This window comes from Vicugna pacos, unplaced genomic scaffold (genome assembly GCF_048564905.1).
Source record: "Vicugna pacos unplaced genomic scaffold, VicPac4 scaffold_77, whole genome shotgun sequence".
In the NCBI taxonomy this organism is placed as follows: domain Eukaryota; kingdom Metazoa; phylum Chordata; class Mammalia; order Artiodactyla; family Camelidae; genus Vicugna; species Vicugna pacos.
This window is the reverse complement of record NW_027328758.1, coordinates 1421080-1560797: the sequence shown is the minus strand read 5'-3', so window position 1 is coordinate 1560797 and position 139718 is coordinate 1421080. Positions and strand designations below refer to the sequence as shown.

At 40.9% G+C, this 139718-nt stretch overlaps 1 long non-coding RNA gene and 2 pseudogenes across 2 annotated transcripts; 2 read left to right on the top strand and 1 right to left on the bottom strand.

The window, feature by feature from the left end:
- The first annotated feature begins 36180 nt into the window (after positions 1 to 36180).
- Positions 36181 to 37374, top strand: LOC116277895 (SH3 domain-binding protein 1 pseudogene; annotated as a pseudogene).
- A 42777-nt stretch (positions 37375 to 80151) lies between these two features.
- On the top strand, positions 80152 to 80259 carry LOC140694679 (small nucleolar RNA SNORA40; annotated as a pseudogene).
- A 19995-nt stretch (positions 80260 to 100254) lies between these two features.
- On the bottom strand, positions 100255 to 129474 carry LOC140694654 (uncharacterized). Of its 2 annotated transcripts, XR_012070237.1 has the most exons (4): positions 129294 to 129474; positions 126622 to 126736; positions 121554 to 121688; positions 100255 to 100472 (listed from the first exon to the last, which is right to left on the bottom strand). It is a non-coding gene; the product is annotated as an uncharacterized lncRNA (long non-coding RNA). The 2 variants fall into 2 exon arrangements; XR_012070238.1 differs by lacking the exons at positions 100255 to 100472; positions 121554 to 121688 and adding an exon at positions 122385 to 122547.
- Positions 129475 to 139718: the final 10244 nt, after the last annotated feature.

Here is a 139718-nt window from a genome sequence, read left to right as displayed (position 1 = left end):
TTGGAGGAAAGCCCAGACCATGAAGCTTTGGTGTGTCAGTCAGCGGCTTTTGCGATATTCAGACTAATGCCATTTATCTTTAAGGGGCCAGGAGTCGGCAGGGCCAGCCAGGAAGAAATCTGAAGGGAGGGTCGTGGCCACGTGTGTGTCTTGGGAAGATACAGAGGCTGCAGGGTCTGAGAGGGTAGACTTCTTAGAAGCTGGAGTTGGAGTGGGGAGTGGGGAATAGGGAGAAGGTAGTCACACTCACCTGTCAGAGAGGGGGGAGTACTTGGGAGTCCCCATCCTACCGGACTCGCTTTCCCATGAACAGAAGGCAATCATACAGAGTATCTGAGGTGAGAAGGGATGGGCGCTCGCAGGGGAGCCAACCTAGAGAATGGTGCTTGGAAAGTTCTGGAATAGTCTCCCTGAAAATGAGAGATAAAAACACCCAGGATCTTAAGAACATTGATAGTGACTGGGGAAGAGGCAGTTTTTCTGGCCTCCTAAGGGTAAGGCATGTATCCGGGGATACACAGAAGATACGGGCAGTCTGTTTGGGGGGCTTGACTCTTACCATGGGGAACAGTGCAAGTTTAAAGGGGGAGAAGGGCAGTGGAGGGAAACTAGCCAGGCCCCGTGTCAGGTACCAGGCTGCCGCCCTACTTGTGTGTTGCATTCACATCCATGCCTCCCAGGTGTGCGTTGGCAGCCCCGTTTTGCAGTTTGGGAAGCCTTCTCAGAGGGGTTAAGGAATTGGTCCGTTTAGTGGCTAGTAAATGCTGTAGCAGGATTCAAGCAGGGCCTTTTCATACTTCAAGGGCAAGTTTTCTCTACTAATTCCGGTACCTCCCTGTTATACCTGGAATGGTGAAGTAGGTCAGTTTTGGAGCCTTTCAGAAAAAGTGCAATTTAAGTGCCTCAGGACCGTTTCACAAAGCTCAGCATTCTTTGATGCTTCTGAAGCACCGCAGTGCTTTTTGCCCCACAGAGGTAAGGTCTTACTCCTTTGACTATGACGTGGTTGCAAATGACCTACAGGTGCAAAGCCAGACTTAGCAGCTTCTGAAGGGAAACTGTCCAGTTATCCCTTGATTGGCTTTCTTCCACAGGATGTAGCTGTGCTGCAGCGTAAGTCTGATCTTTACTTATGGAGTGAAGGTTTGTTATCCAAAGTTAGCATAAAACGGTGAGATGAAGAAAATCGACGTTGACAATTTATTTTTGGGTTTCATTAGTCAAGATATACTATCAGTTAATGGCCCATATAGCAAATGAAATTGAGTACAGGACATTGCATTTCTTCCTTTCTATTTAGTGTTCTCTTACAGCATAAGGCTGCCTGCTTTGGAACATCAGCTCCACCACCACGACACCTATCAGCGTGTTGGTGTGATTGCATTTACACAGTGCATGTAATCTGGGCTTCCTCAGCCCCAAACACTCCAGTGCAGAATCACGGGCTCTAGCCATCTCTTAGGCACGCAAATACTTCTAAAATTATATGATGCCAGAAAAGAAAGAAGAGAGAGAGAGAGATAGCCTTTATCAAATTTCCTTTCAATTCTAACTGCAAACTGTTGTTGAGCAGCTCTGGTTACATTTGGATATGAATATATACATTTCTTTGCATGTAATCTGGGCTTTGGACTAGAGCACAAAGCTCTTGCTGTCCACAAGCCACAAAAATAGCAGCCAAATTGCACACGTATGAAATAGTTTATACTTTTTTCTGAGAAAATATCCTTGAATTTGGGACTTGGGCTGTGATTTTTGCTTTTAGCTTCCCCCACCCCTCTTGTAATCTCTCACTCCTTCCCACGTGGCCCTCAAGATTTCGTAGTCTCAAAGGAGAGGGCAAACACCCTGTTGGTCACCATGTACTGCTGCTATAGATGGAGCCCAGCCAAGACCTAAAGGACATTATCAGAGAGGACTTCCTGGAGGAAATGGGCCCTATATTCAGTTTGAGGACAGAGTAAGTGTCAGCCAGGAGAAGGAGTCAAGAATGTGGCTCAGGTCACAGGTGCAGCCCGGGCAGAGGCCTGGAGGCTTTTGGTGTGGGGACCCGGGGAGAATGCCCTGTGTGGTCCAGGGTTGAGGGTGCCCCTGCTGGGGAGGACACTGGAGAGAGTCCGGGGTGGAGGGCTTTGGAAGAAGTTGGGTTTTAGTAGAACTGACACAGTAGGCAGTGAAGGGTGTCATCAGAATGTGACCCTCAGGAAAGGTATTTCTGGATTTGCTTCTGATATTCTACAGACAGAAGGGTCGGGACGGGCGAGAGCAGGTATGTCTGTCCCTTTGAGACCCACCCCGTCATTCATTTATTCATAACAAGCGCACTTCTGTGAGTCTAGGGGAGAGAGGTTGGAGCCACATTAGTAAGCAAAATGTATTTGCTTCTTGAGAGCTTAGCAGTGTCAGAAGTTGACTTAGTCTAGAATGTTCTAGGAACAGAGAAACAAATTGTGGAGTTTGGAGGAGGGAAGGCTTCCTTGGGAAACAGTCAAAATGAGCCTGGATGCAAGTGGGAATTAGGAGCAGGTCAGGGGGCCCCTGAGGTCACTGGGGACCTGGGTACTGAAGTGAGGCTGGGCGAGCAGGGTCTGTGGTGGGGCTAGAATTCCACCAGGGAGCCTCTGAAGGGTTTGAAGTGGGGTGATGTAATCAAATTTGTGATTTCTGGAGGCTGCCGTGGCTATGTGTGTGTGTGTGTGTGTTTGTGTAGTGGGGAAGAGGGGGAGGGTGCCACTAAATGGGGGGTCATTAGAAGACCATTCACACGCAGGGAGGGGGGCGTCCTGGCTACTTGGGGGTGGCAGGGGCAGTGTGGATGCCGGATTTCCTTATGGGGAGGGCTTGTTAGCGGGGCCGCCCTAGAGGCACCTTGTGGCTGGAAGAAAACTGATTGAGGCCACCAGGTGGACTATCCTCTTCTCTCCTTCCCTGCCTTGTGTGATGATCTTAGCTCAGCCAACATTTGGAGCAGAACAGCTAATTTCCAGGGTAGCCCAGGACGTTGTTGAGCTCATTCGAATGAGATCTGATAGGATTTAGGTTTGTGTTCAGATCTGGATGTTCACTTAGCTAGAAACGTCCCGTCATTGCGATTTCCATAGGGGTTTTTATTCTTGATAAAGATTGCTTTCTTGGTGGGAGGAAATTTAATAGAGCTGTTGTCTTTTTCAAAAAAATCATATCTTTTAAAAACTTTAATATTCAAAAGAATAGGAATATATAAAATTGTTAAAGTAAGTCTTTGGTGTATTTTCTTTGCTTTCTGAGCTAATGTGGAGTTAGAGCCTTTGCATTACTTAATAGCACATCCTTGTCAGTATTTAAAGAGCTGTTAGTGAGCGCCCCAGGCCCTACTTCTCAAAGAATCGTTAAAGTTTGCTCTGAAATAGCGAGGTCATAAAGGTCTTGTATGCAGAAATCAAAGAGTAGGTTTATAATACGCAGCATAGCTCCATTTATAAAATAATAATAAGTTCAAAATTAAGAAAGTGGAGGATAACTGATTTTTTTTAAAGCTGAAACATAAACTTTCTTGTGCTAATGCTGCAACTGGTAATTTTGAAAAGAAAAATCCTACTGTAATATCATCTACGTGAAATACATATATGAGTTTCACGTTTGAAATGTAACTGCGCAGTGGTTTTCGAAGTCAGGAGCATTCCAGCTCAGATACTGGCAGTGATGGTTGCTGATTTTCAATGGAAGAGCCTAAACTTGTCTTCTTACCTTTTTTTTTTTTTTGTAGTGAGAGGGTTGAGTAGTGCTTTGCCAGCATGATTTTGGGGCAATTTGAGGGCAGATGTCGTGTACCAGCAGTGAGAAAATTCTATTCATTTTATTTTCCGGACATCTCCAGGGCACATGTGGGGTTTGTGCCTGCAGGCTGGGATGCTGCAGGACTCCCTGATCCATCACCGTTATGTCTTGGATCTGCTCCGATTAGTGAATGATTTTCTGTGGCTTGGAGGTAATGTAGTCTGATGCAGATGATCAGATGTGCAGTTAAAGTGCTATTACTTGAAATAAGAGAAACCTAGAAACATGGCTCTAATACTACAGGATGAGGGAGGAGAAATGGCTGAGCTGCTTGCAGTGGGGAATATTCTCAGGTGACTCCCTCACCGCAATTCCTGCCAATATCCTCCCCAGCCCTGCACGGAATTCCTGCCGAAGTAAGCATGAACTTTGCTCAGAAACGCACTGAATTTCCTTGTGCCTCTGTTTGCTGGCTTTTTTTGAAAGCAAATCTTGCCCTTTGCTTAAATGCCATTCTTGCTAGTCACCACTTACACTCATTCTTCAGACTTCGTCCATACATAGCTGCTGAATGGATGAACAGAATATAGTATCTCCATGTAGTGGAACATTATTCAGACATAAGAGTGAATAAAAAAGAAAAAAATAAGAAGAAAATGAAAAAGGCCACCTGTTTTGGGAAGTACACCCTGACTGTTCAAACCGCCCTTTTCCCTTTGAAACCCAATCACTTATGCTCCACTCTACTCTTTTTGATAGAAATTACTATCTTCTAATAATTTTTAACGTTTTTTTAAAAAAAAAGAGAGATGCTGATACCACTTCAAAATGGACAAGCCTTGATAATAGCATGTTAAGTGAAAGGAAGCAGACACAAACGGCCACATATTGTTGATTTCAGTGATCTTAAATGCCCAGAAAAGGCACATGCAGAGGCAGAGAGCAGGTGATGGTTTCAAGGGGCTGGGTGGAGGGGGATTAGGGAGTGTCTGCTAGTGAAAGGGGGATTCTTTTGGGGTGATGAATTGTTCTGGAAATAGATGGTGGTGAGGGCTGCACAACAGTGAGTGTGCAGAAGACTGCTGATGCTGTCTCTGGGAGGGCCTGTTGTAGGGCGGCTTTATTTTGTTCTCATCCTGCAATGTGAAGGGTCATCTTTTGCTGTGGCCGTTCTATTCCTGTAAGTGGTGAGGGTGAGAGACTTTGTAGAATCATGTTTCTTTTTTCCCCCTTGCTGAGTGTAGGCAAAATGATTTAAGCCTGAAAAAGTGCTCCATCTGCAGAAATGTCTTTTACTTTTGCATGGTGTAAAAATGTTGAGAGCTTTTCATCGTTGAGGCCAGTCTGTGGGGGGAAATAGCCCGTGAAGCCTGGGTGAGACCGGGAAGAGCCTCGCTTCCCTCCCGGACGCGGGTGGGGATTTCACCCCCGTTCAGGCAGTGAAGGGCCCAGACCCGTGAGCGGAGTTGACAGCCGTGAATATTTACGTGTATCCGCTGCTTCATCTTGGATATTAATTTCAAGCTGAGTCAGTTTCTGGCGGCAGCCTCATCCTACATCAGGAATTTATAGTATCTGCTCTTTGAGGTGAAGACCTGACAGACTTGATTATTTAACAGTCTATCTTGAATTGATATCTCAGATTCCTTTGCCAAAAGCAAAACAGCAGAAATACAGACTTCCTTTAATGTCAATTTTGCCTGGAACGGGTTTAGTCTCTGTGCCTCAGTGGCCTTATCTGCGGGTGGGGAAGATGATAACAGTGCTTCCCTTAGAGGGGCTGGTGAGGGGAGAGTGAGAAGCACAAATGGAGGACTTACATGGGATGCTCATGAATGACCGAATTTAGTGCTCTCAGCCTGGTGAGGCCTCAGGGGCAGAGATGTCAGAACACAGCAGTCCTAGCCGGAACTCGATCCGTGTTGGCAGCTGTTATGATCAGTATCACCACTGTGGATTATCAGGTAGTTTTAAGACTTGGTAATATGAATTCATGAATAATGTTAGAAGACTAAACATCTCAGATCCAGTTTACATAGTTCTCAAGATTTCTTATGAGAAATGGATGGTTTCTTCCTCATCTTAAATCTGAGATGTGTCTCTAAAAAATTCTTTATTCCTCCAATTTTTTGTTTTAATTCTCCATTTTTTAAAAAACATAGTTGTTAAATGGAGTTATTGGGGACTAAACTGAGGGCCTCATTCATGCTAAGCACATACTCTCCCAAATGAGGTATAATCTCCCCCCTGATTTTTTTTTAAACTTTACTTTCTTAGTATTCAGAGGTTAGAGGCCTGTAATTCTTTTTCTGGAGACTTGTCCATGAATCTGTAAATCTATAATTAATTGACAAAACATAGTTTATTAAAAAAATCAAAAGAATATTCTGCAATCCATCCAAAAAGAAGTGCTCATTGACTTAAAATGTTTCTCCTTTAAGGTGATTTCTCCTTTTTCATCCAGCTTAATTTATTAACAGCCATCCTCATCAACATAATGACCAAACTCACTCGGAGTGGGCACCTACCTAAGGCTAAAATGCTTTCCTCATGTTTTACTTCATAGCAGATGTTTGATGGTAGGTATCAGTGTCTCCTTTTTTGCAGGTGAGGGATTGAGAGTTGGAGCAGCTTGTCCCAAATCACACGCAGCTGGCGGTGGCAAGCTCGGTGCTGGAACCCAGGATACACAGGATGCATTCTGAATTGCTCCTCTAATCAGCCTCCTGTTGAGTAGTTACCCGAACTCCTGTGACTCCATGAATGGCCGATTGTAGTGATCTCAGCCTGATGAGGCCTTCAAAGGAGACACACCATTGAGAATGCGAGACAGATTGGCATAAATTAAAATTGTACATTTTCACAAATGTTTAATTCTCAGTTAATTACTTAAAAAGTTAATTTTTTTATTTTAGTGCTGTGTAAGCACTAAAAACAGAACATTTAAAATAATTATAGTGCAAAAGAGAAGTGGGCTTTAAAACTCCAACCAGTGCTAATGATGTTACTTGTTTTTTTCTGGTGGCCCTTATTGACAGAAATACTTACAAAGACTGAATTGCTTTATGTTGCCTTAATATGGAAGAAAAGATTGTCAGTGAATATTGTAAGTAAAATCTTTACTCTTTTCTTTCCTGTTGATGAATATGTAAGTTGTTTTCATGGCTTAAGTACATTTCGTCATTTGTGAAATTTGAGTAATATCGTTTACATTGTCTGACTGTGGGAGCTAGACGCCTTGTATACAAAGAACACAAGAGGTGCTTAATAAAACTGTGCTGTCACAATGACAGATATTTTAGAAGGATCAACTCTGAATACTAAAGAGTGTCACTTATTTCTGTTGCATATTCAATATGTATATATATGATATATTTGAATATGTTTTAAACTAAACAGGATTCATTTTTTTAGTATAGTATGAAGTTTTAATGAAATCTCTATCATTCTAGTGAGACATGGACTAGTTAAATTACCTTAGTCAGATAACCTTGAAGATTATTTACACAGAATATGTATTGTTACAACTCAGAATTCATGTTGCCGTGTAATCATCCACTCAGAAATTTAAATTCGTGGGATTCTGACCAGATCTATTAAGTTTAGTAAAATCCACATTGATCATTTTCAGGGAATAAGCTTCTGTCTTTTGTGATTAAAGAAAATTTTGATTTATTTTCCTGCACTCTTAACAGGTTTAAAATATCAAAACTTTTTTAATAGAGAGAATAAATTTCATGCTGTTTTATTATGTAAATAAATGTTTTTGTATTTCAAGAAACTTGTATGATATCCTGGCTCTTTGAGAAGTATTTTGTAAGATAATTAGAGAACCTACTGTTGAAAAAATACAAACGTGACTTTTATGAATATAGGCATAGTACAGATCTGTTGATTTTTGTACAGTGCAAGACATGAGGCCTAGGAGACATTTGTTTCCGCTTGCCAGAGGACAGATCCCATGTCTCAGTTTCCCCTCCTGTAAAATGAAGTGGCTGGACTGGATTCTTTCCTCTTGTAAGATGAGTTTCCATGAGCCCATGTCTTCTGTTTATGTTCAGGAGTATTAGCAATATCAGATTAAATACTGAATACCCCTCCCTTCCCCAGAAGCAAAGTGCAGTTTGTGCTACATAAGCTTTTAGTTATCTGATTCTCGTTTCTGATCCTACAGACAATTTTTGTGTTGCATCTTTCCCGGCAACCTGGAAGGTCATTTTAGCCATAGGTGGCGCTGTTGAACCTTCTTAATTCTTAATTTTCCTGTTTGTAAAAGAAGGCTTAAACAACGTTATTTTATTTTGATTGCTTTGCTTAATGCTTCAGAATAGCACAATGTCCATTATGTCTGTCTACCTGGAAAAATTATTCTACTTATATCTTAGTTTTTTTCTGTCATATCACTGTGAACATTTCAGACTTGCTGTGCAAACAATGGCAAAATTGGACTTGTATTTCCAGTGTTAGAAACCAGTGAGCCGGGATTTTTTAAAACAGCTAGAAGCGGCCTCTGGAGCACCTTAAAGCTGAAAAGTGTACTGAGTTCCCTGAGTATTGACCCCTCGGCTGTGTGTTAATTGGTGGTAGGAGATTTGGTACATATACGAAGGTGTGTAGTTTTTTGACTTGGGTTTGCGTGCACGCGCTGCCACTGAGCCACGTGAGCCTGAGTCAGTTCGTTTTGAGTTTTTCCCTCGTCTGTGAGATGGGGACATTCGTATCTGCTTTGTAGAATTGTGAGAATAAGAAATTATGTAAAGTGTTTACCACAGTGGGTATGTCAAGAGGGCTCATAAATTTTAGTTGCTGTTTTGTGTGAAGCCATCATTTGAGTCTTTGGCAATTACTAAGAAACAGGAAAATAAGAAAAGCTGGTTTTATGATGAAAGATATTTGAGGAGGTTCCATAGTTCCTATACCCATAATTAAGCATCAGCAGAGTAAGAACTGTTACACAGTCACCCTGAACCAATGTTAAGCCACAGAATTATTTGTTACTTCATATATGTAGGGGCCTAAGGAGATCCAATACTTATACACATGTTGTCTCCAACAGCCAACTGAGAGATGACACAAAAGAGTAGACAGGCGATAAATGTCTTCTTTGTTACTGATGAAGCCACGTTCTCCATGAACTTCAGGGCTGTGGGAAAATGCGTGTCATGATACTGTGTCCCAGAATTAGAGACTCACGCTGTCCCATGTAGCTCTGGGCCACAGCGAGCCTTCCCTTGAGAGGACCTGCCCCTTCATGCACAGGGCTGTCCTGCCATGGAGCTGAGCATGCCGGATGCTTCCCAAGGTTGGCCAACACTGGAGGGAAAGGAAGGGTTACAAATCACCTGCTTGTGTCCCCGGACTCACACCTCACTCTGTTAGTGTGATGATGGCTAACTGTGGGCCTGGTGCCAGGGGTGTGAAGGGAGAAGAACTCTCCATGGCCCAGAGGAGTGGTTAGGAGGCATCCCCTCCCTCGGTTTAAACAGGTGTTGAGATGGAATAGAAGGGTTCTCCCCAAGAGTTTATAAAAGTAGAATTAAGGATTTTCTTTGGGACTTAGACTAGCCAGGAAACATATAAGATGATTAGAAGGGAGACTTGTAAATCACTTTGATATTAAGTTGACATTTGTTGAGCACCAAAAATGTGCTACATTCTTTTCTGAGGGTTTTACAGAAATGAATCCTTCAATCTTCTCAACAAGCGAGTAAGGAAGGTTTGATTGTTATCCCAGGTTTACAGTGTGGAAATTGAGGCATGGAGAGGGTAAGTAAGTTGGCCAAAATCACAGAACTAGCAAGTGGCAGAGCTGGTATTTAAACCCTGGCTGTCTGGTTTTGAGGCTCCCAGAGATGGGCTTTGGGTGTTTAGCGTTATCTGCATCCCTGAATCTCTGTACCTCTATGCATCATTTAGCCCAGAAAGGACAGGGAAAGGAGAGTTACACAGGTGCTCATAGTCGTGTCTCGGCCACTGTCCACGGAGAGTGCACCGTGATTGGCGTTAATTGTTTTCCAGGCAGTATATCTGTTCTTACAAAAGAAATTTAGTCCATTGAGTTAATCTAGAATCCCTTCCTGCTCTGTTTCTGTCCACGCTTGCCATGTGACTGCCTGCCCATAATTAGGCCTTGGAGGAGAAACTGTACTCATGGTTGAACTCTGATATTTCAGTCTGGTTCATAGTTTCACATCTTCTGTTACATTAATAAGTTAAGTTTCTTGTTTTCTTGCATCAGTGTATCATGAGTTTGGTTAATGAGAAACCAGTCCATGGGAGCCCAGTGGTGCTGACAGTATAATTTCTGAGCACGTTGTGGCACTTCTACCCGAGCAGACCTGGCTGGAGGATGTCCGCCTTCTGCACTGATTTCCCCCAACAGCAGGGTCCTCTCCCACCCCCGGATGTGAGGCTAGGAGCTCTCTGAGTTGACCAGTCAGAGACCAAGTCCACCAATCAGAAAATGATGAAATACCTGCAAGTGGGTTTAATAGAAGAAAAGGGCTTCCAGGTAGTCCGATGGGCTGTTCGAGTCCGTTTGGTGAAAAGCTGTCCACTGTCTGTGGTTGAGCTGCTTCTTTGCTGTTGAAAAGTCTGGATTAGATGAAGGGATTTTAAAAAGCAGAAAGGAGTGATTTCAGGTGGTACGTCCACACCGGTGAGAAGTGATGGATGACCGCCTGTGTGAGGCATAGACAGAATCTTACAAACTTCATAAAATAACTTTAAATGCTCTTCCATCTGAGTGCACTTCATATGGGGTCCAGTTCATCACTGGTCATGCTGAGAAGGCAAATAATTGATGATGGCAGAAAGGACACGGAGGCATCAAAAAGGTCTCAGTCATTTTCCCTTTTTAAAGGATGCGGCACAGTGTAATATATTTAAGCTGGTTTTTCACTGAACAGTTTTTAGTGTTTTCTGGGACTCCCCAGTGCCCCCAAACTTCCGTGCAGCTGGGTGTCCCCTCAGTACAGCTCTGTCAGTGCTTGCCCTGGGCTGACGTGGTGTCACAGGGAGCAGGACGGTCAGCGTCCCCGGCTCCTCCGAGCTCCGTCTCCTCATCCGCAGAGCCGGGTTCCTCATCCGTGTCTACTTAGTAGGGTTGCTGAGAATCACACGTGATGGTTATCAGGTGTGATTTGTGGTTGTCTCTGTGATTGGCATATATTCAATATTTGATAGAAACACTTTTTTTAGTATAATTGTTGCACCTAGGTTGCAGTGGGTTTTAGTCTTCATTTTTTTTATAACTTTATTCTTATTTTTAAATATACACTTATTTTTATTTATTTTTTTGGAGGTACTGGGGTCTGAAGCCAGGACATTGTGCATGCTAAGCAGGTGCTCTACAACTGAGTAATACACACCCTCCTTGTCTGCACTTGGAAATAAATATTGCAATACACAAAATAGCTCTTAAACACCATCATGGGACCTAGTCTCTGTATAGACATTTGAACACGTATGCTGTTTCAATAAGAATAAATGTCGTTGAGACATAAATTCCTGAATCTGTTACTGTGCTTAAAAACGATCATAGGTAGTGATAAACACGAATCTTTGATCCAGTATTTCTTAGAGTCTGTTTTGTCATCAAGGGAAATTACATTCTACAGAGAAGGCTAATTGGGTCTCTTTGGTATTTGGATGGTTTAGCAGATGATCAAGGCTTTCAAAAGCTGACAGTTTTGTATTTTAAACTAACTAGAAAGTTATCTTCTAGAAGTTGTATGTACTAAGCTTGTGAAGTGCCCAGTAATCCAGGGGATATTGTCTGTCTGTGTGAACGTTTTTGTGTGTGATTTCAGAAAGGTAGAAAAAAGTTCCATGTAGACTTCGGATACCTTTGTCCCCCAGTTCGAGTTGTAGGCATATATTTACACAAGTAAATTGATATTCTTTTGTCATTTGGCATGTTGGAGGGAATAAGAGGTTCTCATACTTGTTTCAGAAAGTTTGGGGAGTATGAGCTTAGAAAATTGGAAGAGAAATTCAAGGAGGCACTTCACACTTTGTGCAGGATATGAGAAACAGTAGCTTTTCTTTTTTCTTCTAAAGCAAACTGGCACTGAATTGTAACCTACTATTACTCAGAATTGCTTTTCTGATCAGATACAAGTGCCTCAGATTTTTCAAGGCAACATGAATGATGAAATGTGTTTTAGCATTTATCTTTAAAAGTAGTTTTATTTTTCAAGTAAAAGGCTATTGCCTGTTCTTTCTTCCAGCGGTAAAAGAAATTCTCATTGATCTATGTACATGATCTATGGGCTTAGTTTCTTTGGCTTTTTTTTTTTTAAGGGCTTGTTTTATTGTGGTTTCAATGAATGTTTAAAATTTCTGGATTTTGATCTTTAGAACATGCTGATATATCAGAACTTTTAAAAATCTGATTTTTCTTTGGTCCTTGTTTTTTGGGGCACCCTATTGATTTCTGTTGTCTGTTAAAGAGGGAAATTCTTCCTCTAGCCTGCAGATCATTAAGTGAATGGTTAGCAGTGTGCCTTTAATATTATTTGAATGCATTGAGCATGTTTGTCCAGTGAATTTTGAATTGACTCATTGTAATGACTTTGCTTTGATTCTGATTCTTTTGCTCCTCTGCACAAGAATTTGAATTCTCTGTTGCATTTTGTATACATGTTCTTCACGGGGGAAGAAATTTTGCATTTTTTACAGCAATGGGTTTTACTATCCCCTCTGAATGCCTTCTGTAATTGATACAGCGAAAATCTGTTATTGCAGTGCTTAATTATTTCATAAACTATTTTCTGGCATAATCAGAAACAATGACAAAGAATGATAATACAAAATACGAAAACCTTCCTTCCTTTGAAGAATAGAAATGAGGTGGTCAGGCTCACGGAAGCTTTGTGCCTGACACACTTACTCTCATGTCTTTGTGTATCATGAGTCGGAGATGGTGTTGCTTCAGGTTTATAAATTTTTTTTTAACATTTGTGTTGAATTCTTTCTCCAGGCTGATGTTTCCTACTGGGTTTGTGGAAAGAGTGGAAGGGAAACAAATGCATTGTTTTGTTTTCAGGAGGCCTGAGTTGATGAGAAAAGTGTTGAGGTTGGGCTGAGGAAAGAGTGACACTCCCTCTACTCCCGGCTGAAATTGATAAACAAAGAAATCAATTAAGTTTATCGGTATTTGACCAATAGAAGTTAGCGAGTCCAAGCTGGCTAGATATGCCCAATGGGAATTACTGAATTCACCTGCAGAATTAGGCTCTATACCAAGTAGAAACAGCTTACAGCAATCAGAAAAATCAGTAATATGATGAGATATAAAGGGATTATAATAACTTTTATTCCTGAAACTTTTCTATGGTATGTTGTGTAGAGCTAATATTAAGTTTCAAGCACCAGGAGTTAAGACTGTGGGTGGTTCTGTAGGATCGTTAATCACGGATGTGCCTAGACCCTGCTAGAGTGGCTGAAGCTGGCAGGAAAATACCGACAGCCAGGATTTGTCATCCTAGGCTGTCCTCCATAATGGTTCCATGTGGGAGCCCATGATTGGGTTAACAAATTGTAACAAACCCCAGCCGCCTGTGAACTTTAAGAAGAAAAAATATGCTTAGAAAGTGCTTTGCAAGCAAGTTCCTGTGCATACTCACTCCAGTCTCCTTGCCTTAAAAAGCAGAGACAATGCTTTGCTTGCATAGTTGAGGTTTTAGATAGCACTCGGCTGGTTGCAAAGCAAGGACCGAGACCCTCAGCTATAAACGCTGGGCTTGTGTGCTGTTAGAAATTCTATTATCCCGAAAACAAGGACCTGGCTGGTCTGGTGGTCTGCTTTGTAATTCACATATCTAAAAATGTATCTTATTTCCTTCACCCCATTACTTCCTTAAAATTAAACAAATCCTTTGTAGTCACTGTGTATTCTACAATCTCTGCCTCATCCTGTCTTTCCCGAAGTTCCTCCTTACAATCACACAACTCTTAATGACTTTTTCCTTTGATTATACACAATAAATATGGGAGCATTTGAGAGGCTTTTGGAGTTGGCTTCCTACTCCCTCTCGATTTCTTGACTTTTTCCAGAGTCTTGAATAATCATTCCGTATCGGTAAGACTTCTGCCAGCCAGAACCCACAGTTCCAGGTGAGAACGATGCAGGCTTTATCTCTCCTACCAGATGGAGAGAGAGAAGAGAAATGAGATCTGCTCCCTCGTGGTCCCTTCCTGCTCCAGGGCCACTGCAGTTCACCTGCAGCCTTCTGGCCTCTGCTCATAGGGCCTCTGTCCCAGGACTGACTGCAGCCGTTTCTTCCCTTGTCAACATTTGCTGTGCCTTTCAGAAGTTGGTCTCTTCTCTGCAATATAACCCTGGCAGATTTGATGGTGGTCAGCGTGCTGGTGGGCAGTCCTTTGGGAACTCCCAGGAGCCATGCTGATTCTCCTGAGTCTCTCAATCGGGGTTACAGAACAGTCGAGCACCATAGGAAGCCCATTCACGTGAGGTCAACAGAGCATTTCATCACTTTCATTTTATTTTTAAATTTTCAGTGGAGAAATTATTTGTAGCAAGCTGTTCCAGATTTTCGGCCCCCTACTTTCCTCACCACGATTTCCTTGTTGGCTCTGGTACTTGTTTTAAGAACCAAGTTTCTTCTCTGTTCTTTTGTAGCTGCTGGCCTTGCCCAATACTTGATCTGCATTCGAAGCAGAATGCTTCTTCGTGATGTCAAACTGATTTTCGTATTTCTGAATATTTCATGTACACTCAGCAACTGTTTCAAGTGAAATGCTCTTGTCCAATTCCAGTTAACTCACATTTGCTGAACCCCTGCTTTCATGCTGAGGACAGTTTCTTCTTCCTCAAACAAAAGTTAGCAATTTGCATTTACTATGGAAGGTACCGGCCCGAGGTGCTTTTTTTCTTAACACTTTTAATACAATTCACCCATTAAAATGTACATCGGTTTTTGCTCTAAGCCCAGAATTGTGCATTGCAGTCAGTCTTAGAACATTTTCATCCCCCAACAGGAAGCCCTGAACGCATTAGCAGTCATTCCCATCTTCCCCATCCTCCCCCAGCCCCAAGGAGCCACTCTTCTCTCTCTGTGGTTTTGCCTGTGCTGGACATTTCATGTAAACCCAGTCACTTCTTGTAAGTGGAACCGTCTATTTTGACTGATTCTTTCACACTGAGTAACATTTTCAATGTTTGTCCACGTTGTGGCCTGGGTCATTACTCTATGCTTTGCTATTGTTGAATAACATTCCACTGTATGGCTGGGCCCCACTGTTTACCCATTCATCACGTGATAGGCATTTGGGTTGTTGCTGCTTTTTGGCTGTGATGAGTAGTGTTGCCGTGAACATTCCTTTAGGAGTTTTTATGTGGACATTTGTTTTCAGTTCTCTTACGTGTGTGCCTAGACAGCAGAATTGCTGGGTCATTCAGAAACCAAATGTTCAACTCTCTGAGGACCTGCCAGGCTGTTTTCCAAAGTGGACACGCTGTGTTACGTCCTCACCAGCAAGGGCTGCGCGCTCCGCATCCTCTGTGTCCTCATTAGTGCTTGTTATTCTTTTTTTTTATTATAACCTATTGTAGTGAGTGTGAAGCGGTTTCTCCTAGTGGTTTTGACTTCATTTCCCTTACAGCTAATGATATTGAATGTCGTTTCATTGTGCTTATTGTATGTTTTCCTTGAAAAATACCTTTTCATATCCTTTATTCACCTTTCAATTGAGTTGCCTTTTTAGTGTTGAGATGAAGGAGTTTTTTTTTTTTTTTTTTTTTTTACATTTGGAGATACAAATTCCTAATCAGATAAATGATTTGAAAAAATTTTCTCCTGTGTGTTGTTTTTTCACTTTCTGGATGGTGCCCTTTGAAGCAAAGTTCTAAATTTTGATGAACTCCAATTTATCTCTGTTTTCTTTGTTCCTTGTGCTTTTGGGGTATTATTTAAAATCTGAATTATTTTACTTAAACTTGTATATCTAAAATGACTTATTTCGTAGGACCGTTCTAGAAGATGGGTGTGGTTGTTGTCCCCAGTCTATGGATAGGAGACTGAGATGCAAAAAATTTCACTGAAATATCAGTGTCACAGCTACCCAGTGCTGTGGGAGTTCAGACCCTCATATTTGTCCCCAGCATCTGTGCTCTTCACCACCATGCTCCACTTCTTCCTGGAATCGTTATTGAAAACGCCTTTCCTTTTTTGATTTCTTGTTAGATAGTTTTCTCATTGGGGACCTCATCTCCTCATTTTCCTTTCGGAAACCAGTGTAGGTTTATTTTAGGTCTCATGTAGGCAGAAGCATTGCTATCAGTTAACTTCTTTATTATTCACTCTCCAGTGATGATTGTTGCTGGTTGACCTAATCAAGTCATGCTTAAGTCTTTCCTGCTCATGACACTAAAAACAGTCATGAGTTACAGAATGCTCAAAGAAGGAAGTATTTGATTGATTTTATCTTGCTACCCAATCAAGCCAATCAAATAAAAACCCCGGTGTTGACACAGATTATAAGCCCTCCATAATAGGGTCACTGTCTTCCTTGTGTTTCATTGGTTTGTCACAGCGTCTGGATAGTGCCTTTCTATCCAGCAGTTTTGTGACGATACGGTGCTCGTGAATCATTGTAAGGACAGAATTTTGACAACAGACTGTGTTGTTCATTTCATAAGGGAATAGATAATATAGAAATACTGCTCAGATTTTTTTTTAAAATTAAGCTTGGACTTTTGAGAAGAATTCAAGGAACCATACAAAGATCTTTTTCACTAATTTTAGATCTATCTTAGACACTTTGTGGTTATATAGCAGATTAAATTATCAAGTAGATTTGACAAGAGGAGTGTAGTATTGATTATTTGTTTTAGTTGAAATATTCTAAATGGGATAAATTAATCAGTGCCCATAAATGAACAAATATGTTTGTATTTCTATGCAACATGGGAGCAGGCTTCATATGTTTCTATATAATATATATGACTATGAGTTTTAATCTGTCTGACAGTGTTTTTATAGTTTTTCAGCGATGTTGTAACTTTAGAATTCTTCTAAGAAATTCACTCCCCATAATACTGCAGTTTGTACTGTGTATCCTGTCTTTTGCATGGGATTCCACTGTCCCCTCAGTGAGGAATTTCCTCTCCTATTGAGTTAGTAGCAGAGTTAAAGGAGCTGTGGTTTCTAGGCCTTTGCTCTCCATGTGTTTGCAGTTGGCTGCCAATTAGGATTTTGCCTTTCTTGAGATTTCATTGTTCAATTAGAAGTTTTGAAAATAACTATTATGTTTCACCAGTCTCCCTAGAAGCTTAATGTGTTTGTGCTTTTCAGTTTTCAAATTATGAAAATTGTATATACACACTTGTTTTGAAGTAGTCCTTTTTCACTAGATATTTGTTTACCTCCTAATAGTTAAAATAATTTTTTCCCAATGAATAAATCGGTGTGCATGTTTTAAAATATACCTTACTTTTTATTTTTCTTATTCTAACAGGTATATTCATGGTACAGAATTTAGAAAATAAGGATAAACTCAGTAATAACTTAAAAATGGCCTCTAATCTCACCTGGAGATACAGTTGTTAGGTTTGAAATTGAGAATTACAAGTCCTCTCACATTGTTCTTCTTTTTCAAGTACGTTTTGGTTACTAAGACCCTCGAATTCCCACATGAATTGTAGCATCAGCTAGTCAGTTACTGCAGAGGAGCCCGCTGGGATTGTGATCGAGACCACGTTGAGTATACGGATCGCTCTGGGGAGCACTGCCATCCCAAGAGCACTGTCATTTGATCCAGGAATGTGTGTGGTGTGTCTGTCCAGGTATTTAAGTCTTCTTTAATTTTTTTTCAAAATTGCGTAAAGTTTACATAGTATAATTTTACTTTATTTTTTTCCTTTGTACTGAGTACAATTGTGTAAGGTACCGGGCTCAGAACTGTATTATTGCCCTGCCACTTGCTGCCACTATGGACGCTGCAGTCTTTCTTTTCCCTCTGTAAAATCTTACATAAAATAGGACGTCAGTAACTCTCTCTTGAATGAATGATTATATGATTGTTGGATGATGCTTGAAAGTCCTTGTGATAATGTCTTTTTCCCAAACTTTCCCCTCTTCTTAACTATGCCCTTTCTCTTCCTTTCCTCCAGCCTGGGTTTCAGCCTGCCTGTGGACTCTTCCTTTCACTAGTTCACGATAATGTTACATGTGGGCTGTGGAAACATTTTAGATGTCAAGAAAGAGCAAATACATTGCATGCTAGTATTTTTAGACTGTGGTATTCTTTTATCAAATGAAATTAAATGAGGTTGACCCCCTGAGCCCTCCCCTGAGCTCTTTTTGCCTTCCTACAGGTGATACTGCTCTGGTTGCTGCATGTGCCTTTCCCCAGCCTTGGTTTTGGAGTTAAGTCACCATCACTGGAGCCCTCTCTTTAAAAGATGAAGAGAACATTTGCTCCTTCTCCCTGGTTGGGGACTTGGATGAGATGAGGTAACAGATAAAGAATGGTGCCCAACCTCATTCTGACACCTGCTTTTTCCGTTTTTTCTCCAGGGGAAAAGAATACAGTTCAAAAATATAAAGACTGTGAGCTAATGAGATAGACAAAACAACTGAACATTTATTACATATCCTTTCATGCCAGAAACAAATGTATTATAAACACAAAAATGACATAAAGTACGGTAGTACTGTGGTTACAAACGTGGGTCCGAGTTCTAGTCCTGCTCTGAATTGACCAGTCCTGTGAGATGGAGAATTGGTAGGTCGGCTTAGCCTCTCCCGGACTTGTTTTCTGTCCTGCAGAGACGGGGTTCGCTAGGCGTCCCTCTCCCGTAGAGGTGCTGTGGGGTGTAAATGACGCGCATGGGCAGCCCGAGCACAGCTGCTCGTTCCTCGTAATTGCAGGGTAGCATAGATTTTGCGGTGACGGCTTTATGACCGCCCCGTGTAGACTCTCAGTGCTCCGAAGAGATGCCTTGTGGTTTGGAGATGGGATTCTCACTTCTGTATATAGCCAATGATTGTGTTATTGGGCCCTGCTGATTTGAATCTATTGTTTATAAAGTACAGGTTGTAGATATATTTTTCAACCATGCATGCTAGTTTTCTTTTATTATTTATAATTAGAATTATTTATAATTCTACCCTCTCATCTCTTGGTGTGACTTTTCATGGAATCCAGGAAACAGTCCTAAGCTACCTGTCTCTTCACACTTCTCCGTGGTGGTTTTCTTCCCTGACTAGAAGAGGGTTTTGCATAGGAAATTTTCTTTGTTCCCCTTTTCTTTCTTCTTTCTTTTCACCTTTCCATCTGTCCATTTATCTACCCACTGATTCTTCTGACTTGTTCCAAAACCCATTTCAGGCAGCTTACAAAAGAACAGATACCAAAATAAACCGGTGAGAAAATGGGGCCAAGTTCAGACAGTGAGGCTAGGAGACTACCCTGTGTGAGGGTTGCAGGCGTGAGACACACACCTCTGCCCTGTGACTTATAAGATCGACAGCAGCAGTGTGCCTCAGGCTCCCATGAGACACAGGGAAACAGGGTTTGTGGGAGATGCTCATTGGCTGTGAAATAAATAAGTGGCTGAGGAGAAGCCCAGCCTTTCCATCTACTAAGGCTTAGAAGAATATTTTGAGTGTCTTCCAAAACCAGAGTATCGCATCTTTTCTTTTGTGAGAGTTCTACGTATAGTTGGTTTCTTTCTATACCTGGAAATGTCTCCAAAACTGCTTCCCACGTGAGCCCCATGGCTCGGGAATGGGGTGGTTCTGCTCATTGACGGGTGTTGGCCAGAAGCAGAAAATGACAGCCTCCAAGGAGTCTGGGATTTGTCAGTTATGTTTTGTCAGTGCTGTAGATTTCAGAAAATGCTTTCACAGTTTCTCTCCATCTGAGGCGGCAGCGTGCTCTCTTACCAGCATCAGGAGCTCAGGGCCACGGGATGGTGGGGGCTGACTGCACTGCCGTCAAGAAAGCTAAGATAGTCACTGCAGGTGTGGTGGTTTTACATAGTGCATTTCATGTTCTTTAATGGGTTTCAACAGGTAGTTAATTAACTGAGTTAATTAACATTTGATAAATATGATGCTTTTTTGAAAAGACAGTTATAGACAGAATATAAGATGTGAACACTTTAAAAACGGTTTCATTACTGAAATTTCAGTAGGGAAGATTGTCTATCTTATTTACGCCTCTCTTTTAAAGTAACAAAGAAACAAGACAGAAAAAGCAGAGGATGATTTCTGTTCTTCCTTCGGCTTGCAGGTACCCTCACCTCTAGTGGCATCCATCCAGACACCAACACTGACACTAGCCGTGCTCAGAACTGCCTCAGCCCTGAAGACACAACTGACAAATAGAAGGGGGCCACACCCTGTTACAGCAGGTGCTCTCACTTTGTGGGTCCTTATGTAACTGCTTGGTATTATTCAGGATCGCCCGTTCTACATTGTGTGACGCTGCCGCGTTGTCTCCTAGTTATTTGTTTCGGTAATTACTCATGCATTTTTATCATTGTGTTTTACTAGACATCTGAAAATGCTTTTTTCAGATGAAAAATAATGTGTATTTAATAAAAGAGCCTGAAAAAAGGGACAAAACTGTCTATCCTGGTCCCACTCCTCAGAGATAATAATTAACAGTTTAACATCTATTTTCTGTTCTTTTCATCAATGTGTATTACCTCTGTCATAAAAACCAGCGAGCACTCTATGCCTGATTACTATGTGGAGACCTCCATTTTCCATTCGGCTTATTACACGTTTTTCTACAATATTCTATCTCCCCTGGCATGATTTTTAATGACCAGTATAGCATTCTGTCTTGTGGAGGCATCGTCCATTTTACTTCGGACTTAAATAAACTTTTAAATTCCAAGTATACTTAAATGATATACTGAAAAGAGAACTGTGGTGGTACCGAAAGGCCCCTACATCCCTTCCCCTTTTTTCCTGAGAGTAAAAACTGCTGACAATGTGCAGTATATATTTCATGACCTTTATGCATATGTCATATATATATACACATAAATACAGACACATATATGAGAAATCTATGTATATGTGTGTGTATATATAATTTATTGAAAAATAAGGCCATACTATATGTTTTCTGCAGCTCGGTTTATTCCCTCAGGTGTATATAATAGACGTCCTCCCACTCGAGACTCACCCGGTCCTTTCAGATACAGAGGGGTCTCCTGATGTGCAGGTTTGGTCTCTTGTTTAAGGACAACTTTGGTGGGAGTGTACTGTGGACAAGGCCTTGGGTCATGCCAAAACGCCGGCCCCTTAGTGCACACAGCTCACCTTCATTAACCGCATCATTGACTTGATGGTGGACACTTAAGTTTTCTCCAATTTCCACTGTCAGAAAAGATGTTTGACTGGCATCCTTCTTGTACAAACATTCCTGTGTTCTTGTATGAGTATTCGTTTAGTCAAGGATTCTCAAAATTCAGTCCCTTGATGTGACAATTACACACACCACAGGCTCCTTTCAAGTGACTCTAGAAATTCCTTTTCCTGTGGGTAATGAAAAGATGTAGAATAACTTATGTAACCAATTCTCTATCGCTGGATATGATTTCACTTCAGTTTTACTTCCCACCATTGTATACAGTGCTGTGTAAATTCTCTGATGAGTACATCTTTTTGAACTGATTTTTTTTCTAAATTAAACGATTCCTAAAAGTGGAGTTGAGTCTGTGTGTACACACGTTTTTCAGAGTTTACATATCCATTGACATGTCGTCCTCCAAAAAGATCTCTCATAAATTTTTCTCCCACAGATGAACACTTGCTAGAATATCTTTGAAAAATATTTGGCAATATGATGAGCCAAAGTGCTTTTTCATTGTTTTAGTTTGCATTTGATGACCAGTGAAGTATTGAGCATTTTCCATCCCTAATTTTCTTGGCTAGTATTATGACTTTATTATTCCTGAAGAATTCTAAAACACTTTTTTCAAGTTAAAAAAAAAACGGATAAGGGTTATCATAGGATTTTTTAGTAAGTTTTGAATTATCTTTAGGAAAATGTACATCTTTACAAAACTGCTTCCCTCCATAAAATATGTTGATGTCTCTACATTCACACCTCTTACTTTACCCCGCAGTACAGTCCTGTACTTTCTCCATGTACAACATGGGCATTGTTTTTGTGTTTATTCCAGATTATTGTTGATGTTTTTGTTAATTTTGTAAGTGAGAATTTTTTGCTATTATATTTTGTAACTGTTAAAGCTGACACCTAGGAAGGCAGATTCGGTTTGTAAATACTCACTTTGTAAGTTGTCATTTAAAATTGCAAGTATTAAGTAATTGTTACAGAATCCTTTCTATTCTGTTTTTAAAAATTTGTTTCCAAGATTCTCAAAATGGTCATAGCTAAGTAGTATAGGTGGGGAGACAGATGGAGAGAGGTAGTGTGGCTCATGTACAAACTGTGAGCAGTTTTATGGCTACCTTTATGCTGGAAAAGCCGCGGAAGTTCCCAGGTCAGACCAGGGTTGGTTTTGTATGCACTTGAAAGCCAGCTTTCCTGCCTGTATGGTGAAACCTGGTGGGCGAGGCTGGTTGATGATCAAGGTCGAATGGAGGTTATTGGCTGCAAAAAGTGCTGTGTCTGAGAACTGGAAACCATCGCCATGGGAAATTCTTGGTGCCGGGAACAATGCAGGGGAGATGGGGAGTCTGTGTGTTACGGATTTTCGAGCACTGGGAGTGGGAAGATTAGAATCTGCATTCAGATCTGAGTATGAATTTATCCTCTTTAGTTTACTGGTCCTCTGACTTTTGTCAAGTTATATACCCTCTTTCAATTCCTGTTTTCTTGTCTCTCAAAATAGGAGAATTACGGCCTGCTGCTAGAGTGTTTGATCAGGGTAAATAATTTGTGTCTATAAGATGCCACGTACAGTCACAGTCTCAGTGAGAAATGGGCTGTCGCCTCTTGTTCTGCAACTCAATACTCGACAAGAGTTGGGGGAAAGCCAGTCCCTAATATGTGTGTGATGCAAGTAGGAACAAAATTAATGTCTTGCCTTTTTCTAGCAGTATTCTTACTGCTTTGCTTCATTTACCTCTTTCCTTATTTCATTTCCCCTTTCCCCTCCTCCACCAAGAGACTGAGACTCTCAGAACACTAGATTCAAATTACTTTAAATGTTGCCTATACCCATGAAATGACAGTGACATTAAAAAAAATCTGTACACATCCCAGACTTGATTATATTTGATTTACACACACACACACACAATCAGCCTACCTCCCACTTGTAAAGGGAGAAGGACTACTTTTTCTGAGTTTTCATTCACTGAGCGTGAGGACAAAGTCTCTTACGCAGAATTTCACCAGGCTTCGTGCATGGTTCTTTTAATTGGATTTCTGCTTTGTGGCCATAGATATAGTCTCCTAATAGAAGAGAGAAAGTGGAGGCATAGAGATTCTGGTGAGATATTGGTGTCATCATATTTGAGTTGGAAAGGACTTAAGAGAGCATGGAGTCGTAACTATTTATGGGTGAGAATCCATGATACTGTAACTTGGACAAGAACCTGGGTCTTCTCCCATCTTGTCCACATGGGTGAAGAGGCAACTGGGCAGGGGATGGCAGGGATCCTTCTTGCTTGAGTTCCATGGTCTTGCTAGTTCTGATTGCTCAGCTTCCTTTAGTTTATGTCCATGAGGCCTCCCATGGGAAGGTCACTCTGTCCTGACAGAATGAGTTTCTTATCAGCAAAAAGCTCTGGACCCACTCATATCTCCCAGAGTTTTCTGCTGACCTGCTGACACTTTATATAAATGAGAACTAAGGAACTACTGAATATAAAATCCTTATTGCTATCGTTTGCCCTCGAGTTCCATAGGAATGGGGTGCTGTCTTAGGTTGTCTAAAGCTTGATCTGAACAAAGATAGGGTGATAGGCTGTGCTGCTGGACCTCCACAGTTGAAGAGTTTTCCTCCTTAATTTTTAGAATCAGGCAGATGAGTTCAAATCTTGCCTTTACCAGTTATTATCTTTGTGACGTGGGGGAGAAACTGTTCTTTTTTGTGTCCAATTTTCTTAATCTGTAAATAAGTTCAGTATGTATTTTAAGATTTCTTTTTTAGAATTGAATGAGCAAATTCCCTCATTTATACCTAAAATAGTGATCGTGTGGTTCTATGCTGGTGCTTTGTTAGTTGATTACTAAGGGACTCGGCAGTAAGAATGGGGGTGGGGGACCCCTGGATAATAGAGCTTATATTCCAGGATATGCTTTTAAAAGAATGGATGTGCAGTGGATTTTTAGTAAATAACCACTCCTTTCCTAATCTGCATTGATTGTGTATATATCTTTATACTAATATATGAACAATTTTTATTGCAGTTTAAATCTTATTAGTATTTACAATATGTAGCTATAAAAAATACGTGAAATAAAATGATTTGACTTATTTTCTTTTCAATAAGCAACAAAATAAAATAGAAAAAAAAAGGTTTGAAGGAGTAGAAATAATTTTATTTCCGTGGAATGAATTCCGTATAATAGGTTTTTTGGTCGTGTTGTTAAGCAGCATATAAAATTGATAGGTTGTGACATACTGGAAATGAGGAAACAGTGGAGACATACTACCTCCAATGCCGTCATTTTCTTACCAAGTCCAAACTCGTTCTGCTTGCTGCATGACTGGCCAATAAATCGGGAGATGAGATGTTGGAGTAAGGAATAGTGACTTTATTTGAAAAGCTGGCAGACCCAGAAGATGGCATACTGATATCCAGGAGAACTCTTCCCCAAGTCAGAATTCAGTCTCCTTTTATAGTAAAAAGTTGCATTGGTGTGGTTGGTTGTTGCAAACTTCTTGCTGTACGAATTGTTTTTCCTTGAAATCCTTTGTTCTTGCAGCTGCCCATGTGGGTCAAATCGTAGTGTCTCCTAAATCCTCCAAAAAAAACAAAGGTTAGTCTCTATTTTGCAACTTGCCCTCTATACGTAAGTTTAGAAGAGCTAACAACCTTAAAGATCAGAGTCCGGAGAATAGGCTCTCCTGTATATTTCAGGCTGAAGGCAACTTTCTTTTACAGCAGGTGCAGAGATAGCAAGTCTGAGCCTAGAAAACAGGATACAGGTTTAAAGCCAAACGAACGCATCTATCATGGAGTCAGATTTGTTCTTTTCTATTACAATTTCTTTTTCCACCTCATAAATAATTTTAGTAAGAAACATGAGCAATTTTTTTGTTTTTGCTTCTTAATAACGGATGAGTGGGCCAACTACAGTTTTGTGAGCAGGGATGCTGTGCGTGCCTTGGGGTCACAGCAAACCCTTATTGGGGGTGGTCGACCTGCTACATGCCTGAATCCCCGTGACTGTTGGTGAGAGTCCCCCTAACTAGGGGTTCTCTTCAAGAACCAGCATATGGGCATTGACCTCTGGAGACCTCTTTTTCAGCTGCAGGAAATTTTTTCAGATACTGTGATGGAAAAATCACTCCAGCTGGGGATAATCAGGGAAAAAAGGAAGAGGAAAAGGGCTTGGAGTAGAGTAGATAAGAAGGACAGAAGATCAGCGAGACTGGGGGCCTGGCAGCGGGGCCTCGGGAGACAGAGCGGCAGAGGTGTGTAGGGGCCCGGCTCCGGAACCAGCTCCTGCAAATTTCCCCGAACCCAAACCACACAGCTTTTAATTGGGCCCAAGACTCTCTCTGTCTGGATGTCACCCTGGGCAGAACCTTGAGAATCTAAAGTAAGCGGTGGGCAGCACTCACCTAGGGGGTCACTGAGGACTTTGATCAAGTCCGCAGTGCCTTTTCTAGACATGTGCCTTCACCTGTTCTTTATCTCAGGATCCGAGAAGCAGGAGCAAGGAACTCAGGGAGAGAGCCAGGAAGACATCTGACTGTGTTAAGAGACGACAGTCACAGCGACACGGGGAGTGGAGACACTTGCTGCAAAGTAAAATAACTTCATTACTATTGCATCAAAGATGCAGGTGTGAGAGAGCCTAAGCCTGTCTCAGAGTGCAGGGGACAAGAAGAAAGGAATGGTAATATTAACACTGACAATTGAAATTTTGTTAAATAGCCTGCTACTGTTACTTGTATCACTTGAATGTATGCAGGTGTATTTCAATTGGCATTTATATATTCACTCAACCCCACCAGCCCCACTTGCTCCCATCGGAGATGGGAAATCTCAAGCACAGTGCCCCTCCTGCTCGGGTGGGCCACGCTGCGGGTCCTCGCCTGGTGCCTGGCTGCTTCAGGGCACTGAGTCCCCGAGTCATGGCCTGGGAGACATGACAGGAACACCTCTGCTCTTGAATGAGGGTCTCCTTTTCCCCTGCAGTGAAAGAATGCCAGTGACTCAGTTAGAAGCATGCTTCCAAGCCGTCCTACCGTGTTATCACCATCTTGAAGCGGTGACTGAATCTTCTGAATTCCTCCAGAATGTGGTTTACAATCACTTTCGTCATCTGAGTGTGTGTCCCCTTACAAGTAGAGGAATTACTGCCTTTTCCCTGGAACATACTCACCACTAGTCCATCTGATTTTTCTGTGCTAGGCTTCAGTACGGCATGCTAAAAATTCATCAGTCAGATCTTGAAACCCCGATGAAGAGGATTATTTCTTTCATTTCTTTATATGATAGTATTTTACTTTCAAAATTCAGAGTTTTCGGTTCTTGGAGGAATTTTTTCGGGGGTTGTAGAAACAACTTTGCTCTTACCATCTTTGTGACTTGTTGCTATATGCCTGTCACCTGTCTTCTGTCACTTGTGAGACTGTTCCATTTGTGACCCTGTCCGGGTTGTTCATGTTATACAACATAAAGTCTGTAAAAGTACCGTCCCTTTTACTCGGAAGACATTCCACAAATACTCCGTTAATCTGGGCGTGGTTTTAAGAAGACAGAATCATTAGAACATGTCATTGCAGGTTGCTAGTGCAAATTCCCCAAATCAATAGTCTAGCTCAACATCTAAAATCTTTCTAATCTACCTTGGATTTGTATGGATAAGTGAAGCAGTTTGCTAAGAACTCAAGACCAGGTTTAGAACACAGCCTGGTGTAGCTCAGCAGGTCCTCCCAAGATATTGCTCTCCCAGAGGGCGGGTCCGAGGGAAGAGGGCGTGTCCTGCCCTCCCTGAGCTGACAGTTTCATAGCAAAGATCTACAGCAGGTGAAGAAATTGGAGTTTCTTCTAAGTAGAGTGAGTTTGAAAAGAGTCCAAAAAGCGCGGGAGTGACACAATCCCATTTGTCTCAAGTAGGGGAGAGCGGCTGTGGGGCCACTTGGGAGACTTGTGAGTCCAGGTGGGCAGTGTTGGTGGCTTCCACTTGAGCGGTGGGACAGTCAGTGGGTAAAAGCGAACAGATTGAAAGCATGTTTAGGTGGTAAAAAGGAAAGGATGAATGCTGTCTCTGAAGGTAGGATGGAGTAAGACCCAGGTTTCTGTGTGGATTAATGTGGTAAATGATGGTCCTGCTGTGCTCTGAGGAGGGAGAGCTGCAGAGGGAGCTCTGGGGGAAAACTGATGAGTTCAGCTGTGGGTAAAGTGAAAGGTTGTTAGATGTGTGGTCTGGGAGCTCAGGTGAGAGCCAGTAGTGAGTAGGGGGAGGGGAGAGAGAACTTCAAGTCATTTTGTCTTGTCAACATACAAATAAGTAAGAGTAATGACACACTTAACACCTCTATATTTTGGATTAAAACCCAGTAACATTTTGCTGTATTGACTGCAGATGTTCTTAATTATTTTTAATAGAAATAAAATAAATAGAAACAAAATATTGGAGTTAATGAACATCTTAGACTTGGTGTGTGTCCTTGTATTTATTTTGATACCTCATCTGTTTATAACCATAATCTACAAAAATTTAGCTTGCTTAGCATAAGAATTAAACAGAGGGAAGTGACACACACTGTTGGGGATTGAAGCTGATCTTCTTGGGCAAATTATGTAGCCTCTCTGTGCCTTAGTTGCATCTTCTGTGACTGCCCACGGGCCCCTCATCTCAGCTGATTTCCTAGACTAGATGTTGGAAGGGAGGCTGCTGAAGGGAGTAAGAAGTGGTAACTGCTAGGGATACTGAAGAGAGAGACAAAAACAGATTAAAGCCGAGATACTGAGTACAAATACCCTCAAAAAAGAAAAAATCCCGCAGTGTTTTGAGCCACTTACCGCAAGGGAAACAAAAGCACGTGGACGCAAAGCTCTTGAGCATGTGAATATTGTGGGTGGGAGGGTGTCATCAGAAAAGTGTTGAGAGAAGGACTTTTGGTTTCCCTTGAATTTTCCAGTAAGGATGGGGAGCAGAAGCGAAAACCCCCGGTTCACAGTAGAAGGTGCTCTTTTTTGCAAAACTGACCAAAGTTTGGAGACCAGTTATCATCGGTGCTGGCAAATGTATATAGGCTTCTGGATTGGGTGGGGCTCTTGCTGTGACTTCCAGGTGACCTGCTGGCTAGGGGCTGTGTGGAGGGCAGTAAGTTTGCAGTGTGGCCCGGGCGTAATCCCTGGGTCTGGGGCTGCTGGTCTGATTAGCAGACCTGGGCACCCGCAGTCCTAATGGGGCAGCTCGGAATGTGGTCTGGGACACCTGCCGTGCTGAGGGCGAGAAGAGGGCTCCCCTGAGGGAGTGTCCCTGTGGAGAGTGGAAAGGTCCTCCTGCAGGAGAGAAAGAGCCTCTGAGCAGGGGGCCGGATGCACAGGCAAGACCAGCCTGAGCACTGAGGTTTTGGGAAGCCGGAAGTCATACAGTGGCCCAAGCAGCCTTGTTCCTGCGAGACTGGAGGGAAAAGATGTTGAAAAGTCAGGCTAGGGTCAGACCCTGTGGTGGGTTATGAGTGACAGTAAAGGACTGGTCAGGCAGGCACGAGAGAACCCTGTGGGCGTCCCAGCTGGGGCATCATGCCGGAGGGAGGAGCAGAGTTATAGACTTTGCCACTTATTAGCTGTGTGACTTTGAGCAATATCACCCCACCTCTCTCTATATATATCTTCATCTGTAAAGTGACAGAGTGACAAGCTTGTGTCATCAGAAGGCTTAGTTTAGCTCTGATCCTTTTGTCCAGTCCTGTCAGTGCTTCCCTGCAAGGTTCTGCAGCGGCTGCTCATACCCTGAGATGGGAGTGCGCAGAGGGACATTGTAATTCCCGAGGGCAGGAAGGGGTTGCTTTAAAGCCAGTCATGTAACAGCCTGCAGCTGCAGACCTGCAGTCAGTTTTGTTGAAGGTCTTGGAGAGGACTTTGGAGGCCTTAGCATCGTCTTAAGACTTGTTTTCCCTTGGGGACCGGATTTGACTTTGCAGATTAATATTGAAGATTTGGGCTTCTCGCAAAGCTGTTTTCAGAGATGGGTATATACGTAACATATAGTATAAAATTAAATGCTTTTACTTAACGTGTGCGACTTTGCAGCTGTTGGGAACAGCTCTATTGGCCTGGTCTCCACGGAGGACACTAGGGGTCAGCAGAGCGTGCGGGAGGGCAGGCAGCCAGCCCTGCTGCTGTGGGGGGTTCTCCCCAGCAGGGCGCTCTGCAGAGTTGACTCTTCTCTGAGTTTGGGTGCCAAGTGAGCAGAGAGCAAATTAATGGGTTCTGGTGGGATTGTATAATGACAGGAAGAAAGAGGAAACCGTAGTTTTTCTGGACTAGAACACGCATTTGGTCCTTGATTCAGTGTATTCCATTACATAATTGGTGAGTTGTGTCTATTCTGAGAATTCATTGAAATAATCTTTCAGCCTAAAATTTAATAGTTATGTTTTATTTGTCGGGAGGGCTCTAGCCTGGATGACAGACCCTCAGATCACTCTGAGGTACTGCTCCCAAGAGGTATGGGAGGAGCTAGGATAAATAGGAGCTTTACAACAAAGACCAGGTAGTTGGAACAATAAAATATTGCTTGTTATCTAAAGAAAGCCAGATATCTCAAGTTAAAGCATTTAGTGCTTTTCTATGAAGCAAACATATGGGTCATTGAATCCATTTCTTTGGCAAGTACCTATCTATCTAGGGACAGTATCCTGCCCATCCTTATTCTGAGTCCGCTCAGAGGGCACCACTGTGAGTGGCTGAGAGGCTGGGCTGCAGGCATGTCCTCGCTGGGGATTGACACCAGCTGCTGATGACTTGGTTTCAGCATTCTTTGTTTACTGACATGGTTGCAGTATTTTCATTCACAGTTCTCCCCCTTTTTCCTAAATTCGACCAATATTTTGAGAGACATTTCATGACCAATTTTGTCCCACGGTGCAAGGATGGCTCATTCCTAGTTCAGGTGAAGAATTTTCTCAGCTGCCATTCAAGTTGTTAGGTTTTTTATCAGGCCCGGTTGATACTAAAAGTTTTCTGGATCACCTGTCTTACTAGTCTATTATGATACAGGAAATGTTTACCCTTCGTTGCTAATTCCCATACCTAGAATCACACTATTACAATTATTTTATGCAGGGTTATACATTTTATCTATTTCTTCAAGATTTTTAGCCATCATCAATTTTGTAAGCCTAGTTACACATTGGGAAATGTAACAGACAACAATTTTATAAAAAAGACAGGATATAAGTAATATAGCTAGTAACGTTAATGAAGACACGAGTAAGAATTTAATAGTCGAGAAGCTATATTTTTGGGTTAAAATTTTGCTTGTATTTCTGATTGGGTTTGAGTGATCTTATGAGAAATTTCATATTTAAGGTCAGGGTCAGAGCAGGTATTAATTGGCCAGGTGAGTTCTCTCACCTTGTAAGATCAACAGTTGCCTAAACAGAACTATAATTTCTTTTTAAATAACGTTTCTGAGGGCTATCTAGTTTGATGGTTGGAGTAAGGAAACCCACCAAGGTAACACAGAAGTACTAGACATTGGTAACTTACCATAAACTTAACAATTGGAGTAATTCATAATAAAAGGAAGAAGAAATTGTCAAAGTAATTGTTTTACAAGCTTGGGCTGGTGTCTTGGGTCAGCTGTCTACCTCAGATCTTGTCTCCTTCTCATCCTGGCCTGGTAGCTTTTTCTCCATTTGGGCATTGTTTTAAGGTGAGCAGTATTCTATAGGCCAGTTCACTGCAGGGGCTGTTTCTGATAGGAAATGAATCCGAAACTACGTTTCCTTCAGCTTTTGTGTGTATGGTCTAGTTAAGAGTACTTGATAAAAGTTCCTTCCATTCAGGTTGGACACAGTTCTTTAAGTCATGCCTGTTCCAGTATGTATAATCCCGTGGCTGCAGGTCATGGGGCATTGGAACTTTACCCAAGGATAGATTACTGAGCTTCAGAAACAAACCTACTGTATCTTTTTCATAATTCAGTAAAACTGTTCAGCAATGTGACATAACAGCAAGGAATGATTTGGGAGGTGTCTTAGCAAATATAGACCTCAATTAACAAAACTAGAATTTAATATCAACTAAAATAAAATCTTTTTTTCTCTCTAAAGTTACACTCATTTTTCTCAAATATAGCCAAATCAAGATTAATTTCTTTACAAGTTAAGTCTTATTATTTAATCATATAGGCTTTTTTAAATTGGCTGTGTTGGAAGTTTTAATACGGTGTCTCAGGGTAGAATGTTAATAAGATTTGCTAAGGCCAGGAAAGCCACGTCAAGGGCTTGTCATGGATTTCTGCCTCACAGATTTAGGTAAATTCTTTTCTCTTTAAAATCCTTAAAATTCCTTTAGATTCCTATATCTGTTAGGAGATGATCTTCCTAATTTTTGTGATAGAGCCACTGGGGACCTAACAGTTTTTAGTCTCTTGAGCGATCATATAGAGAGAAAAGATTACTCTTTCAAGTCTGCTTACATAGGTATAGTTTATCAAATTTCTGTGATTCATAATTAGCTTAAGAGGAAGAGTTTCTTTATGTCTGGGAAACAGGTTAAAAGCCAGTAGTATTTCAAACAAAATTAAAAATTATAGCCGTATTCATCAGTTTACTCAGTCCCACATAACTAATTCTTTTAATCAGAGTTTTCATTACACATTAAAAATTTCTTACCCTGTTTAGTTCAGTGCTATAGTTTGAAATTTATTAGAAATCAGTAAATCTCCTTGAAGAGCAAACATTTTCAAAATCATCAGAAGAAAACAATTTACTGTCTATATATGACAAAAGATTTAAAAGCATGGTTAAACACCGTTACACTATAATCTATAAAGAAACCTTGTCACTATACCCAGAATTATCACTGGTAACATTTCAGGTATACCAGAATTTTAGGGAGTCCATATAATTTGTACAATAACTATATTAATAATATTTTCTCATTCAATATAACCTTAGAAAGTTTATGATTCATTTGACAATACCATGTTATTTAACATGGCAAATGAAACTTACTAGTTCAAAATCTCTCCTTGGGATGTTTCAGGAGCCCTCTGTAGCATCCCAAACTTAACTGGAGATTAAAAGAACTTTAACTAGAAATTGATACTTGGGGAGCTTGTTAAAAGATTTCAGAACACTTGGTCAGATAAACATATAGATCACAGTAAAGTATTAATAATTCATTAACAAGAAAATACGTCAAAGGTAAAGGCAGAACAGATCAGCTAAGTGGTATAAGAAGTTTTACAATCTGTTACTGAAGGTGGACTAACATTTTAAGAAATTTTTTTCCTCTTAACAGAGAGAAAACCAAATCTAGTCTTGTACCAGCTTACTTTTAAAATTCATTTATGTTGCCCAATTTGATTCTAAACTTAGCCAATTCTGACCACGTACAAAACTCTTTCCTCAGGTTTCCTCTTCCACAAGCCTTCCACAGCTTTCTATACTCATATTAGTGTGTCCCTTATTTTCTCTTCCATTCAGAAGTAACCAGCTTCAGGAGAAAGTCTCTATGTTTCATTAACAAAATATAATTCCATTCTTATATCTTCCTTTACACATTTATATTGCCTTCCTTAGATACTGAGATCATTCCCTTACTAATAGAGACTATTTCAGGGTGGCACCAACCATTTATTAATATTTCTAAACACCTTAATTTCACTGTAATAGGAAGTTATAGGTTAAGTAATTCATATTTCAATCTTATTTTATCTCAAATTGGCATAGCTATTTAATAAAATCCTATCATTTAACTTAATTGAGCACAACTCTAGAAATTTAAGATACCAAACATTTACAGATTATCTTAAGCATACATTTTAAAAATCTATTTTAAAAATTTACCCATAACTCTCATCTCATTTGCATTTAATTTACTTAAAATTTTACCGCACCTCATTAGGTTGTTTTTTTTTTTTTTGACAAATCTGCAACAGATATAACAGGATCTTATTTGACTTTCATTATACCTAGGTACAATAAAGTTATTATACTTAATATTGATGACTTTAAAGATGTCTATATTAATTAGAACATACTTAAACTAAACAATATCCAATATTACCTTAATATTGAATATTTTGCAGTTCACGTGATGCTGAAAGTCAATTTGTTCAGTTTTTATTTTAAAAATAGTTAATTTTTAAGCTCTTATTTTTTACGTCAATTAAGCAGAGCTTTTTGACATTGATTTTTTTTTTTCTAGCAGTAGAAATATCTCACATCTATAATGTGTATGCAGGCTTATAAACAGACAAAGCTAGAGATCTCATAGCTTCACTTTAAAACTTACTTATAAGATAGGTAAATAATAGTTGGAGTAAGCTGAATTTGCTTGCTCAAATAACTAAGGCTTACTATTTATGAAACAGACAGTTAAGATTTCTTCACAGAGTCTGAAGGACCCGTTAGAGTTCTGAGTTCCAAAATGCCAAAAAGTTCTTGGCCCTAAGTTCTATTTCATTGAGATAATTAATTAGGCTCAGTCCTAGGTCACTGTTTGCTATATTTACATTTCTGATCGGCAAGACAAAGACACACTCTTCCAGTTCCCCAGAAAAACGCTCTGTCACACAGACCCAATTTTATGTCCTTAATTGGCATTTTTTGTCAATGAGAAGAGCTGTAAACAAAGAATTCCATGTTTTAAAACTTTAAGGTTTACTTTATCATGTCTTCCAAAGCTTGCATAAGGCATTTAGTAAGGTCTCTTTTCCTTGAGTTATAAGTTAAACCCAGGGTAAATCTTTTATTTTATTTTTTATTAGCCACTGAATATTAGTTTTTAGTTTTACGTTTTATTGGACGGCTCATGTAACTCTACTGGTTTCCTTTACTTTGTTCAATTAATATTTTCTGAGGGACAGATATGTGCCCTGCCTTATAATACCAAGAAGGGGAAGCGTTTTTCCATTGAAACATATCTATCCCACAACATAATTAAGCAAAATTTTATATAAAGACCATTAAAATATACCAATTTTACAAACTTTAATCTCAATTTTATTAAATCTTATACCTTTAATTTTCATATTTATTAGGTTTAATCAATAATTCTTATTTCTAGAAGGAGTACCAGAAGCTTTTTTTTTTTTTTTGTGCATTGTACCTAATTTTATAGAAAAGTCTCTAGGATGCCCAAGTTTCAGACAAAGAGCTTAGGCCCTTCTCAATTTTTAATTTGATTAACTGGTGTGTTGTCCCAATCGTTGATCAAGTATTTCAGTCTATATATACATATATTTTAAACTGTGGTAAATAAAACGGACTTGTTTGAACTTTAATGTTGGGGGACAGTAGGTGATCTCTTTGGCCCTTTTTTTTTTTAACTTTATGTAGTGTAGTATCAAAACCTTGTATCTAAATCCAAAAACATCCAATTTATGTATCTCATTCAAAATAACTATATAAAAATATTTATCCATTTGAGGTAAGACCTGATCTTATTTTTTTTGACATTTTTACGATCCTTTTTCCAGTTATTCAAACTAATTAACATTAATTATTCTAAGTTTTTATTAGCATCTCTAAAACCATTTAGTGTAAAGGAAAAACACAAATGTAGCTTTTCAATCCAGTTTTTTTTTTAACTAATTTCTTAGGTAAACAATTAGATATATTTTTCTAGCTTTAAACTTGATTTTAATAGGTACCAATAAAAGAGCTGTTTATAATGTGATCTCTTTCAACTGTCACAAATTTAAAAGTTTTTCCAAATTAATTGATCCATCATATGGCCATCAATTTTTATATTTATATATATAATATATATATAGTGATTTTAGAACATTAAGATGAAGAGACTCTTCCACATAAGAGTGGGGGTGTTGCCTAAATAAAATTCAAAGGTTTACTCTCCAAAAGCTAAAGGCCTTTGTGGTCCAGGCTGATGTAACAAGTTTAAGATGGTAAAATATCTGAATATTGATACAATCAAGGAATTGCTTAGAATCTAATTTATTTGCGTGGCCACAATATGTACAAAATACTTGTACCTTTTGTATGGCATAGTCCAAGGTTTCCTTTAAACAAAAAGTACACATATATACACATACATACACACACTTAAAACACACAAAGATAAAACATTTACATTTCAAGGACACAGGAAGAGAAATCCAAGTTACCACTAAAAGAGAATATGTTTTTATAAGTTCAGAATTCCAAAAAATGTTTTTATCAGGCCTGTTTAGTTACTTTCAGAGTGAGTTTTTTTTCTAATTTCCAATTAATGTTGTAAGTTTTGTACGTATATAAACCTGGCTGGGGTAACAGTTGGAGGCTGGCAATCTGTCATTTCTTTTTCTTTTCTTTTCTGTTTTTTAGTATTTTGGAAAGTTCTATTCCCCATTGTAAGGTCGGGTTCTCAGAATAAATTTGCTAGTAAAATTTCCAGCAGGGACAACTCTATGGCATGAAGTCTTTGCCTCTACCACTCCTGCAAAATTCTCTGTCACCCAAGAAATCTGTTACCAGCCAGGAGGAGGGTCCCATTTTTGGAGTTGAAATGTTCCTCATAAGAGTTTTACTTTTATCCTGAAAAATTCAATGGAGGTAACCAAATTGAGGAAAGCATTAGACCAGACTCTTACCTAACCACTGAGTCCTGGACCCAGTGTCTTTCAACTTGGACCCACTCGGGACGTCTCCACTGGGTGAGTATTTTCCTCATATATTTCCACCAGCCCCATTTCGGACATCTCTTCAAGGTGGGTATTTCCCGTTATCATTCAACCAGGCCCCACTCAGTATGTCTCCACTGGGTGGGTAATTCACCCCAGTTTCTTTCAACTGGAGGGCCACGTACCTGGATACACCGCCAGATAAAACTCAGGATCATCAACCAATATTTGAGATCCGAGAACAAGGAGAGACTCACCCAAATTCATCTGGACTCCCCGAGGAGGCAGATGGGCACAAAGGGCCACTGATGGTACCAAGGCTCCAGTTACTTGGAGAGTCCAGGTGGACAGAAGTCTGCAGTGGGTCCCTTCATGGTGTCCAAAACTTTTGACTGAAATACATGTGCAGCCTAAAAGTAAAGAGTTATGTTTTATTTGGCAGGAGGACTCGAGCCGGGATGACAGGCCTGCGTTGTGATGCTGCTTTCTGAGGGCATGAAGGAAGAGGGCCTCTTCTGTCTGGCCGCTGGAGCCTCCGTGCTGAAACGCCTCAACAGATGATGGCCTCGGACCCCCGCAGCCTGCAGGAGTTCTGCTCGGACCCCCACGCCGTGGCAGGTGCCCTCAAGTCCTATCTGCGGGAGCTGCCAGAGCCACTGATGACCTTTGACCTCTATGACGATTGGATGAGGGCAGCCAGCCTGAAGGAGCCAGGAGCCCGGCTGGAGGCCCTCCAGGAGGTATGCAGCCGCCTGCCCCGCGAGAACTTCAATAACCTCAGGTACCTGATGAAGTTCCTGGCACGGCTGGCAGAGTAGCAGGAAGTGAACAGGATGACGCCCAGCAACATCACCATTGTCCTGGGGCCCAACCTGCTGTGGCCCCCTGAGAAGGAAGGGGACCCAGCCCAGCTGGATGCAGCCTCTGTGTCGTCCATCCAGGTGGTGGTCGTGGTCGAGGCTCTGATACAGAACGCAGACACCCTCTTCCCTGGAGATATCAACTTCAACGTGTCAGGCTTATTCTCAGTGCCTGCTCCCCAGGACAAGGTCAGTGACAGGCCAGCTTCTGAGGAGCTTCCATCAGTTGCCATGCCCACCCCAACCGTTGTGCCATCTCCAGCTCCGACCCCGGCCCCAGTGGCTGCCAAGGAAAGGGCACAGTCCGAGACGCCCCTCATACCAGCCTCCCCCAAGTTCAGTAGGAGCCCCCCGGAGACAGGAGCCCTAGCAGAGGACACAGCTCGGAGGACCAAACGCCCAGCGCCAGACAGGCCCACCATGCCACCCCCTCAGGTCTCCAGCACCCGCTGTACCCCTCCAACCTCAGCCCCACCCCCTGGCTCTGGCAGCCCTTTGACCCCCCCAGGCTCTGCCCCGCCGTCTGGTTGGCAGCAACCTCCGGGCCCCCACGGTGCCACCCCCATTACCCCCCACTGCCCCCCAGCCTACCCGGCGCCAGAGCCGGCCCTCACTAGCCTCCCCCAGCCCAGCCTCCCCAGGTCCAGCCTCCCCCAGTGGAGTCTCTCTGATCATGCCTGCAGATATGGACCTGGGGGCTGCCACAGAGGAGGGAGGGGCCCCTGAGGCAGTAGGCAGGGCCCCCACTCCCCCAGTTATCCCCCCTCAGCCCCGGCCCTGAAGACTTGCCTCAGAGACAGACTGAGCTGGCAGCTCCTCCCTCACAGCCCTTAGCATCCCTTCCTCCCCACCTTGTCCTCCCAGGACACAGCCCTCACCCTTCCCAAGGGTGTGGGGGCCTCCAACCTTTGCCTACAAGTGCCTCGGTGCCCGCTGGGTCGGCCCCCATGGCAAGGGAGACTCAGAACAGTCCTCCGCTTCTAGACTTTGTCCTCTTGGATCCACTCTGGGTTTGGGGGTCCCCTCAGCCAACTCCCCACTCCCTGGCAGGGTCTCTCTGAGGGACTACTCCAAAGAGGTTGCAGAGGAGCTGGGATATATTGGAGCTTTACAACAAAGACCAGGTTGTTGGAACAATAAAAGATTGCTTGTTATCTAAAGAAAGCCAGGTATCTCAAGTTCAAAACTAGTTCTTTTCTATGTATGGGAGGAAGCAAATATTTTGGACTCACTGAATTCATTCTTTAGACAAGCATCTAGCTATCTAGGGCCTGTATCCTGTCCCTTCTTATTCTGAGTCTGCTCAGTGGGCACCATTGTGAGTTGCTGTAGAGGCTGGGCTGCAGGCCTGTCCTCGCTGGGGGGAGGCGGCAGCCGCTAATGACTTGGTTTCAGTATTCTATGTTTACTGACATGGTTGCAGTATTTTCATTCACATTGTGGTATTTTCGTTCACGGGCTGATTATGGATAATCTGCAAACTTCGAAAGCAACCGAGATGGAATTACTGCAGGTACCTTCTACTTCAGTAAGGCGTATGCAAACATAAACATGGAGGAAGCATACACTTGGATTTGGTGGTGTAGGGAAGGGTTTCTGCACATTACAGTAGAACGCACTGCAGAATTCCTTAAGTCCACCTTTCTTTTCTGTAGTGGTTTCTGGGAACAGTTTAAGGTAATTAACCAACATTTACAAACGGTGGCACACATTGCACTTAAGAGCTGGCCGGCTGCAAACTTGCGTATTGGACAGGTGGATTTCATAGGCAAGTGGTCAGGTGGATGGGAGAGAGATGGAGCCAAGGCCTGGGCCCAGATTCCGGTTTAAATCACCATCTCATCACCATAGGTCCTTGGACTAGAATGTAAGCTCTCTTAACCTGTTGGTGAATATGTGAAATGGGTACGATAATATTCGTCTCTTCCTGGGATTGTTTTAAGTTGTAAAGAGTATTATAGCACACATCAATCACTTAACACACTGGCACTTAGCAGTGTTCACTGTGAGCGGCCACCAAGCTTGGCGTGTGTCAGAGCCGTAAAGGCAGCATTTGTCTATTGAGGACGCACTGGTAGCCCCTTGGCTAAGTTGTGAATTTGGTGATTTACTTTAATCCTCGTAACTCTGTGTGCAAAGGGCAGTTATTTTCATGGACAGATGAGGAATCTGAGGGTAAAAAACACTGTGTAATTTGCCCAAAGTCAGACCATAATTTTGGGTGCAGGGGCCTCGGTTCAGCATGGGCCCCTGGGCCTTCTGCCCTCTCCGTTCAGCACCAGAGCCAGATGTGGGTTCAGCTGTCTCCCAGCCCAGAATATCCGGCAGGCCACAAGACACACCTGGCCCTGTGCTGCTTGAGCAAAATCTCCGAAGGAGAGGCAGTTAGAAAACTGATAAACATAAAAACAGACGACTGCAAACTGTGATCAGCTCTGAGAAGGAAAGGAACACGTCTCGCCGTGCAGAGCTGGGAGATTTCCCGTCGGGCTGCTCTGGGGGCGTTCATCTCAGCTAAATAAACTCTGCTGCTGCAACAAGGCAGGAAGGCAGGGCGCGTGTGGCCAGGTAGACAGGGCCTTGTCAATCATACTCATTCCCATTCAGCTGCAGCTGTCACGGGCAATTACCTAGTAAACAGATGTCGGCCATAATCATCGCACACTTTTCTTGGTAATTTTATTGGCCCCAGCTTTGAGATGAGGTCATTGAAGCTGCGGAGTTTGCTGCATGCCCGTGATTACCTTGCAAATACCCCCACTTGTCTTTCAACCTAGACTGGTGTGGCTGTCATGCCCCAGTCCTGTGAATGGCATCGTGTAGCTTCTCCCAAGTGGCCCAAATGACTGACATTGATATGCTTAATTCGTAGGAAATGGTATGTGACAATAAGAGAAAATGGTAGTAAGAAATTGGAAAAGTAGAAAAAAATCCAATTCTTCCCCAGCTGGGGGAGCGTACCCTGTGTCACACACCCGACTCACTGCCTCTCACATCCTCCCTGCCAACTCCGCGTTCAGAAGCCACTCTTAGCCTTTGAAGAACATTTTGCCTCATGAAACTGTTGACTAGGACCTGCGACCTCTCTGTCCCTGGTTAACTCTCTCTTCAATGCCATTTTAATTTTATGCAGACTCCTCCACTCTGATGTAAGACTAGCCTCTTTAAACTTCTTGATGCAGCTCCTTAATGAAGACCTTAGGAAGGAATCCCAGCCAAAACCTGGGAGGTATGCACTCAGTGACTGCAACCTCAGCATTTTGTGAAGTTCAGATTCAGGGGGGTGGGTGGCTCAGGAAAGGCTTTTTTAAGGTAACAAGGGGGAAAGTGAAAGGACGCAGGGTGTGTGAGAAATAAACATCTCAGTCCCAGCTAGCATGGCACCTGCGTTCATTATGGTGTGTGGAGAGTGCAGAGTTCTCACATAGAAAGAAGTGGTGGAATGGGAGGGAGGACAGTTGGGTACTTTACTGGGTAGGGAAAAAGTGGGTTGAACATTTCCTGGTTGAACAAAAGGATTGTGACATGATGTGCTTGTATATTGGAGAGAAGGGTTTTGTAGGGACAGGCCTAGGAGAACGGTCTTTGGCTGGGGAGTCAGCACAACAGAGAAACACAGAGAAGAGGGCTGACCCCAAGACCCCTGCTGGGGGAGAAGCTGGCTGCCAATTGTAGCCCTGGAGGCTGGTTCCATCCCTTAGCTCGGGCCTCAGAGCTCCCTTCATAACCTAGTCCTGTTGATAAAAGAAAAAAACGTGGGGCATGAGAAGGGCTGTGTCCCAGGCTTTCGTTGAGCCCCTGGGGTGTGCCCCACCAGATTTTGTTCCTTGGCTTCATGCAGTAAAGAATTCAAGAGCAAGCCAGTGTTGAGTAAAGGTAGATTTATTCAGAGAGATACATTGAATGGCAAGAGAAATGTCACGAATTGTGGGGGTTTGATGCTCAGACTAAAAGCAGGTACACACTCCACAGACAGAGTGTGGGCCTTCTCCAAAGAGGGAGAGAGAGGGGTGCCCGCGAGGTGGCGCTGTGTTGCTCGTTTTCTTGGGTTTGGTGGTTTAATATGCTAATAAGTAGAAGGACTAGCCTTAGGGCAAAGGGCTGGGATTCCCAGGTAGTTGGCCATTTCCCACCCTGTGACCTTTTGTGGCTAGCCTTGGAATTGCCTTGGTGCCTGGGGCCGTGTTATTCACCATGTTACTATTACAATGGGTGTTTAATGAAGCTCAAGCTCTGCTAGAAGTTAAATCTCTTCATCCTGAGCCTCAAGGCCTATTGGGGGTTGAATCCGTCACCATTTTGATGTTAATTGCTTTGGCTTTCCTAGAATGGCTCTGCTCTGCCCCCTTCCATCCTGTCTGACTGTGATGACACAGAGAGTGCAAAGGCCAGGCCCTGCCTGTGCTCCTGCATTTAAGAGCGGGAGGTTTGGTGTGGGCTTATGATGACTCTGAGTGTTGAGAAGGATGTTTCAGATTTTGCCACGTGAGACATGTGGACCTGCCAGCAGCCACCGCAGATTTATCTCACGGGCATTATCGCTTGTGTTGTTATGGAAACAAAAGGCCAGCCAAGAAACAAGCACCACTCAGAGGGTGGGAGTACTGAGATTTACTTCACCGGCGGGCTCATAGTGGCTTCTGTTCTGAAGCTCTGAGCACCTCCAAGAACTGCACATGAGGTTTTATAGAGTTAATTACAAGTATGGGGCTATTAGCCAATAGGGCTCAAACAACAATAAGGAAGGAATCAATACACTGAATCTTATCAATTTGGAACAGATCATGTTACTGACAATTGTTGACCTTGGATTTACGAGGTAGCTTGTTAGCCCAGTAAACTGACACTAAACTTCAAATTTATGAGTTAGCCTAGCAAAACTTAGATCAGTAAACCGACACTTATCATACTTGAATATGAGACTTAGCTTGTTAGCCCAGCTGGGCTTTTCCTTCACAGTGTCTCTTATCTTTTCTATTTTTCTTTTTATTTTTTTTAAGTATTTAATCCAAATTTAATATCAAGGTTTTTTGGAAAAGAATTTCTCTTTTCCTTTTCTATGGGGCTCTTTTGGGGGGGTAGGTAATTAGGTGTATTTATCTGTTAGTGGAGGCCCTGGGGCTTGAACCCAGGACCCCGTGCACGCTAAGCACACGCTCTACCACCAGCCCCATCATCTTTTTCTTTTTGCTTTAGTTGCCAAGAATCTTACAGCTGAATTTCTAGTCGGCCTTTAACACTTGCCCTGACTTCATGGAATCCATTTTTATGACTTTATCTCCCCCTGGTTTCATTTAATTATTGAATCTCCATTTTCTCTTCACTCTCAGTTTTGCCTTCTTGTTGTTATGGTTGTTAAGCTGTGTTGAAAAAATTGTTTAATTTCTCTTTTAGCAGGAGGCTGAAAGTGAATATGTAAACAAACAGCACACTTAAATGGTTTTATACATTCTAAGCTGTTTAGTATTTACTTAAAAACCGAATTGAATATTAAAGTGATAACATTTTAAAATTATTTTTAATTTTTTATAAATATACAGCTGATTTAAAATATGATATAAGTTTCAGGTGTACAATAGATGCTCCATTTATAGTTGCTGTAAAACATTGGCTGTATTCCCTGTGTTGTAAGATACATCCCTCTAGAGTGTTTACATTACATGTTGCAGTTTGTATAAGAAAGTTGGGTAACGCAGAGTCTGGGACGTGGCTGTGGCTGACCCAGGTTCACGCAAACCCTGCCTGTCAAAGCTCAGGCCTTCACTCCTGTCTGCAGGGGAGCGAGTGGAGGCAGCTCTCATCAGCGCTGGCACCACCCTGAGTGGCAGTGACAGCAGTGACTGTGGACATGCAAAGTGTAGTTCCAAATCTTTACATGCATTTCTGCTTTTAATAATTAAAGCCCTCCTGTGAGGAAGTGTTTTATGTTTTTAATGAATAATACATATTATTTTGGTATTGATAGACTTCAAACCTACGGAAAATTTACAGGAGTAGTACAATAAACGCTTAGATACAGTTCACCTTAAAGGGCACTATTTGGCCTTTTATGTCTGGCTTATTTTATTTTAAAGTTTAAAGTTTCATCCAAATTGTAGCCTGAATCAGTAGTTTATTCTTCTTGTTTGATAATATACTTTTTCTTTTTTCTGTTTTTGGTCTTTTTAAAAATATTTTCATTGAAGTCTAGTCAGTTTATAATGTTGTGTCAGTTTCTTGTCTACAGCAAAATACTTCAGTTAAAAAGGAACATTCCTGTATTCATTTTCATATTCTTTTTGAACATAAGTTACTATAAGATATTAAATATATTCTCCTGTGCTATACAGTGTAATCTTGCTGTTTATTCTCTACATACTCAGCATCTGCAAATCTTGAACTCCCAATTTATTGCTTCCCACACCCTCTCCCCTCTGGTAACCATAGTTTGGTTTCTATGTCCCTGTGTCTGTTTCTGTTCTGTAGTTAAGTTTATCATTTTGTTTCTTTGTTTTTTGTTTTCATTTTTTTTTTTAGATACCACATGTGAGTGATCTCATATGTTAATTTTCTTTCTCTTTCTTGCTTACTTCACCTAGAATGACATTTTCCAGGTCCATCCATGTTGCTGCAAATGGCATTAGTTTATTATTATTTTATGTGTGAATAGTAGTCTATTGGAGAAATATACTACAACCTCTTTATCCAGTCATATGTCACTGGACATTTAGGTTGTTTCCATGTCTTGCTATTGTAAATAGTGCTGCTGTGAACATTGGGGTAATGGTGTCTTTTTGAATTACAGATCCTTTTGGATATGTGTCCTGGAGTGGGATTTCTGGGTCATATGGGAGGTCAATTTTTTGTCTTTGAGGAACCTCAATACAGTTTTCCACAATGGCTCCACCAAACTGCATCCCCACCACAGTGTAGGAGGGTTCCCAATTCTCCGCAGCCTATCCAGTATTTATTGTCTGTGAACTTCTGAATGATGGCTATTCTGACGGTGAGAGGTGATACTTGATTGCAGTTTTGATTTGCATTTCTCTGATAATGATATTGAGCATTTTTTCATGTGCCTATTGGCCATTTGTATGTCTTCATTGGAGAAATGTTTCTTTAGGTCTTCTGCCCATTTTTGAATTGTATTGTTTGTTTTTCTTTCTTATTAAGTATAAAGCCTGTTTACATATTCTGGGAATTAAGCCCTTGTCAGTTTCATTTATTTCAAATATTTTCTCCCATTCCATAGGTTTTGTTTTAGTTTTGCTTACTGTTTCCTTAGCTGTGCAAAACCTTGTAAGTTTAAATAGATCTCAGTTGTATATTTTTGCTTGTGTTTCTATTGCTTGAGTAGACTGCTCTAGGAAAACATTGCTAAGATATATGTCAGATGTTTTGCCTATGTTTACTTCTAAGAGGTTTATAGTGTCTTGTCTACATGTTTAAGTCTTTAAGCCATATTGAATTCATATTTGTGTATGCTGTGAGGGAGTAGTGTAACTTCATTGATTTACATGCAGCTGTCCAGTTTTCCCTACACCATTTGCTGAAGAGGCTGTCTTTACTCCATTTTATGTTCTCAACTCCTTTGTCAAAGATTCAATGACCAAAAGTTTGTGGGCCTATTCTTGGTGATTTTGTTTATCCATTCATTGATGGATGGATGTTCTTTGTAACCTTTGGCTACGCTGAATGATACTGCTATGAATATTGATGTGAAAGATTTTGTGAGAATATGTTTTCATTATGTTGGCTGTACAGTTGGCCCACCATATCTGTAGTTTCCTCTTCATGGATCCAGATGGCTGATTGTAAAGGGACTCGAACATCTTTGGATTTTGGTATCCAGGGTGGGGTTTTCCTGAAACCAAACCCCCGAGGATACTGAGTGATGACTCTATAGGTAGGAGTGAAATTGCTGAGCCATATAACTCTAACCTTTTGAGGAAACACTGGGCTTTTCCAAAGAAGCTGCACCATTGCCGCTTTCCAATGGCTGCGTATTGAGGGTTCCCATTTCTCTGCCTCCTGACCGACACTTGTTATTATCCATGTTTTGATTATAACCATCCTGGTGAGTGTAAAATGAGATCTCATTTTGATTTTGATTTCGCTAGTGATGCTGAGCATCTTTTCATATACTTATTGGCCAATTGTGTATCCATTTAAATCCTTGGCAAATTTAAAAATTGGTTCGATTATTTTGTATTGGTCAGTTGTAAGCATTTGTTTTATATCCTGGATACTAGTCTCTTACTAGATATATGCTTTTCAAAATTTTTCTCCTATTCTGCAGACTGTCATTTCACTTTAATTTTTTTAAACATTTAAGCAATTTCTTTATAGGGGAGGTAATTAGATTTATTCTATTTTTTTTATTTTTGCCAAGCACGCACTCTATCACTTGAGCTACCCCATTCCCCTTTCATTTCACATTCTTGATGATGTCCTTTGTAACAAATGGTTTTAATTTTGATGAAGTCAATTTTATCTGCTTTTTTTTTTAATCACTTGTGCTCTTGGTATTGTATCTAGGAAGCCATAGCCTATCCTAGGACCACAAAGATTTACACTATGTCTTCTTTTAGAAAATTTATACATTTAGTTTTTAGGTTTCTCTCTGTGATCCGTTTTGAATTAATATTTATTTGTTATATAAAATACAGGGGTCCAGATTCCAGATTCATTCTTTTGCCTGCAGATACCCAGGTGTCTCTGCACCATTTGTTGAAAAGACTATTCTTTCAATGGAGTGGTGTTGGCACATTTGTGGAAAACTGACTGTAAATGTAAGTTTTCCCCCTGGATTTTTTATTGTCTCATAGATTTATGCATCCAAACTTATGCCAGTACCATAATGACTTGAGTACTATAGATTTGTAGTAACCTTTGTGTGAGTCCTCCAACTTTGCTCTTCTTTTTCAAGATTGTTTTGGCTGACCTGGGCCCCTTGCACTTCCATATGAATTTAGGAATCAGTTTTTCAATTTTTGGAAAGAAGTCAGCTGGAATTTTGATAGAGATTCCATTAAATTTGTAGATCACTTTGGGGAGTCTTAACATTTTTAACAATATTGTCTACCATTCCATGAGCAAGGGATGCCTTCCATATATGTAGATCTTTTAAATATTTTTTGGTGATACTTCAAAATTTTCAATGTACAAATCTTGTAAAATTTTGTTAAATGTATCTCTCATTTTATTTTTAATGCTGTTGTAAATGGAAAGGCTGAGCTTCCTAATGGTGGGTTTATATATCAATTTATTTCTAGGATTCCTACACAGAAAATAGCCTAGGATTATATTTCCTTCATAAATCTATCCACAATTTTTCCCATCCCTGTGTTATAAGTAACCAAGATCTAGGTTAAGCTGCCTGAACACCTATGTGGACGTGAGAAATGAGACCCTTGGTTGGGGATTTGTGCAGATGATACTGAGAGCTTATTCAGGATAGTTCATCTTAATTTCTTTTAAACAATCCTTTCAGTGTATATAGTCAGATACATTAAGAACATGCCCTTTTGATGTGCGGAGGAGCTAAGAGTATAATTTTCAAATAATTTCTAGTGTGTGTGTTGTACTTGAAACCTAATTTGCATCAATCTTTGAAGATTTATTTTTCATGAGCTTTGACTAAATAATATCTGTCTTTATTCAATAGCTACAACTAAATGCTCAAGCAACATGTAAGAGTTTGAGCAAACTGCCCCAGCCCCGTAGTGCTGGTTGGCTGCAGCTGTAAATGGAGTCAGCGTTTACCTCTCCCAGTACGCTTGTGCTGATCTGCTCAAAGCGGTTCGCCCAACAGTTTGTTGGTGGTCTTTTGGACAAAGCCATAAAGCATTGATTTAAGGTTGCTGGAATGGAATCTATTCTTATTAATATTAAGTAAGCACATATTGATTGCTTACTGTATGTTGGGAATTGCCCCTCAGCCTCACATGAAAATTATTTCTCTTAAAACCTCTCATATTTCCTTGTTATTCACACTTTACAGATAAGGAGACTGAGGATTAAGTCTTCTCTCTTTTGAGGGGAGCTCATTTTCAATGACTTGAAGTTGTAAGGAAAAAGATGTTGATTCATCCTGAGAAAACAATTTTCTGAGAGTCAGCATTGAAGAGGTTGACCATTGAAGAGGGTGATCATTGTTTGAGTGAGGCGAGCCCCGGGTTGTACAGAGTCAGCATCCCTGTCCTGGACACGGCACGTGTAGGGCTGCGTGGTGGGTGAGGAGGCGCGGCTGCACAGGGAACGCGGACGCCGGGCCATTGGGCTGTGCTCAGGCCCAGTGGGGCTTTCTCCTAAGGGCAGTGGACCATCATTGACAGATTTTAAGTAGGGGAGTGGGGTGCTCTCGTAGATCACTTTTGTCTTGTAGAATGCTTAGAAACATTTAGAAGGCTTGGCAGAAGGTGATGTGATGAGTCAGAGTAGGGTGGCTGTAAGGTGTAGCAGTGTTCAGTTTTCAAGTGATTTTCAGTCCCAGGTTTGTGGCTCAGTAGCCGTGTCACTTTGGATGATGCACTCAAGGAAGTGAAACAATTTAATCAATTGAAGCAGTGATGTACCGACTTCCCAGGACTGCTGTGGAGATCCAGTGAGATAACTTGTGCACAGTGTGCAGCGTGTTCCGCAGCAAAGAGTCAGTGCTGAATGAGTGCCAGTCAGTACATTGTAGGTCAGGTTTGGGTGGTGGGACTCGGTGACTGAGGATATCTGGGCCCTGAAGGAGGGGTCCAGTCACATCTGTGAGTGATGGGCCTGAGCTGGGAGAGGCAGGGAGACCTTCCCCCCCGCCCAGGTGCCCTGGGTAGGACGGCTATTGGAGGAGAACCGTGAAGTCAGCTCTTTGCAGGTCGATTTGGAGGTGCCCTTGAGACATCGAAGTGCAGTGTCAGAATCACAGAGGTCTGGACCCGGGCTGTGTATTTTCCTATAATCTCAATCCCTGAGGACGTCGAGGTATTGATCACTGAGCATGAACTCATACTTGACAGTACAAGTGAATTGTAGTATCGTCTCTGTCATCAAAGCTCACGTCTCTTTATTCATCACTCACTTTACTAATTGGTTACTTACAGAGCTCACTTCACCGTCCTCCCGTGGGCTCAGGCTCCACAGAAAAGAGCTGGTGATTCTCCCTCTTTTCCAGAAGAAGACACATTTAGCTGGTAGACTTCTATACCTCGCCAGACTTAGAATTTTAGTTTCTTGGTTTAATTCTATTTTCTGTTGGCCATGTCCTGACAGGAGAGACGTTTTACCTCATGGTCAGATTTTAATTAGCTGTTACTGAGAATTGCTGATCGGATCCATAGTGTATGTACTCTATTAACTTTGTAGAGTACTTATCATTTTTCTGTCTTTGCCCTTTAATTTTGTTTGCCCCTTAAATTTTCTATCCTATTTGGGGCCTTATTTTATTTTTTAATTAAAGAATGTCTGTTAGCAGTTATGTAAATAAAAGCAAAGAAAAGATGCACATGATAGCTAAATTTAGAAAATATCTACTATGTTTTCTGTCTCGGCAATGGAGGGTTCTAGAAACTCGTGAAAACCTTCATTACATAAGTTCCTTAAAATGCACATTAAGAAATAAAACCTTCCTTTCTCATCTTTCAAGCTGCAAGGCTAATAGTCAAGAAATTAAGGGGAAATCCTCAGAAGCCAAGACAAACCAGAAAGCAGGGTTTCTGTGAGATACATGAGGCTTAGAAGCCCTAGGATGTTGGTTGGCTCCTGAACTGAGTTTCAGTTGCCCTGGCAGGAGGGCAGGAGGTGAGCCTGAGGCCTCTCACACTGGTAGTTGAATGGCTGTTCTTATGTAAGGCCAAGCACATCCTGAGAATCCTGCTTTATAAAAGGGTGAATTAGAAAGAAAAGAATAAAAGCATCCCTCAAGGCAAGGAAGTAAGGAAAGTCAATTTTTTTGGAAGCGGGGGGGAAAAATAACATATCCAAAGTAAGAATTTAGTTTAAAGCTGTTATGGCATGAGAGTGACCACAAACTCCTGGCAGAAAATCACAGCTCCTCCCAGAAAGAGAAGTTGTGTTTTGAATGAATCACTGGACAGCCATTCCGAAAAAGGCCTCCTGAGTCTTCTGGATCAAGATACTGGACCCAAACGCCTCCCTTCCATGGTCTCATTTAAATAACCAGAAATGTTTTAAAGGAAAGAAGCCATAATCATAGTTTTATTTATTGACATTACTATATGCTAGAAATTCAGAGGTGACTATGGAGTTGTCTCCTCTTTTATGGACCTTTCTTTCTATTTGACATAGTTGGGGAACTTGGTGGAGGGTGGTGTTTGTCTGTTGAAATTAGCCAGGAGAAGAGATTAAGAGAGCAGTGAAGGGTGGGTGATAATTTTAGCTAAGGACAGTCCGGTTCAGTTGGCTTGTAATTGCAGGCTCGTTGAGTTGTCACTGGAGGGAATTGATCTTATGGAAGATGGACTTAACTCAGGCCTCTTCAGAATGGACAAGTGAACCTGGAGAAAGACAGTCAAATCTGTGCAGACATTAAAGTCCACGTGAACGTGCTGTATCCCTGAGCCAAAGACAGGACAAGTAGGCAGCACTTCTTGAGGACAGAGGAGTGGCTTTTAAGGTTCTCCCAGAATGAATCCCAGGGAACCGGTGTGGCCAGTTGTCAAACTGTGATTTTGCTCTTTGGACGATGTACCCACCAAGGGTATTGGCCTTTTATATGTTTTCATTTCTCTTTAATACATGTCAGGTGATGAGGACGTGGGCATAAACGTTTGATACCTTGTCGAAGTGACTTTGGGTACCTGCCTAGAAGCGCGGGCACAGCTACGGCTGCGTCATACATCTTGCCGCCCATCCCGCTCCCCGGGCTCCGTGATCACAGCAGAGTGGTTCCTTATTGAGCTGTCCGTCTCCTCTGTGACATCGTAACCAAACAAAAGACTTGAGCGTATTAGCTTGGCTTTGCCCTTTTCCATCCTTCTATTCGAATGATGATGACTGATAGTGGACCCAGTTACGTTTGCAGGTGATTTACAAGTAAGGCTGTCAGTACAAACCTTGTAATCCCCGCTGTGTGATCTAGAGAAGAAAGTTACATTCTTTCCAAATTGTTTTGATGCACTTATGTGGGAAAATGATGTACGGTTGAATGTGTATTTACTCTCTGAATCATCATGGCTAGAGATGAATATTTGTAGACATGGAATGAGTTTTCTGTATTTGAACTGTACGGTCCCCTAAATTTTCCCCAGCTTTTTAAAGTCATCACTGGAGTGCTACCTCCAGAGTGCCCCAAAACATCCACCACTGCTTGCTCTTCGGGCACTGTGAGTGTCCATGTTGGAGAAGGCTGCTGGGTGGTGAGGCATTCTCTGGCACATCTCTGGTTGGCTGATGTGAGCTTAGCACACAAGAATTGGCAGACAGTAACTAACCACGATCACGTCCATTACGGGAACACTCATGGAGGATTTTACACCTATGCTAGTGGAATCCGTTATTTCATTTAGTTTTCCCAACAATCATAAACAGATTTTATCACCTGTATTAAAAAGGAAACTGTCAAAGCGAGTGACGTGCAGACTTTGGACTGGAACACGGGTCTTTCTGATCCCTGTCTCTGTTCCCTCCCTGGCCTACCCTTCCAAATGGCCAGGAGACTCTTCCTCAGTCTTGAGTTTCCCGCTGATGTTACCACTCTATTAGTTTCTGGAGAGGAAAACAAGTCTAAACTTCCTTTCCAGTTGGAAATGGAAACGAAAGTTAGCTTTGGAAGCCGGGGGAGTCTGCCCTGTGATGAAGTGGTCTCTGAGCCACTTCCACTGGGACGTCACGTCACTGTCTGGGGCCCTTGCTCAGCCTGTGCACAGGTGACAGTGCACATGTGCCGAGCAGTCCTCCCGGACTGGGCAGTGGGTTGGAAATGAATTTGGGGATTTGGTTTCATTACATAAGTTCCTGAGGGCCTTGACCTGGCACTTCGAGTGGGAGCATTCCCTGTCCCACAGACTCATGCTCTGGGACCGTGCAGACCTGACGTGGCCTCAGCCTGAGGCTCAGGGCCCGTGGTGATGAGGAGCATTTTAGTCTAGGGTCTGCCGGAGGCTCTGACACTTCTGGGCTGTGGGACTTTGTCCAGGATGATAATAATTCCTCCCCGAGTTTCAGATTTCCTTGCCTGTGAGCCGGGGTAGTAATAGTTTCTGAGATGATTGTAATGATTCAGTAACGGGCGCAGCGTGTGCTGGCAGGTAGCTGGTGCTTAAGGAGAAGAAGTCGCAGTCACACTGTCAGCCTCTCACTGTGTGCTCTGTGCTTTGAGAGGTTGTGTGTTTGGTGAAAGTCCCGCCCAGACCCTAGGGACTAGATGAACTGTTGTTCCTTTACTTTCCCTTCCTGTTCCTCTTTCCCTTCTCTGTGTCCCATGTTTAGGTAGCAGATTCCTCTATTTCAGGGAATAGGGGCATTTCTAGTAAAAGGACAGGCGGAACGCGGAGAGGTGGGGCCCGGAGGGGGTCTGGAGCTTCTGCACAGCGCTGCTTCCCTGCGTTTCTGCATCCGGTCCCGTCAGGGCATGAAGTCAGCCTTCCTCTTCCTTCCTGTGTCATCGGGTCTCTGTTTTAAGGGAAAAGTTTTTTACGGGTCTTTTTTCACTGACATGTTTCATTCAGTTGCTTGTTGCTTTTCTCCCTGTGCTTCAGCGTTCCGAGGAGAGAATTCAGCAGTGCAGCCTCCTCTCCGAGCTCTACGAGTTGATCGGCTTCCACTGCAAGTCCGCCTCCTTCAAGCGGGAGGTCCCCGTGCAGCGCGCAGCCCCCGGCATCCCGGAGCCTGGAGGGAAGGCCTGCTACTGACTCCTCCTGCAAACGCTTCCTGGCTACAGTCTGTCGCTGGACCTGCAGGACTTCAGCAAAGGTGTTGGAACTAAAACATTGCTTCAGTCCCATTAACCATGCCTGGTTTGGGCCCTGCTGTCCTGTCTCATCAGGGTGAATATTGATTCGTGTAGAACAGAGCTCAGCAGAATTTTTCTGTCAAGGGCTTGGGAGTAAATATTTCAGGGTCTGCAAACCTCCTGCTCTCTGGTGCAGCTGCTCAGCTCTGCTGTTCAGACACCAGAGCAGCCGGACAGTCCACACACCCACAGAGCTTTATTAACAGCGGTGGCTGGGGCTGGATTGGGTGTATGAACTGCAGTTTGTCCCCACACCCTCCTCACAATTGACACCTGCACCTGAGCGTGCATTTTTGACAATGGGTGAACCTACACTGACACGTTATCATCACCCAGAGCCCATATATGACACTAGGATTTACACTTGGTGGTGTGCACTCTGTGGGTTTGGATAGATGTACAATGACATGTATCCACCATCACAGCATCATACAGAGTCGTCTGTCTTAGTGACCTTAAAATGCTCCGTGCTGCACCTCATTCATTGCTCCTTTCGTCTAGCCTCTGACAGCTACTGTTCTTTTAGTCTCTGTGGTTTTCCCTTTCCCAGAACACCATACATTTGGAATCAGACAGTTGCAGAACCTTCCCAGATTGGCTCCTTTCACTTAGTAATATGAATATAAGGTTCCTCCGTGTCTTTCCATGCCTTGAAATCTCATTTCATTTTAGCACCAAATAATAGTCCATTTTCTGCCTAGACCACAGTTTATCCATTCACCTACTGAAGAAGAGCTTAGTTGCTTCTGAGTTCTGGTGATTATGAATAAAGCTGCTATTAACATCTGTATGCAGATTTGTGTGTAGACATAAGTTTCCATTTCGTCGAGTAAACACCAAGGAGCACAGTTGCCGGATCATATGTTAGGAGTACGTTTAGTTTTGTAAAAAATTGCCAGAGCGTCTTCCAAAGTATCTGGGCCATTTTACATTCCCACCAACAATGCATGAGAATTCCTGTCGCTCCACATCGTCACCAGCATTCGGTACTGTCAGTGTTCTGCGTTTTGGCAGTTCTGACAGGTGCGCAGTTGTACCACGCTGTTTCAGTCGGCATCCCCTTGATGACAGATGCTGTGGAGCATCTTTCCACAGACTTCTTTGGCATCTAGATTTCTTTGATGAGGTGTGTGTTCAGGCATTTTGCTCAGTTTTTAATCAAGTTATTCATCCTTCTTGTTGAGTTTAAAGAAATTTTGGTATATTCTGGATATCAGCCCTTTATCAGTGTGTCTCTGCCCTTCACCTGCAGCCCCGGAGTTGTCCTTTTGGTCTCAGAGGAGTGTCAGCTCTTCAAAGTGGTTTCCTGTCTTCCCTCAGCCTAAATACAGTCCTTGTATTTTTCTCTTTCATTGACTCATTTTGTTCTATTTAAATAGCATTTCCCATAATTTGTAAGTACATTTAAAAAAAAAGGGCAATGATTGAACACCGCCTCCCCCACCAGGCTGTGTGCCCTGTGAGAGCAGAGGCCCTGCTCCCATTCACCGTTTCCCATGACAGCACATGGCAAATTTCCATGTAAAAGTGTGTAACGTGGGGCCAAACCTGATGAGCAACTATGACGACATGTGTTGGCTACCATTTATTGAGTAGACTTTGTTTCTGATCTCAATTATTAAATCACATGAATGAAACTTGTCTGTTTTGAAAAATAAAACAACAAATCACACCTCCATGTGATTGGTACTTTCTACTTAGACTTCTGACCTAGGCGGGGATATTCACCATCATTTTCTGGAGGAGGTTGGGGAGGTAAAGAGAGTGAGATCAAATAACGTAAAAATGATAACTATCAGTTGGCTTTATTTTCACTAAGACATAAAAGTTACTTTAAACCCTATCTCAGCTGTTGTTCTGTTGTTTTAAACATTTCTCATAGAATTAAATGGAAGCCCACTAAACCCTGAAAGGGAAATTGTGTGCTCAGGTCCTGAAAATAGTTTATGTCTATTTCTTGAAATGCACATTTTCCCTGCTGGTTACAGAAAGTCGAGGCGGGAACACAGCCGTGCGCTGTGTGTGTCTGCCGGCTTCACGGGCTGCTCACTGTCATTTTCATTTTCTTGTGTTGCAGTTTATGACGGTTTTCCATGAGATATATTGCTCAGCCTTTTCCTGAATGAAGGATTGAATTTTCCACAGGAAATCTTATGAAAGAGAGTGACAAGGCACATGGGTTTCCCAAAAACGAATAGTTCATGTAATAAACTCTCACTATGGTGAACTTTTTAAATACAAGCCAGTTGAAAATTTTATCACTAGGTCATATGCCACAAATCTGTCTTAAAAATAAAAGGATTCAAATTTTATAGAAGAAACGGTTTGAATCAAGTAGAAATTATGATTTGTACACTATTTGTTTTTAGAGCTTATACTCAGTCTTATCATAATTGCCTGTGGTAGGAACTGGATCATTGTTTATTTATTTAAAAAAATCCACTAGGTGCTATTTGCCCCATTCTTGATGCGGCAGGGCTGAGATTATTTAAGTTGGGCCATTTAGGATTCTTAGCTAGGTTTTCCGGACATTGATTTCAGCCTCTTTATCTTTTTTACAATCACTTCTTTAGTGTCGGCCTTTGGTCTTTTGACAACGTGGAAATAATGCACCGATCTGCCTTTTCGTTTTTTCCTGTTTTTGTGGGATAAGACTACTAGGATGTTAAGGATTTTGTGTGGGGTAAGTTTGGTCAGTTCTAAGGATTTCAATTTATACGTATCAATACTTGGTATTCCGCTAATTACAGTAAAATTGTAAACTAACTTAAGTATACATCAGTAACTATAGTACAATAAGCCCATCACCCAGATTAAGGAATTCACAAACGTTTCCATATTTCCTTTATTCAGACCTTTGTTCTTTTATTTGTCCTTTGTTGAAGTATTTGACAGCAAATCCAAGAAGACATGTCATTTTACCCTATGTACTCAAGAAGGCATGTATGAATAATGAGGGCCTTAACTTTGATTAGGTTTTTCCATTTGACCCATGTGATCATAAAGTACCAGCTGTATCAGGCATCCCTCTAGGCATTAGGGATCCTTGGGGCAATGAGACAGTCCTGGCTCCCAAGGAAGTTAAGGGTTGATGAAAGAAACCAACACAGGAGCTTGGGTGCCTCACTTAAGGTCCCTGCTGGATGACACCATTTGGACAAAATTTGTGCACAATACAGTAGGATTCACAGAAGGGACTGGTCAGACTTGTAGGGCAGGCTGTGAGAGAGGCGGTCAGCAGGGCTATAAGAGGTGGAATCATTTGATAAGAATCTGAAATCCTTACTGCCAATCTTTCTACCAAGCCCCCAGGGCCCATCACACACAACCCTGTGCTGTAACTGTTTTTGATTCCAGTTACCACATCTCCTTCAGGAAGGATTTTAAGTTCAAAAATATTTAAAATCTGTAATTGTTGCCAGAAGGGACATAGAACAAGGAACATAGAAACAACACAACTGTCCATCAGCACATGACTGGATAAAGAAGAGGTGATACATATATACAATGGAATACTACTCAGCCATGAAAGATGTCATTTGCAGCAACATGGGTGGACCTGAAGACTGTCATTCTAAGTGAATTGGGGTGGTAAGAGAAAGAGAAATGCCACATGACTTCATTTATGGGGAATCTAAAATTAATAGCAATTATAATAAGACCACAAATTAACTAAATACTATTTTGATTTCTTGAATATATGTAAGCACATCTGACTGTCCTTTGTGATGGGATTACCATATTCTGTTTATTATTCTTTTGTAGATGTCCTTATTCCTCTGGTAACTGTAATTTTAAAAATCTTAAGTTCTAATCTGTTCTTAGAAACAAAAGTTAGTACATATATGTAAACTACAAAATGCAGTATACTCTATAATATATTTACATGCAATATGTTTATGTGAAGTTGAACTGTAATAATTCAACCTAATAAAACTGAAAAAGGAAAAAAATAAAAAATTTATTTAAAAAAAAACCCTCTTTAGATATTAAAATGTTCATTTCTGAGATTCTGTGAAAGACAGCATGGAAGTAGGTTTTTAAGATTTTCTCCTTGCTCCTCAGTGACCAGCCTGGGCTGCAGATCTTGGCCGCCACAGGCACCCAGGACTTGCCGACCTGCTCCTCACTTGTTGGGAGGAAGGTTAGCTGCTTCAGGAATATTTATGCTCTTAGAAGTTGCTGAAAACCCCACAGAGCTTCTGTTTACATGGAGTGTATCTGTCAATATACCCCATTTTAGAAATTAGAACAGAAAATTTAAACCCAAGAACTGACAAGCACACGCTGTCCCAGCACGTGGTCAAAGCAGTGCTGCCACGCTGGGGTTGTTTTGGTTCAAAAAAAATGCACCGTACACTCAAGAATGAGTGTGAACCCACAGATCTCATCTCATCAATGCTATGAAGAGGTGGGACCCAATGCCCCTAAAACAGTGCTGAAGTCCCCAGATGTCTCAGAACACACAGGGCCATGGGATCAAGAATCCAGTGTCTCATGGATCATCAGCCGTGGAGACCGCGTCCTGGGTCAGGAGGAGCAGAAATAGTGATAGCAGGCACACAGTCCTATTACAGCAGTTTTAAAGGTTTTGAACTGACTGATAGTTTGGCAAAGATTTGCATTTAGACTACAACATTTCCTCTCCTGGAGACGTTAGAAGGATAACACTGATTAATAGAGGATGATTGTAATGGATTAATTATGATAATGATGACATGGGCTGCGAACAGTAACCCTGCACTCAGTGTAGACTAAGCCTTTTATGTACACACTTCATTAGGTCTCCACACCTGTGCAAGGTGGCATTAAGCACTCATACAACCATGAAACCAGTGACTATAAAACAGTCACAAGCCTTCCTCTCCAGCATGAGTTAGCAAAACCAGCAAGGATTTTCAATGACAAAAACCAAAAATCATATATTTTTGGGAAAGAAAGCAAATGAAACACTGAAGAACAATAAACCAAAAGAGCAGATGGAATGGAAAATTTTATTGAAGAAAGCAATGTTTGATTCAATTAAACAGCTAATGTCCCTGATATAATTGAACCATGCATCCAAATTTTTGGGAAAGTGGGTTGTGAAATTACTGTCTAATTTAATATTGGAATTCCTAGTTGGACCAATTTGATATGCATCACTGTTGGGAGGTTAGATATTTAGGCAAATAACAACATTCCTATTTTTTAAGTTAACAGGAAACATAACACAGGACTCCAGATTTAGGGAGAGAATGCAAACAACAACAATCATACTACATCAAGTAAGGACACGTGTCCCTGCATCACCAAAGCAATGAGAATTTGCACAAAGAAAACACAGTTCTCCAATTGTGACAAATATGAGACAGTGAGCCATGAATTACGAGAACAAGCAACTGTTTAAATGCCATGGACAAATTTTTTTTATCATCTTGAAAACATCACTGATGTTCTAGGTAAGAAATAGAATTGTTTTACTAACAAATCCAACTGACACAGGGGTTTTTCCAAGTGACAAGGTGATTCCAAAAAGTGCAGTAAAATGAGTAAAGATGATCTGCGCAGTGAAGGAAATGGTCTTAGACTGACCAGCATCACGATTCCCGGTTTTACACTTGCTCTCTGCTCGTCACCTCTGACACAAGAACTCAACAAATGATTTTTTCCTTTAGGAAAAAAAAGATAAATAAAATTTAACTACAACATGTGGTATGTAAAGCGATAATTAAGTTGTCTAACCTTATAATGCAGCCAGTGTAATGTAGCACTTATTCGGGCACTAGAATTTTTAATTCATTATTTCTTTTATACCCTAGTTCTATCCTAAAGGAGACACTTAAAGTTTTCTACTTTATTCAACATATCTTGTGAGGGTTGTGAAATACTCTGGTATGGCAGTTTTTAGAGATTTATAATCACCTCTGTTGTTGTGGTCAGGAAAGGCAAGGCTCCCTCACAGCTGCGACGGAGAAGGAATCCCCGGAGTCCGCCTCCGGGCAGCTTCCGAACCGCATCTGCTTGCACATGGCACGGGACACCATCAGCAAGTGTAACTCTGACAAGGAGATTTCCCCGGGACCTGGGAGGTGCTCTAACATTGTGACGCCACTTGTTTCCCAGTTAGGTAAGGCTTGGAAAAATAGTTTATTAGAAGTGACTCCCTTTGTATGTGCCTTTTGTCCTGAGAGGTTTCTAATTAGCATAGAATATAAAATACCCCATAATATAAGAATTTAGGTACCACATCTTTCCATCCACCTGCCTATTTGTTAATCATATTTATAGTTAGGTTACATTTTCTATGACGTTCACTTCTGGGCACCAGAAAAGAAAGGTTACAAAATATTTATTGTAAATAGGGGAAACTGGGTCTAAGGGTTAAAAACCACTACTGCTAACAATAAAAACCATATAATAATTTTAATCTCACTTGCATCAGACCTTCCAGAATTACTCCCTCAATTTCACTGTTAAAACAGTAATGGAATCTCTGTTCTTCCAAGACTCGGGCCTGATCGCCACCCATCCAGAAATCTGTCTGTGGGTCCCTACTTGTCCTTGATGCCCCCAAACACACCTGACGGGGTGAACTTTCTTCAGTGCCCCTACTGTAGGGGAAACCTGGATGTCCCAGGCACTGTCCAGGAGTCACACCTACCTGCAAAAATCAAAGTCATGTGACTGAAACGGTACAACCCAGGTTGTGTGATAGGGCTGAAAGCTCACCAAAAACAGGTTTGGGGGCCTAACCCAAACCCTCCGGCTCCTCACATGAAGAAGGACAGGGAGGCCCAATTAGCCACGAGACTGGGGGGCTTCATTACTCCATGAATAAAGGATTTGTGCCAGTTCAACCTTTAGACAGGGAACCCAAAAACCCAGACTTGGAAGCAACCCGTCCCCTCCCCTCTGAACAAATATTCTCTCAAGACACGTAGTAAGAGATGGGAGCCCCGGTGAGCTCTGGAATAAGATGCAATCTGAAAGACTGCTGGTAACATATGATGCGGAGCTCGGGCAGCCCTCAGGGCCACCAGCCCTTCTGGTACAACTGATGCCCAATCTTCCATCCACAACAGTTTCTTCAGGACACTTACACACACATAACCATCACACAAAAATGATTGCTTAGACATATTTTAAGAGAAATAACATTATGAGAATGCCAAATTCATGACAAGTCAGAGTCAAGACGCCAGAGTATTTACTGAATGAGATTTCACATGTGCTCCACAGAGAACTTTAAACCCTTAGGACAGAGTCATGGAAAAATAGGCATTTTCTTTCTTTCCTCCAAGTTGGCTTTGCTGGAGAACTCCGTAGACACAGGAAGACTTTGGATCCCACCTCTACTACTTACACAAAGGGCTCAACACGTGGAGAGGGATCAGAGCTAGTGCCACCGGCTCCAATGTGAGCACCCCCGTGCCCAGCTCCCCGAGGAGCAGAGCTCCCACCACAGGAGCAGAGCTGCCCCCACGGGCACTGCAGTGCCTGCAAGAATCAGGAGTCTGATGAGTGAGCCTGGGGCGGGCAAGACAGGAAGCAAGCACCGCTCCCTCAAGCTCTGCAGGTGATCTCTGTGTCATCTTGAATAAATACAGTCAGCATTAAAGATGTTTGACAAGAGGGTAAAAGGTAAGGCCTCCCCAAATCTCCACGCATTCCTTTTGTGGGAGTCCTGTTAGAACACATGGTGACAAGAGACGCTGACTTTACACGCGCACGTTGCCCTGAGGGTTGCAGGGGAGGCCACGGTGCTGCCTCTGCCCCACCTCCTGCCCTCGTCCCCCAGACCTCACAGGGGCCGCTGACACGTTTCTCTGACTTTCCCCCCTTGGTATTGCTGCTCTTCCAGGTTTTAAGAGCTCATAAGAACCTCACCAGAAAATCTTTAACAATGAACCCAAATCAAATGGAATCAACCACGGAAACACACTGCCTTCATCATTACTTTACATTTTAGGAAGAAATTCTTGAAGACGGCTCTCTGACCTGGAGGGATGGATGGAGGAGAAAAGAAAAGAAGACAAGCATTTTTGGCCCATAAAAAATGAGAGGTAACCAGATGGTGGCTAGATTTCATCGCACCTCTCTGCCCGCCCCAATTTCACATGCCCCTCCCAACTCAACCCATCAGAACTCGACTGAAGGAGACGGCTGTGCAAATTTATTGGAAGCCAAAGAAATCGCTCCAGAAACAGTCTCCCAAACCCAGCGAGAACACTGAAAGCTGACCAGTGCCAGGATCTGAATACGTGCAGACCCAAATTCCGACCCCCTCCCTGGTGGGTGTACTTACAGTGGGGGTGTCGCCGTGCAGTTTGTCTGCATCCAACATATAAAAATGAAAGGAACACCAGTTTTCAACATCACTGTCCCTCTGAAACAACTGTGGTGGTCAATTAGCATTTGTCGGCAGCAAAAGTCGATTTTCTCCCCTGCACGTGGAGGTCAACACACCGAAGAGACTGATGATCCCCGTTGCGAGTGTAGCTAAGTGTGTCTAAGCAAACTGGCTCCATCAGCCTCCTGATGAGCAAGGGAGTGTGTGAGCGGCGGGGCTCTGCAGACTAATGGCCAGGCAAGGAGGGCGCTTCCTTACATTGGGGAGAAAAACGCGGAAGCAACACTCGCTGGAAATAAATTCTAATTAAAATTTCAGGTGGGGTTCCTGCAGCTTAACCCACGCCAATAGATGAGGATCCCTCCGTTCTGCCCAGTCATGTGAGCCAGGCTCGTTATTATACCTGTGTGTTTGGTTTAGCAAGTGAATCATATCTGTTTTCTGAAAATTACATGAGGGTGAAAAACCTTCAAAACATATTCATTTATTTGCTGTGGAATTTATTTAATCCTCTTAAGAGCACTTACAATGACAACCTTCTTAAATACAATGACAACCTTCTTAAATAAGCATCTTTGCCCGAGAGACCTTTGCAGGCACATGCACCGAAACCTAGGACAACCCAGCAGCAAAATCAAAACCGTTTCAGCTGCACAGCACCACAGAAAGTGTCCAGTTTGAGAATCAAGGATTTTTTTTTCTCCACACCCTTTTACTCTTCTGCCCAAATTAATCAGTCTCTGCTGCTCTTGTATACTGAGTATCGAATGACTCATCTTCTCTGCCTGTGAAATGGAAATGGGAGACACTTCTACCCAATAAAATGTCATAGAACTAACCACCAAAATTATATATATTAAAAAAAAAGCCAGGGCTTTATGCTGTCCAGGGTTATGAATCATTTATTTAATGTGTCAATTGCTACAAGAATAAACTTTTCTACATGTAATACCTCCTCAGAAATCTTCAACTACTATTCAAGAAAAATATCACAGAAAATTTCTGAAAAGTATTTAAAGGAAAATCATTTTTAACTGAAACATATTCTAGGCACACTGAATAAATTCTCTTTAGAGAACACCTAGTTTTTTATTTAAAAAATGACCTATAAAAATGCACTCAGCATTAATCAGTAAATCTTCATTCTTTATTTTTAAAATTCTTAAGGCATGCTATTTTTCTTAAATCAAATGAGGAGGTATTCGCAAGCCAATGGACAACGGATTTACCTAAGAAGACATTATAAAGCAGCAAGAGCAACTAGAACTTTGCCAAGCATTCTGCCTAACAGTCACTCATACCATCTCATTTTGACCTGACCGCTTGGAGGTGAGCTCCATCAGCCCATTTAACATATGAAGAAACTGAGGCTCTGGGTGGTCATGTTTCCAGTACTTGATGGAGCCAGGATCCAAACCCGGATCTTTGCCTATAGAGCCTGTGCCTTTACCAGATCACACTTACATTTCTCACTCTTCAAATGCACTTAGTCCCCGAGGTAACACACCTTCCTTGCGTCTCTAAGAGTTTTAGGAAGTACTGAGTTACAAGGACTAAGCAGACATTTGTGTGGGCTAATTTTTTATTTTCTGATTTTCCTGAATCAGTTCAGGCTGAATTCATACTACTTACGAGGAGAAGTCCTGAGGCAGAGGAGAGAGGGGAAGATAAGACAGTCATAAACAATTTCAAGAGATACAATTCATCAAGGAAGCAAAGCATTAAATAAACCACTTCAGCTACACGCTTGTCAATAAACCTTGGTGTCTATGTCACAGCCTGAAGGAGGGTAAGCCCTCCAGCCCATCTGCCTTCCTGCCACTTACCCTGGATGATGTTGGTTCCCTCACCTGTGACAAGTGTCCTCCTGGGACTCTTTGTAGTGATTAAACGATAAAACTATATGCAAAGGGGATACTTATTTGCTAGACAGAAGTCACTAAACAAATAATACAATTATTTTATTTCATGAAAATGGGAGGTAGGTCTCCCAATTTAACATTCCTGATAGAATCCCAACAAGCACTTTAATTTATCTGCCAGAAATTTTAAAATAACCTTTCTTTTTTAAAGGCTGTATCCATTCTCCCTACTTTTTACCAATCCTGGCTGTTATCCTGAAAATCTATTCCCAGAACTTGGCATCCATCTCCCATATTTAAATCCTTAAAGTTTGAAATTATGATGAAGCTTGGGCACATAAAGATTCACACCATAATTCACAGAATAAACAAAGACCACAGGAACAGGGCCACCTCCAGACCCCATGTGCTCAGGACAGGCTCCAAACTTCATAAAATCTGATGCATGCTGTTTGAACAGAAAGAAAATTGAATGCTATCAAGGAGGCTGACACAGAGCACTGGCCAGCTCAAGAGATGACTCCTTCACCCCTCGTCTGACTTAAGTCATCTAACAGTTGTCAGTTGATCTCTAACTAAAAGTAAAACAGGGGTAGGGTTGGAAAGTAACATTTTTCCTACAATATATACATATTGTCAACTAAAAATTGGCACTTGTCATCTGCCTCTGATTTGATTAAATCATGAGCCACTGCAGCTGCTGACCTTCAACGCCCTCTGAAAGTAGTTAAGGGTGGAGATCAGGAATGGGGTGCTCTGTGCTCTGGGAAAATGGGCAGAAAAGCCTTCAGATAGTTAGACATTTTCAGGAAATTTTAAGAGCCCAAATTCTTGCATCTCCTTCTATCTAGAAAAGCACTAAAATCATTAACAGAGAACCTGCTCCTCGACTAGCAGCAGCCTCTGCCTTAACGTATACTTGACTGCTCGCCCCCTTCACTGAAATCTCATATACTGCTGAGCTCCCCCTCATCTTCAGAGCAGTTCCTCCAAGCTCTCTGAGATGCTGACACCTGGCCTCTGGTCCTCATTTTGCCCCAGATAAAACTTAACCCACAACTCTCACGTTGTGTGGTTTATCGACAGTACCACATAAATTAAGCTTACATACTTGAACTCATAGTAAACATTCAGTATCAAACATTTTTTGACTTAAATTACCTTTTAAAAGTGAATAATTATTCCATTTATTAAATATAGCATTTTAAATATAAATTAGTAGATATTTGTGAAACTTAGGAAAATATATTCTGGAAAAACTTTTAGCTAATTAATAAAAAAGCTATTGTGTGGAGTTATAGAAATTCAGAAGTGGAAAGAATAGTATTGGAACTCAAGTTCTTGTCTTAATTGCAGAGATACTGAGGCCTCAAAAGACATATAAATTTGCCTGATTTTATACACTGCCCTTTAACAGAAAGCCTAAAACTAAGATCCTGGTCTTTGAGAGAAAAAGACTTGCTCTGCTGGTGCAGGGTGAACTTTATGAAAATGGGTCGTGAGAAAGAACCAGAATGCGGGGTCCTGGGCGAGGCAGCGGAGGAAAGGAGGGTCTCACCAGGTCGTGGGTGAGAAATAGGCTCCCACAGTGCTGGTGTGATAGGCATCCAAGTGCCTGAAAACTACTATTTAGCACACCTGCCACCGAAACACACACAAGTTGTTTAACTAGAAGTCTGACCAGGAGGCTTTCTCAATGACACAACAAGCTATTTTCACGTTAACTCTACAACTACAGGAAGAGAAAGAATAGAAAGCTGATATTAATTATTAATAATTTACACCAAGAACCACGGAATTTCTAGGAGAAATACAAAGACTTGTTGGAAGTTTGATTATGTGAACATACTGCCAATTCAGTTGTCTTAAAAGTTGTTCTATAAAATATATTGTCCTTTGCTGTTCCAAATCACATTTGAAAGAAATAATGTTTCTTAAGGATGTTTCAGGAATTTTCTTCTATTTCCTAACACCAAATCTCAGAGCTTTAAAGAAATGGAGGGTTGGAATTTCGTCCACTCTTCTCTAGGCAATTTGCTGTTCCTTCAAAGAACAAGGGGGGAATCACACAGAAAAGCATTTGAGCATCAGGCTGCTTACATTTCCTCCAGAAGTCTTGGAAAATAACGTGTAAATGAACAGCAGGACAGAAACCTGGCGGGAGGGTCACTGGATACAAGGTGAGAACAACTGTGTTCTCCAATGTGCTCTGGTAGCCACTGGTTTAAATTAACCGAGCAATTGTTTCAGCATACACGCAGCTCTACGTGAAAATCTCAACTCTTACCAGCAGCTCAGTGCAGCCCGAAGCAATGGATGGACTGCAGAGGCCCCCGGCGGCTCATCGTGATGTCTTACACTACGTGCAGGATGATCAGTTCCTCCCCGCCCACTCCCTCCCCTCCCCTCTAGGGAGATGGCTGGTCCTGAGTTGAGCTTACCTCATAGCAAGCTGTCTCTCAGCCCTCTGTCTAAAGCAAGATAAAAGCAGAAAGCTACCTGAGACTTTACAGAACCATCCCAAAAGGGAACTGAGGGCACCTATCTTCCCTCCTCTCCGCTGCCTGGAATGTGGACCTGATGGCTGACCCTCTGGCAGCCACTTTGGGCCATCAGGTTGATGGGCTGAAGATAACAGGCAACTTGTACTCTGACCCAGGGGCCATCATGCAAACCAGCCCTGGGCTACCGATTGCTTGACTTCTTTATGTAAGAGGGAAATACAATTTTAGCATGTTTAAGCCACTGCTGTTATCTGGGAAACTAGGTGTTGTACATTGCTATGGTAAGACCTCATAATAAAGTTAAATATTCACCAAAAACTATTTACCAAATAGTTAATAAATGATAAAGAGTTCTTGATTTTTGTTTTAATGCTATGAAATGTAAATCAAGTTTCAGCATATGCCAATTAAACAAGACACTGTGGAGATAAAGCAAAACAAAGTTTGGTGAACAGAGACCCAAAGCATCCTCCTCTCCAAGGCACGGGAGAACAGCCGTGACTCTACATGCCTATGCTGGAGTCACATAGGCTCCCTGTTTTCCTTGTCTTGGGTTGTGTTTTGTTTCCAGCCTTGGGAAAAATGGATAAGACTGCTGATCAAATCACTTCAGGAGCAGCTTCCATCGTGTTGTACCCCTGTCTCTTCTTTCATCTGCCTCCTGGAATGTTCTGACACAATTAATCAGTCCAGACTTCTAAATTGAGCAAATGGAGCTCAATCAATTTGCTTTTAGACAGAGTTAAAAATAGACATTAAAAAGCATAACTAGGAAATTTTATCTTCCAGAGGTCATTACACAGATGAAATAGGAGAATATCTGTGAATCATTCTGTAAGCACTAAGTACAATACAAACAATATTAGTAATGATTCTATGTTACATTCATCAATAAAGGAATACAGAACCCTTTCTTACCAGAAGGAAAATGTGCTTTGTTATTTTCTGTCACTTTAATTCTTCAAAAGTTTCTATAAAATTTATGTCTTTAAAAAAATCAATGCACATTAGGAACTAATTTTAATTCCTCCATCTCCCCCGGTTTAACACATATCAAGAATGTTACCATTTCCAGATATTTTATTTAGGAAATCCTTTGGTATACATGAGGCACAGAGCACAGCAAATTGTCAGTATCACTCAGGATAGGAAAACCATGTTTGATACCCGAAATTGAAGACATGAAGAAGATGCCTGACATGTCCCACTGACCTTTCAAGCTATTCTTTTTCATACACTTGTTTCTTCTTGGCCCAGAACAGACACGCATTTGTTGATGTGAGACTCTTTAAGTGAAAAGGTCAACCCATCATTACCACTTTAGACACTGAAATCTTACCCTCCTCATCCATGTGGACATAGCATCCTTACTGATTCCTAACATGAAAAATGACCATCGATGACATCTCAGGATGCTCCAATGCAGAGGTTCTCTGCTGCAGTGAGGAGGAAAGAGCCGTATGCTTCAAGATGCACTTACTGTCTGTAGCTCACTTGGCAAGACACTGCAACTTGTCTAAGCTAAAGCTTAAAAGTGGACAATAGAGACAATGTCCATGGCAAAGGGCATTTGGAGGCTAATTCACTGGCCCCACTTCTTAAGAGCCGTGGGCAATACCTTGAGAAAGGCAGCAACGTTGTACCCAAGTTATCAAAAAGCTGCACCTCCTACTAGTTGACAGTAAGGCAAGTGTCATCTGGCTCAACAGATCTCCCTGTGTCTCTACAGTTTACGGCTAAATTTTCTTTATTTTCTCAGTCGGGGGACACTCCATTTTTGAAAATCCCCCTCCCTGCAATAGAAGTTCTTAGTTTCCCAATCACAGTGCAGGCTTGAAGGGGGGATAACAGAGCTGACAAAACATAGATCACTATTTATTCCTTGATATATTTTTGGCACATGGACTAAAAATCTTTGGGTCAGTTGGACATCAAGATCATGTCTAATTTACACAATTGTCAACTGTCATTTTAATACCAGCTCCTGAAACAGTCACGTGGTCACTAGGTTTTTTTTCCTTCCCTTGACCCATGGATTTGATGATTTCTAACCAGACACAATAGATTTTTGAAAAGAAATCTGTTTCACCTTTTGCTTTTAAACTCAATTTGTGTACCTGACACTGACTTCACTATAACATTCACAAAAAGCTATCCAAGGACACCCCCTTTTGACATCATCTCTAGATGTCTTGAATACACTGCTGAGCTGATTCTTCCAGATCATTAAACTATGCACATAATGCTGTGATCCTCTTCAATTTGTGGTGTTTTCAGTAATCATTAGATCCTCTTCAATTTGTGGTGTTTTCAGTAATCATTACCTCTTTGGATACTTTATTACATATTTAGCATTTCTTTATCCAATTCAGTTACATTAGTATATAAGATTTCAAAAGAACTGTTTTCTCAAAATGATGATATTTAACATCTATGGCCTTCTCTTAATCAAGTAATTCCATAAGGCTGTCAAGGACAGCAGTGAAAGTTGTGTGTGGTGATTGCTGCTTCAGAGTCTCCGGTCCTGCCCCATGATCTTGCATGTGTTTACGCATCCTTGTGAATGTCAACACATCAGTCTATTAGGAGCTGAAATTCAACAACCTGGATGCTAATTTTTCTTTTTAAAAACAATAAACTGAATTTCCCCTACAAATTCTTTATTGTTTCTCATACTGAGGCTCACCACTTTTCCTAATATATATGTTTGGTGGGGAGGGGGGCACAGCCCTGAAAGCCTGCAGACAGCACCAACCCTATAAGATTAACCAGAGGTGGCCGTGGATGTTGTGACTTCAGCAACTGAGTACGAGCACCTGCTGCCCCTCCAACTGTTCTGCCTCCATTGCTGACAGCCCGGAAGGTCACAGCCTCTTGTAAAATTCTACATTACAGTTCATATATTTTTAAAAGGTATCAAATTGTGAAAGTCGTCTGTTGTTTGTGTAAAATGGGGGTTACTTGCCTTTGCTCATTTCAGGCTAAACTAAGTCCAGAAGGACACACACACACACACACACAGAGTTCTGAGTGCCCCCAAAGAAAAGTTTGAAAGGCTTCGGGACAGTGGTGGCCCTCAAACCTATCACTTATTCAGAAATTAAGCATTATAATTCTAGACCAAGAGAATCAGAATCCCCCACAAGTTACTTACAAGAATTTTTTTAAAGAAACTATCTTCCCTAAAATCCAATGATAAATCAAATATCCATGGAAAGAATATAGATCAGTAATATCAAGCAACAATTTCTACACTAATGCTGATTAGCCTTCAGCCCAAACCAAAGGACATAGAAATAAGACACCTGGAGATAAAGAGATGGAAGAGAGGTATTAAAAAGCAAGAATATAAAAGAAGTAATGGCCCTATGGAAACCTGCACTTTTTTTGAAATAATTACTTGATTAAAGGAACTCACCCTTGAGGATTGGAAATGCACCAAGAAGAAATCTAGCATGGAAAAGAAGCAGAAACAGGTCTCAGTTTTCTCCAAGGCTAATCCTAAATGAAAAAAACTTCCTTGGCTTCCACAATACACAACCTGCAATGATGTCTAAGCAGAAGAGTTAGGAGGAGAGAAAACCGAATGTTTGTGGAAGCCATCCTTCACCAGCACTGCTGGAAACACAGAATTGTGGTGTTAGGACACTGCCTGACCGATATATATAACAGCAGGAATAAGCTCTAACTAGGTTTATGAGCGAAAAATGCTTTTAGCTTTAAATCTACTCAAGTAAACATGCAGAGAAATCATGGTAAGTGCTTGAAGTGTAGCCTTGCTGTTTAGGTGAGATAAAGGAATGCTTCTACACTTGTTATATTTTGGAAACATATGTGAGTGGAAGCCAATCTTCACCTAGGGTTTTGAGAACCCAGAGTTTCTGGCCTCGGGGAATTGCGGTACTTACTTATATAAGGGGAGGCACAAGCTCCAGGTGGCTTTTCCATTCCAAAGAGCATTTACTTGAAACCAGCTTTCAGAATCATGCTGAGAAATCAGAGTTAGTGTTTCTATATGTCACTCCACCTTTTATACTGTGTGAAAGAACTCCACACCACATGCTCAATTTTCAGATATGTATAAGTTTCGAAGCCGTCCTTCAACTAGCTAATTGGGAACCCATAGTTTCTGGGGTAGGAAAACTATGCTGCATACATATCTATGGGGATGCACTAGTACCAAAATGATTTTTGACTGCAAACCGCGTTTACTTGCAACCGGCTCTGAAAAACATACTGAGAAATCAGAGTAAGTGTTTTTGTATTTCACTTAACCTTCAATGCTGGATGAAAGAACGCCTCTCCACATGATAACTTCTGACATTTGAATGTGTGTTGGAGCTGTTCTTCACCTAAATTGTTGGAAACCCAGAGTTTCTGGTCCAGGGAACTACGCTACTTACATATCTAACCGGAGCCAGTCGCTCCAACGTGGTTTTCCTAAGCAAACCGCTTTTACTTTGAAACCGGCGTTAGTAAACACGCTGAGAAATCAGAGAATGTGTTTCTACATGTCACTCTGCCTTTTATGCTGGATAAAAGAACGCCACTCCACATACTCTATTTTCAGATCTGTATAAATGTGAAGGCCGTCCTTCACCAAGCTTGTTCGGAACCCAGAATTTCTGGACTAGGGAAACTACGCTGTTTTCATATATATGGCAACATACGAGCACCAACTCGGTTTTCCTATGTAAACCACTTTCACTTGAAACCGGCTTTGCGAAACATTCTGAGAAATCAGAGTAAATGTTTCTGTATGTCACTTAACCTTCAATGCTGGATGAAAGAACGCATCTCCGCATGCTCACGTCTGACAGCTGAATGTGTGTTGGAACTGTCCTTCACCTAACTTGCAGTAAACCCAGTGTTTCTGGTCTAGGGGAACTACGCTACTAACATGACTAAGGGCAGGCCCTCGCTTCAACACGGTTTTCCACAGCTAACCACTTTTACTTTGAAACCGGCGTTAGCAAACATGCTGAGAAATCAGAGAATGTGTTTCTACATGTCACTCTGCTTTTTATGCTGAGTGAAATAAGGCCTCTCCACATGCTCTATTTTCAAATCTGTATATGTACGGAAGCCGTCCTTCACCTAGCTCGTTGGGAACCAACAGTTTTTGGACTAGGGAAACAACGCTGCTTTCATATATATGCGAATGATCTAGCACCAACTCGCATTTCCACTGCAAAATGTTTTTACTTGAAACGGATTTCAGAAACATGCTAAGAAATCAGAGTGTTTCAGTATATCACTTAACCTTCAATGGTGGAAGAAGGAACGCCTTCCAACATGCTCACTTCTGACATCTAAATGTGAGTTGGAGCCATTCTTCACATAACTTCTTCGAAAACAAGGGTTTCTGGTCTAGGGAAACTACGCTGCTTACATATTTAAGCAGAGGCTCTCGCTCCAAAGTGGTTTTCCACAGCAAAATGCTCTTCCTTAGAAACTGGCATTAGGAAACCTGCTGAGAATACAGAGTGGCTATTTCCGTATGTCACTTAACCTTCAATGCTGGATGAAAGAACGCCTCTCCACAAGATCACTTCTGACACTTGAATTTGTGTTGGAGACGTCCTTCTCCTAACATGTTGGAAAACCAGAGTGTCTGGAATATGGGAACTACCCAATTTATATATCAAAGCGCAGGAACTCGATTCAAAGCAGTTTACCAAAGCAAAGTGATTTTTCTTTGAAACCAGCATTTCACAGTAAACATAAAAGGCAGAGTGAGATGTACAAACACGTTCTCTGATTTCTCAGTATGTTTCTTAAACCCGGTTTCAAGTAAAAGCGGTTTGCAGTGAAAAACTGAGTTCGTGCTAGTACGTCCCCATATATATGAAAGCAGCGAAGTTTACCTTGGACTGAAAACCTGGGTTTCCAACAAGCTAGGTGAAAGACGGCTTCCACACTTCTACATTCCTGAAAATTGAGCATGTGGAGAGGCGTTCTTTCATCCAGCACAAAAGACAGAGCGATTTCTAGACACACATTCTCTAATTTCTGAGCAAGCTTCTTACGACAGTTTCAATGTAAAAGCGGTTTGATCTGGAAAACGGAGTTGGCGCGAGTGCCCCCCCTTACATATGTAAGTAGCGTAGTTCCCCTATACAAGAAACTATAGGGTTCCAACAAGTTAGGTGAAGGACGTCTCCAAAACATATTCAGATGTCAGAAGTAAGCCTGTGGAGAGGCGTTTTTTATACAGCATTGAAGGTTAAGTGATATACAGAAATACATTCTGTGAGTTGTCAGCATGTTTCTCAAAGCGGATTTGGCAGTGTAAAACCGAGTCCGTGCTAGTAAGTCCCTATATATATGAAAGGAGCATAGTTTCCATTTACTAAAACTCTGGATTTCCAACAATGTAGGTGAAGGATGGCTTCAACACTCATTCAGTTCTGAATATTGAGAATGTGGAGAGACATTGTTTGTCTAGCATAAAGGGAAAGATTTGCAGTAGAAACACTTACACTGGATTCTCAGTATGATTCCTAGTGCTGGTTTGAAGTTCATGCAGTTTCCATTGTCAATCAGAGTTGGAAATAGTACCTTCACATTTATACAAATGTAGTGAATTTACCAACTCATAAGAAACTGTGCGATCCCATCAAGCTAGCTGATTGAAGACTTTCACACACAGTTAACTCTCAGAATTGTGCTAATGGAGAGACGTTCGTTCATCAAGCATAAATGGAATGGTTTCTACTAGAAAGACTTGTACTGGATTTTCAGTAAGTTTTCCTCATGCCAGACTGAAGTTCATGCAGTTTTCAATGTAACACTGAATTGGAGCTATTTCCTACCATTATATATGAATGTAGTGTAGTTACCCACTGAAAACAAACATGGTCCCAACAAGTTAGGTAGTTGATGGCTTGCACAAACATTTATATTTCAGAAGAGAGCATGTGGTGAGACGTTAGTACATCTAGCAAAAACGGAATGGATTGTAGTAGAAAAAAACAAACTGGTTACTCAGTATCTATTCCTAGAGCCGGTTAGAATGTCAGGAAGTTTTCTCTGTAAATGCGAGTTGGAGATAGGAATTCCCCATATAAATGTATGTAGTGTAGATACCTACAGAAAGAAAACGTGGTCCCAACAAGCTAGGTGAAGGAAGGCTTTAACACATACTTATCACCCAGAAAAGAGCATGTGGAGAGACGTTCGTTCAAGTAGCACAAATGGAACGGGTTGCATGAGAAACAATTATTCTGGGTTCTCAGAACATTTCCTAGTGCTAGTTTGAAATTCCTGCAGTTTTCATTGTAAAACCGAGTTGGAGCTAGTACCTCCCCATATATATGTATGTAGCGGTGTTACCAACGGAAAAGAAACTTTGTGTTACCAACAAGCTAGGTGAAGGACAGCTTCCACACACACTTATCTCTCAGAACTGAGCATGTGGAGAGACGTTCGTTCATCTAGCACAAAGGGAGAGGGATCCAGGAGAAACAATTTCACTCGTTTCTCAGTCTTTTCCTAGTGCCGGATAGAAGTTCCGGCAGTTGTCACTGTAAAACCGAGTGGGAGCTACTACCTCCCAATATATATGCATGTAGTGGAGTTTCCAATTGAAAAGAAACTTTGTGTTTCCAACAAGCTAGGTGAAGGACGGCTTTCAAACACAAATATCTCTCAGAACTGAGCATGTGAAGAGACGTTTGTTCATCTAGCACAAAGGGAACAGGTGGCAGGAGAAACACTTACTCTGGTTTCTCAAGCTGTTTCCTAGTGCCGGTTGGAAGTTCCTGCACTTTTCACTGTAAAACGGAGTTGGAGCTAGAACCTGCCAATATACATGTATGTAGGGGAGTTTGCAACTGAAAAAAAAAAAACATTGTGTTCCCAACAAGCTAGGTGACATAAGGCTTTCACACACACTTAACTCTATGAACTGAGCATGTGGAGAGACGTTCTTTCATATAGCAAAAAGGTAAAGGTTTGCAACAGAAATAATTACTCTGTTTTCTCAGTCTGTTTCCCAGTGCTGGTTAGAAGTTCCTGAAGATTTAAATATAAACATGGGTTGGAACTTGTACCTCCCATTATATATGTAAGCAGTGGAGATTCAATCAGAAAACACACTTTGTATTCCCAACAAGATAGATGAAAGACGGCTTTCACACACAATTTACTCTAATAACTTAGCATGTGCAGAGACGTTCGTTCATCTAGCACAAAGGGAACGGCTTGCAGGAGAAATTCTTACTCTGGTTTCTCAGTCTGTTCCTAGTGCCGGTTTAAAGTTCTTGCATTTTTCACTGTAAACCCGAGGTGGAACTTGTACCTCCCATATATATGTATGCAGTAGAGTTTGCAACTTAAAAGAAACTTTGTGTTACCAACCAGCTAGGTGAAGGACGGCTTTCACACCCACTTATCTCTCAGAACTGAGCATGTGGAGAGACGTTCGTTCATGTAGTCCAAAGGGAACGGGCCAAGAGAAACACTTACTGCGGTTTCTCAGTCGGTTTCCTAGTGCCGGTTTGAAGTTCCTGCACTTTTAACTGTAAATCCGAGTTGGAGCTTGCACCTCCCCATATATATGTATGCATTGGACTTTGCAACTGAAAAGAATCTTTGTGTTCCCAACAAGCTATTTGAAGGAAGGCTTTCACACACAGTTATCTCTCAGAAATGAGCATGTGGAGAGACTTTCGTTCATCTTGCACAAAGGGAACGGGTTGCAGGAGAAACACTTACTCTGGTTTCTCAGTCTGTTTCCTAGTGCCGGTTTGAAGTGCCTGCCGTTTTCACTGTAAAACCGAGTTGGAGCTTGTACCTCCCCATATATATGTATGGAGTGGAGTTTGCAACTGAAAAGAAACTTTGTGTTCCCTTCAAGCTAGGTGAAGGACGGCTTTCACACACACTTATCTCTCAGAAATGAGTATGTGGAGAGACGTTCGTTTATCAAGCACAAAAGAGGGGAATGGGTTGCATGAGAAAGACATACACTGGTTTCTCATTCTGTTTCCTAGTGCAGGCCTGAAGTTCATTAAGTTTTCACTGTAAAACCGATTTGGAGCTCGTACCTTTCCATATCTATGTATGGAGTGTAGTTTCCAACCGAAAAGAAATTTTGGTTTCCCAACAATGCAGGTGAAGGACGGTTTTCACACACATTTATCTCTCAAAAGTCAGCATGTGGAGAGACATTGTTTCATCTAGCCCAAAGGGAATGGTTTTCAGGAGAAACACTTACTCTGGATTCTCAGTCTGATTCCTATTGCCGGTTTAAAGTTCATGCAGTTTTCACTGTAAAATCAACTTGGAGCTAGTACCTCCCCATATATATGTATGTAGTGTAGTTCCCCAATCAAAAGAAACTGTGTTCTCTACATGATTATTGATAGTTGATTTCAGACACATTCAACTCTCAGAACTGAGTCTGTGGAAAGACGTTCGTTCATCTATGATGAAGGGAATGAGTTGCTGTAGTAACACTTACTATGTTTTCTCGGTGTATTTCCTCATGCCAGTTTGAATTTCATGCAGTTTTTACTGTAAAACCAGGTTGGTGCTAGTATCTCGCTTTATATATTTATGTAGTGTAATTCCCAACTGAAAAGAAACTGTGTTTTCCCAAACAGCTAGGTGATTGATGGCTTTCATACACACTTAAGTGTCAGTATAGAGCATTTTGTGATACGTTCATTCATCTAGCATTAAGGGAATGGGTTGCAGTAGAAACACTACTCTGGTTTCTCAGTTTCTTTCCTAGTGCTGGTTTGAATTTCATGCAGTTTTCACTGTGAAGTCGACTTGGAAATACTACCTCCCCATCTATATGTTTGTAGTGTAGTTCCCCACTCAAAAGAAACTGTGTGTTCCCTACAAGCTAACGGATTGATGGCTTTTGGACACATTCAACTCTCAGAAGTGAGCATGGAGATACGCATTCGTTCATCTAGGATGAAGGCAATGGTTTGTAGTAGAAACACTTACTCTAGTTTCTCATTATGTTTCCTAGGTCCGGTTTGAATTTCATGCTGTTTTCACTGTAAAAGCAGGTTGGTGCTAGTATCTCGCCATATAGATATAGTGTAGTTCCCAATTGAAAAGAAACTGTGTGTTCCCAACAAGCTAGTTGATTGATGGCTTTCACACACATTCAACTCTCAGAATTGAACCTGTGTAGATGCGTTCGTTCATGTAGCATAAAGTGATTTTGTAACATTAGAAACACTTACTCTGATTTCTAAGTATGTTTCCTAGTGCCGGTTTGAAGTTCATGCAGTTTTCAGTGTATAACCTTGTTGGAGCTACTACCTATCCATATATATATGTAGTTTAGTTCCACACTCTAAAGAATCTGTGTTCCCAACAAGATATGTCATTGAGTGATTACACGCACATTCAACTCTCAGAATTGAGCATGTGGAGACACGTTCGTTAATGTAGCATAAAGGGATTGAGGAGCCATAGAAACACTTAATGTGATTTCTCAGTATGTTTCTTAGTGTCAGTTTCAAGTTCATGCAGTTTTCTCTGTAAAACCGAGTTGGAGCTAGTACCTCCCAATACATATGTATGTCGTGTATTTTCACACTGAAAAGAAACTATTTTCCCAACAAGCTAGGTGATTGACGACTTTCACACACATTCAACTGTCAGAATTGAGCATGTGGAGAGGCGTTCGTTCATCTAGCATAAATGGAATTTGAAAGCGTTGATCATGACCTATGTTGGAAGGGAAAGAGTAAAGGGAACGTTACTTCAGAGCTTTTATAGTTATGGTCAGCATACATGACATAATTTCATTTTCAGCAGTAGATTTCTTTTTTTTAAGGTTCAGAAAACTTAATTCTTTCTTGTAACTGGACATAGATATTGAATGCCTTAAAGTGTTTGAGCAACTGCTTTAAAGTAGAAATGTTACTTTGCTTTTGGTCTTTAACATAAGGGAATATCCAGAATTCCAGTGGCAGTTCAAAAGCAAGGGCCTGAACCTTGCCTATTACTTGTTTTAAGTATAGTAATAATAACTGTATACTAGGGTACTGTGGATAACTGAAGGGCTGCTTGTATATGTTATATGTAAGATATATTTTCAAAAATTATAGATATCATGAAAATCAATCAACCTTGGAGATCTATTTGGTATAATTCAGTCTCTAATAATGTAGATTTAGATAGCCCTTTTGTTTATGTAACTCTTATGAAAATAAGTTGGCTTTTTATAACTCCTTTGTAGATAAATGATTAATTATTGTGGGTTTTTTTTTATCATTTGCTTCTTAAAAATGGGATATTAATTGCACAATATCTATTTTCCTTCAAGTTCATACTTTTTTCTCTATTCTATCTTGACTTTTTTAGATAAGTTAACCCATAGTCTTATTTATTTTAAACACTCAGTATGTTCTTCTGTCTGTTGCTTTATTAGACAGCAAGAATTCTTTATTATTTTTAATAAAATATACTTGCAGGAAAGCACACTGGGATTCTTTCATTCACAGAGTCAAGCAATGACACCTGTTTTGTTCGATCAGGTGTCTAACTCTCTCAACTTCCAAAAGATTACATGGAGAAAGTTGAAAACACCATGAATGATCGACTAACAAATTTATTGTGTTCCTTGATTAAAATTATATATATGTATCAGTCTTAAATTCGGATGTAAAGCTCTTATGAATTACATGGGTCTTCTCCACAATTCTTTAGTTTGGGGTTTAAACACTCCAGTAAAATACTGGTTTGATGGAAGAAGAAAGTCGAGAATAGATTCAATCCAAATTCTATGGGAATAAACAAAGCTAAATGTTTCAGTCATTTTTGAAGCAGAACGGATACGTTTTCTGCAGCATATGATTTTAATAATATTCATCTGAACATACAGTTTAGACACATGAGACCACAAGCCAACAAACAAGATCTCAGGCAAATCAAGAAAAATAACTGAGGAGATTTTCTACTGCAAAATTTCCCCTAACTCGAACTGTAATAGAGAAAAAGTCTGACTCCACATTGGAACTGTACCTTTAGTTTGAAGCACTGTGCCCTGTTTTCCAGGCTTAATCATGCTGGCTTCGCCCCTTTTGTAAAACAACGTTGCCTTTAGCCTAAAACCTACAGGAAAGCCTATTCTCGGGGCTGTGACCTTTAAGGTTGTTAGCCCTTCTGTACTTATGCAGGGGTGGCAAGTTGCAAAATAGAGAATAGCCTTTGTTTTGTTGGAGGTTTACAGGGACACCACAGCCTGACCCACATGGATGACTGCAAGAACAAAGAATGCCTGCAGCAAGAAGTTTGCACAGCCAACCACACCCCCTCCCCATTTTAGCTTAAAAGTGGCCTGAATTCTGACTTGGGCAAGATGATTCTCCAGGACATTAGTCCCCCTTCTTCTTGGTCTGCCAGCTTTCTGAATAAAGTTACTACTCCTTGCCCCAAAACCTTGTCTCCTGATTGATATGTTTATCACTGTTGTGCAGCGAGCAGAACAAGTTTGGCCTCGGCAACAGAACCAGCTTTGTCATTCCCTCTGATGTGAAATCTCTCTGGGTGTACACGTGCTTGCCTGCTGCTGGTGGTGGTGGTGGTAGTAGGCAAAAATATTTCACTTCTCCTGATTTCAATAGGCTAAAATTTCCTGCTATTTAAGTCAACTCTAGACTTTTACAGAATCACCTGCAGATGTGATTCTGGAAGCTACAAAAATTCCAACAATGAAAATAATTCTATTGTCTCCAGACAAGATAGTTTTCCTCAAAACTGAACAGCTCTGAGACACACTTCAGGAGTAGAGACAGATCCAGTGTGCTTCATTTCCCATGCTGTTTTGACACAATTTCCCACTTATATCAAAGTCAATTAAAATCGGTCTTCAAAAGCAGATGCTCTGGCATGATACAACAAAGTCAATTCCACTTATTTATTGAGCCAGAGCATCTTTAGAATAAATGATTTTATACCAAACTTCTGCTTGATGTCCTGTCTTCTCCCTGGTGGCTAATTCCTTCTTCTTTCTTCCTAAAAGTTCTCCTGTTATGGGAAGTTAGCCTTTACTCTGCACATTCAATTGGGAAGGCACAAATTAAATATGTGAGGGGATGACATACATATTTACTTCTTACTTATACTTATATACATGCACAGAGGACCTGTGTCTTGGAAGACGTCACTTCCTAATGTGGGCAAGAGGATGGTCTATAGTTCAATCAATGATCTAAAAGCAGTTTTCTAGGATATAATATAGCAATGCTTGAGTTATAAGACAGAACAACCCCTGGATATGAATCAGTGGCACCAGTCAGTGGGTGCACATGTGTGCACACATACGCCCGTGCACACGGAGCAGCCTTGGAGACACTCCATCTGTGCTGATGGAGCAAAGTCATGCTGGGGAGATGAGGAAAAAGTGCCTAATACAATCAAACCAGGACACCTGAGTAATGGGTATTAGGAGTCAATTGAACTTTCTGGTTAGCTGAAGGTCAAAGAAAAACAGTTTAAGTTTCAAACGTCATTGCTAAAAATTTCCTTAAAGGACAGGAGCCTGTTTTCCTGCCTTGCTAAGTGTCATATGGCATATTAAACATGACAGATTCATACTTCTCTGACTGTGGAACGGGAAAGACTTTGCTGTCATATTTCTGAATATTAGTCTATGTTTTGCAGCACAGTGGATACTGAAAATGGGGCAAATTGAGTGAATGGGAATGGACATAACCTAGCAGTCATTGACTGTGTGTGATTTGCCAACTTTCTCTAAAAAGCAGGGGTAGCAAGCAAATCAGATAAATTGAGGGTTCTTGGGGTGGGGAGTCGGGTTCGCTGGCAGCTGGGTGGTCCCAGGTAGCTTGTTTTACTGTGTAAAATTGTGACTATGATCCAGACAGTGACACATTGTCAAATTCTTGTGCCTGTAGCTTTGATACCTGGCCAAGTCTGTGCAGCCAATTTTATCGATGGTGCATAATGAAGTTAACTAACATTCCCTGAGGACCAGGTTGTGTGATTTCCATGCATTGACTCACTGAATTCCCTAAGCACACTTTGTGGTACATCGCAGTCTTAAATTATGCAGCAGGAAATTATTCTGTCTGCAGGTGATAAAATGAAGCTCTGAACTGTTGAAGCCTGGCCCGAAATCATGCAGATGGGAAGACGCCTTGCTGGGAGCTAAGCTCGGGCCAGACTACAGAACCTGAAGGGCCCAGCAAGTCCCCTCACCCAGGAACCTGGGCCACAGCCACTGCCAGGCCCTGTTCTGTTTCTATGAGTGCTCATGGGAAAGTGCCAGGGACTTAGCGTAAATATGACTTGATTAAGGAATTCAAACTGGGATAGCCTTTTGTTGGGGACTGTAACCTGGGAGTGAAACTGGCAGTGAAGTAAGGGAGGAAACAGCCCTGGTTGTAAGAACATTTCTAGGGAAGAAGGCTCCCTAATGGGCTGGCATGGGAATCGCTGTGGTTGTGAGCCCCCTGTTGCCCTGTGGGGGTGTGGGCAGGGAAGGAGAGAGACTGTTCATACTGGTCATAGTCACTACAGTTTGTAAACAGCTGAGTTCTCTTCCCTCACAGCTCTGGCACATGCAGGACATGAAGATGCTTAGCTAATGACCAACAGTGGGTAGCAAAGGCCAAGAGTGGGGTGGGGAGGAGAGATGGGACCAGCTTCTGGAAGAATCTCTGCCCTAGGGGACCAGGAAGGTAATGAATGATTGGTGATGCACAAAGGGTTTATATGGCCTCATCAGGTAGTTCCTACTTTAAACTGATAGTCTGGAATATATGGTCAAACACGGTGGAATGACTGCTCTTATTTTAGGTTCTACAAACTCTTAAATGGATAGATTTCTATCTCTATTACACAAGCACTGCTGGGTAACCTTTATAGTCATGTGAGGATCAAAAGAGTGATTACTTATTAATACTATTACCATGCTTCTATTGAATTAACACTTCAGCAAAAGTATAATGGCCACACTTCTTAACAACTGCCTCTGTAAGGGTCTTGTAAGTCACAAATTATAAGTATAAAGAAAATATATTAAAAATAATAACAATTACAGTTGCAACAACTATGTTGTTTATAATGATGATAGTGTTAGCATCTCCCTCTCATATTAAACAATACCCAACACTGGATTCCTTAGGAAGCAACACCAATGCATTTTTGGACTCTTCAAGGTCTTCACCCCATGAAGCCTTTCTACTCACATTGGTCCACCACAGCAGGAATTGCTGTTCCTTGCATGGTGGGCTGCCATGCTGTGATGTCCTGGGCTTTTTCTGGCACCATGCGTCTATACTGGGTAGTCAAGTTTCCACGTACCCACTCTGATTTGCAATATATTGTTCTCCAGAGCCAACAGAGGGGCCACTGGAAAGAGGCCACAGATAAGGTGGTGAACCCAAACTGAATACCTGTTGAAGGAATGGATACACAACATGGAGTGGTGGATGGATGGAAGGACAACATAAATTCCTTTACTCCTGAAAAGAGAGAGGCGCAAATGGTGAACTAAATCCCAAAGAGATAAGACATTCATGGTAATAATAATGTTCAACAGTGAAAGAATCGAAACAAAAGCAAATGTAAAATCTCTGGGAAGAAGACTCATTACAACCTGTTTCTTTCACGTATATACCCTTAGTAGGAATAACATACTTAAAAATCTTATTTTTAGTTATTTGCTGATAATAAACTTGGGAATCTTGAAGCATATTATTCACTTTCAGTGTTGAAATACTACAGTCTTGGAAGATGATTTTTAATTGAGGATTAAAAAAAGAATATTGTGGATTTATCTAACAATTTAAATAGAAATAAGAAATGTACCTTTGGGAAAGCTATGTGTAGAGGATGTTGGAGGGAATACACTGAAACTAGGCAAGTGACCAGGCTCCCTTGAGTCTTGGAAGTTGAGTGAAACACATTCAGAGAGTCTATGAAGTTATTACAAGTCACAAAAAAGGTATGCAATTAAAGTGTCTTCAACTTGTAGACAGGTGCAAAAGTAAATCCTCTTTTGCAACCCAGAACTCATTGTTCAGTATGAGTTTTGATACAGACAAGACGGAACAGGATACCTAAAACAGACTCAAGTGATGGGTATTTAACATAAAGATAGCTTCTGGGACTATAGAACTGGTAATTTAAAAGCATAAGTTGAGAAATGATCAGTTACATTGATTTAGTACTCTGACTTTAATATTCACATGAGACAAACATGGCTCCTTTTTTAGGCTTTTATCTTGAAAAGTGTCTGGACTTTACAAAAAAGGTATCGACAACGATCAGTACTGTTCTAAGGTGTGATAAGCTTAGGAGTAAATGATTTGAACTTAATGCATATTTAGAGGGTGTCTGATATTCAGAACCAGGCAGATCAATCTTCCCTGACGCCAAATACGTAATAGACCTGAAGTAAATTGCTTGAGAAAATTGGATCCCAAAGATTACAGGGCTGACTTACAACTGTTGATTGACCAAAAATCATTGAAAGCGCTGCCTTGAAGATTATATGACTCAGACATTGGAGGAACTAATGGTTGATGGGCAATGGAAAGAATCAGAACATGTGTTAAATTCTTAAAAAGTTTATTGACTTAAATTATGTTACACAATAAAAAAACCCTACACTTTTTGTAGGAAAAAAAAGTGTCTTCATAAGCAAAATATCCTTCTTCAGGAATTTTATCTTGATATTTCTATGGTCTGTGTGGTCACAGGAAGTCAAAGTTATGGTGGTCGCTTAGAATTTCTTTTCTCTCTGTAATTTACAGGGCATTGCTTCAGACGGGGCAGCAGAGATCTGCGGTAAGCTGTTCCATGGGGTGGGGGAGCGGTTATAAATGATAAGGCCAGAGATCTAAAAGACTTTTAGACCCTCCCCTCCTAACTGGCAGACCTTTAAAGTAAACTAGCACAGGTATGTAACTAAGACATTGGATGAGAGGCAAGTTTATAGTTCCTTTAGTGTTACTGCTCAGTCAAGGGGTAGGGACCACTCTGACCAGGAATTCCAAGACGGTGGATGGGTTGGATGGGTAGGAGGAGCTGACATTTGCTTCTGACCTGAGAGGCAGGGGTGTGTTGCAGAAAAGCCAACAGTGCTGGAAAGATGCAGCAGGTCCACAGCCCAAAAGGAGCTGTCATATTCAGGGAGGTCACAGAGAAAGAACCAGAGTTAGTGATGCCACAGGGTCAGCAGCGTGGCAGCAGTGATGTCAGTATATGTGTCCATAACCCACCTAACCCTACATGAACTCATCTGCCTACAGGGGGCAGGTAAGTAGCAGAAATGTGTGGAGTGGGTGCAGCCATTGACAAATTGGCATGTGGACATCCTAATGAAGCGCAGTGCTCACAGTCACCATATTGGAAATAGGGCCTCACACTTTCAGATCTCCTTCTAGTTCAAGAGAAGCCAGAAATTAAGAGTTTTATTAGCAATCAACCCAGCTCAAAACCCAGAAAAGATATCATTTATAATGACAAAAAAGGCACAGACAATTCAGAAATATATTAGTGAAAAATATTAAGATGATTCTGATAAATGACTTGAAGAAAGAAAAAAAAAATGATGATTGAATGAACAGTAGAATGCACCATCCTCTTCAGTGGGCAGACTCAAATTTTGGGGACATAGAACATTTTTTCTCCAAAATAAATTTAGTATCTGAATGCAAATTTAGTTGATAATCCCTAATGGATTTAAGAAAAAAAATCTGAAAGGTGATCCTAAATTTATTACAGAAATATACACATATATACAAATAAAATAATGAGGAGGGATGTTTGAATTTATAGTATTAGGGACATTCTGGAAAAGGATAAAATAGGACCAACTCTAGGAGGTATTAATCTATGGTCATGGAAACAGTATAGAAATAGTGCACTGAGAGTATGAATGAAATAGATTACATTTCAAGAATACACGTGGATATTTATGAGATTTTAGTAATATTATAAAACTGACACTTCAAGTCAGTGGATTCAAGTACTGGAGTAATTAGCTACATCATTGGAAGACTTGGTACAGTGTCCTCATTTATGACATTAAAATAAATTCCAGATAATTTTTAATTAAAAAATAAAACACCAGAAATAACCCAACATGATTTAATCTGTTCAGATTTTCAAGCGAGAAGAACTTTCTAAAAAGCTTCTGGAATAAAGACCAAAACAGCAGAGGCCTAGCAACTCAGCAAGGCCAGAAACGCCCACTGTAAAACAAAACTAACCCTCGCCCAACCCTCTCTCCCGGCCCTGTATTGCTTTCTGAATAGTTCTACACTTTCTCCTTCCCTTTAAATTCCAGTTTCTTGGAGACGTGCCTGTGCTGATGACTCCTCCAGGGCTCAGAGCCCTGCAGCCCCCACGGCCCTCACCGCGGCACTGAGACAGGAGTTGCACTGCCGGTGGCTGCGTGTTTCAAACCAGTCGGCATTTTCAGCTCCTGTTTATTTGATTACCAGTTAGCTTTTGCCGTGGACAAATATTTTCCTATCAGTGGAATGTTTTCCCCCCTTAATATTTGTTTTACTTGAATAAATTTAAATGCCCAGGCAGAAAAGTGTGTGTGCACATATGCACACACACAGATACACACAGATATGTTTTTTAAAGTCTACCTAATTATAGTACTCCTCCTTCTTTTCCCCAGTCTTGTCAATTAAAAGTGGGCTTTAGCCCTTGCTTTTATGCCCCACACACCCCCCTTTCTCACTATGCTCCTTTTAGTCAGTGTTCAAATCCCTCTTAAGCCAGGTTACAGCCTTCTCTGTGTTGCCTCAGCTAGTTTCTCCCAACTGCTCTGCTATTCTTCTTTCTCTTGGCGGATTTCTCTTCTCCCATTTGCCATGAACATGGCTCTTTTCCCCAGGGCCTTGTCTTCAATCCTCCACTTGGCAGGACTGAATTGCCCCCACGGCCTCACCCACAGCTCCTCTGAGCTCCTGACTGGTGAATCCAGCTTAACAACGGACATCACCCCTCAGAAGTCCCATAGACACTTCGCAATCTAAATGCTACAAACAGAACCATCTCCTCGAAACCAGCTCCTCCCCTTACACTCCCCCTGCAGATCTGCTCCCCGGATGGGTCACTGGAAAGTCACCTCAGCAGCTCTGCTGCCCGCTGCCCCTGCCCTGCAGTCCCCTCTGCAGCAGTCACCACTTCTGCCGCCCATGTCTCTCTCCCTCTGCCGAGGGCCTCTCTGCAGGCGTGTGCCACTTGTTGCCTGGGTTACCTGGGGTGGTCCCCGAAATATCATATCCCCCAAAATATGGGCCTCCCCCCAAAATAGTATCTTCCATTCTGCTGCCAGTATAACCAGTTATTCTTCAACATAATCTTTATGCAATTCTCTTGCTTACATATATTCCAATATATCCCTGTTTCTTTAAGGATACATTCAAGTCTAAGCACACAAGACCCATCGTGACAGAGGCCTTGTGCACCAGATACTCCCACCTGGGATACTTTTTCTAACCCTACTTGTTGTTCTTCAGTCTGGCCAAGCCGCTTCATGCCGTGTACTCTTATATGTCTCTACCTCTCTGCATGAAGTGTCCACTCCCTCTACCACAAAATAGAGATCTAACTTCCTTTCACCTTTCAAGATTCAGTTCAAATATTTTCAGCTCTAGGAAGTCCAATTTGTGTTCACCTGCTTAGCAATCCATCAACTACTCGCCAAGTCTAGCCTGGCCTGGGGAGTGCAGACACCAACTCTTACCTGTCTTGGTCTCCCCAGCAGTTGATACAGTGTTTGGCATAGCAGCTTCTCAGTGTTTGTTGGATAGATAAGCGAATGAATCAGTAAAGAGATGAGAGGTCTACAATCCCCCCCAGTTACTCAGCTGCCATTTTGGAAAGTTCATTCTGCGGCGTTAAGGAAATGTCAGTGCAGGTGGTGGGCAGACAGAACAGAGGTGAGGGCGTGGGGCAGACTGGCCTCATCCTGGAGAGCGCAGGAGAGGCGTGGGGGGGGGGACAGCACTGGAGAGAGAGCAAATGGAGGGGGCGGGTGCAAGGAGATGTTGAAGAACAACTGATATTAACTGCAGCAAATTAAATGGAGAACGTAATATATGAAGGGAAGATCAAGCTAACACAGCAAGGGTGGAAAAGGAAGTTCCAGAGACAAGGAGCTCTCACTTCATCACTCACTGGATTTCACTTATGGCACCCGCCCTCTGGGAAGGCAGCGCCACATTCTTGAGAGACTGGTGTTTGTGCTGTGTGTGCTCTAAGTACTAAACGGTACCTTATGGCTTCCAGATTTTAAGACGGATAGATTATTTCTCTTATGTCCCATGTCTGAGTTCCCAGACAGCAGGATCTTTCGCTGGTGGGGGGAGAGCTATTGTGGTTAACAACTGAGGGTTACTCTAATAATCTCAAAGGACAGTGGGGAATTCACTGAAACAAATAAAAGAGAAATTTCACTCAGAAAAAAAATATGCCATATAGAATCTTGTGGGGGCCTTGGGGGAGATGTTACCGCCAACTCATCTAACAGTTGTATGTGAGTGTGTTGAAACTACAAGCTCAAGTCACTTAAACACGTATGAGAACCAGGGTCCAGGCTATGGTGCTCCAGACATGGACGGGAAGATGAAAAGCCTGACTACTGCCTCCGAAAGGATCAGTCCAGCCACGGAGCACAATAGTCATGGACACGGTCACGCACCATTAAGACAAGAATCAAGTGCAATTCATACCTAGAGAGGAGAGCAGAAAATCTCTAAAAAGTGGAGGGTTTCCTGCCAAGGCTTGGCAAGATTCCTTCCAGGCAGAAAAGCAGAGAAATGTACTTCAGGCGAAGGAGACTAGTGTTGGTGGCTGGGTGTGATGCCTAAGGAACCACGGTTGGAGGGCTCCAGGGTCATCTGTCAGAAGTTGTTCCCCTTCAGCAGCTAAGAGGCATAACTAAAAAGGCAGGTGGGGTGTCATGAATGATCATGGGGAAAACTGGGAGGAGGAAACTGAGGTCAGGACATCACCACCAAAGGCACTTTATTTTAGAGGAACAAAAATAATTCAAAAAGCACTTGGAAATTCTATCTCCCATGAATGAAAAGAACACAAAATAAGTTTCACTCCAGCGTTGAATACAGAATAACAGACTGCTTACTCTCAGAAATGGATTGAATTTTCTAATTCGTTAGGGATTATTTAGATAATAGGAAAACGAATAAATCTGAAAAATCTCTCTAGAATAGCTGTTACTCCATCCTGTTATGTAGGGTAGAGTTAGGCTGAATTATTTAATTGATATTTTAATGAGACTATAAAGTTCTAAAAGTCCTATCAATTTCTCGCAAAAGAGTACAACTTTTCCTTTCAATGACCTTCATTTGACTTAATTAGAACAATAACTTTTTTCCAAGGCTTTTTTCATGTGTGTTAAAATACCAAATGATATGCTGCCCTCAGAATGTTGTTGTTAATATTAATGCTGATAATAGCCCCAATAAGACATATTTACCATTATGACTCATTTTGGAATAACAGGTCATTGGCGTATAGTCCTTTTGAAAATAAGCAGAATAAACAAACATAACTTCTACACCAGGGACAGCAGCTGCACCCTTAATTGAACCTGGTCACTAAACACAACACAATCAAAGATGAAACTCAAATCAGACACCAGACCACAAAGCATAGCTGAATGAAGATGCCAAATGATGAGCTTTCACTCACCGAGGGAACCAGATGTGTTCCCATATATAATCCATATTTGTAAAACCAATTATTTTATATACAGAATGTAGTTTAGGAAAAAGAAAACTCCCTCTTTCTGGAGACTTATAAACAGGAAGCACAAAGGTGTGCCTTTGCAGACATGAACCCGCATGCATAAATGCAAATCCTATTGACCAAAATACTTTCCTGTCTCCTAAGCTTAAAAAAAAATAAATAAAACTAATTCAAGGCAGTGGTGAGCTGAAAGGGCTCAGATACAAAACATGCACATCATCAGCCTTCTAGTAGATAAAAGTGCGCCATGCATAATAGAAAAGATGACGTTTCCTATGGAAATCTATTTTGAGATGCAACAATTTAAAGGCAACTGAGAGCTCAAAACCAAGTTCAACCAAAGAGAAACAGAGCCCAAGCAAATGTACAGAAATGGACAAAGACATTGGAGAAGGAGGATATCTGTGCTGTACAGCAAATTCATCCTGAATTGAAGCCAGTGATGTGCCATGAGGTCACTCAAGGAACCAGGCAGAAACCATCGGCCAGAAGAAAAAGTAACAATGTGAAAGGCAGGTGTGAGATGTGGAAGGGGTGACCCGGTGCACCTTGCTGCCATGAGACAGGATGCTCTTGCGGGCTTTCTGCACAGGCTGGCTGGCTCACATGACTCTGTTTAGAAGGATATCAGCCAACAGCTGTGCCACACGGGCTACAGCCCGAGCTGAGTCTCATCTAGTTACGGTTCTGAGTTCATCCTTAGACGACATCACCAGAAGGATCTGAGAATCAATGGTGGAGACGTATCTGAATGAGTATTCCATTTCATTCCTTGGCAGTAAATCTTCAGCTTTCTACAACATAAATATTGACAAAGATACACACAGGCACCCTATTTGAAAGCCTGACTGCATAATTGCATCTAATGGAGAAAAGCGGGCTCCGTTTCGGTATGCTAGGTCATTGTTTGGCTCGGTAACCGATGCTTCTGAGACCCAAAACATACTCTAGTATAACCAACAACACCGAAATCTCCACTGATGACTTACTCATTTCAGGGTATTCATAAAATAACCCCAGTTTGCCCATGGGATACAGATGGTTGTCCCGTTCCCATGGTGGGGTGGTCTGTTCTTCTCCCGAAACTGTGGCAGCATTAGATTCATGACCCAGCCGCCAAACAGATCAAATTATAAAGCAGGATATTATCAGACCAAGGTCATAAAAGTATTACTGACATTTCAAGCTGAACACATCATCTTCCCAAGAATATATTTTCTTGTTTTCAGGATAAATTTCTTTTTATTGCTGCCTCCCTACCCTCAAATACTGTGAAAACTAGACCTGACTACGTACCTTGGGTTTACCAAAATTGTAATGACTACTACTTTATCTCCTACCTCCTTTTCAGGTGGGCATTTTAGCTTTTAGAAGATGCCTTCCCTCATTTGTCTTTTTTCCCCCATTTCTCTGCTATTATCCACCATGGCCTTTCCAGTCTGAAAATCGTCAGAGAAAATAGGTAAAAGAAAGAAATACAGGGTCTGTGAGCTGGTGATAAGTGCTGCGGAGGAAAATAAAGGAGGGCGAGGAATGTGTGGTAGGGAGGAGTGGGGCTTGGGCAGTGACATTTGAATAAGGCAAAGACAGAGGCAAAGGGGCGGGCAGAGGAGGGGCAGGGGGAACAGTGATCACAGGCCTGGAGGCCCTCACGTTGGGCAGACAGCATGGAGACTGGTGTGGGCCATGGGCCACAGTGAATAGGAAATAAGTGGCGGTTTTGGGGGTGGAGACTTAGAGGCTGCCGTGAGGATGTGGACATTTTTCCTTCTGAAGGAATTGCGGAGCTATGGAGGGTCACCGAGCAAAAAAGTGATACTCTAATGTTGGACAGAACAGGTCCAAGACCCTAATATAAGCTGAACAAATCAAGGGCCAAAGAAGTGACATGCCACCTAAATTCAGTGCAGAGCTTGAAAGAAACACAGCCTCGACTCGCAGCCCAGTGCTCTGCCCCCTTCTGGATGCTGTCCCACAGAGCTGTCTCTAAGGTTATGTTTTTTCCTCACTCAGAGGCTTGTGGGCCAACTGAATGCTTCCCCCTTTTTCAAATGGTAATGTGTCCTGAAAGAAAATCAGAGTTGGCAGTGAAAAAAGCATGGACCTGTAGCCAACAGAGCTGTTGTCCCTGAAAGCAACAGCTGGCGCATGGCTTATTCATGGAGTTCAGCAGAAGAGACAGAGCAACAACAGACAACTTAGGGTGTGGCTGAGCTTCGGCTTACTGCAATGCACGTTTGGATGGATTTCAAATTTTCACAGTGAGGCGGCTTCACATGAAAGGCAGGTGTATACATCATACATGTATGTATGCACGTCTGTATGCATAGACGTCTGTATGCACACACACGGACACACACAGAGTACATGATGTGACTTGTAAAGAGCTGTCCCTGCTAGGTTTCCCACTGCCTCTGATCTCAGCGTTAACCTTTTACTGGCCATCCTCCAAGGTTTGCTACGAGATTTCTTTGCAATGGAACATGCCCTTTGCTTCACAAACATTCCCCACCTCTTTCCATAACATTAGGGGAAGAGCAGGGAGCTCTGGGAAGTGGTGGGGATATGGACTCGAGATACCCCTGAATCTGAATCCACACTTCATGGCTTATTTGTTATTTAACTTTATTTACATTCCAAATGCAATTGTTGCAGATCTCAGAAGATGATTTACACTCACTCCTATGGCAGAATGTTGCGGTTAGCAGACTCACCACTGGATCCTTTTAATCAACACGTTCTTCCAATAATTCTGATATTACTGTATCACAAATGCTCATTTTTATATTTTGATATCTGCTTTTCAGTATAATTATATTCCTTCTATTTTCTCTAAATCTTATGATTTTAAAACATTTTTCTGAGAAGTGGTCCACAGGCTCTTTACTTATGATAACTTGATAAAGGGATCCTGGAGATCTAAACCACATTTAAATCCCGAGATAAACTCAACTGCATCATATACATGGCTAGGTTTAGTCTGCTTATTTTGTTACTTTGTTTAGTAATTTTTGTTTCAAACAACAGGATCCTACTGTATAGCACAGGGAACTACATTCAATAAATTTTAATAGCCTATAGTGGAAAAGTATATGACAAGGAATATATATATATGTATGTATAAGTGAATCACTATGCTGTACACCAAGAATTAACACAATATTGTAAACCAACTATACTTTCAACAAAATAGGTTGAAATAAAATTGGGAGATGAAATTTCCATCGCCCAGGCTGCTGTCAGGATTAAACGATTCAAAGCAGGCCAAGTATTAGCAACCCCCCTGACACATCAAAACCCCATGGGGGATCTTTCTTTTGAGCAGCACAGGCTAACCGGCTGTGGTCACCTGTAAATAGGGTTGAAGTCAATTAGACACTTGGCTTGGGAACACCGTGGCCACAGGTGTGGGGGTCACTGCAGCACCTACGAGAATGACGGGGCAAGCCTGCTGCTGAAGCCGCTCCCCAGGCCGCAGCCCAGAGCACTGCAGGCAGGTCTGAGGTCCGGCCGGGGGCGCGCAGCTCCACAGCCACTCGGAACCCTGCGGTGCGGGTGGTGCTGGGACCGCGCTCATCTATCACCCTCCCTGGCACCCAGACTCGGGAGACTCCTGGAGGAATTTTTCACTGCCTCATACTTCCTGTCTCAGCCTCTTGTGGAATCCGGTCCATGCCCCAGGGAAGCAGGGCTTTTACCCCCCTGGACCCAAATCCATCACGGTGTGGATCCAGGATGAAACTTCCATGTTAACTCACCTGGCGCTCCCTTCTTGTGCTGAACTGCCCTCCCCCGTCGGTGGCATTAGGTCATAATAGAAATCCCGACTTGCTTGTCCTTAGCTAAGACTCTGAGCCTCTTGCTCATTCTTCCTGAGTGGAACCACTCATCTGTGGCAGAAAAGCTTGGGCTTTCGTCTACCCATCATTGTCCTCGGTATTTTGGGTTTTCTGTTGGGTTATGGTCCTCGTGCAGGGATATCAATTTGCACATGAGAAGCACCTGTAGACATTTTAAAAAACACAGACAGTGGATCCGCCCCCCTTTCCAACCAAGGCTGGAAGTTTCTCCATCTAGCAGGGGCTACACAATCATTTGCTTGGGAATTGACCACACATATTGGCATAATCACAGTAAATTGCCCTTTCCTCAGTGCTTGCCACGTGGCATTTTCTAGTTCATGTTGTTTTTGTACCTTCATTATCACATCTAATCCCTGCATTATGGATTATGACCATTTCTGTTGAGGACACTCCCTCTTGCTAATCTTGAATACAAGTATCTTTGATTCTCAATCTATTTCATTCCTGAGTTTCCTGTTCCTGAATTTAAAGAGTGAATTATGGACACATGTATTTAAGATTCTCTTAGTATATGTGTCTGACTCATCCTCTAACCAAATCATATCTGGAGAAGAGAGATTTTCTCTTTTAAACATTTGCTTTTTCTTATTATAGTTGTGGATACACACGGTGGAAAATGTAGAAAACATATAAGTAAGAAAATTACAGCCATACATTATCTAAACACCAAAGGACAATGGTATGTAATTTTGGGCATTTAACAATTTTTCTAAATATTTTATCATAAAATTTCCCTAGGGAAATTTGCTTAACCCTGGAATTGTACTAGCCTTTTGTCAAGTACAGAATAACATTCCCAGAAATGACCCCAATATGAAAATAGTATGTGAGGCTGGGAAGGCCACAGGGCTCTCAGCTTATTCTCTGAGTCCTACAAAGAATGCTGTTAATTCACTGATGTCACGCATTCGATGCCTGTGAGCCGCTCACTCACTCAGCTGGCTCGGACTGAGACCTACTTTTCACCAGGTGCCGATCCACGTGCTGGGGAGACCCCAGAGGGAGCCTGGATCACGGCATCACTGTCATTATTCATTTACTCCCGGAATCCTACTCAAGAAGACACAGAGTCAGAGACACTCAACCACGCTGATCTTGAGAGAGATAAAAGAGGTCACAGGCCAAGAGATGCAGGTGGCCTCTGGAAGCCAGAAAATTCAAAGATACAGGTTCCCCTGAGGCTTTCAGAAACAGCCCTGCCAATACTTTGACTTCAGCAGGCTTCTGCGTTCAAGAACACTACGAGGTTAAATTTGTGTTGTTTAGTGGAGACCTTTTCTTTCTTCTTCCTACTACCATGATGTTTGGGGATACTTGTTACAACAGCAACAGGAAGCAAATACAGTGAGCTCCTTGAAATGTTCAGAAATTGCAGATAACACTGGACTGTCCACTTTGATGTGCGATTGGGCTTATGTGAAAATCAAAAGGACAGTGTGACCTTTGCTAACACATGCTTTTCTCATTTTTAGGAAGAGAACAGTAAGTCAAAACCTCTGTAGTTATTATTTTAGACAAGTGTCTCTTAAAACATTATGTAACCCTGCGACTTAGGACCCCAATAGAGTCTCTGTTCTTAGAAGAACATGGATTCAGAGAGATAGGGTCTTACGTATGAGTCCCACAGTGGTCTCTTATTGGCAATGAGAGTTTGGGAAAATCATTTACCCTCTTTAAGCCACAGGATCTTCATTTGCAAAAGGAATATAAGAATAAGGATTGTTTGGGTGATTAAATTGTACACGCACTTACACACGCACACACACGTATATGTACAACATTTAACACAGTGACTAGCACATACTAGGCACTCAACAAATTCCTGTTATGGATATTTAAATGCATGTATAAAAGGAGGAGAAAGTTGTGGGAACTTGTGGGAAAACTTAGTTCACGGCCCCAAAAAGGGCCATCTCTCAAAGGGCTCTGATCAGTCAGTCCCCAGTGATGGGCTAATAAGCAGAAACTATAGCACTTGAGGATTTAAGTTAAACATAAAAAGGAAGGTATTTAAGCATAATTATTAAACAGCAGGTACGTTTACACTGTTGGCTGGATCATCTTATCTAGAGAGATTTAATAAGCAGAGAGTCTCCCCAGTTTTAGAGATGGGCACGCAGGAAAATGATGTGGATGAGTGGGCCGTTCTCACCCCAGGATCACATGACTGAGTACTCACGGAAGTAACACCTCTTGTATGTTATTCCAGGTGAACTGTCCTCCCATGATTATTGTCAGCTGTGTCATCAGTTCAAGGAGACAGCCACCTGTGTCACACTGGAATATTAGAAAGAAAATCTCATTTAAATTTTAGAAAGCTCTAACATGAAATAAAGTCATTATTTTATGCCTAAAAAAATCTAAAGAACAGAGAGTAAAGACACTCTTCATTGGGCAACTAAGGGAAAACATGAAACACGTTAGACTTTCAGAACAGAAAGCAGTAGTCACACCTCTTCATTTATGTATTTTCACAGCCAATACACCAGATCTCCCGGCTAAGTCACAAATCTGCCCTTAAAGAATGTGATGTAGAAACACGAGGAGAAGTAGTTGACAAAGTGGAACAAGAACACCTTCATGGCTGGGTTGTTCTCATAGTCAGTCTGGTCCTTGGGAGCTCTGCAGCTAGAATAAGGAAAAGTTAAGTCTGCAAAACTGCGAACGGCTTTGAGACCCTAATCAAAGCCACGGACACATGAGTTAACACGGTAAATATGTGTGTGTATATATATATATTCACACTGTTTTCATTTAAGCTGTTTTGAATTCCTTAACACAGCTACTATGTTAATTCTAAGTGTACACACTATTGTAAGAGTTTCTCCCACTATGAACGCAATATCCCACAAGGCAAAAAAAAAAAAAAGTCAGCCGTTCCTTAAAATTTATAAGCACAACAGTATCCAATGGGCAAGAACTGTCCTCTGTCAGGTGTAAGTTGAAAGAAAGCTACTTTAAACATCCTTCTAAATGATATTATCTTGTCTCCCTGAACGGCAGTAAGGTAGGGCTATTGAAGAAAACAAACAAAACACGGGGCAACTTGCTAGAAGCATTTGGGAAACATAAAACGGGTCAAACTTCTAGTTCAGAATTTGAATTGGTCTTGGTGTTTTCAGAAGATGACCACTGAGCAGACCACTGGGAGGACCACCCAGGCACATGCAGAGTGTGGGAAGCACTTAACTTGGGCCGCTAAGCCGCTGGCTGGGATACAATCCAGAGAGAAGAAACATTTATTATAGAAGCCACAGCTGATGAGAATGGAGCTACACTAACAGGAACAGCATGGGGGGAAGACACACAACACTGTGATTACTTGTACTCTCCATAATGAACAAGCAAATCTGCCTCTGGAACCAGAACCCTCTTCCACTTTTTTGCAATACAGAGACTATTTACTTTCAACAATAGGGTACATGACCTAATGTAACTGAAATTATTATTAAGCACTGACCTGTTTACACAGAGCTTGGATATTCTAATGCTTCCTTTGTACCTTTTACTAATGCAAAGCTGGAGCTAATCCACTTCTCACATAGGCTAGAGAAAATACGTTTCCACTTGAAGTTTTCTAAAGACTGTAATGTACTGAAATTGAAGTGCCTAAAAGATAGTCTCTGTTTTGACTTGGTTCTAAAACTGGTGTAGAAATGACCTCAGCTGCAGGAGGAGCTTACCAGACTCAGTCATCATGATTGCCACTTTCTCATATATGGCGTTCAGGGTCACGATGATGATAACCCTGATGAGGGAAGCAGTGATGGGCATGGCCCACCTGCACAGTCAGGTACTTCTGGATTGGGTCTCTTCCATTCAGGTTCTTGGAAAGTTATGCAGAAAATACAATGAACACTGAAAATCCAAAGACAGTGATCCCAATAACTGAAGCAATGGTCATCAGGACATGACAACCCAAAAACCCAGCAGCATGAGACTCACTAATGATCGTAGATTTACACAGAAAACTTGCCCCAATCCACGCTTACACAGACAAATTGCATGTGCTGTAAACCTCACATAAACGTGAGAAGTGATATAAATCGCACATAAATGCCACAAGATATGTGAATATCAGGCATGTTAAACTTTAGGGGAGGAGGAATGTAGGATGTCAAAAAGAATGAGGGCATCCACTAATGTAACATGCTGACAGCAGGAGAAGCTGTGTGCAGGGCATAGGGAATATATGGGAACTCCACTTTCTGTGAATTTTTCTGTAAACCTAAAACTGCAGTAAAGAAGGAAGCCTGTTAAGTATATCTTTAAATGGGTGAAAATGGTGTAACTGGTGGCATGTTCTTTTGGAGACAAGTCTTTGATAGCAGAACCAATGAAAATATCCCTTCTACAAATATAGAATTACTTAGGTTATGAACTAGGTGTAACCCATGAAGGGGATATGCTTCCTTTCAAGGGAGAACCTATCACTGATTCAGGGGTCAGCAAGTGCTAGCTGTCGTCTTCATTTTGAATAGGACCAGTGAAGCTATGGACATGCCCTGAGGGAAATATTGGAAGTGACAGCAGGTCTCTGCTGATGAAAGCTTCACATGCTTTTCATACTCCTTGAGATCTTAAAATGGCAGGTATTCCTACTCCCTGTATTTGCACAAGTTTCATGTCCCTGATCCACTGTAGTTCTGACTGTGTGAACCCAAGGACAACGGGGGTGTCTGAAGCATAAATTGCAAGTGGCTGATAGGGTTTCAGTTCCTGACTAGGCAGGATTTTTTCTGGCCGCTGAAGAATGCGCATTAAAGATCCCATTTTTAAACTGTTTTCCTTCCATCTACCATCTTGCTCATAGTCCAGAAGCATGTACTCAGTGTCCCTGGCTGCTCCTGATGGCTGCCCCAGAGAGAAAGCTACAACGAATGTGAATTTCAAGACTAAGTGAACCACATCATATTATTTACAGCAACAGCGGGCGGCTGGCTTGCACCTGCAGGGAAGAGCAGAAAGAGTGTTTACAAGCCCCTCCTGGAGCCACACTCCTGCATCTGGATCCCAGCTCCGATGCTAGTTGTGGGGCCTTGTGCAAATTTCTTAACCCCTAGGGGCTTCAATCTCCTCACCCATATAATGGGGGGATAATAATAGCAATTTATAGGACTATTGTGATGAGTCAATGATTTACTAATTGTGAAAACAATTGGAATATTAACCACAGGCATGTAAAAAACTCTACCTAAGTTTTAGCTATGAATATGGTGACCAAAGTATTAAAAAGTTGTTTCTCTTAGTTTTTAAGCCATCATTTTGTAGAGAAAATATTTTATTTCCTCCTCTACTCTCTTTCATCATCCTTTTCTTCACAATTAAGGCTTCATGCTTGTGAAATGAATAACTTTTTGGTGTGTGTGTGATTAAATGTGAAAATTAGCTAAGGCTGAGAAAAGTGTATTATAGAAGGTATATTAAGCTTTCCTCTCTTGTACGGCACATATAGGCCATTTAAAAAGTATGAATTTTTAAAAAGTCTGCATAATAATTTTTAATTATGTATTAAGTAATCATAATAGTTAAGATTCTTTAAATGCTTACTATTGCTTCAGCACACATCTATTTTTCTAAATCCTCACAATCACCCTGTGGGGAAGGTAATATTATAACTCTATTACAGATGAGGAAATAGAGCCATGTGGAAATGATGCAATTTGCCCCAAATGAAGCAACTATTAAGTGAAAGTACTGAAATACTCAAAGAGCCCAAAAACACACTAACTATATAGCACTGTCTCCTACATGGTCTGTGAAATAAATTCTAATTCTTTTCAGAACTTTTACAAACTTGACACATTTCCATTTTTCTTCCAAGCACTTAATGGGTTCAATATTTCTTAAGAAACAGGAAAGTTTTCCACTCTCCTTCCTCAAGGTTCTTCTTATTTATCATCTTTTCTGATCATAAATTTAACATTTGTTCATTAAAGAAAATTTGAAAGTACTCAGTAGTGGACAGAACTGCTGTCCTGGATCTGTCCCCAGTCTTAGAAGAGGACCCAGAATTTGCTTTAGGATAAATAACCTCCCTTTTGTTTTCAGTCCTGTGATTAAACTCGATTGACCCACTCTTTCTGAAGCACCAGAGTTAGATCTCAATTGGTTTAAGACAAATAATAACCCTCATTTTATTGGCCTCACACATGATTGGAGAATTGGAAAATAACCCAGGAAGAGCCACTATTATGAGAGGAGAAACGTGCTGGTGCCCATGTGAATGATGTTTCCTCTATCAAGTCAGGAAACTACCAAAAGAAACCTCTCTTAGTTTGGATGGATGATCTGGGATGCTGAGTGCCTAGAAGCAGTATGCTGAGACATGTTTTGACACAGAATAAAGACAGGACAAAACCAGTCCTTGACATCATCTGGGCTACAGTATCTCTCCTTGACTGAAACCAGACCTCAGAACTGTTGTTTGATTTACAGGAACCAATAAATCACATGCATCCCCATGTTTTGGTTGTTGTTAAAACACATTGGAAATTGATTTTGTCACCTACAATCAAAAGACTCCAACTCTGAAAATGAATAAAAAATAAAATAAGAAAAATGCTTCTACCTATAGACATAATTCCTTCAGAAGGGTACACTGTATATTGCAAATCTTTTTTTATATTATTTTTTCTCAAGTCTATCTTAAGAATAACACTTGGACATGTCACAAAGTATTTTCATGGACACACTTTTTCATGGCTGCATACTATTCTACATTGTGAAGGTTTGGAAGAATATTTTGGCTAAGATTTTATATATATATATATATATATATATATATATATATATATATATATATATATATATACACATATAAAACTATGTCTGTGACTTGCATCCATACTGACCTTTCCCTGCCATTTTGAAATAATTCCTGATTAAAAGTTTTTCAAAGCTGAGTTAGTGGATTAAATCATATGAATATTTTTGACCCTTGATATCAACTGCCAGACTGCTTTCTAAGAAGACTTGAGGAGTACACCAGAAATTAACACAGCATTGTAAATCAAACATACTTCACAAAAAATATCCAGTAACCTAGGCATGAGATTGGTGATCACTGGCATTTCATCCTCATAAACAGAGCTGTGTCACTTGAGAGGTGGAAAATTATTTCGTTTTGATGTGCACTGAGTGAATTACCATTGGATTGTGACATCTATTTTTTCCTTTGTGAATGTGTGTTCTCTTTCTCTGCCTTCTACACTCCTGAGATTTTTTGATGTTACCTTTGAAGTGATCTGAACTCTCTATGTATTGAAGGAATTAGCCCCTTGTTGGATTTGTAAACAAATAACTTCCTCTGGTGTTTTGTTTAAAATTAGGATTCTTCTGATGCATGGAAATTTTTGTATACTTTCCTCTGAAACTTATTGCTCATCTAGAGGTTGTATACTCATCCATATTTATTTCTAGTTTTTTTTAATTGTGTTACTTTTTAAATGATTCTGGAATTTATCACAATATATGGTTCACTGTAAGATTTCAATCTTTTCTTTTCCCCCCAAGTAGCTAACAAGTGTTCCATTCACTGAATAACCTTTATTTATCTCCCTGATTTGTAATGCCTTCCATCTCTTATATTAAATTATTATTGATATCAGAGCCCATTTCTGGACTTCCTGTCCTATTTTCTAATCTGGCTATTCTTGAACTAGTAAAACTCTCATTATCTTATTAATTATTATATTACTAATATGATTTTTTTTCACAATAAGCCCCAAATGAATTTTATAACTTCTGATATTTTGGAGATATGATCTTTTAATCTAGAATCATGTGATTAAAGGATCTTTTATATCTTTCAGTAGTTTTTACTTTTAGTTTTTGATAGTTCCTTCTATCCTTTTGTTAGGCTATTCTTAGACATTTTACCTTGGTTATTACTCTTGGAAAATTTTAGAAATCTTAGTGCCTCCATCTGGTCTCTTAATCAGACCCTGGAGAACCCTAAACCACTGATCTGATTTGAACAAATGAGGTGAAAATAATTGGGGGAAGCACTGTGAGAAGAAGAGACTGTGGAACCTCCAGAGCGGCACCCTGCGTTGGCTCAGATATTCTCTGGATAAAGTTTTCTCTATGAGACTACTTAGTTCCCATTGTGACGTTCAGTTTTTTCAGCATTTCACATTAGATTTTAAAAGTCTGTGGCAGGTTCTTACCCAGAAATAGAGCACTTTCACAAATGGTTATACGTATAAACTTTCCCCAGGTGGTAAATGGAACACACTCTTCTTCCTAATTAAAAAAACAAGTTTAGTCAATCAAGGGATTACACCAATGAAATGATTTTTCTCCTAACTGGTCACTAAATCCTAAACATAATTAAAAAAAAATAATTTTCAGCCATAGCCTCCTTATTTGTAAATGCATGGGGTTTTTTTCCTGTTTTTTTTTCTTTTCTTTTCTGTTAACGATGTCAAACACACAACAAAATATGTATAGTGTTCATTTTAATACTATTTTTTGAAAATGCACATGTGAATATTAAACTGTTTCTCTGCCATGGTCTGAGCATCTGACGAGGCCAAGCTTTAAAGCTCTATTCCTTAGCTTGCCTTTGATTACAGAAGTGACAGTAGTAGAGTCTGTGCAGGACAGAAAGTATCACAGGGGTCTGCAGCTAACTGGTCTCCACTGTGTGTTTCTTGGTTGAGCTTTATGTGTTAATTAGCTACAACTATGAAGTTTTAGTTTCCATTTTAGAGTTTATATTTAGAATTTTTTTAAGAGATGAAATCAGTAAGACTCAAGATTTACCTGGATTATAAAAACAGATAAAGTATAAAAATAGCTGTAACTAAGTACATGGCCCTTCCTCTGTGCCAGGAAGTCTTCCAAGTAAATTCTGTACATTACTTCGACCCATCCTTACCACAGTCATGAAGAAGCAACCCTCTTATTCTTATTTTATAGGAAACTATGGCACAGAGAAGTTAAGTTGTCAAAGATCACTCAGGAAGCAAGCTGCTGTGTTCAAATATGAATTTAGGCAACTTCATTCCCAAGCTCTCACTACAATGGAGCTGGCCTCTCTGAACAATGGAGCTGGCCTCTCTGAACAATGGAGCATGCTTTCACAAGTAAAGTAAAATGCTTCAAATAAAAAACTAAAAAAAAAAAATTAGGCAATTTTTTAAATAAGGAAGAACGATCAAGTGAAATGAGTCTTCATCTTCAATTTTTCAACAAGCATGTTCCAATGAAAATTTAAACTTATTAGCTGGCAATTTTAAATTTAAACTTGGCAGTTTAAATGACCAAAAAACTTTTCTTCAGTATTTTTTGTATGCTGTCAATATGATACGTTTTTGTTTTTCAGGACTCAAAAGCATTATAAATATCAAATTTTGTCTAAGTTTTAGCTTTCATCTCTGAATGTACAGTCTTTCACCAACATAAGCTTTTACCCCCATCTTCAGTTGTAAACAATGGGAACTATTCATAATGGGGATTATTAGAAGCTTATTACATTGTAAAAGACAAATGTCACTTTCTACTGGTAGCTGAACCTCATTTTTTTCCATTTATAAAAAGAGGAGTTTGACCTGCTCCCTCCATACCTTTTCAGTGCCAACATTCTATAGATCTGTGATTAAATTTATTAAATCTATATTTGGAGACATTTTCAGATGCTCCTAATAAAAGCATTTTCTTTCCAAATGTTATTCATGCTCACAACCTACTCTCTTGCTGCTGCTGACTGCAAGCACCATCAGCTCTAAATTATCTCAGCTGATGGAAAGAAGCAATATTACAGATGACTCAAAAAAATCATCTTTTCATAGCTCTGGAATGTTGATACAAAGATATACAGTTTTATTTTTTTAATTTTGCAGCAGGAGTGGCAGCAATAAATTTACATTTCCAATTATGTAAAATGCCAAGCTCAAACATTGCTCAAACACTGATGGCACCTCAACAAATGTTTCCCTGCTTCTTTTACCCTTTCTCTGACTTTAGGATGAGAGCCATGCTGCTTTGTGCACATCCCAACTGGAAAGGGGAGCAGTGACCGGGACTTAGTTCAAGACAAAGGGGCACCTAGTCTACGATGAAAAGGAGGCCGCAATAAGAAGGCACATATGAAAAAATGGGAGTCAACTATAAAAACGAATGTGTCTTTCCTTCTACATCTATGTCATAGCAGCTAATTTATATTTTGCATTTATTTTTTGGTGTTATGAAAGGATACAAATCAATGCCTCTTATACACTTATACCAGTCTTTTTCTTTTCCCCCTTTTTACTGTTATGAAGGAAGTACCACACTTCTCTTCTGTGTCCACCATTCCAGGCAGTGCTCCTTCACCTTGGCTACACATTAGAATAACCAGAGGAGCTTTATAAACTTCCCTATGCCAGAATGCACCCCAGGCCTCTAAATACCATCAAACTTTGCAGTGATGGAATCCAGGCACCAATATTTTTTAAGGTCCCCTGATGATTCCAACATGCAGCCAAGGCTGACAAGTCCAGAAGTAAACAGACTAAAGTGCATCTAAACAGCGCCCGCTTTTCCTGGGTAATCTCACCTATCTCCACATGGGGACACCGCACCTCCTATTCTGGCCGGACTTGTTCTTCCTGCTCAACCGTGTCCAATTTGTACTCAAGTTCTGCCTGGCGCCGCTTCCAGAACTCCAGAAGTATGGTGACTAACAGAGAGAGAGAACAGCAGATTGTGGATCTTCAGTGATGACTGATGCTTGAGAAATCTGTACTTAATATTTATTACACTTAACACTTTGGTAAATGGTTAATAAATTCACATTTTATTTATAGGCGATACTAAAGAGAAAAATGAGTTAATAACTTTTTTTAAGAAAAAAGAAAATGTAGATAATTTATTGAACTTTTGGAAACAGACTAGCTGTCTAGCTCAGGGGAAAGATATTAACGTGATGGTCAGAGGCAAGTGACTGTGTCTGATGCTAAAGTACCAGCTACCAGGACATTATGCCCACTAAAAACACAAATATTGGGGGGAAGGGTGGGTATAGCTCAGTGGTAGAGCACGTGCTAAGCTTGTACAAGGTCCTGGGTTCAAGCCCCATTGCCTCCATTAAAAAAGAAAGTAAAAAAAAAAGCACAAGTAGCCGTCACAATTTAAAAGCACTGCACGGTCCACCCTCAAAATCTTCTCCTCACATCCCTCTGTCTTTTCTGTCCGAAGGGCCTGAGGGTGTGGAAGGGGATGAGAATGCTTTAGTAACAACTGCATTTCTATTTTCCACCACCCCAGTCACACAAAATTAAAATAATATTCTTAAATATGAAAAACTGCCATTTTCCTCAATCTTCGGTATACTAATTTTTAGAAATCGACATTCTGTTTTAAGACTCGTAACTTCAAATTGTAGACAAAAACAACATGAAATGTTAATTGAAAATGTGGCTTCAGGGTAGATCCTCTAAGCCCTTCTTCCAACCAGTTTGTTACCCCTAGGCCCCAACTCTAGAGAAATTGCAGAATAACCACTGTTCCCTCCACCGTTATACCTGAGTCCCTACCATGCTCTGAGAATAAAGAGAAAAAGGACACAGTCCCTGCTTCCGGGAGCTCCTAGTTGCACAGGAGTCATCGTGAAATGATGGCTGAGGAGGCGTGTTAAGAGGGCTTGGATAACAGTCAGCAGAGGGTGCTCTGGGCAGAGAGCCGGAACTGTAGCCAAGGCTCTCCCAGAGGAGGGAACCACTGTGCTGAGTTCTGAGATGCCCTAGAAGTGATCAGGTGAATGTATAATGTTAAGGCTATTTCTCCCTGGGGAGCTGCACATTCAAAGGAGGGAGGCCAAAGAGAGCCAGGTCCCTTCCAGGAACTGCAAATAGTCTAGAAGTGAGCACAGGGTGTGGGAGGCAGGTGAGGCAACCAGGCGGAGAGATCACAGGTGCACATCACACAGGAATCTGTGTGCCTCCAAGGTAGAGGTGACATGCAAAGTGATCTAGAAAGAGACAAGATAGAGGCAGGGAGATCTATTGGCAGGTTCTTGTGAAGGCCTGCTGAGGCCCCGCCTGGAGGAGACAGAAGAAACATTTCAGCAGGTGGACGGATTGGCCACAGGTGTGATGGAAGAGCAGGAAGAGGTGAAAGATGCCAGGTAGATTTCTGGCTTTGGCAGTGTCCTAAATTATAGTGCCATTCCCAGAAATAAGAAGGGTAGGAAGAGGAGCAAGTCATGAGAGGAGACAACTGATTCAGTTCTGGCTGGGTGCCTGTGGGCTCCAGGAAAGATGTGCAGAAGACAAATAAAAGTCTAGAAATCGGGAGAAAGTTCTAGGCTGAGCCAAGTAGTTTTCCTGTTTCAAGAGGCTAATGGGTGTGAGTGGACAAGCTCACGTGAAGAGGTGTAGAGGGGTAGCTCTCACTCTCCTGCACATGGGAAGCATCTGGGAGCCTTTAAAACATAGTGCGTCCCAGCCTGGATTGGGGACTTTGTACTTTTTTTTATTTTTTAAATACTTCTTTCATTTTGTGGGGAGTAGTTAGCTTTATTTATTTTAATGGAGGTACTGGGAATTGAACCCAGGACCTCTTGCATGCTAAGCACGTGCTCTACCACTGAGCCGTACCCGCCCCGCCTTTTTTTGGTTTTAGACATTAGCTCTACTGAGCAGTCAGGGTTGAGAATCAACCTGCAGAGAGCAGAGAGCCTTGGGGTAGAGATCAAGGAGAAGCTGCCCGGAGCCCTGCAGACCCCACCAGGGGCAGCCGGAGATGCAGGGAGCCTGGGAAGTTCTGTGAGGAACGTGAACTCAACACTCCCCAAAAGCGAAGACGACAAACATATTTCAAGCTCCCAATTCCCAGCAGTGTTTGTTCTGACGTTACTAGTTTCCAGTAATACTGAGTGAGAATAGAAATTATCTGGACACAGGGATCATATTCAAATGCTGGTTCTGACCATTCTTAGCTGCGTGATTACTGATTAAAAGGTTACCCGTCTGCCCCGTGTAAACTGGGGGACCTTGCACCGTGCTTGTGGGCTGCTGTTAGCGTAATGAAATGACATCTACAAAGGCCCTCCTGACTCTCAGAGGTAATTGCTACAATTGTCCCCACTTGGGACACCAAGAAACAGAGGCACAGAAAGCTTCAAACATTTGCCTAAGATGAGGGTTGGGGTCAGGAATCAAGCCAATGACTTCGTGGATCCAGAGCCGAGGATTTTCTTACGAACAACACGGCACTGCCCAGGCTCCCTGCTCCAAAACCCGCCTCCCTTTGGCTCTGCTCCATGGCGCCTGTGCTGCACAGATGCCCTCACTGCCTGCCTGCCCGCCCGGTGTCTGACCCCGGCACTCCTCCCTCCGTCCCACACAGCGCTTCCTTGGGCACACCAACCCTCACAAGGCCATTGCTGTGGCTACTCGGATGTTTACACGGAAACGCAGGGGGCAGCCCAGCTTTTTGCTATAGATGCTGCTGTCAGTGGAGGCAAGGAGCTCACAGTTGGTCAGGGAGGCAACTTCTGGTTTCCTCCTTGGCTGGAGAGCTGCATGGAATCCAGTTTCCCTCTGCAACTTAGACATCCAGCATGAGACCTATGTAAGGCCATCTGGCCTCTCAACATAGAAATGATGTCCCTGCAGCCGTACTTATCATTGTAACTTCCTGGCCCCACCAGGGAGCAGAGGCCATGGCCTGTTGTCCACCAGGTTTTGTTTCCTTGCACGACAGCTACAATGGGGTGAGTTAACACCGGACCAGAAAATCTACAAAGCCCTGGTGTACTATTTCCTGATACTTGCAGGTCACCCAAATACCTCAGATCCTCCAAGTAAACAACTAGTAAGAGGAACTGAGATGGTTCGTCTGTCAGACCCCTGATGGCAGGACTGATTTGGCCTCTTCTGTGCTCGGGTCATCCGTTATCCTCCTGTGTGAACTTCCCCGACTGAAAGAGACTGTTCTTTATTTATGGGCTACGGAATATTTGTGGCTGTCTGACCAGAACCTTCAAAAGTAAAACTCTTGGTGAGAATCGAAGCATGGCACCCACGTCTCATGAGCTCAGCTACCGAAAAGCCTCATTTAGCCAAGACTGTGGCCAACACCAGGGGCCCATGCTGTTGAGTGTTGTGTCTGGACAGCAATGCCTCCACCACTGAGAAGCTGCCCCACCACTTGTGCCCTTGTCCCCATCGAGGGGGAGGTGATGCATCCATGGATGAAAGCCATGAGGGCACTAGGTGACTGTGGACCACGATGTGACTGCCCGATCCTGTCCCCCATGTGACCCATGATAGCCTCACATGCAGAAAATCCCTAGAGAGACCACTTCTTGAGTGAATGGGTCACTTATAAGCCAACTGTCCTCGGGCCGCCTAAGAAGCAACACAGTGTACACAGTGAGCCACCCACTCACTGATGTCCCCAAGGCTCACAGTTCCCTAATGTGACACCAGGTACCCCCAGCAAACAGAAGACCCTTACTTTACAATTGACTTGAGAATTCTACTGCCAACAATGCCTTCCACCTTCCACTTATGAAGTTTTTTCCACTCTGTCCCCTGCTCTGCAATTGTGCAATCTGTCCAGAGCACCTTCATCAGACAGGAGGGAAGGGGGCCGGGAAAAGCCATTAAAAGAATGGCACAGCCATTAGCACCAAGACGGTGGAAAAGTCAACTCCCAGTAGATCTTGAGCTTCAATAAACACTCTCCGAAATACAGCAGGATGCTAAATGGCACTCCCACAGGTGCCAGGACAGGTTCAAGGCTGACCATTAAAGGTCAAAGTGTGAGGGGTGGCCCAATTTCTGGGAATCCCAATACCTTTCCCACAGCAGTTGGAATATTCCTCCCACTTATTAGCATATGAAGATACTGAGTGCATAAAAACTAACAACCCCACACCTCATGGCTGCTCTCTCTGCTGAGGGAGACAGCTCACAATATGTCTGTGGAGTGTATATCTACTTTTACTTTAAACTGGAGCACCCAAACCCCACGCCTCATGGCCTTTCTCTTGCCTTCTGAAACAGCCCACTCTGTCTGTGGAGTATATATCTCTCTGAATTAATCTATATTTACTGAACTGTGGCTCTCTCTTGAATTCGTTCCTGTGCAAACCAAGGACCCACACATCACGAGGTGCATCTCAGGGACCCAAATAAGACCTGGGATACGGCCATCCTCTCCCCCACATTTTCCTGTATCATATATTCCTTCCCAAAGGATCTCACCTTGTGCACTCCAAAGTAGACAGCACTCATGTGTCCTGACCTGGATCTGCTTCTGAATTTATCATTTCTTATGTCCACTAGAACATCACCTTCATGAGGACAGGGAATTGGTTCTGTTCACAAAGGATGCACCAGCACATCACAGGTGCTGGAGAAGTATTAGCTGAATGAATGAACTGTGGGAAGTCCTGGGAATTCCACGTGGAACTCCTAGCCACTTGGGACCCTGCTGACTCCAGGTGCTCCCTGCTACTCATGGCTGACCTCTTGTCACCACTCTCTGCTCTGCCATCACCTGTGTCTGGATGAGCTGAGATAAGCACACACCCCGGAGAGCATGGCGAATGATGCATGTCGTTGCAACACACTCGCCCTCTGACTGCCAGGGGTTACTTAGGATGGACAAACTGAAGGCAGCACCATGTGCACCGCCCTAACCTACAACTCACTTGAAGCACCAGGAATGCACACATGGGAAGCGCAGGCCCTTTCCAACCTAAGGAGAGGGACTATGGGTGAGAAGAGGGTCTCTGTCAACTAACAGTCTCTTTAAAAGCCCAGTCTTAGAAAAGCCCTTTAAAGACACTTTTGGTATCTTCCTTGTGTTTCTGTAATCCCTCCAGATATTGTCATTTTAATCTATGCATCAGAAATACAGATACTCTTGAAATCTCTATTGAATTTCAATGAAGAAAAGCCTCAATTTCCTTCTCAGCTAAGAAAATTACTGCACTTTATATAAAAAAAAGGCAGCTTTCTTTCATGAGTTTCTATCTTCAAACACCTAATTCCACAAGAATCATTGAAGCAGGACATGAAAATCATGCTGTGCTTTATCACGTACAGGTGGACAGGGATGAAAAGAATGAGTACTGATCTCATGAGACGGGAAGGCTGGGGCTGTCTTATTCCTGCTACAGATGGAAGCGTCCTTATCTGTGAGGGGGAGGAAGGACCAAGAATGAGAAACCAACATTTTCTAACCCATTTCTCTTTTTCAGAGTCCCAGACAAAACAGTGTGATTGTATCAACAAAAACAAGAACATCTGCACCCTTTTAAAATCACGCCACAACTTTACAACTACACACGACACTCTGTCACTGACCTAAAGGCTGATGACAGCCAAGAAATTTGCAGGGATCTTATTCTGTGCTCATCCCTTTTTGTCTTTGGGACCTCAGGAAATTTACCTCCTCCCCCTGAGTGTCAGTTTCCTCATCCTTCAAATGGGAGTGTAACAGTCATTCATTTGCTCAGTGTCTATTCGAGAACAGGAGACGGCTTATGAAAACAACAACAACAAAAAGCAAAACAGCAATTCTGATCTGTACTGTTTTCCTCCTCCTCCCTGAACATGAACGTACAAGATAAAATGGCATCTTTCACTAAATCCCGAACTTAAGGAGCATTTCTGAAAAGGAAGTCACAGGACTGCCGTGTAACCGAGAAATGATCTGGTGAAAAAGAATGAGTTGCCAGCAAATCCTCAATACCAGTAAGGGTACAAACCCTGGGAGCTACAGGCATGGGTGGGAGTTACTTAGTTCCCCATTTCACAAAGCCGAGAACTTTGCAGGGTCCATGAAAGACACAGATAGCCCAGTACAACCACACCATGTTTTGGAGTACACCGAGGCCACATCGCTGCTGACCTGTACTTCTTTGTGTCCCAGAGCAAGGGCCCTTGGCGGGGGTGACTGTGTTTGAGGCTGGACAAGAACTTCCTGTTCTGTCTCTTTTGCTCTCTCTCTTCCTGCAATAAAACAACTGGTAGGACTCTGGTGGGGAGCACTGCACCCACATTCTCTGACAAACCACATACCAGGCAGCTCTAGCTGATCTGAGATAGGACTCTTCAATGAACATATATACACCAAAGTCAGGCAGAAGGCTGCCTGTGACCTTGGGAATCCAAACCAGCTTGTCCTGTTAATCAGGATACTAGACATCTAAAGAAAGTGTGCACCAGATGAAGACGATGCCTTAGACAGCATTGGTGGTTATGTCCAGCAGTGTCTAAGGACAAGTCATGCTCTGGTAGATGGGAGTATTTTGGTTGCTTTCAGAGTTTGCTACTGAAGGGCTGGGACATTTCATTGGACCTTGAATCTCCAGACCCCTTTACTCACATAGGCAGACAAATTAGGTGAGCCAGCTCAGCCTTCATTACAACTTCCTAACCAAAAGGCTGTGAGGTTGAAAATATATTTCTCAGACTCTTCTGCAGCAAGGGTTCCAGATGTGGCTTTAAAAATGCCCATCAGAGATTGAGATTTGCAAATATTAACTACTATATAGAAAAATAGCTAAAGAAACTAAATTTCTTCTGTATAGCACAGGGAACTATATTTATATCTTGTAATAACATTTAATGAAAAAGAATATGAAAAGGAATACATACATATATTTGTGTATATGAATGACTGGAACATTGTGCTGTGCATCAGAAATTGACACATTGTAACTGACTATACTTCAATTAAAAAAAATACATATAAATATAATGTCCATCAGCAGCTTCTGAGTGTCACTAAAAGCAGAAAGCTAGATGAATGGAGGTAGAGGTGGTTGGAGGAGCTAGGTTATTTTGCTGCGGTGGATGCAGCTGGCATGTCAGAGATCTAGAAGGAATGCTCACAACAGCCACTCACTTATCTGCAAGTGAGTTAGGGTAACAGCTTCCTGAAATCCTCCCCACCCGTCCTGATGAGCCAGGTGTTTGGCGTTTCTCTGGAAATTTCTAGGCGCAGCCTGGAACTCAAAGGTAAAAATTAAAAACTGCAGTCAGGCAGCAAAGATCCTGGCAGGATGCGTTGGACAAAAGTAGGTCAGAATCAACAAGGAATGGGGAGGGGATAGAACGTGTGCTGAGGACCCTGACTTCAAGGGTGGATTGTCTGTGTTGAGGAATCTGAGTCAGTATGAGTAGATGGATTGGTGTGGAATAAAATGGTGGCCATTGTTAAGATAAGTGAATGATTTGGACTTATTTATTAGAGGAGGTTTTTTTTTCCCCTTCAACATTTATCATTTCTAGGGAGAAGTAAAATACTCTGCAACACAACATCTAAGTGCAAAAGAGATGTTACGGGATGATGGTGGTATGAAAAATTTCAGTTCTGCTGTTCCAAGATTTCCTTAATGAAGTTAACAGCAGTTGGTACTTAAAATAAAATAAGGTACTTATAATAAAGACATTATCATATGTATATATCCTTAAAGATACACATATGGTTGTATAAGTGGGCCTGAAATGTGTTCTGCATTCTAAAATCCAATGAAATAAAATCAGTAGCACAATATGCCTGTCAGCTCTATAAACATGATGTAGCTAATGATCACAGAAAGCAAGGTCAGCTAGGAAAGTTGAGATTTGTCTTTTCCAGTGTGAAAGTTAATATTTTTTGCTTTACTTAAAAAACATTTTTTAATTAGGGCTGTCAGCATCCTTTGGTGTATGGGGTTCAGTAGATGTGTTCAGATGTTCTAGACAGTGAATCAGAGCAAAGACTGAGGTTTAGACAGCAGTTAAATGCCTCACCCGTGTGATCAGCATCCACATACTGCTATACTGAAAATCATTAAAAGTGAGAACTTCATTAAAGCAAAGAAAAGAGAGGGCAAAAAATAGCCACAGACTACTGGAAGTTTTGTAACGTGTAAAAATGACAAAGGGCTATTCAAGAGCATATTTTTAAAAACCCCTACACTTTAATAAGAAAAACAACAAACTGACAACAGGTTGCACACAGCTCCCTGTAGGAGAAGCCATGCAGATGGACTCTTATGTGAATGGAGCTGGAGGTGTAGAATTAGTTAGTCTTGCAAGTAACTCAGTTAAAAACAAATGCAAATGGGATACACTTCTAGAATATCTGAGTAAAACTCTTGGAAATCTTACTCCTCTATGAAGCAATGACAGTGGCAAAATTTGTCAAAATTAACCTATGTAGAACTCTGGAAATTAAATCAAGGCTTCCATCAATCCGGGGAATGTTTATTTGAGAAAAATAAAACAGCTAAATCTCCATAAATATAGTAAGATTTGTGACATTGTAACTTGATCTACCCCATCCCTGTATCCTCACCTAAATGGTGGCCTTTAAAAGCAATAGTCTCACAATCAAGGTGGGGGCAGAAGTGATATAAAGTTACCCAAAAAATCCGTCCCTAGAGACCTGTCACTATGTGACCTATAACAAACTCATGCTGTGCAAACAGCCTGTCCCCTGAGTGTGTGTGGAAAACAATCAGCAGTGAGTATTTAACATTACAACTGGCTGAGGCAGTGGTACCAGGAGGGGCTAGCTAGATGCTGACTAGGAAACTTAGAAGGCAAAACTGAGTAATGAGACGTTCTGGGGGTGAAGGTAGGGTTAAAAAGCTCCAAAAAATTCTGAGAATTGTAGAAGGCCGTACAAATGTGTGGCACATGGAAAGGAAAGATCTGAGAAAATCTTAAGCCTTCAACTTTGGCTGAAGTTGAGGTTCTGCATAAGCAAGAACTAAATGCTACGGAAGAGCTGCAGACTGCCTGCCGGTGCTGAGGCCATCCCTCAGCACGTGGACACACAGCCACCTGGAAACAGCTCAAACGATTGTCTCCAGACATTGAAAGAAATCACTATCCAATCATTATTACAGTGATGACAACTAGGCTTTCTGCACACACACTGATCTCATGGCCATGCATGATAAATAATACAGACTTTACAGAATTTGTTCACGAAAGTAAATAAATAGCTGCAGCAGCAACGACAATGGAATCAACGATAAACCCTGGAGATGAGGAAAATCTGGCTTTCAGATCTGCCACATTGTAATATTTTAAATGTCCAGTTTTCAACAGAAAATTACAAGTTGTACAAAGAAACAGAAAAGTTTGCCCATAACAGAGGGGAAAAGTAAGTCAATAGAAACTCCCTGAGGAAGCCCAGACACTGGACTTACTAAACAAAGACATAAATAAGCAATTACACATATGTTCAAAAAACTAACAGAAACCATGCCTAAAGAATTAAATTATGTGAACATCTCATTGTACAGAGAATATCAATAAATAAAATTTATGCTAAAAACCAACTAGAAATTCTACAGATACAAATATAATGACTAAAATGAAAACTTCAATAAGAGGTTTCTCTGTAGATATGAACTGGTTGAAAAAACAGTCAGTTACCTTAAAACTAGTGAGATTATCCAGCCTGTGGAACAGAAAGAAAAAGGAATGAAAAAAAATGACCTCTGTGCCAGAGATAGGTGGGACTCCATCAACAATACCAATACACACATAATGGGAGCACCAGAAGGAAGGAGAGAAAAAAAGGGGCAGAAAGAATATATAAAAAATTAATGGCTGAAAACTTCCTAAATTTGATGAACACATTAATTTGTACATGCCAGCAGCTCAACAAACTCCACGTGGTATAAACGTAGAGGCATCTAAAATAGGCACATCAGACTCAGTGTGTCAAAAGACAAGAACGAAGGACCTTAACAGCAGAAAGAGAAAAGTGGCTGAACATATAGAAAGTCTCCTCAGTAAGACAGTTGATTTCTCATCAAAAACCATGGAGACCAGAAGGCATTGGGATGGTATCGTCAAAGTGATAAAAGGAAAAGACTGTCACCAAGTATTTTATAGCCAGCAAAATGATCCTTCAAAAAAATTAAAGGAGAAATTAAGACACTCCTACAAAAACAAAATCTGAAAGAATACATTGCTAGCAGGCCTGCCCTACAAGAAATACAAAGGATAGTCCAGCAGGTGTAAACGAAAGGACACTCACCTGAAAAATATAAAGCACTACTACATGAGTAAAAAAATAAAACAGTATAAATAGAGTATTACATGTAAATGTTTTGTTCTGTTTGATGTAAAGGACAACTGCATAAAACAATACATATGAAACTGTGTAGATGTACTTGTAATGCATAAAGTTGTAATTTGTATGACAGTGACAGCATGAGGAAGGGGAGGGAAAAGACTGATACCTAAGCAAAGTTTTGGTGTACCATTGAAATTAAGTTGGCACTCATGCGAACTAGATTGCTTTAAAACAAGATGTTAATTATTATCTCCAGGGCAATGAAGGAGAAGTAAGGAGGAGGAAGAGGAGGAGGAGGAGGAGAAAAAGTTAAAATAAACAACAAATTAAAATGGCACACTTGAAAATGCCTACTTTGTACAAAAAAGTGTAGTAATAGAGGAATGGGGAAAAAAAGACATATAGAAAGCAGAGAGCATATGTAACTTCAACCTGATAAGAAATTACATTAATGTAAATGAATTAAACATTCTAATCAAAATACTAAATGCAGAAATAAATGGAATAGAGAATAGATGAACAACAGAGAAAAATCAACAAAAAGAAAAGTTGGTTCTTTGAAAAGATCAACAAAATTGACAAATTTTTAGCTAGTATTAAAAAAAGACAGAAGATTCAAATTACTAAAATGAGAAATGAAAGGAACGATGTCACTACTGCCCTTACAAAAATAACAAGGAACATAGGGGATACCATGGATAATTATATAGCCAATAAATGAGATAATCTGGATGAAATGGATAAATTCCTAGAAGGACATAAATGACTGAAGCCAATTCAAGGAGAAATAGAAAACTCAAATAATCCTACAGTAAGTAGTGACGGAAATAGCAGTCCAAAATATTCCCACAAGGAAATGCTAGGCCCGTATGGCTCTGCTGGTGAATTCCATCAACTACTTAAAGAAAAAACAAAAACAAAAACAAACCAATAAAGAAAACAATGCTTCACAAACTCGTCTAAAAATAAAGAGGAGGGAACACTTCCCAATTCATTCAATAAGACTAGTATCACACTGATACCAAAACCAGACAAAAGTAACACAAGAAAACTAAAGACTATCTCTTATGAATATAAATGCAAAAATCCTAAACAGAATACAAGCAAATCCAATCCAGTAACATATAAAATAGACCACAATTAAGTGGGATGTATCCAGGTACGCAAAGGCAGTTCAACATACAAAAGTCAATTCATGTAATATGCCATATTAATAGAATAATGGATAAAAACTAGGAATAGAAGAGAACTTCCTCAACTTGACAGAGAACATCTATGAAAAACCTGGAGCAAAGATCATACATAATGTTGAAAGACTGAATTATTTCCTCCCACAATCAACATTGTACTAGAGGTTCTAGTCAAAGCAACTAGACAAAGAAAATAAAGCCTCTAATTTGAAAGAAAGAAATAAAACTGTTTTGATTCCAGATGACATGATATTATATATTGAAATCACAAGGAATCCACAAAGGAAAAAAAGAGAGAAAAGAAAAAAAGTCCAATTAAAATTAATAACCCAGTCTGACCAAAATTGTAAGACACAAATCAATATATAAAAAAGTAATTATATTTCTATACAACAGCAGTGAATAATCTAAAAATAAAATGAAGGAATCATTTTCATTTACAATAACATCAAAAAGAAAATACTTAGGAATATTAACAAAAATATGTGGAATACTGAGAAAAATGTCTGAAACTTGTATATAGAAAACTAAAATACTACTGATAGAATTTAAAAATGACCTTAAATAAATGGAAAGCTCTTCTGTGTTCATGGATCAGAAGCCTTATTATTGTTAGGATGGCAAATGTCCTCAAAATGACCTATAGGTGCAATGCAACTCTGGCTTTCTGGCAGAAATGAACAAGCTGATTCTAAAACTAATATGGAAATGCAAGATACCCAGAATAGTCAAAACAATCTTGAAAAAAAACAAAGTTTTGAAGTTTCCAAATTCAGAACTGACTAACATAACTGTAATCAATACAGTGTGGTACTTGCATAAACAACAGACAAATAGATTGAGAGAAAAGAATTGAGAGTCCATAAACAAACTCTTACACATAGCCATTTAATTTTTGACAAAGGTGCCGTGACAATCCAAAGGGGAAAAAATAATCTTTACTTAAATGATGCTGGGACGCCTGCACAAACACCTGGAAAGAAAGAAAACTGAACTTTTATCCTAACACCATTTATGAAAGTTAACTGAAAATAAATCACAGACCTGAAACTATAAAACTTTTAGAAAATGAACAATGAGAAAATCTTCAGGACTTTGGATTACAAATACTTGTAATAAATGACACCAAAAGCACAAACAGCAAAAGAAAAAAATCAAGTAAACTGGACTTCAGTAAAATTAAAATCTTCTGTGCTTCAAAGGACTTCATCAATAAAGTAAGAAGACAATCCACAGGATGGATGAAATTATTTCCAATATTTTCCCTGATAAGGGACTTTTATCCAGAATAGACAAAGAAGACTTAAAACGTGACAATACAAAGACAAATACAATTAAAATGGGCAAAGAATTTGAATAGATATTTCTCCAAAGAAGACATAAGAATGGGAAATAAGCACATAAAAAGATGTTCAACATCAGTAGGCATTAGGGAAATAGAAATCAAAGCACAATGACATGCCATTTCACACCAACCAGGATGACAAATATATATGATATATGATATATAAATATGTATCTATAAACCCGGTAATAAAAAGTGTTGGGGATGTGGAGAAACTGGACTACTCATACATTAGTACTGGAAATATAAAATGGTGCAGTCCCTTTAAAAACTACTTCAGCTATTCCTCAAAATGTTAGAAGTAGAATACATCCCAGAAATTCCATTTTTTGATATATCCTCAAGAGAACTGAATATATGTGTTCACACAAAAACTTGTCCATGAGCATTTATAGCAGAATTATTCATCATCAACTGATGGATGGATTAGCAATGTGGAGTATTTATAACAATGGCATATTACTTGAACACAAAAAGGAATTTGGGTACTGATATATGCTACACCATGGATGAGCCTAGACAACGTCACACTAAATGAAAGACGACAATCAAAAAAGGCAGCATACTCTATGGTTCTACTTATATTAAATGCCCAGAACAGGCAAATCCATAGAGGCAGAAAGTAGAGTGGTGGCTGCTGGGGGCTAAAGGAAAGGAAGGTTAGGGACTGACTTACTAAAGGGTACTGGTTCCTTTTGGGGGTGATGGCTACAAAGCACTGAAATGTACTTAAAACCCTAATGCACACTTTCAAAGGCTGCATTTTATGGTATGTGAATTATATCTCCATAAAGCTGTTATTCTTGAAGCTGAGTCCACTTATGGAGCAACTGGCACAGCACTGACTGCGGCATCTGGAGGGGGAGGGACCCACCGGCCCACCATGAAGGAGAGCAGCACCTGACCCAGTGTTGGAGGGGCATGATATTCTTGCCGATGGACACTGTGAGTAGCACAGATGAAGGGGCCAAAAGAGCAAGCTGAGTTCATGAAACAGGGTGAAGACACAAAGACCGCTCAATAAAACCATTAAGAGCGCACAGTCTCTAGGAGAACACATCTTTGTTTTTTAAATCTTTTTATATCTGTTTTATTTTCTATAACCTTTTTAATCTTTACTTTTTAAACATTTCTATATGTTTACAGTTCTCATTTCATTTTTAATCCTCTTGGTTTTGATCTGTTATTGATTATTCACAGGTTTCAAATTTTGTGTTTTGATTTTTTTCTTCTTTTTATTAAGGCTTTTAAAAGACATCTCAACTTGACTGCTATTCTGCTTCAACTTGCTCTTCTATTATTGATTATACACTGTTTTCAAACCTTCTTTTCCTCCATTCTTTAAAATTCTCTCTCTCTCTTTTGTTTTTAAGTTATATTTCCACATAGGCTTTAGATAGATAAATAAATAAACTCCTTTAAGGACCACAATAAATAACTGATACTCCTTAAGACACAGTGCCAGAGATATATGAGCAGTATGAAAAAGCAGAGGAAGTACTCCCAATTAAAAGAGCAAGAGAAATCCCCTGAAAGTACGATCAATGAAATAGACATTGATGGCCTACTAGATCAAGATTTCAAAAAAGAAGTGATCAAATTACTGAAGGAACTAAAAGAGACAGTGTTTAGAGACATAAAATATGTCAAAAACAAAATAGAAGCTATAAAGAACAGCCAATTAGAATTGGTAAATTCATTGGCTGAAATGAGATCTGATCTAAAGGCTGCAAAAATCAGGCTAGATAATGCAGAGGAACGAATAAGTGACCTAGAAGACAGGACAACAGAAAGCACCCAATCAGAACAGCTGAGAGAAAAACAAATACAAAACAATGAAAACAATATAAGGAACAAATGCGATAATATAAAGCATGCCAATCTATGCAAAATATGGGTTCTAGAATGGGAAGAAAGAACAAAGGGGATGGAAAAGGTATTTAAAGAAATCATGACTGAAAACTTCCCAAACCTAAAGAAGGAATCAGACACCCAAGTACAGGAGGCTCAGAGGTTCCCAAACAGAAAGAGCATAAAGAGACCCACACCAAGACATATCATAATCAAGATGGCCCGACTGAAGGATAAAGAAATGATCCTAAAGGCAGCAAGACAAAAACAAAGAGTGAGTTACAAGAGAACTCTCAGCTGATTTCTCTACAGAAACACTACATGCCAGAAGGGAGTGGCAAGATATATTCAAAGTTCTGAATGAAAAAACAGATGCAGCCTAGGATACTTTCTGCAGCAAGGCTATCCTTTAGAATAGAAGGAGAGATATAGATTTTCACAGAGAAGCAAAAACTAAAAGACTTTAGCAACACTAAACCCATGCTAAAAGAAATATTGAAAGGTCTACTGTAAATAGAAAAGAAGTAGGATGCTACAGAAATGAGAACTCTAACTGGAAAGGTGATAACTACCATGAATTACAAATAGAATAAAGATGAAATTGTAAAAGAAGACATCTAAATCATTGAGTGGGAGCGGGAAGCAAGAAAATATTGAGTATTTTTTCTTTCTTCTTCTTCTTCTTTTTTTTTAAATTTTTTGTTCTCGGTAGGATGGGTTTGAGATTACATTTCTATCTGTTTAGTACACACAGTTAGAGTAATTGGTTAACAGACTTACAAAAAAATGTAACCACAAGCCAAAAACTTACAAGTGAGTCACAAAAACTAAATACAATCCAAGATAATACAAAGGAAAATTACCATACCACAAAAGGAAGAAGAAAGGAACAGAGAAGAAATACCAAATCAACTGCAAAAATAAGTTCAAAATAGCAATAAACACTCATCTATCATTAATTACTGTAAATGTTAATGGACTAAATGCTCCAGTCAAAAGACAGAGTGGCAGACTGGATAATAAATCAAGAACCTTCAATACACTGCATATAAGGGACATGCTTTAGGGAGAAGGACACATACAGATTGAGAGTGAATGGACGGAAAAGGATAATCCATGAAAATGGAAACGACGAAAAAGCAGGTGCAGCACTACTGATTTCGGACAAAATAGACTTTTAAACAAAGGCCATAAAGAAAGATAAAGAGGGACATTTTATAATGATTAAAGGAGTGATACAAGATGAAGATATGACACTTGTTAATATATATGCACCCAATAAAGGAGCACCAAAGTACATACAAGAATTACTAACAAAGATAAAGGGGGATATTGATGGGAATATAATCATAGTTGGAGATTTTAACACTGAATTAACATCACTAGACAAATCTTCCAGACAGAAAATAAACAAGGCAACAGAGAAATTAAATACTACAATAGAAAAACTAGATTTGGTGGATATTTTCAGAGCATTACACCCCCCAAAAATAGAATATACATTCTTTTCAAGTGCACATGGAACATTTTCCAGGATCGATCATGTACTTGGACACAAAAGAAACCTCAACAAATTTAAGAAGATAGAAATTATCTCAAGCATCTTTACTGACCACAATGCCATGAAACTGGAAATCAACAACAGAGAAACAAAGGAGAAAAAAAGAAAAGCATGGAGATTAAGCAATATGTTATTGAAAAAACAGTGGATCAACGCTGAAATTAAAAAATACCTTGAGACAAATAATAATGAAAGCACAACCACTCAAAACCTATGGGACACAGCAAAGGCAGTGCTAAGAGGGAAGTTTATAGTGATACCGGCCTTCCTCAAAAAAGAAGAACAATCTCAAATAAACAAGTTAACCCACCACCTGAATCAATGAGAAAAAGAAGAACAAAAAGCCCCAAAAAGCAGCAGAAGGAAGGAAATAATAAAGATCAGAGAGGAATTAAATACAATAGAGATTAACAAGACCATAGAAAAAAATCAACCAAACCAAAAGCTGGTTTTTTGAAAAAGTAAATAAAATAGACAAACCTCTGGCCAAACTCACAAAGAAAAAAAAAGAGAGAGCACAAATTAGCAAAATAAGAAAGGAAAATGGAGAAATTACAACAAACAAAATAGAAATACAGAATATCATATGAGAAAATTATGAAAAACTATATGGAACCAAACTGGATAACCTAGAGGAGATGGACAAGTTTCTGGAAACATACTGTCCACCAAAACTGAATCAAGAAGAAACTGAACACTTGAATAATCCGATCACTAGAAAGGAAATAGAAATAGCAATTAAGGACCTCCCTACAGATAAAAGTCCAGGACCGGATGGCTTCACCAGGGAATTCTACCAAACATACAAAGAAGAACTCATACCAGTCCTTCTCAAACTCTTCCAGACGATTGAAAAGGAGGGAATACTCCCAAACTCATTCTATGAAGCCACCATCACCCTGATACCAAAACCAGGCAAAGACACTACAGAAAAAGAGAATTATAGGCCAATATCACTGATGAACATAGACGCCAAAATCCTCACCAAAATTTTAGCAAATAGAATCCAACAACACATAAAAAAGATTATTCATCATGACCAAGTGGGGTCCATCCCAGGGACACAAGGCTGGTTCAACATACGCAAATCAATCAATGTAATACATCACATCAACAAGAGAAAGGACAAAAACCACACGATCATCTCAATCGATGCAGAAAAAGCATTTGATAAAATTCAACACCCATTTATGATAAAAACTCTCGCCAAAGTGGGTATAGAGGGAACGTATCTCAACATAATAAAAGCTATATATGACAAACCTACAGCCAGCATAGTTCTCAACGGTGAAAAACTCAAAAGCTTCCCACTAAAATCTGGGACAAGACAAGGATGCCCACTATCACCACTCGTATTCAAGAAAAAAAAAAAGACATTTTATGATTAAAGGAGCAATACAAGATGAGGATATTATAATCATTAATATATATGCACCCAACATGAGCACCTAAGTACATAAAACAACTACTAACAGAGATAAAGGGGGAAATTGATGAGAATACAATCATTGTCAGAAATTTTAACACCACATTAACATCACTAGACAGATCTTCCAGACAGAAAATAAATAAGGTAACAGAGAAATTAAATGATACAAGAGAAAAATTAGATTTAGTGGATATTTTGAGAGCATTACAACCCCCCAAAATAGGATATACATTATTTTCAAGTGCACGTGGAACATTTTCTAAGATTGGTCATGTACTTGGTCACAAAAGAAGTCTCAACAATTTTAAGAAGATAGAAATTATCTCACGCATCTTTATTGACCACAAAGCCATTGAAACCAGAAATCAACTACAGAGAAACAAAGGAGAAATAAAGGAAAGCATAGAGATTAAACAACATGCTATTAAAAAATCAATGGGTCAATGATGAAATCAAAGTTGAAATTAAGAATACCTTGAGACGAAAATGAAAACACAACCACACAAAACTTATGGGACGCAGCAAAAGAGTGCTAAGGGGAAAGATTAGGGCGATACAGGCCTTCCTCAGAAAAGAAGAACAATATCAAATAAACAGTCTAACCCACCAGCTAAAAGAACTAGAAACAGAAGACCAAAAACACCCAAAAGTCAGCAGAAGGAAGGAAATAATAAAGATCAGGGAGGAAATAAATAAAATAGAGTTTAAAAAAAATAAATAAAATAATCAATGAAACCAAAAGCTAGATTTTTGAAAGAGTAAATTAAATCGACAAACCTTTGGCCAAACTCACAAAGAAGAAAAAAGAGAGAGCACAAATTTGCAAAATAAGAAAGGAAAATGGAGAAATTACACCAAATAACATAGAAATACAGAATATCATATGACAATATCATGAAAAACTACATGGAAAAAAATGAATAACCTAGAGGAGATGGACAAGTTTCTGGAAACATACAGTTCACGAAGACTGAATCAAGAAGAAACCGACCACTTGAACAAACCGATCACTAGGAATGAAATCAAATTAACAATAAAAAAACCTTCCTACAAATAAAAGTCCAGACTGGACAGCTTCACCGGGTAATTCTACCACACATACAAAGAAGAGCTCATACCAGTCCTTCTCAAACTCTTCCAGAAGATTGAAAAGAAGTAATATTCCCAAACTCATTCAATGAAACCACCGTCACCCTGACACCAAAACTAGGCAAAAACACCAGCAAAGAAGAGAATTACAGAACAATATCACTGATGAACCGAGATGCAAAAAGTCCTTACCAAGATACTAGCAAATAGAATCCAACAGCACATTAAAAAGATTATATATCATGCTCAAATGGGGTTCATCTCAGGGACCCAAGGGTGGTTCAACATATGCAAATCAATCAATGTAATACTTCACATCAACAAGAAAAAGACAAAAACCACATGATCATCTCAAAAGATGCAGAAAAGCTTTTGATAAAATTCAACATCCACTTATGATAAAAATTCTCACCAATGTGGGTATTGAGGGAACATAAGTCAACATCATAAAAGCTATATATGGCAAACCTACAGCCAGCATAGCACTCAAAGGTGAAAAACCCAAATCTTCTCACTAAAATCTGGGACAAGACAAGGATGCCCACTATCACCACTCCTATTCATCATAGACATGGAAGTCCTGGGTAGAGCAATCAGACAAGTAAGAAAAGTAAAGGGGGTCTAAATTGGAAAAGAAGAGGTAAAAGTGTCACTATATGCAGATGACACGATACTATATCTAGAAAACCCTGAAAGGTCCACACAAAAGCTACTAGAGCTGATCGAAGGATTTATAAAGGTAGCAGGTTACAAGATTAATGTTCAAAAATCAGTAGCATGTCTTTACACAAATGATGAATCAACAGAAAAAGAAGTAAAGAAACAATCCCCTTTAAAATAGCACCCAAAGTAATAAAATATCTAGGAATAAATCTAACCACAGAGGTTAGAGAATTATACACAGAAAACTATAAACCATTGGTGAAGGAAATTAAAAAAAAATTTAAGAAATGGAAAGGTATCCCATTCTCTTGGATTGCAAGAATCAATATTGTTAAAATGGTCACACTGCCCAAGGCAATCTACAGATTTAATGCAATCCCTATCAAATTACCCAGGACATATTTCACAGAACTAGAACAAATCACAATAAAATTTATATGGAACCAATAAAGACATAGAATTTCCAGAGCATTAACGAAGAAAAAATGAAAGAGCCTGGAGGAATAACTCTCCCAGACTTCAGACAATACTATAGAGTTACAGTCATCAAGACACCATGGTATTGGTACAAAAACAGACATATAGACCAATGGAACAGAATAGAGCGCCCAGAAATGAACCCAGAAACTTTTGGTCAACTAATCTTCGACAAAGGAGGCAAGAATATACAATAGAATAAAGACAGTCTCTTCAGCAAGATAAACATAAGACAAGATACAATAAACCTCCTAGAAGAAAATACAGCCAAAATATCCGACATACATGTCAGAAATGCTCCCCTAGGGCAGTCTACACAAGCAATAGAGATAAAAGCAAGAATAAACAAATGGGACCCAAAGAAACTTACAAGCTCCTGCACAGCAAAGGACACCATAAGTAAAACAAAAAGACAACCTAGAGTATGGGAGAACATTTTTGCAAATGAAGCTGACAAAGGTTTGAGCTCCAGAATATATAAGCAGCTCAAATGACTTAATAAGAAACAACCAAGTAACCCAATCCAAAAATTGACAGAAGACCTAAACAAGCAATTCTCCAAGGAAGACATACAAATGATCAATGGGAACAGAAAAAAAGGCTCAGTATCACTAATTATCAAAGAAATGTAAATCAAAACTACAATGAGGTATCACCTCAAACCAGTCAGAATGGCCATCATTCAAAAATCCACAAATGTCAAATGCTAGAGAGGCTGTGGAGAAAGGGGAAACTCCTACACTTCTGGTGGGAATGCAGTTTGGTGCAGCCACTGTGGAAAACAGTGTGGAGATTCCTCAAAAGACTAGGAATAGACTTGCCATATGACCCAGGAATCCCACTCCTGGGCATATATCCTGAAGGAATCCTACTTCAGGATGACACCTGCACCCCAATGTTCATAGCAGCACTATTTACAACAGCAAAGACATGGAGACAGCCTAAATGTCCATCAACAGATGACTGGCTAAAGAAGTGATATATTTATACAATGGAATACTACTCGGCCATAAACACTGAAAATATAGGGCCACTTGCAACAACATGGATGCTCCTGGAGAATGTTATTCTAAGTTAAGTAAGCACGGTAACAAGGAATAAAGAGAAGTTACCTCCAGGTACAGTTATTTTGATTAAAATATCCATAGAGAAAGCAAGTCACCCCCACGACTGCTGCCAGGAGGAGCATCTGAGTGTAATAGCCCAGCCAAGCAAAGTAGATTCCGACCTTCCCTCTGTAGAATTTCCTGCAGAAAGACAGAAGGCAGTTTCAGAAGACACACATAATCTCTCTGTAACTTCATCCTCATGTTAATTTCTTTTTTCTTTTTTTTGTGGAGGGGGCATAATTAGGTTTATTTATTTGTTTTTAAATGGAGGCATTGGGGATTGAACCCGGGACCTTATGCATGCTAGGCATGCACTCTACCACTGAGCTATACCCTACCTCCATGATATTAATTTCTGATTCTATATCAAGGGGGCTTTAAGTTTAAACCTCTGACTCAATTCACACTTAAAACATATGCGTTTTCATAGCAGCCCCCAAATTCTACCGTAAAATAAGAAGTATTTTATGTATTATAGAAGTACAGATAATTGGTTCACCTGCTGAAGAGAGATAAATGAGAACAGAGCAAAGGAGGGGACGAGATCGATTCTGAAGCAGATGCAGGGGATCATCACCACTCACTGGACAGTCAGGCACATTCAACAAATCCCCACAAAGTTCATTCTTAACAGGCTTGACACAAGTGGACATCAACAACTGGCTCAGTCATCTGCTCCTGCCTTATCTCGGGAACTTCCCTGGAGCAAATGCATCGTAAACCGCAGATAATAAGGAAATGTCTGATAATGATAACAACTGGGAGTGCAATGTCTGTCTGACAAAATATTTATAAAACTCATTGTGGGAATGGGAGAGGGCAGGAGGGATGTGACTGAAGATGGTACTGCCCTGTATTCTTTGTATCCAGCACGTCTGTTATTCGTAGGTTTTAAAAACTCTTCAATGTTTCTCAGTTAATCTGGAGTAGATGGAACAGGCCAGGGAGGCAAGATTAGAAGAAAGGAGGCAGGGCATGAAGCGGTGCCAGGCTGGTCCTGAAAGGGAGACAGACACAGACAGGCAGACACAGACTGTTTAGAAATGAGGCAGAACGATCAGACGGCTGCTCAGGTGTGTCTTGCTGTTGCTGATACTTCCCTCAACTGGCTCATTACTGACTCGGCAGTGCTGGGTAAAACCTGTGGATTTCCTCAGCTCAGAGTTCTCTCTGAGGCTTCCGGCTCAGTCTGGAGCTCCCCCCCTAGGGGGGACTCAGCTCTGAGAACAGCCTGGAGTCCTGGGAAACTTCACGCAGGAACCCCCTTGGGCTGGACCAGCGCTCACAGGGCTGCTGTGAGACCAGCTCCATCGTCAGAGAACTGGGCATGGACCATTCCAAGTGGAAAAGGGCTGAGCCCGATACCAAATCAGATAGGAGGGACAAAGTGTGTTCATTCTCATGTGACTGGGCTTTGTGGCCTGGATCACAGATGGCAGGCTCAGGATGGTGTCTGGCAGAGAAAACCCTGGCAATGGGTTTGAGATGTCTTGGACCCTTTCTTGTTAAGCTTTTTGTAATACATTCTTATCAACTTTCCGTCCAGAAAATGCCACATTCAAAACTGAAAGAATGTTAGAAGCTGCCTGCTCCAACTGCCCAATGGTAAACACACCCTGCTACAGTTAGAGACCTGGGCAGGCAGCCTCTGCCTGGATTTTAACAGTGACGGGGAGTTCATTATTTACAAAGGTTACATGTCGGTAAGAAGGCAGACAGAATTTTTGAACCTTAAACAGATGTCTGCACCCTAGTCCTTGCTGAAAGGCTAGGAATAATGAGGATCCCTTCAAATGTATTTTGTCTGATTGTTATCCCTCTCTGTCAAAAACACCCCAATTCTTAATATCAAATTTTCAAAATTCATCTTTGATTTCTTTTTATCAAAGTTATACCATACATTCATTAAAGAGTCAAATAGTTCTCGAACACCGATTCTAAAAAGGAGCAATTCCCAACAACCGCCCCATTTTCTGGCCAGAAGCAACCACGTTCAGCTCCTACTGCTGACTCCTGGAATAATTACTCCCTATCTCTGACTAATATCCTTGTAACGCAGCCTACTGACTTTTTCAGCTTTATGTATCACCTATTTAACTTTGTATTTTGGAAAATGAGGATTAAGCTCTCTTTCAAACCCCATCTCATCTACACACCCAAAACTTCATTCTTCCAACCTTTTGATACAATTACATTATAATTTTGATCAGATCAGTAGCCTTGCTTTACATTATTAGCTCTCTGTACAGACTGTCCACAGCTGTAACAAGTTGGCTGCTAGGCTTACTTTTTTCTTCCCTACTTTGTTTTTCCTGGAGTTAATAATTGTCTTGGTGGTTCATAGGTTAGATTTCTGTGCACTTAACAATTCAACCACAGACCTTCCCCTAATGAATAACTTTCTCAATACTTTCCAATACATTGTGTACAAATTTCATCTCCTTGAATAAATCTCTTCCGATCTCCTTCAATCTTGATTAATGACATGCTAGTCTTGTCACAGAACTCAAGGGGCCACTAGTGGGAAGCAACAAAGGAAACACATGGACCAGGGGCAGGGAAAAGATCAATATATTTTCCTTAGCAAAACATACTTAAAATAGTGGGAAAATTGTTTTCTTTACAAACACAGACACAAACACCAAAGCCCATAAAGAATGATTAAAGAGCCTTCAAACCCATTGCCCTGCCATCAAATTCTGCATAACAAAACAAAAATAACAGAAGGAAAATATCATATAAATATGAATCTCAAGGGGGATGGGGTACACTCAGTGGCAGAGTGTGTGCTCAGCATGCATAAGGTCTTAGATTCAATCTTCAGTACCTCCATTAGAAAAAAAAATTTAAAAAGTAATGAAAAATGTATCAACTTTAAATATTTAGATATGTACAAACACCCTCTTTTAAAACTGTGTTCTACAGGATAACCCAGGTTAAGGAGAAAGTGCCTCTTCATGACTGTGATCCTGCTGATAATTGAAGGAGGAAATTAGTGTATGAACACATGAAATAAAATCCCTTATAAAATAATGACCCCAGGTGACAATCATTATTGGCTGCTGTCATCACAAAAAAGAGTCAACTGGAAATTATGTACCTTATGACAGGAGTACAAAACTTCACATAACAAGTATTCTTGCACAAAGTTGAACCTCAATCAGATCAAGATTTTAGGGGAGGATCAAATCACTTAGCTAAAGCAAATACATAGGATGGAGAAACAAGTCTAACACCACAGGGGGGAATGAAATCAGCTAAACAGGAAATAGAGAAACCCCTCAGGAATTTCAAGGAAAATGAGAAACAGGAAAATTTTTTATTCGAACCCACTTGAGAGATATGCTAGCTGCAATGTCTCAATCTAGTCTGGATCCCGATTTCAACCCCAAAACTACTTAAGAGTGTATTTTTGTGACAATCAGGGAATTACTTTGTAACCCTAAATAAAAAAGGATTATTCCAATTGTATTTGAAAGAGACCTTGTCATTTCACTAATGAAAGGTTAAGCTATGTAGGATTGTCTTCAAAATGATCCCGTAGTGGGGGAGGGGAGGAGGTGGAGATGAAAGATGCAACAACAGTGACTCTGAGTTTATAATTCTGGAGCTGGGTGACTGATACAGGCAGGCTGGCTGTGCTGTTCTCTCTACTTCTGTAAATGTTTGAACCTATCCATAAAATGTGAAACAAACAAAAAGACTTCAGTGTTTTAAAACCCTCACTTTGAAGGTTAAGAGGTTTGCCCAAGTAGGTGGGCACCTGCATGGGGCACTGAGATTAGGAAGATCAGGCACCTGGCTCCAGGCTGTCCTGGGCCTACCTTGACCCTCCTCTTCTCCTCACCATCCACAGCCAGCCCATAACTGTATCCTGTCAGGTCCACTCCCCAAACACATTCATCCCTGGCTCCCACCATCTCTCATCTGGCCCAATCCAAGAGCCTCCTACTCGGCCTCCCTGCTTCCTGGGTCCCTGCCATTCATTCTCCACATTATCTTTGTAAATATGAGAGAAAATTACTTTAGTGCTTAAACTACCATGACTGCTTCTCACTGCGCTTAGAGTCTACACTCCTTTCCGTGCTCCTGATGCCCTTCTAAGCCTCACGTCTCATCCCTCTCACCAGCGCTGGCTCCAGTATCTCCTCAAACCTGCTGAGCACATTTGTGCCTCGGGGCCAATGGACAAGCTGCCTCTATTCCTGGGGTGACTTTTCCCAGATCCTCAAAGTCCAGCCTCCTTATCACCATCTCAGCTCACATGTAACCTACGCAAATATAGCTTTCTTTACTCACTTCCCCCCAAGTCTCCCATCTCAACACAGTGTTATTTCCTTCATTTCAATCTGACATTGTTTCCTTATTCGCCCGATTATTTTTGTTTGCTCGGTTGTCCTTGGCCTCCCTCTCCCCAGCAGCCTTGCCCAAACAGCGTAAGCTCCCGGGGAGCAGCCGGCACTGCTGCTCTAAGACACATGCTGAGCGCGACATTACAGTCACGTGGTGTAGTGAAACGGTGTCGAACAGCAGATACAGCAAAGCAGTGAGAATTTCTCTCTTATTTTATAATTTAAGTGAAACCTAACATTTCCTCCTTTTTAATGAAGAATTTGGTAGGTCTTTGGTCCCAGTTCCAGGAAGACAACACCTAAAGCCTTGAAATTTCCCAAGATAGGAGTGTCTTTGCTATTCATGGTGGAACCTTGGATGGCTTGTGTTCATGAGATGACTCAGGATGGGGACTGGCCAGCCAGAGACACCAACCATGTGATTAGAGGAGTGGGGCTTTGAGCTTTGTGACAAGTGAGTGACCACCAGGAGAGGAAGGGGCTCAGCGGTTAGGGCTAAGGAAAGGTTTGACTTAAAGTTAGGATTTGGGTTAGCCATGTCGGTAGTGACCCAATAAATCATGTCTTTGTTATAAAGCCTCCAGTAAAAACTTGGGCAACAAAGCTCAGAGCTCCTGTGAGCTTCCTGGTTGGTAACACTCTTGGAGGACTGTCACCCTCAAATGCCATGAGTGCAAACCTGAGCCCTTCCCACTGGAGTGCTCTCCACAACAGCTCACCTGATGAGATCTAAGGGCTGCTTCTTGTCTATGCTTCGAGGAGGATCCCATTCCGTGTACAGAAGGCCCTGTTCGCTGGGGCAGCTGAGGTCCTCTGACGGAGGCTGAAGTTGCACTGGGAAGCAGAAGCAAACAGGTGAGTATCACTGTCACCACGTGATCACATGTTCTGTTGATAAAATGTGGTGCTAACACTTCGTGGTCATTTGTAAATAAGGGGCCCTCACTTGCCAGAAGGGATGGAGGTACCATATAATTTTTCATAATTCTCACCCAGGATTAATACTAACCTTTTGAGGGTCATTTGCAAATATGGGTGGAAAGGAACGCTTGGATGTTACAGTCCTGGGGCCACTGTGGGTACCTGGGGAGACCCTTGTAGATGCTTAAAGTCCTGCAACCGGACCAGTCTTCCACAGCAAAAAATCTAGGCCACCCAAGTGCCCAAACTGCTGCAGTACAGGGACACCTGATGGTCCAGCCCCCTCCTTGGACACCCAGAGGAAGCTGGACTCTGACTGGTTGGGGGCAGGGTCAATTCTAAATCCCAGGCTTTTTTGTCCCCACAATTCAGTAGTTATTCGGTGTCAGCACATGGAATATAAACAACAAAGAAACTTGACATGATGTTATATATTTAGCTTACTCAAGAAACAAAATTTAAATCCAGTCATTCTCCTTCCCACCTGACCTACTTTCCTTTCTCCTGTACTAGAACGAGATTATTACCCACCCAGCCTTAACATGGGTCCTGACTCCACTTATCTCCCTCCCAAACACGATATGAGATGATTCCTAAGCCTCGGTGTGGGACCAGAAATTACAACAGGCTTTAGTGGAAAAGAACTGGTTGTGCGCAGATGCCAAATAAACACTGTAGAATCCTGGTGTCCCACATTAGTAATCATGACAGCTGTTTGCAAGTGTCCCCAAAGTTCATTTAAGACTCTCACTGCTTATTTTGCTGGGACATAAATATGAAACATGTGGGCTGCTTGGCTGGACTGCTATGCTGGGTCTCGGATCCAGGAAGCTCAGTGTCTGCTCCCTGCACCCAGCTCCCTGTTGTGTTCATGCATGTGCATCAAGCAGCTGTTTAGTGTCCATTTTAATACCTTAAACAGTGCATTTCAGTATTGTCTTCATCCACAAATACGTGAACCACACAGTAGTAACGATCAATCTCAGTATTTGCTTTCTTTGGTCTTAGAGTAAGATAAATGGATAGCAAAGATAACAAAGTCATAGAGCGCTATAATATAGTATTTCCTTTATTTCAATGACAGGATTTATTTAAAGAGCTTAGATATAACATCCTTACATTTATGCCATCATTAAGCGTCTGAAGCTGTTACATTATAAGCACTTAATTTCAAGTGAGATGTTATCAGTTAGAGAAGCACTGCTGAATTTGAGGGGTTGCTGTCATCTCAGACGGAGTCCATAAAAAATGTCAACTCTCTGCAGTATTGCCATCATGACAAGAACCCATAGAGATGAAATTTAGAAAGTCCTGTGGCTTTCCAGTGCACAGACAGAAAATGGTATTTCAGAGGGAAAAGCCTGAATTACAGAAAATGATAAATCAAATGGTCTAACATGCATTTCCGTTACAAAGAACTAATACTTCTTTGGTCGATAATAACATCTGTCAGTAATTATGAAAAGAGCTGACAGATGCATAGTACTTAATATTAGCCAGGGCTGTTCTAACATTGACACAGATTCATTAATCCCCATAGCAACTCTACAAGGTGGGTACTACAATTTTCCCCATTTTATTGATGAGGAACTTGATAAACACAGAGGCTAAATAACATTTATAAGGTCGACAGGGAGAAACCAGCACAGGTGTTCCAGCTTGAGTCTACACTCTTGGCCACTTCTCTCTTTTTTTTTTTTTTTTGGTGGTGGGGAGATAATAAGGTAATTCTGGTGGGGGGTGGGGAGGTAATTAGGGTTATTTGTCTATTTTAGAGGAGGTGTTGGGGGCTGAACCCAGGACCTTATGGTTGCTAAGCATGCACCCCATCACTTTAGCTGTACCCTTCCCTCTCGAGTCTATGCTCTTAGCTGCTAATCGTCACTGTCCCACATGGTAACTCTGGGGGAACTACAGTTCATTCATTCACTCGTTAAACTCAGCCTTCCCGGTGCCTGGGATTCAGAAGTGAACAAGACAACATGGTTCCTGCCTTAAATGAGCTTGTCGCCTCCTGACATATTATCTTCATTTTTCCCAGGAAGAAACAACGTCAAGAAGATTAGCCTTTTCCAGTGAACACCTGAGGAGACATGAGGTGCTTTATTTCATTTCTGCCATTTGACTTACACCATGGGGAGGGAAAGCTGCCTTGCAGATCCTGGAGCTCACAAGCCTATTAATCCCGAATTTTTTTTTAACAGTGTCCTTTACTTGATACTTGATCTGAGAAAGGATGAAGTAAACCTAAAAAGATTCTAAGAGAGCGTGTGGTTTATACAAGGTAACTAACCAGCCACTGTTTACTATCCTAACAGGAATCTGTAGGCATATTTCTTTTCTTTCTCTTTTTTCCTTTTTATGGGCAGCTTTTAAAAACCAAACCAAACCAACCAAACCAAATCAATGATAATTCAACAGCAGGTTCTAAATCACCCCAAGACAGCAACTAAACTCGGTTTAGACTTACGATGCGGCTTCTGGTGGCTGGATTGAAGAATGTATCTCTATCCTGAATATAAAAATCATTCACGGAGCTCTTCTCAAATACGGTAATGAAAAGCTCTTGTTCCGGTTGTTGATACTTTCATCCACTTGGAGGACTTTCATAAAACAGCTGAAGTTATCAAAGGCTGAGGACCGGGTTTTCAGATCATTGGGCTTCAGTGGCAATATTATGTGCAGTATCTCAGCGTATGTACAGAACACCTCCCACAGGGGGTGTACTTTTGCAAATACAAGCTTGTCATCCAAAACCTATATTGGGAGAATGAAAACACAAACCAGGAAACTATTTTCACACTTTTAGTACACAGATTTTTCTTACGTTGCTGGTAGTTAAAGCACTTGTGTAAACACACACACATGTGGCACTTGTAAAAGTGAAGATATAATAAAAATTGATTTGCAAACCATCATACATATTTGCCTTAAAGATAATTTCTTGTTTGAAATTACTGAAAAGTTATTTGAAATCGTTACACTTCATTCATAAAATAACCAATGTTTTAGGTGAAGAAAAGCAAACTTGTTAATTTTTGGTCCAAATTAGTAACTAAAAATAGAAACACCAAAATATTCTTTGCAGTGGTATTGTAATGACAATTTTTTAAATTTCTGAAACCTAGGACTATTTATTTACATATCTGTTCAATATAGTGTTAAACAGCCATTAAAAGGGATTTAAAAGAATTATATTTATTGATATGGAATATATAATAAAAGGAGAAAGCAAAAATTATGTGAAATAATAACTTTCCTTTTTGGAAGGGAAAAATATCTTCATTTGAACAAAAAAATGTTTAAAAGGATTTTAAGATCCTTTATGTATAATTAAGGTACAGATGATTTTGAATTCCACTGTTCTTTCATTTTCAATTTTCGGGGGTATATTTTTATAATAAAAAAACTTTAAAAATATTCTTGCACAAATACAATAATAGATATATTTATGACTACATTCTCTGGCTATTAAAAAAGATCTCCTAGCTTTGGATCTGAAATATACATTCCATAAGGCAGATTCTGACTGACTCACCTCCCAGCCCACAGAGAAGGCACGGCTAGTGTGACATGTTTCAAATATCATTCCAGGTATCATGCAGGCTCCCAGCCAATGGCTGAAAAAGGACTGACACTGATCTGGTTGCTCCCAGCTGCAGACAATCACAGATGAGGTTAGATTCATACGCTCATGTTTTCTCTGTCAAAAGAAATCAGAAAATGTTAAGCTTTTACTTTCACCAAGTGAACAAGAAGTTGTTTGATTTTTTTATGCAAAAAGTAACAACAAACCAATTTGAACCTGATGAAAAGACATTTGCTCAAAAGAGCACAGTAGCAATGAAGGTGCTCTGGCTGGCAGGGACTTGTTAGATTCCCGTGAGTGCTGGACTCCTCACATGGATTTCCCTTGGCACTCCAGAAGGCCTGTGGTTGTCCCCATGGGTTTGTGGCCATATATGGCACACAAAAATCTCTGGTTTTGCCACAATTTCAAAGCCTTTTTTGGCTTATGAAAAGTTTTGCACTCAAATGGAGTTTTCTTGAGACCACACACTGATGTCATTTACCAGAGTTATAATCCAGATCTGACATTCTAGACTCGTAAAATCTTGCACACATTCAAATGGTTCAGGTTTGGATGTGTATTCACCTCTGGAGGCCTGGACCAAATTCGATAAAGCCACCCCGACAAGTTCAGCAAAATACAAAGAAATTTTTCTCTCTGCAAGACTGATATGTCTGTGAAGCTATAAAAACTTCTGCATCTACAAAATTAGGGAACCAACTCATCAATTACCTATCTATCCATAATGCATGGACATTTAAAAAAATACTGTATTTACTCCTATTGAATTCTATCTGGCTTTTGCCAAATTGTGTACTAAACTGTAAGGAAAGTATATAAATGTAGAGAATTTTTGACCTTTTAAGAGAAAAAGGAACCCTCCTACTCGGTTGGAGGGAATGTAAATTGGTGCAGCCACTATGGAGGACAGTATAGAGGTTCCATAAAAAAACTGAAAATAGACTTGTGTGTGATGCAGCAATCCCATTCATGTGTATATGTCTGGAGAAAAATATAATTCAAAAAGACACATGCACCCCAATGTTAACAGCAGCACTATTTACAATAGCCAAGACACTGAAACAACCAAAATGTTCACTGACAGATGATTGGATAAAGAATTTGTGGTATATTATATATATATGTATACATATATATATATATATACACACACACATATATACACATGAACACACACACACAACGGAATACTGCTCAGCCATAAAAGATATATTAATGCCATTTGCAGTAACATGGATGGAACTACAGCATATTATGCTAAGTGAAATAAGTCAGAGAAAGAAAAAAATATTCTATGTATTAACTTATATGTATATCTAAAAAATAAAACAAATTAATGACTATAATAAAACAGAAATAGACTCACAGGTACACAGAACAGACTGGTGATTACCAATGGGGAGAAGGAGGAGAGGGGAGGCAGGAAGGGGGTAGGGGATTGACAGGTAAAAAGTACTATGTATAAAATGGATAGGTTACAGGGCTGTATCATACAGCACAGGGAAATATAGCCATTATTTTATGGTGATTTTAAATGGAATATAATCTATAAAAATATTGAGCCTCTGTGTTGTACACCTGAAACTAATATGATGTAAATCACCTACTCAATTACAAAATTTTTAATCAAAGTCTTCTTTTCATACTATTTGCAATAAGTTTGAAGCCAGCACTGTCAATAGAAACATAGCGCAATCACAATTTTCCAGTAATCACATTTAGAAAATAAAAAGGAACAAGTAATAATTATATTTATGCAAAAATATACAATATACTATCATTTCAAAAGTGTGATTAACACTTTTAAAACTTATTAATAAATATTTTACATTATTTTTGTTGTACAAAGTCTTGAAAATCTATTATGTATTTTCCACTTATAGAACATCTCATTTCACAATAGCCACAAGTGCCTGGTGGCTACCATACTAGACAGAGCAAATTACACCATTCACACTTCTGATAAATTACCTGCTCTTACTTATTTAAAATACTTGCAGAAAAGGCTTTAGATATTCCCTATATCAAACAAAGCAACCTTGACGGGTGGGGAGTATCTTCATTATAAAATGAAAAATAAAGGTAAGAGAGCCATGGTTACATGTACGTTAATGCAACAATACCTTCTTAATTCATTCAGGGCTTTACAATCTTTCTTCATATGCTGAGGATTCACTGTCACTGCGCAATATTTTTCACTAGTATTATCTCTGGAATTGAGAGGCTTCCGGTGACCCTGCTTTGTGCATCTGTACATAAAAGAAAACAACAAAACAGAGAAAAAGACCTTATTAAAGATAATTTAGGGGTGACGGTATAGCTCAACTGAAAGATCATATTCTTAGCATGCACAAGGGCCTGAGTTCAATCCCCAATACTTCTTCTAAAAATAAGATAAATAAAAACCTAATTACCAACCCCTGCAAAAATTAATTAATTACTTTAATTAATAGTTAAAAAATGATAATTTAGTGCAGGCTTATCAGGCTACAAGAGCTACAATGAATGCCCCTCCCCCCATTAAGTTAGAAGAAGTCTCACATTATTTCCCAACATAAATGCTAAAATATAATTCAGAACACTTTCTGATGGTCAGCATGATTTTAACAAAAAAGTAGATAATTACCTCTCTGGTGTCAAAGATCTTTCAGAGATGGGCACAGAAAATTTAGTAAAAATGATTTTGCAACTACCTTTGAAAGAAATGCTGAGAAATGATCTTTTCTGTTGGAAATTAGCGTGCTTTTACATTCTGCAGTAGGCATACGTGTTTACAAACCAGGCAGGAACTGGATCACATTTTACACATACTTTAGAAACTGATTTGAATTTTGCTCTCTACCTGCAAGGCTATTTCTTAGGTAATAACATAAGCTGGCCAATATACTAAATTTTGTTTCCCCGTTTGCTTAATCCTCACAACAACTCTGTAAGCTACTATTATTACCCCCATATAACAGATAAAGTGCTTGAGGCAGAAAATAATTTGGGTAACTTGGTAAATGGTGGAGCTGGATAAGACTGCAGCCAGTCTGACACTCAAGTCCATTCTTCTCACCAATGTCTGATACTGCTACCTACATTCAGCAATGACCGCTGATTTCATATTTAAGTGTGTCATTTCTAAAAGTGCAAAGCTATATTAGTACTGCTGTGTAAATTATTCTTTTCAGATGTTATTGCCAAAAACCAAAAACAAATAAAATCAGGGTTCCACTGAGTTGAGGGCGAACTGCATATGGACGGACAAAAGGGGACTTTTTGAGGTTAGAGTTGCACAACTCAAGATATAGCTAAAATGGCTGACTTGTACAATTATAATTTGTGAATTTTATGGCCTGTTAATTACACCTTAATACAGCTATTAAAGTAAGAAACTGGGATACCAAATTAAGACTAAAACACATATATATATATCACACAAAGAACAACAGGCAAATATTATTTACTGCACCATTTTCCTTCATGCAACTTCCTTTCCTCACCCTTTCCTGAAAGGATGATTCATTTTTAAAATAGTCTTTTAATTTATTCAGCAAATAATTTTTGACTGCCTACTATGTACCCAGGAATAGTCTAGGCACTTGGAATAGATCAATAAACAAAACAAAAGTCCTGTCCTCACGGAGCTTAGTTGGAGTCTAGCTGGGGTGGGGGGTGGAGATGACAATTCACACAACAGATTAGCAGAGGAGGTGGCTTGTTAGGAAAGAGAAACCATGGAAAAATGAAAAAAGGACAAGGTAAAGAGAGTGGATGATATGGGATGAGGGTGATGTTGTATTAAATACCAGAGCAGGCCACACTGAGGACTGAGGTTAGAACTAGGACTAGGAGGTGAGAAGTCCCAGGTGGACGGAATAACCATCACCAAAGGCAGCGCGCACCTCGCATGTTCCTGAACGGGGGCACGGCTGGAGCTGCGGAGAAGGGTCAGTGCAGGTCCTGTATGGCCTTGGAGGACGTTGTAAGGACTGTGGCTTTTACCCAGAGTGAAATGGGGAGGCACTGCAGAAGGACGACACAATCTAACTTAGGTTTTCAAGGCTCACTTGACTGCCGGGTGAGAATAGTCAAAACGGGTGAGAGATGAAAGGAGGGGAGCCACTGAGAAGGGCTGTGCAGGAGGAGAGGACAGTGGCTCAGGGCAGGGAAGCAGCAGTGGAGGCAGGAGCCATGGTGAGAAGTGGCTGGGCTCCGGATATGTTTTAAAGTCAGTGTTAAACCAGATCTATTGACAGAATTCATGTGGTATGACAGTGAAAGTCAGAATAACTCCAAGTTTTTTGACCCAAGCTGCTGGAAGGATTAAGTTTCCACTAACTGAATGGGGGAGGCTGCAGAAAGAATCAGTTTTGGGGGTAGGAGGACCAAGGGCTCAGTTTTTACACATGTTGGTTTTAAGATAACAGAGTTCCAAGTGAAGATGTCAAATCAGCAGAAGATTGTAAGAGTCCAGGGTTGGAGAGAAAAAGTCTAGTGGGAGACAGAAATGTGGGAATCATGGGTCACACAGGTGGTAGAGGAAGACATGAAACCCAGGTACTCAAACATTAAGATAACCTGGCATTAAGCATAGTAGTTGTCCTTGAGGGCCTGCCTACTAGGTGTGGATATCAGTCCTATTTCCTGACCACTCGAGTTTTAAAAAGGAACTTACAAATGAATTCGTGCAAGACACTGCCTCCAGTGGGTGGGTCCAGAGCTGGAGTGGGAGAATGGGATGGTTCACGCTACTCCCTATGGCAGAATGTGTGTGTCTGTGTGTGTACACATGTGTGTGCACGCAGGGGGATGAGATACACCTGGCTTAAAAAAAATAGCTTGTAAGTCTAGAAGCTGAAAGTTGAAAGAACATCCATATCTGGTAGAGGGAACAGGGGAAACACAGTGTACTGTAAGACATATCCCCATAATGCGACTTCCCACCATCCTTTCATCAGGAACACAGCTGGAAAGGGGGGAATTATGTAGATACGTGTGATGTACACAAACTTTCTGACTATGTAACACTGAATATCTACATATGTAGCAAGTTAATGATAATTATATCTTCTTCAAGTTTAACAACAAGTTCACAACAGAGGGAAAATAAAATACTGAGGACTGGTAGAAGTATCATAGAAGGCCTTTCAATGCTCAGAATGGAAGCAAAATCAGCTTCACCCCACAAAGAATGTCATTAAGAGTCAAGAATGTTTATATTTGCTTAAGAAATTGAGAGTTACAACTTCCTGCTTTAAAGAATTAACTTTAAGACAGATACCACACTATAAGCAATGTCAATACTGGTGCTTTCTTAAAGTTATTTTTAGATCCTGCTTGTTCTGATGTACTCCAGAAACTGCAAAGAAAACCTTCTATTCAAAGGCTTAAAGGAATAAGAAAAGAAATATCACTGCATTCTTTAAAGTGTTCTCTGTACTGAAAGTCACTTGCAAATGCAGCACTCTGCCACAGGTCTACATTTTTAACAATAAAGTCCTTTGCACAATATTTCAATTGCTATGTGACCTTGTGTCAATCTCTCAATCAGAATCAGAAGGAAGTACCAGAAAATGACACATCATGTATAAAACTACAGATGTGGGAGATGAACGTCCACCAGGAAACAGCTAAGTTGGAGGGTAAGGTTTACCTTTTAAGTTACCGTAAGTGCAGTTACACCTGCTCCCTGCTTCCCCTGTGAAGTGAAGAGCTAGTCTTTTCCAGAAAAGCTCTCATTCTGAGAACTGTCTTCTTTAAAATATTTGGAGATTCTCTTTTAAGGTTCTTTCACTTTTAAGTCTTTCCCCAACTCTACATCCTATAACAAGTGTAAAAATTATCCTATAGCCTATTGTTACAGAACATACTCTACAAAAGCTGAGGTTTCCCAGGGTTTGGATTCCAGAACTCTGCTACCAGATAATCCTAAAATTTCCTTGCATAACTGACTCTTCTGCCAATTCCCAGCTGCGGGCAAATTCGGCTTCTCAGACCAGGTAACTTTCTAACTCTTCCTACGAACACTCTGCTGCCAGTAAAGGAACTCTCAGACAGAAAGCACACAATGCCCCTAGTGAGGGTTGCCTCCTTCAGTCAATCAAGATGCCATCACCAAGCAAATATTTAAACCTACTGCAAAACATCTGAAAACATCTTACAAACAATATAGCTTGTATAGATGCATACTATTTGCTCTGGGATAGTGATTTCCAATGGAAGGAACAAAGGACCCCATGACCCTAGCAATTTTTTAAAACTGCACTTAACCATCCCTCTTCACGTGAGGATTCAGGCAAGCCCTTCTTACAGGCCTAGGTGTAACAGAATGACAGCACCTCTAGGAGAAGGGTGAAAAGCAGCGAGGTAGACTTCTAGTGAAAGTGGGTGATGTAATAGGCCCCATCGCCCACTTACCTCCCACCACAAGACAATCATCTCAGATCAAGGACAAACAATTTGGGAAACAGAGGTTGTTTATGTTTTTATGGTTTTCTGGTGGAAATAATGCTCTGAGTCATGTGAAGTTGTGGCTGCAAAATTGAACAGTGGACCAGACATTTTCACATTCAGGACATAAATAGCCCCTGGGTAGCCACCATATCTGCTCTCCCCTTTGCCTGTTCACCCCAAAAGCTGCAGGAATCTCCTGCTTGCAATGACACCCACCACTTCTCACAAATTCTTGCCAAGGTCACGTCAGCAGCTGGTGGTGTCAAAGTCACAATTTGTACTGCTATGAAGTCCCTCCATTACTTTATATCCCTTCTATTTTCTCTCTTGTCTTCCTAGCTACACTTGTATTCACAAGATGGTTACCGCACTAACATTGCCTCTGTAATCAGTCCAGGATATAGGAAGTAGAGATTCAACTGTAACCAGTCCCAGAATACTTGTCATGCCACTCTAGTGTCCCAAAAAATACACTGGCATCCCTCATCTCACTCAAAGAACCACTGCATTACTTAGAGGTTGTAAAATTAGAGGGCTTTCTCTACTGGGAAACACTGTGGCTTGTGGTAGAGTTGTGATTTCAGTTTTTGCAACTACTTACAGGCAAAAAGACATGGCCCGCAAATTTTCTTCAAGCGTTTGGTATTTAAACTTTCATTAGATACAGAGCCGGTGGACTAACCGTAATCTATGAACATATGGTCATATTATCAAATAATGTTCATGTCTACCTTACAGACATGTAAGAACTTGGATTACACCTGCAGACTGTAGGCCTTTAGAATTGGATGTGAAGCATCCTGTGAAATAAAAAACCTCCTATCCAGTCACAGAACACCTTACAGACAACATGACACTAATGTCACTGAATACATTAGTATAGTCCATGTATGGTTAAGTTACATTTCCAATTTCTCAGAGCTGGAAAGGAGATGTCTAGAAAATCTGGAAAAGCCCAATTACCAAAACAGCTCAAAAGTTAAAGCAGACTCCTGCACCTCCCAGAACAGAGGGCGGAGTGGGCATTGCCCACCACTCTGTCCTCCCCCAGGACGTGGCATGTGGGGAAGTAGGCAGGAATGGGTGGCTGGGACTCGGAGGTGGAGAGGTGATGAAAGCAAGAGTAGAACTACTCTGGTCCTAGAACAACAGAGCTGTAAAAAGCTTGGCTTCAGTTCAACCCACTCTCTCTCCCACTTTCCCTCCCACCTACGTGACAAACAGAGCACAGTCAGGCACTTTCTGCCCATGACGGTGACTACTAGCAGGAAAGGGACCAGGATAAAAGCATGTCCTAAAAAAGATCAGTCTGATTTTAAGGCTATGTTATAAACAATGAACAGCACTGTCAGACTGGGACACTTGTGAGGCGCTCAAATAGGGAGGAGGAGGTTGAGGATCCATTTCCAGCACTTCCATGTCTTTTATCACTCCTATTTCTGACCTTTCCTTTGCCACTTTTCGTAGCACTGCCATCACTGGCAGGTAAAGGGGCAGCAATGTGACTTGGCCGTTTGGCTGATGGGGCTACATTTCCCAGCACTGGAATGAAAAGGCACTGGAAGAGGATCAGCTGGAAGATGTGAACCGCAGTCCTGACCTGTGCCAAACACTAACCAGGTGACCCTGGGTTAGGCTCTTAGTCTCTCTGGGCTTCCGGCTGTTTACTTATAAAAGAAGGTTTTGTCATTGCACAAATATATCCAATATGAAATGTAACATGAAAGTCAAACATAATGACATCTCACCTGCTTGCCTCAGGGAACTGTACAAGCACTGAACACTATGTGAATGTAAACACAGTCTTAAGAAAACTATTGAGGTAAAGCGCTAAACTGAACATGGAGATAAAGTTTTATGGATTTTCTTGGCTTTCTTTTTTAATTGCAACACTGCATTAATAGTTATTAGCTATAATCCACACCACCACCCCTGTGAATAAATAAAGTAGGTAAGCACTGCCTAGGTGCCTGTTATTGCCCGATGCTAAGCAGGGTGAGGGGTATAAAGGAGGCTGAACAAGTGAGTCTTCTCCAGTTACCAGCTAAGTGAGGAGACACATTGGAAACCACCCAGGAATGGTACCAAGTCAGTACTCAAAGCCAAGATTACAAGCTACTGATCATAAACAGTACAGGAATACAAAGAGGAGCTAGAAGTATTTGGAATAAATAGGGAAGACTCTGTGAAGGGGATGGGGCTCCAACTAGTTCTCAGGGCAATTCTAATCTGTTTTAACTGAGGACTGGATAGGAAAAGGCTGGTGACTCCTGGTTTTTAATAAGGCACAGGTTACCCTAGGAGGCTAAGTTACATAATGATTGGAACACATAAGGTAAGTCCAAAATGATGAAGAGTCGAGACTACGTGGCTGAGATCTGGTTGTGTTAAGTCTTTGACTTGACTCTAGATGTTGGAGCGCCAAAACTGTAGGTTGACTGAAAGGGGGGGAGAGAATATCCAAGAATTCAGCAGAAGGAAAAATTCATGTATCAGGGATGAAAGCTCTTCATCAGAGTATCAGCAATCAGAATAGACACTTGAAACCAAAAACATACAGTTCAAGAAGCTGACAAAATGTGGAGTGGTGAGAGAAAGATGAATCAAAGACCACTCCAAGCTTTGTGTATTCAAGACCGGAAGAATGATTATCCCACTGAATAAATGGAGACGCTGCAAGATAAAGATTATGAAATCAGCTTTAGACATGTTGAATCTGACGTATGAGCTAAGAGTAGGTTTTCTCTTATAAGCTCAAAATTCAAAACTGAAGCACAGATGTAGAGTACAGGCTTAAGATGCAGATGGACAAGACATGATAAATCTCCTAAAAGAAAACATAGGCAAAACATTATCTGACATAAA